The sequence below is a fragment of the Acomys russatus genome, chromosome 17 (genome assembly GCF_903995435.1).
Source record: "Acomys russatus chromosome 17, mAcoRus1.1, whole genome shotgun sequence".
In the NCBI taxonomy this organism is placed as follows: domain Eukaryota; kingdom Metazoa; phylum Chordata; class Mammalia; order Rodentia; family Muridae; genus Acomys; species Acomys russatus.
Genome location: NC_067153.1, coordinates 46,874,480 through 47,017,146, shown reverse-complemented (window position 1 = coordinate 47,017,146; position 142,667 = coordinate 46,874,480). Strand labels below are relative to the sequence as shown.

The 142,667-nt window shown below is 51.8% G+C and overlaps 1 protein-coding gene across 2 annotated transcripts; it reads left to right on the top strand.

The window, feature by feature from the left end:
* Positions 1-59,359: 59,359 nt before the first annotated feature.
* Shisal1 (shisa like 1) lies at positions 59,360-116,997 on the top strand. Of its 2 annotated transcripts, none has more exons than XM_051160124.1 (5): positions 59,360-59,448; positions 84,877-84,972; positions 87,999-88,212; positions 98,077-98,406; positions 116,126-116,997. In XM_051160124.1, coding segments are annotated over exons 2-5 (612 nt in total). In that variant the 5' UTR covers positions 59,360-59,448; positions 84,877-84,905; the 3' UTR covers positions 116,127-116,997. The 2 variants fall into 2 exon arrangements, with proteins under 2 accessions (XP_051016081.1, XP_051016082.1); XM_051160125.1 differs by lacking the exon at positions 59,360-59,448 and adding an exon at positions 60,021-60,104.
* Positions 116,998-142,667: the final 25,670 nt, after the last annotated feature.

The window sequence follows — 142,667 nt, the reverse complement described above, 5'->3', positions numbered from 1 at the left end:
GACAAGCCAGAATCTACTGAACAAATCTCATTCAGTTGAAAGCCTGGGCAAGGTCTGGAAACTTCTAGAAGCAAAGCTTGTGCCTCTGAGGCCAGGATACCATTCATGCCTTCCCATATCTGAGAGAGAGATAGCCCTGACTGTAGGGGAAGGTGGTTCAGCCACCCCCCCTCCGCTCCCCAACCTCTTGTGGCTCTAAGCCTGACAAAGCTGAGCCCTGATGTCCCAGGGTTGGCCCACTTCACTTCAGTGTCTCCCTCTGTCATGTGGGGCCTGGAAATACCCTGTGGAGGGGCGGAGACTGATGGTCTTCTCTGGGCCGAAGTGTGTTGTTATTCAGAAAAGTGCACAGTGTGTAGCAGGCACCAAGCAGATGTAGGGTGCGGTTACAGTAACCAGAGTTGCTTAGATAGTGCCTTGTATATCCAACCCTGCTCAGCCTTCACAAGTTATCTCACTTCCGGTGACCACCTGCTGGCTTCCATTCTGGTTCTGGGGCCACAGACAGAACAGACTTTGCCTCAGTGGTACCCTAAGATCCTTCAGTGGTGTTCGGCATGTTCTCTGGTGCTTTGCTGGGTTTGTGGAGTAAAGAATGGCAGTATGGCAGTGACAGCTGAGCCTCTGCATGTACCGAACTGACCGGCCGGCTAACAATAGTGAGCCAACCTCTAAGGAGGAATGGGGCTAGGTTCACAGACGCTGACTTGGTTTTTCAGAATGAAGACAGGTCTGGGGGTGACATGAGGACTGTGACATCACAGAGGCTGCACAGCTGCATGCAAGACGCAGTACTGCTCAAGGTGCGATGAAGGCACATGTTTGGGCTACGTGTATCTTACCACGAAAATAAATTAAACAAGGGGCTGGAAAGATGACTCTGCAGATAAGACCATTGGCTGCTCTTTGTAGAGGACTTGGACTCAATTCCCGGCACTCTCATGGCAGCTCACGACTGTCTGTAACTCCAGTTCCAGGGGATCTGATGCCCTCTTGTGGCCTCCACATGGTGCACCCATATATATACACACCATCTTTGGCTACAGCACTCTGCTTCACAAGGTGTCACACACGACGCCTTAATGATGCAGAAGCCAGAGAACCTGGAGTCTGGGTGGATACTCATAATCGCAGTGCTGGGGAGACAGAGCTGGAACTCCTGGGGTTCATTAGCTAGCCATCTTAGATGAGTTGGCAAGCCCAGGGCTAATGAGAAACCCTGGCTCAAAAAAACAAGGTGGATGATGCCTTTGGAACACTCGAGGTTGCTCTCTTGCCTCCCTATGCAGAGACGAAGTGGGGAGAAGAGGAGGAGAGGAAGGAAGAGGAAAAGAGGAGAGAGGAAGTGCTGTGGGAGAGCAGTGTGCAAGCTGCTTATCACGAAGATAAGCAAAGAAGGGCCTTTGAGAGAATGCCAGGAGGTCAGGAGCTGACCGGAGACCTCAGGAGAGCCAGGGCTCTGAAGGACACCCAAGAACAAGCTTTTTCTTTGATGTGCAGGAGGGCCGGCATGCAGGAGGACACAATGGATGAGAAAGACGAGAAGTGGCATGACTGGGTCCGTTAGGGGACAGTCAGCTTTGCCTGGTGGCCCTCCCTAGAGAGTGTGAAGCCAGGTCACAGCTGAGCAGAGGCCAAGGAGTGTGTGGAGGCCTTGAGTGCTGTCTTCTCACATCTTCTTTTGTATCAAAGTGTGGTTTCCTTTCCGTGCGCGAAGGTCACACTAGAACCGGCCTGCTGAGTGTCCTTGTGGAAACTTTTCCTAAGTGGAGGAAGTGGATCTTGTGCTTGCCTGCATTCTGCTGGGAATCACAGCGCAGCTGGTGTGCTAGGCTCCGGCCTGCACGCGTTCAGGAGCCATGTGTGTCGCCTTGTGAAGCGTAGTGCTGTAGCGAAAGGCAGACCCCTCTCTGCGTACCTGTGGAGCGGCTCAGCTGAGATTCTCCCCTGCACAAACCTGCCTACGCCAAAAGGGTGTGTGCAGCTCAGGTTTGAGACTTCCACAATAGTGGAGCCTCTCTGCGCCCCGTTCTCTAAGCAAACTCCAGATCCCCACCCCTTCCAGGGGAGAACAGTGTGGCATTGTCTTCATTCTGCCTCCTGATTATTAGTGAGGCCGTGTGCGTGCGTATGTGCGTGCGTGTGTGCGTGTGTGTGTGTGTGTGTGTGTGTGTGTATGTATGTATATATGTATGTATGTTTCTTCTCCTGTCTTATTTTACCCATCTTCTCATCCTGTTGGGGATGACATTTGTGTTGCTTCTCGTGTGTTGTGTTCTCAGAAGGAACCGATTAAGCCTTTGTTATATGGCATATGCCTCTTCTCCCTCCGACTTGTGGTGGCTCCCTTTGTTTTCCTCCCTTTTGGAAGACAAGGTCCCCCACTATGTTGTCACTGATCTCTCTGCAGTGTACCGAGATAGTACCAAACTCTGCTGCACGTGGAATGGACCTAGACGTGGACAAGGGAGTCCTGGGCAAGTCTGATGCCTCCCAACAGGCAGCTGGAAGCTTCTCAAGAGCCATACAGTCTCCAAGCTCCTTAGAGGAGCACTCAGGCCTCTTCTCTCTCTGCCCTGACTTCACCATCACACAGCTGCACCTGAGGCTGCCATACTAAAATATTCAATGCTCAGTAGCTTAAAGCAACAGACTACACAGCCTGGATGCCCAAAGCTGGGAGGGACCTGGTCCCCTAGCATGCTCTCTTCTATCAGCAGCTCCTGGAAGGCCCTCCTGCCTCCTCAGCTCCCTATGGCTCCAGAGTTCATGGTTTGTGGCCCCATTACTCAAGTCTCAGACTTTGTCATATGTCATCATATAGCTGTCCAGTCCCTGGTTGCCTCGTCCTCTTTTATAAGGATGTATGTCCTTGCATTTATAGCTCTCCCCAGTTGTCCTGAGTAATGTCAGATGGAGATCTGTAACTTACATTGGCAGAGACCCCCTTTCTAAACCCAGTCAGTCCCTCAGGTCTCAGGGTTTGGGATGAGGCCACCACACAATCTACTGGAAGCATCTATGGAGAATCCTTCCCCACTGACCAGCCCACCGTAAGTGTCTATGGAGTGCCTTCCCCAACCACTACTTTCTGTGCTGGGTCTCTATCTCTGTTTCCAAGGAAACCGATTTAGGATGATGGCCCTCCCTTTTAAACTAAGGGTCACCTGGTGAAGGGGAGAGGGTGAAGGTTGCAGAGCCCTGGTGGCATCAGTCCTTCTGTAATGTAGAACAGTCTCTCCCTTCTCGAGGGCCCCGTTCCCTAATGAAAAGATCATTCTGGGTGTTCTTTAGGAGTCAGAAGTGTCCTGTCCCCCAGTGACTGTCCTCCATACCGAGGTTACTCAGAAGTCAGATCCTGAGCAGCTCAGGGCGACGGACGTTCTTGCCCCTGCTACGGTGACATTAGGACATAAGCTCTGGTACCCAGAAACCCAGTGCCTGCTCAAAGAGTGGAGCTAGAGCCTCTCGCCCTGCCCCCCATGCCCTAGAATAGCTCTGATGTAATTTATAACCAGCCCTTGCCCCCCCCCCCTGCAGGAAAAGCCACCAGGCCAGAAAAAAACGGGGTGAAGGTGGGGGTGGGGCAGCTTTCTTTTCTAAACTCATTTTTTTCTGAGTTCTTTGACAGATACTGTGCGTAATTAGTTCACAGCCTGGTGATAGGCGGGTCCGGCCGCTCAGCTGGAGAGAAAGCTCCATAGGGAGATAGAGAAGCGCAGGTACTGTGGAAAATGCAACTGCCTGGATGCTCTTTGTGGACTAGAATAAACACATGCAAATCCTAATAGCGAAGGGAGGGACACCTGCCCCGAGCCCTGCTAGCGTCCAGCCTGAGAATGTGCATTGCAGAGCCCAGGGAACCTCTCAGGGTTGGAAAGTCTTAGGCTAGAGCGAGGCCTGGAGACAGGTAGTACGGGCTGAGGGTTAGGGTGGGCAGGGAGCCTTTTCCAGATGGTAGGAGAGAAATCGCTTACCATCTGCAAAGCGGGGGTAATAGCTCCTAACTGTAAAATCAATAGAAACGCGAGAGACAAGCTTTGAAAAATCCGATTATTTCTTTCCGGAAATTCCCCTAGGGGGCTTTAGGTTGAAGAATCACCCGTGATGTGTTCAGAGGTGCAGAACAAGCCAATTCTGTCTAAAACGGGGCATTGAAAGCAGCCTATGTCACTGGATAGATAGAAACGTTTGCTAAGAAAAGTACCAAGCAAAGGCGTGTACAATGGAATATTGCACAGCCGAAAAAAGTCATGGTGCACAAAAGCCCAGGTGTTATGAGAAGGTGTTGAGTGTGGTATCCACCCTGTGTATGGCAGTAGGCCAGGAGAGGAGAGGGACACAGAACCGACAGGGGCTCCCTCAAGTGCCAAAGGTGAGCGTCTCCTCCCTCTCAGCTTTGGTTTGCAGCTCCCTGCCCCCCTCCCCCATTTCAGTCCTGAGAAATCAAGCTCTTGAAGAGCGCCTTTGTGTGGCATAGGCAGGATTGAGCCTAGGACCTCCCGTCTCCCATCCCATGTGACATCTCCTCCCTTCAACTCCTCTAAGAGAAAGACCTTGGAGGTACTCAATGCACACAGTGACAACCTTATAGAACATTCTACAGTCTGGCTTCAGGAGATACATTTGTTTTTTTTTTTTTTTTTTTGTGTGTGTGTGTGTTGTGTGTGTGTGTGAAGCACTGGTATGCTTTTTGAGGATGTGTTCGCTCTGTGGTTGTCACTGGGTACCCAAGTGTACACAGGTACACTTGGCTGGGACCACAGAAGAGAAGGAACTGTGGCGGAGGAGGCCACCCCCGCCACGCCACCCCCAGCTTGCCTCCTCCACCCTCTAGGTTGCTCCCAGAGGACTTAGATTCAGAAGAGACTTAGCAACTGTTAACATGTCTTATTCCTACTCCGCCCCCCCACCCCCGCCCCGACCTGCCCCCCTGCGCCTGTCTCTGGGAGCAGAGGAAAACAAACACCAATTACGCAGAATTGTCAGTTGGAAAGTACTCTGGCCACTGAATTTACACATAGTTCATTAAGCCTATGAGGGGAGGAGGACTCCAGCCACCACACATGAGCCATCTCCTGGGCCCTGGTGTCTGCTAGCGCTGGGAACAAGGCAGAGTCCTACTGAGCAGAGGCAGTGGAGTGTTTCCTGAGGTTCCCGGGGAACCCAGCTTCCCCACCTGGGGCCACAAGGGTTTCAGGCATAGTTCTGCCCCTTAATGATGGGACTGCTCTGAAGTGTCAAAGAGATGTGGTCCTGGTGAGGACAGCTGTTAGCAGAAGCATAGTTTACAATTCTTTGTTTGGGTCTGTGTTCATGAATCATGTGTGTGGAGTGGATGTCTGCCTTGGTGCATGTGGAGGTCAGAGGCTAATTTTGTTGAGTTGGTTTTCTCCTTCTACCTTTGTACGGGTTCTGGGGATCAAGCCCAGGTCACTAGGCTTGTGGGTAAAAGCTCATGAACCTGTTGAGCCATCTCATCAGGTCAATCCGCATAGTTTTAAAGCCCTGTTCTGCCAGGAGTGATGAGCGCTAATGTGCATTGAAGATGCCAGATCCCCGTGCTCTCAACTCCCTCAGTCTTCAAGGGCACTTCAACTCCTCTTCCAGGCCATGCACCTTAGGGACTCAGGGCCCACGTGGCTGCTATCTTGGGCCTCTACACTTGTCTCAAAATACGGGGCTCAGAATCCAGCCCCCAGACTTAGTCCTGCTTCTTGGTCTTCTCATCCTGTGTTCCAGGGACTTCCTGCTATGCTTTCTCTGTTCTGGGCCCAGGACAGGGAGTATGATGGAGGCTGCTGGCAATCTTGGCTCCAACAGGATAGGGTGTCTACTTGTCTCTGTTGCAGGAGAAAAGAATGAATGAAAATGTGGGTGCGTGGGGGTGGGTGCTAGTGGAAGGCACAAAACGAGGCAGATGGCAAGAGGGTGCAGGAGGGCTTGCCACACAGCTCTGTTAAGGAAAACGAAATAGCTAGTAAGTCTGTCAGGCAGAGCTAAAAATGAGGGCAACCCATCAAGATACAGAGCACCCTGCCTACCAACAGGGGGTACACGCTGAGATTTGTGTCATCCAGCCATTCCTTGTGGTGGAATGTCACAGGGCACGTTTTATACCTGCCAGTGGCCTGGTCAGCCATCCAAATGGCCTCTTTTACAACTGATGAATTAGTGTATGTGTGTGCATGTACCACAGCGCCTGTATGGACAGCTTGCAGGAGTCAGCTCTCTCCTTCCACTGTGTGGGTCTCAGAGACCGAATTCAGGCTCTCTGGCTTAGCAGTAGGCTTTTCAACTCTCTCAGCCATCTTGTCAAAAATAAAAACCTATTTAAAAATGAAAATCTGAGAAAGAAAATGTATAATAACAGTACAATGATAAATTCACTGGATGGGCTTGCAATGTGCCAGAAATGACAGGGGAAAGGTCAATAGAAATCACCCAAACATAAGAATGAAGGGGGGGAGGGGATGCAAAAAGTGAACCAGGCAGAAAATAGTCTTTGCACCAAATGATGTTACAACAGTAGGCGCCACCTGCATATGGCAACAACAGTAGGTGCTACCTGCATACAGCATATGCAATATGTTCAGATGCACAAAAGAAAAAGAGTTGAGGAGGGGACCTTTTGTGGTAACTGGCTCAAAGCAGATCTGGGACCCAAATGGGAAATAGGAAATCATAAAACTTGTCAAAGAAGAAAATCCCCCTAAACTGGGGCTTGGGCTCAGCTTTCTTCTGGTGTCTGACTCCAGCCAGGAGGCCAAACAAAGAAACTCTAGAATCTGTGTTTCCTGGTTGGAGGGAATGCAAACTGTCCTGGCCACCCAGCAACACAGCAGCGTGACAGTTCCTTTCAGAGCCAGATGCTGCTGCACTTTAACAGTCCAGCAACTGCTCTCCCAGCATCCACCTAACCGCCTTGAAAACCCATGCCCATACAAAAACCTGCAGCAGCTATTTATAGAGCCATTATTCACAGTCGCCAGACACTGGCCGGCAGGAGGATGGCTAAACTGTACCGAGTCCTTACAGCCGAGTATCATTCAGCCATAAAGAGAGATGAGCTGTCAGGGGGAAGTGGCATGAGGCACTGGAAGTGCTCATCGCTGCTAGTGCAGGAGGCTGAGCTGAGCGAGCATACTTCCTAGAGCTAGGCATGGAGCAGACAGGAGAGCAACAGAATCTTAAACCAACTGGTCATCGCCAAGAGACTGGAGGGGGTGCAGGGAATTGTGACGGTATTGTGGGGGCAGGGGAGATGGCTCAGTGGGGAAAGCACTTGCCTGGCTAGCACAAGGACCTGAGTTGAGGTTATCAACACTTACGTTAAAAGCCAGTGTGGTCATGTATAGCTGTAACCCCAGTGTTGAGGATGTGGAGACAGGAGGATTTCCAGAACTAGCTGGCCAGCCAGTCCTGCCAAATCAGTGAGCTCTGGGATCTATGAGAGACTTTGTCTAAAAAGTAACATACAGAGTGATTGGGGACACCAATATTGCCCTTCGGCTTCCGTGATGTGTGTACACACATGCCTGCCCACTCACAAGTATTTATTTGCACACATACATACATGCATACACACTCACATATTCATGCACAAGAACCCACTTACACTCACATCCCCTCGCTTTGCCAACTGCAACCACCTCAAGGCAGCAATATGCTTGAGAAGCCACAAACCAACCACCAAAGTCTGACCTCTCAGGATGCCTTGGGCCGATTCCAGGACAGAGAGAGGAAACACAATATGAGCCTAGGACTTCTCTGTGTCAGAAAGTGAGGAAGGATGCAAGACACACACACACACACACACACACACACACACACACACACACACACACCAGTGAAAGAGTTGCCAAGGATGATGGACTGATGTAAGCCATAAGATAGAGTAGTGGTGGCCGTGCAAAAACTCAACTAGAAGGCAAGTACCCTTGAGCTCACACTTACACAAGCCATAAGTAGGTGGGGAGAGAGTTCAAATTCTCAGGCTTGGGATTTCCAAGATAACCACGTAGCTGCTCCATACTGAAGGGGTTGGGGGGAGGGGCTCCCTTCAGAAGTGGATGAGAGATTCGATGACTCTCTCCCAAAGACTACAGGGTGGAAATAAGAGAAGAGTGAAGTTGCAAGGGGGAAACCGACAGCTGCTCTATCAGTTAGACGACTGAGTCACAAGCCCAGCACCAACAGAGAAGTGTCCCATTGATGGCATGTGTCTTCAGTCACATGGGTGTGTGGTCACCTCACCCTCATGGTCCTCCTTCTCAAAACCTGCACCCCCAGTTTAACCACAAGAAAAAAACGATTCTAAATCCCAAGCGGAAGAGCAGTCTATGAAATATCTGTGCAGTGAGCCTTAACCCCACACACAAAGGCATCAGAAACAAAGCTGGAGACACTTAAAACCCATGAAAAGGGACAAAGAAGAAGAAGAAGAAAAGGAAGAAGAAGAAGAAGAAGAAGAAGAAGGAGAAGGAGAAAAACAAAAGACAAGAAATTATAGAGTGGCCTCCTGGCAGGATCCTAGGGCAGTAAAGACTCTAGGAAACCTGTGTGAGGTATGTGCGTGGTTGGTGATCCTGTAAAATCGTTCATTTGTGGTGAGCCGTTTCCCATTGTGACAAGACAAGTGACAATAGAGAAGCAGCCTGAGGTGCACAGGAACTCCATAGTGACTCTATAAAAATTCCACAAATGCAAAACTACCAGAAGTAAATATTGAAAAGCAGAGACCCAGATGGGGAGAGGGGTCAGTGGGTAATGTGCTTGCTGAGCAAGCATTGAGGACCCAAGTTCGAGTCTCAGCATCCATCTGAAGCCACCTGGAGTGGTAGTGCCTGCCTGAGGGGATCATGGGACACTGGAGCACACACATGGCTTGGAAGTGCTGGCTGTTATCACACACAAGAAGCAGCAGAGAAAAATAAGGTCCCAGGCATGTGGCTATTAGACACAGAAACTAAAAGCCACAGGTATACCCCATGATCCCAGAGCCACCTCAAAGGGAAGGGGCTGATGAGGAGCTGGCTGGAGAACATACCATTGTGCCTGTGGAGTGGGCTTCCTTGGCATGGAGTGATTTTGCCATCATGAGAGATGTGCAATCACCCACCACTCATCAACAGAATAGCTGGGGGACCTGAGAGGCTTCCAAATAAGAAAGAAAAAAATGTGTCCTGGGGGTGATCTGTCCTTGACCCTCTTGATCTTGGTGTCCCTGTTGGTGGCCGTCTGGAAAGCCCACTCATCTCAGAGTCATGCAATATGTAGTACTGAGGCAATTCCTCCTGTCTTCAAACCCTGTTTGCTGCCCTTGATGATGGAGCCATGGTACCAACTGTCAGGAGCAATCACTGCTCATCATTCTGTGAAAGACACTGAGCCTTCTTGGGGGGGGGGTCCTTTTTATTTAATTTTATTTTTCTGTGTATAAGTGGTTTGCATGCATGTGTATCCATGCACCACTTGTATGCCCAGTGCCCACAGAGGCCAGAAGAGGGCATCAGATTCCCCTGGAACTGGAATTACAGATGGTTGTGAGCTATCATGGGTGTGCTGGGAATTGAACCTGGGTTCTTTGGAAGAAGAGCCAGTGCTCTTAACCAATCCGCAATCTCTCTGCCCCCATGGTTTTACAGACTCATCAGTGTTTTGTTTTGTTTTGTTTTTCTCAATCAAATTAATGTTTAATCTTCTTCAAGTTTTCCTCTGAAGCCAAGCACAGTGCCACGCGCCTTTAACCCTAGCACTCCGGAGGCAGAGGCAGATGGATCTCTGTGAGTTTGAGGCTAGCCTGGTCTACAAAGTGAATCTTGGATAGTCAAGGCACTGTTACACAAAGAAATCCTGTCTCAAAAAACCCAAAAATAGGTTTTCTTTTGCAATCTAAGTCTTTACATTACCAACTATACACAGACTATATAATGTTGGTTTTCAGGTCTGCCTCCTTCCTCCCTGCCTGTGTCTCTTTCTGTCTGTGTTTGGGAGGCTGTTTTGCCCTTGGTTTTTCTCTCATACATCTCTGTGTGCCCCTGACAATCCTGTATTCAATACGCCCCTCCCTTACCTCTAGCTGACCCCTGACCCCTCTCCAGCACTTTTGGAGAGCTCTACCCGACTTCACACTTTGTGTGACAGTAGTCTTTCTGTGTCTTGTCCTGAGAAAGTCCATTCTTCCAGAAACTTTGCACTCCACTTTGAGGGTGGAGGATGCTGTGCGCCTGAGTGGGCATGTGTACAGCTCATCTGCCTGGCACCACCCATGCAATACGTACAATGGGTGACTTATTCCTAAGAGTAGAAAGGGCACCATCCTGTCAGTTGATTAGGGCGATTTGGGACTACAGGGGCACATGAGCACACTAAAATTCTATGAGGAAAAGCAGACCCCAAAACTCATCAGGAAAAGCTCTCACCTCGACCCACAGAGAGGGGACTCATCTAATACTGCAGTGGTGATGTCCCCACCAACCTGTCTCCTGACCATTCACTGGTTATATTAAGGCACTGGATGGCAGAGAACTCCTGACTGTCTCAGGGCTTCAGCTTGGCTCTGGTCCCACTGTTGCCATGCTTCCTTGAACTGCCATCTCCCTGATCATCTTCATATTCATCACCAGGACTTGCCGTCCGTCCATCCATCCATCAACTTGCTTATTTGTCTGGACAGGGTCCTGCGCTTCACTTAAGTCTGCAGCTCAGCTCAGCTCTGGAGCCTGGCCCGCCGGCTGGCAGCTTCTCCAGCTCACTATGATTGGTTATCAATACCAATACGCTTGGATCCCCATCTGTTTCCCAGTGTTGGAGCACCTTGCCTTGTTAGCCCTTGACAGCCATTCTATAACTACATACACATTGTACAGAGAGGTTTACTACAGTGTGACACATAGTGTGTGACTTGAGACTTAATATTAGTAATTAAGATCAAAGCAAAAGCTGCACTCTCCTTGTCATCAAGGAGAGAGGGGGACATTAGACACGTTGCTGCCATTGAAACAGGCCAAACCATGTGAATTGTTCGATAAATTCTGACTCAGTGGAGAAATGCAAACGTGTGTTAACAGGGCATTCACAACACTGACCCAGAGGTCCTGAGGCTGACCCCCTCACTGAAAAGATGGAGAAACGGACATCAGAGAGGACAGGGACCTGCCTGCATCACACTCTGTCTGGCCCACATGTCTCCAGAGCCTGCTCCTGCTTGCCATGGCTGGTCCTGCTTTTCCTCATTCCCAGCATCTTTGGCACTGCCCCACCTACCTCTATCTAGAGCCAGTCTGACTGGCCTCAGGAACTGTGGTTTCCTCAGAGCACACATTTTCCTGAAACCCCTGGTGTCCAAGTGCCCAGCCTTCCCATGAGTCTCCAGGTGGGGGGGGGGCTTCCTTCCCAAGGCTAGCCTTTTCCCACCAGTCACAGTCGGGCTTGGCCTCATTTTCCTGAGATCACTGGGTCATGGAAGACTTGTGCCTGTATCCTGGAGTCAGAGACAGAGGCCTGAGGAGCTGATTCTTGCATGCATGAAGTAGGGGACTAAGGGAACCCTGGGAGACAAGCCTTCTAGAGGTCAGAGGTCACTATGGTTGCCATTACTGTCAACCACCAACAAGAACTCCTGACAAATTTCTCTGTAACAAGAGATCAGGCATGGGATGATGACTTCAGGATAGCAGGACAGAGAAGACCCCTCTAAAACGTATCTGGTGTCCTCTTACGAATCCTTGAAAAAGCCCTCCTCAGAGTGTAAAATAAGGGAAACACACAAAAACTTCAACAGGAAAAGGAGGGTATCCTGGCGCAGCACTCCCACCAGGCTGGTGCTGGGAGCTGCCTCCTTCTTTCCCCGTATCCAACTATAAATATATGTCTCAGACAAAATTGAAATCATTCTATATTTACAGCCTGTAATCTACTTTACTCCCTCGCTACCATTCCCCGGGATATTAAATAATTTTTAGAAAACAGTTTGAAACGGTTTTGTGGTATGACATAATTAGGGGGGGGCATCATTTCTTGCCCCCTCCTCTGGGAGACCCTGTCCTTGAACAGCAATCGCAGGCCTTTGGGGGCACTTTGAGGCTGCGGTCCTGCCTTGGGGATTGGTCCCCAGTGTTGGGGAGCAGAGTGAGTCAAGTCTGGACACCATCAGTAACTCCTCCAGGGCAGGCTGGGTGAGCACTGGCTTGCTTCTGTGATGTGGGGTATGTCCTGTATCCTCCAGAGTGGATAGAGTCCCCATTCCCTGATGGGAGGCTGGAGGAGATCTCTCCCTGTGTCCCCAGATGCCCTGTTAGAGCATTCTGTAAATCAAGCTTCTCTTTGCCCAAGAGGGTAGTGGGGGACAAGAATTCCTGACCACAACCCTTTGGGGTGCTGAGAACACAGGACAGTGTCAAGGTACAAAGGCAGCGGTACCAGCCTGGAGGCTCTGGGCATCCTCTGGGTGGTAAAGAAAGATGAGAGGCTTCCTAAACTCTGGAGCAATGCCTGCCCGGGAGGTCGGTGGGCGGGCCATAAAAATCCAGCTTCCTGAGCTCAGGTTCAAGTGCCTGCAATGAGTGTGTTTTGCTACTGCGTCCAGTTTGCAAAGATTAACAAGTTTCTCTCATTGGGAACCCCATGCTGCCACCATTTGGTGGGGCCCTGGGAAAGCCCCTCATCTTTCCAGACCTTGGATTCCATCAGTCAGAGGTGTACCTTTCTTGTAGGACTAAAGTTAGTGTATCAGAGGGGAGAAAGCCACTGTTCCCTGATTTACTAAAAATTGTCCAACACTCGCTGTGATGTGGGCAAGTGGGGTTGTGATGGGGCTCCTGTGTGATCCCAGCTGGGGAAAGCATAGAATAGGAATTGCTGGTGACTCCAGCTCAGCCATGCTCTGGACAAGTGGGTCTGGTCCTGCTTCACCTTTGAGATGAGGACACTGAGGCTGTCCAGGGAAGGGAGCAGCACTCTGCCTCAGTTCACCCCAGGCTTAGTTAGCTTGCCATCAGAAGGACCTTAGGATCCAGATCCAGCCCTCAGTTTTCACTTGAGGATGCCTAGGACTAAATCCTTTAAGAGTCTCTTCTCCCTTCTAGAAGATTACCAATCAAGGACAGCTCTGCCCATAATGGGCTGGTTTGAGTAGCTGGAAATCTCAGCTGGGATCCTGGCGTCTGGGGAAGGGCTGGGCTCTAAAAATAAACCCAGCCATCCTGACAGCAGCCAGCGTAGCTAGAATCTGAGCACAGTGCCTGACACACAGATGACAGTGGCCCTTGACTGGCTGTGGGGCTCTGCTCTGGGGCATTGGCCTTTTGGGGCAGCCTGGTGGCCGATGACCTCTAGGAATATCTGGCCTGGGCCCTGAATATCCCCATGCCCACAAACACCTGCACATATGTACCCCAGCATGTGAGACATGCATGCCTTGGAAGGGTGGCCGATGGCTGCTTTGAGGAAAGATGTGGCCTGGCCCTAGAATACCTGAATTAGCTTAGAGAACCTGTCTTCCATTTCTGCTGGATAGCAACCACCTTCTTGCACAGGTATGGTGTGAGGGATTGCTCCCTGGGGAAGAGGCTGTCTATGGCCCTGGGATGAAAGGGGCTTAGCACCAGAGGAGGCAGGAATGATTTTCTATGGTTCTTATATCCTTCCTCCTTTAGCTGGGAAGCTATAAGTATAAGGATCCAGCTCCCTGGGAGGGGGGCCATGTCTGTGCCTGTTCAGTGTCCTTTCTGTCTTTCACAATTTCTGGCCACCACCCAAACATCATAACCTTGTCCCCTTTTTTGCTGGTGTGGTAGTACAGTTTCAGATGAGATGCTGTACTGGGTGGCCTTTGGGAGGAGAAGGGTGGTTCCTTCTTGTTCTCAGGGGCTCCTCTAGGGGACAAGCACTGATCCCCAAAGAGATACTGTTCGGGGGCGGCGAGTCTCTAGTTTTCTGACTCTTTTCAGTCTTCAAAGCTAACCAGAAGGAGCCTGTTTTAGTGGGATCTACACTGTGCCCTAAGCCAGATCCAAGGGGACTGATGTGAACACATAGGACCCATCATGCACTGGCAGCTCAGCAGGGCTGTCAGCTTGGGCTTTCTGCCTCCCTGGCTTTCTGTGCCTTGTCCCTGGACACACAGCATCTTCCCCCAATGGCGGGGCCATTGGTGCTGATGGGCTTTGTGGGTGCGGGTGCTGTGGGCAAGCCCGAGGGGCCTGGGATGTTACTCAGTGGAACTCTGAGAGGGAGGAATGAAACTGTGATGGGTTACCTTGTTGGGGAAAGGGCTGGCAATTGCTGGTGGGAGAGGCATGATGATACAGGCGTTTTTCAGGAGTGTTTGATTCAAGGATGTGGCTGCAAGAAGGGGCGTGAGCCTGGGAGGGAGGCATTCCACAGTGGTCAGTTGAGAAATAGCAAGCCGACCATACTGGGACTGGGGCTGGGGCTGGGCACATGGCTCCTGCTGGGAGTACCCAAGATGTCCGTACACCACCCACACCTCCCTTGCTGCCTGCTCACAGTCATAGAAGGGTTGGCCGCTGCTATCTCTTCTCTGGCTTGTTCTGGACAATCAGGAGCCCTGCCCTCTGACTGTCCCAGTCCACGTACCCCCAACTCCAAGCTCCCACACAGCATCCAATCTTTGTATTCGATCTGTGAGTCTAAGACCAGGCGATTATCATCTTACCTAAAATGCCAGCATGGGTTTGCTCCCGAGCACAGCACACCTTAACTCTGTGAACTTGACCAAGCCCTTGATCCCTTTGCGACTCCATCTTCTCGTCAATAAAAAATGGAGTGAGGCTCCTTTCTTATCACCAAAGCGCCAGAGGATTAGCAGCTCAGGTACAGGAAACAGAAAGAGGGAGTGGCATGGGGTCACATCCAGAGAAGGAGAAGGGAGCTTTGTACATTGTCCTCAGGGTTGCAGCCAGGGAAGAGCATGCCTTCACATCAAAGTCTTCTGTTCTTCTGGAACTTTTATTTTAGACGTGTCTGACTCTGTAACCCAGGCCACACTAGAGCTTGGGATGTAGCTCAGGCTGGCTTTGAACTTGTGGTTATCCTCTTGCCTCAGCGTCTGCAGTGATGGTTCCTGTCTTCTGATTAATGCTGTGCCCCCACGGCCAGCATTTCTCAGCACATGGTAGACTTATGGCAAAGCCTGGTGAACACATACATTTGCATACTCCTGGCACATGTACACGCACACTCACACACTGGCTAGGTGGCCAGCAACAGTTCTGCCCTGGCTCCAACGTTCACTTAGACTTCACCCAGTCACCTGATCAGGATGACGCCCTGGAAGCAGCCTCTCTCCCTGCTGATGCTGCTGCTGTTCCTGCTGCTGCTGCTGCTGCCCTCAGGGTCCAACCAGTACTGTAGATAGAGGCTGGCTCATCCTTCCTATGGAAGAATGTTCGTGTTGAGGGTAAGCATGGGGCCCAGCTCAGTCCAGAACCCAATGCCAATTCATTAACTACTATATCATGGGAACAGTGGCTTTTTATATTGGCCATTTTGGTTTCTTATATAATGCACGTTTGGCATCATGTCCCTTCCTCTGGTGCCTCTGAGCCTAACCTGTTTCCTAGGACTGCTCATATACCTCCATGGGGCTGGATGAAGTCCTGTGTCCACCGTTTTCCATGGAGGCTGAGGAGTCAAAGATGGCATAGCATCAGAGGGGCCCAAGCCACGGTCAGGCAGGCTTTGTTAAAGGTGCCTGAAAACCAAAGCAAGATCCTAGAGTAACAACGACAGACTGTTTATCTTGTATGGATTGAGAGGGCATTTTGCTCATCATTCTCACTAAAAACAAAATAAAACAAAACAATCTGGTTCCGCTCATTCCGCAATGCAATCATACCAGATGCAAATGCTGCTGCGTGCTGCCTTTGAAGAGGTCTTGGGTCTGGGTATCACCTGCCCAGATGGTGGTTCAGATGGTGAATTCTGCCCAGGAGTGTACCTTGGTTCACTACTGCCCCATTCATTCACATTAACTGCCCAGCAGGGAGGAAGGACCCTTCTTTTGGTCCACATGCATCTCGGCTGCCTGGATGAGCTCTTGAAGCAACAGTGCGGTGCAATAAACAGCCCCAGTGGCTCACAGAGGCGCACCCATCTTCTTCTCAATTTCCACCTGTGGTGTGGCTATCTTGGTCAGGGATGCTGGGCTGTCAACCAGTCTGGGGCCTATGCCTCTCTTGGTAATGACAAGCTCTACTCACCCGTTGAAAGCTTGTCTATTCACAGCACTCACGCACAGGGTCACACCTCAAGCCACAGAGTTCCTTTGCTCTCTGGGACACTCTGCCAGGCCAAAGGGTAGAGAAAGTGGAGAACAGGCAGGGAGGACCTTGTCCTTCACTCCCATCTTCATCTTCTACTTTCTGATTCACCTACTCGCCTCTGTCTTTGCCATGACTCCTTGAAGGCAGGCCCAGCCATGCCGCTTTTCCCATGGATGGGAGAGTGGAGGTGTCTTAATCCATGGGCGCAGAAGTCAGCAAATGTGATGGTTAATACCAACAACTCAACAGGCTCCAGAGTCACCTAGGAGATGCACCTGGGCATCCCTGTGAGGAAGTTTCTGGATTAGGTTAACTAAGGAGGGAAGACCCATTTGAATGAACATTGGGCAGTGCTGTGTAATGGGCTAGGGTCTTGGACTGCTGGGTACCAGCATCCATCTCTCTCTGCATCTGCTTGTGGATGCAATGTGACCAGTTGCCTCATGCACGTGCCGCCATGCTTTCCCCACCACGATGGGCCGTATTCTGAAACTGTGACCCAAATAATCCTTCCACACCTTAACTACTGCAATGAGCAAAGTCAAGTTTCATAGTCACCACCAGGTAGGAACATCTCTCCCTGTGCCAAGTGTCCAAGACGAGAAGTGGAGATCACCAAGGATCTGAAGACCCCAGAGAAGACAGGAGAAACGAGGAGCTAATGCAAAATGTCAAGATGCCTGAGTCTCAGCAGGCAGAAGAAGGGTCTGGGATGAGCTGGAAGGCTATCTGGACTCTGGCTGTCCTGCTGCCTCATGCTGAGCAAGCCCATCTCTCTCAGTGTGGACACTGTAGAGGGGCCACCCTAGGACCCCATCAGATGCTATGCCACTCACTGGATGTGATCCCTCAGAACTCCTGTGAGCCCTCTGGCTTCAAGCCCCAAATTCAGTGCCAGGACCTGGTGATGCTGATCCTGGAATTGGAAATGCCCACTCTTCAATCATCCTGGCCAGTGCAGCCTCTGAGCGTGAGGCTGGGTGCTGGAGAGTCAGCCAGCTAACTAAAGAGAGATCCATGCCTTAAAGGTCACTCGCCAGTGCTGTTTTACATTCATCTGTAACAAAGAATCCATGGCTCAGGGTCCTTAATCGGCGAAGGTGTTTAAATGCCAGCTTCTGCAGCCGGCTAAGAAAACAGGAGTTATTTTTTTCCTGGCTAAATATTCCATGGTGCCCCCAAGACCTCAAGGCTCTGGACAGAGAGCTGACACTCTGGACATGAATCTGAGACCAAGGCATTTGTGTGAGGTGCCTCCTTCTCACACAAGCCTTCTGGTGAGACGCAGGAGGTAGGAGTCCAGGGTCCTTGTGTCTGGTGAGAGTGTGTCCTTGGCATATCTACAGGACCACCCTTCCAGCCTCTGTTTATCCATATGTGGAATGGACGGATGCTTTCTGCTTGGGACTGTCCTCCAAGAGTGCACAGTGGAGTGAAAGCGTAAGCAACAGGGCCAGCTGGGTGAGGGAGAAATACGGGGGGAAAGTATGTGTCCCTTGGGTGCACAGCCGAGAAGGGATGGGAACTTGGTCACTTCACATCTGTAGTAATGGTGTGCTCAGGCAGTGGGGGGCTTTGGAGCTAGGCCTAGGTGTACCTCCACACTACCACTTGGCACCATGGGAGCTTAGTGGTCATTCTATTTCTTAGTGTCCTCATGGCAACAGCACCCAACACCTCTCTCTGCTCAAAGTGAACTAGCAGAGCAGGAGTTGTGGACCAGCTGGGAGTGTGCTTGCCTGGCATGGGAAGTTCTGGGCTTGACCCCAGCACTCTGGAAGCAGAGGCAGGACAATCAGGAGGAGTTCAAAGTCATCCTCCTGTTCAAAGTAAATAAATCTAAGGCTAGCCTGGGCTACTTGAGATTTTGTCTCAACAACAGCAACAAAGTGTTTTCTTTGGCCCTCAGGAAATCTCCTCTAGTCCTGAGCAACAACCCCCCTTTCACAGCCGCTTCTGGGGGAGGTCAGCCTCAGGGCCTTGGTTAGCTGGGCATACCTTGACTTTGGGTCCAGTTTGCAGTGTGAGGAGCATCCATCTCTTTGGTGAGTTTTCAAATACCATCTCTTCCTGCTTGTGGGATGGTGTCGGGTTAGCTTCTCCATGTCTGGACCACCCTTTGAACTCTTAAACAGAGACAGTAGAGATTCCTGGCTGATCCTGCCTCTTCCAGAATCCCGTCTGACTCTGGGGCAACAGACAGTTGGAGGGGCAAAGGGCCCAGGGGCTTTCTTTCCTTCCTCTCAGCGTTCCCTGGGTCCTGCCCTGAGCACACCCCTGAGCTATGCCAGGGGCACAGGAGAGCCACCAGACTTGTGTGGGCAGATGGGTCACCTGGGGTCCTCTTAATCTGCCTCTGAGCTCCTGGAGACAATCGCGGATGGTCCCCTGTGTGTGTTGCCTGCCTCTCCTCTCCTCTCCACCTACCTCTCATCTCTGCTGACCCCTCTACCTCTTCTCCCTCTCTCATCCCAAGTGGCCTCTTCAGCAATCCAAATGCAGGGCGTGTTTTTCCTTCTTGATTTGAAATGTGGTTGAGTGGGGCATTTTCTCTTCTCCTATCTCACAAATGCGCAATAAAAGCCACTCGCCAGAGCTAATTGAGCCATCCTCCAGCCCTCCCCGAGAAGCCTCTGGCCCTCCATCATTTAAGCCAATCCTCCCCAGCAAGAGGTGCTTAATGCTTGGGAACATGCCCTGTCAGATCCAAAGTCCTGCCTGGGTCTCTCCTTGTCACTGGGTGATGACAGTGCTTCTGATGGTGGTGAGGGACACACAGTGCTTATCCTTATTGGCTTTTCCAGAGGCTCATAGCTCAGCCTCTGTAGTGCAGATCTCCCTTCTCCTTGTCCTGTGGAGCCTTGCCTGGTACACTGGAGCATAACAATTGGCAGGGTCTCAGACACAGGTGACTCTGCCTAGTGTGGGGATGCTACTGGTCAACCTCTTTTCTAGCTACTTCCTTCCAGAATGTCCCATCAGCCCTTTCCGCTTCTGAAGAAGAGGGCTGAGAAGAAAGGACCTCGTTAGCCTCTTAGCTAGCAGAGGTAGCTAAAGGGACCCAGCATGTGTTGGGCAGAGGCAGAAAAAGCAGCGCATATGAGGGCACTACGAAGCCATGTCTTCTATCTCCCTTTACTGTCCCTTGGCTCCTGCTATTCTCCCTGTTCCAAGGACACATGTCTTTCTGGTAAATATGTAGTCCCCATTCAACTGTTGCCTGAAGGCAGGAGCAGTGGTTGACAGGGCCTGTAGCATGGAACCTGGTGAAGAGGTAGCCTCAGCTCCCCAGCAGCACAATGCCCTCGGCACAGGAACCCTGACCAGGCACTGTCTCCTAGGCAGGATCTGTCCATGCACTTGTGCTGCCCTTCCAACCTGAGGTCAGTCCCACGGCCAGCTGGTCGCAGGATCTCTGAGATCCAGATTTTGAAGATAGGCTGTGGGTAAGAGGACTGAACCAAAGGAAAGAGGAGAGCAGGGTCCATCCTGGAGCCTTCCTCACTGTGGCTGAGTCCCCTCGGTAGTCGGTAGTTGGTAGTTGGTGAAGTAGAAAGAAAGCTAGAAAAACAATGAGGAGGACTGAGATGGTATTCAAATGATATGCGTGAAAGAGCCTGAGATATGCAAGGGGACCTGAGATAGCTGCTAGAAGTGTGTGTGTGTGTGTGTGTGTGTGTGTGTGTGTGTGTGTGTGTGTATGCACATCTATCTATCTATCTATCTATCTATCTATCTATCTATCTATCTATATCTATCAGCAGAATCTGGGCAGAGCGTAAGAGGTTCTGGGAGACCTGCAAGCTGGGTAGGGAGGAATTTGGATTCTCTTTTCTGATCCTTTGGGAACACCAACCCAAGGACAGAACCAGCTGTGGCCCACTCTTGATCATTCACTATTTCCTTGTTTGGGGTCCAGTGCAGAATCTGGACATGGGGCTTGTGATTGCTTGGGGTTAGGTAATATAGTGAAGATTCAGAAATCCCTCTGCCCGGAGGCTGTCAATCTACACTGTGCTCTGTCACTTTAGAGTCAGGACCCAATCCCCCTGACCTGGCCAACTTACCTCAGAGTCAAGCTGCCTTTGCCTCAGTGCATCCTGGTAGCCCCAAGTCAAAACTCCCTCTGCTACCTCTGTGCCAGAGTCCCATGCAGTCATCCTGCGGCAAGCCCTGAGAGCTGTGTGGTCCTGTCACCAAGCCGGCTCCGAACTTCTTCAGAGGGTGGCTTCCCAGCTTTCTGATCTTCCTGAGATCAGTCACTTGGAGGGAAGAGCTGCTTCTGGCAGGCTCCACATGCCTGCCAATTAGTCCTGTAGATGTGTGGAGGGAATGCCACACACAATAAAAGCCTAGGAGGCAATTAGGGTTGCTGCGCCTCCTGGTTTTCGCCTCTCCTCCTCAGACAAGCCACTTCAGTGAGGATTCTGAGCACTGTTAAGACTCTGGATGTTTTGGGTCTGAGGTCAGAGCTCCTAGAGTGGCAAGGCCAAGGGGACCCAAATGGGTTAGCTTCGTCTGGGCTCTTGTCACAGGGTGACAGGGAAAGGCTGGGAATGAAGTGGGATTGGGTTCATCCCCCACTTGGTGCTCTGTGACCTTGGTGAGTGAATGAGGCTTTGGGACCTTCCTGGACCTGTGATCAGCGCTGTAGAAGCTGGGAGTGGTACCAAATGCCTGTAATCCTAGCATTGTGGGGAAACAGAACAGGAGCTGCAGAATGCTGGTCGTGGCCTATGTCACCCACCACTGGGATATGTGACAAGGTCTGAGAGGCCAACTTAGTCAGTGGTGACAGCTCTTAGCAAGCAGCTGCTAAGTGCAAGGTTGGCCAGACAACAGGCACAGGAGACTCTGGGCAGGTTCCCTCCTCTCCTTCCGGAAGCAGAATAAGCTGTGCTTTGCCAGGCAGCTGTCCAGATCTCATGCGAGGACATGACTGAATGCTATGCTGTCTGCAGTGCTGCGTGGACAGCAAAGGAAGTTGCTAGAACCCATATGTTTTAATGAGCATGTGTGGTCAGGGCATTGGGCAGGCTTTGTGCTGGCACAGGAGGTACAGTCCAGGAGGCAGGATGTGCTTTGAATGGAGATTGCCTTAGCTGTATGACTTTGTGTGTTTGATCTCTCTGTGACATGAAAGTACCATGTCTGTAAGGAAGTCCATCGATTACAGCAGTGTAAAACCTCCCCTCATCACCCACCCAACATTGCATAGCACAGAGCTGGGCAGTTCCTTCCTTGGTCTGCAGCTCTGTAGCCTGCTTTTCTGGCCCATCAGCTGCCCTCACCTCCCACCACAAAGGCCCCCCCCCCCCCACGTTCGGCCCTTTCTTACCTCTGCAGCTCCTCCTGGCTTCTGCCCTCTTCCCTGCTCTGGTCCTGAAAGTCAAGGCCCCAGCTTTGACTACACTTCCTTTGGGTCCCCAGCACCTCCAATCAGCTTGCACACACCCATTCTCTCCCTAGGCGGTCCACACTGATGTGGGATGCACCAATCTGCATCCTGGAAGTGAGACTTAGAACCTATGCACTCCAGGAGAGCTCAAGACCACGCAACCTGGATCTGGTAGCTGACACCATACACTCTTGGTGAGGGGGTAAACCTGAACGCAAGAGGAGCTGGACCTCAGGGGTCATTCTGGGACCCGTTCCCATGATCCACTGTGCAGCCTGAACATTGCAGGCTCTTGAGATACTGCCTTCTGCCTTGGCCTGACCTTACGCCGTATGTCTAGATTTGTTCCCACAATGTACACAGACACCACAAGCCACCCATGGGATACTGTATGCTACTCTGACCCTGTTGTAGTTGGATGCCTCCGTGCCTCTACCAGACTGTTCCCTATACCCAGGACACCTTTTCCCTGACTTCCTATTGAACCGCGACTCTGCCTTGCATTTAGCTCTCCTGTGTGACTCCAGTGTCTTGTTCAAGGTCTAGATCCAGGCCTCTGTTCTCTCCTCAGGCTCCTTCAGGGCAAGGCCTGGATCTTGCTCCTCCCTGCGTCCTCATACCTTAGTGTAAGGATCTGGATACAGGAGGTGAACACCTAGGAGGCAGAGGACAGTGTGAGAGTGAGCTATATCATTATGCAAGTGGGGACAAGGAGTGCCCCAGCCCGGGGAGGCAGGGACACTTAAGCTGACATCTGGGTGACTGGTCTGGAAGGAAGACTGGTTGTTGCCACCTACCTCTGTGCTCTGGGAGTCTCTGCAGACCCAAGGCTTCTGATACTGTTTTGATGTATTTACGATTGAATTGATTTTTGTTCCCTGGGAAGCCCTGAACCCAGTTGGTGCCACTGCCATGGACCTTTCTTATAGGGCTGGGATTCTATCTCTGCTTTTGTCATCTGTCTGCAGCTGGGGACTGCGAGAGGTGGCCCTGACCCTTGGTTGAAGCAGCAGGGGCTGTCCATGGAGAAGCCAGTAGCCTCGCTATCTGGGTTCAAGTCGTAGCTCTGCTGTTGACATGTCCTGTCACTCTGAGTGGGCTAATGTATAACCCCGCAAAGTCTCTACTTGGTTATCCACACAGTGGACACAATTGTACCCATTTCAAAGAGCCAGGAAGCAGCTTGTGTACCATGCTGGGTGTGGGCGTGGCACAGAGAGCAACTGCCCACTGTGACCCTCGACACAGCTGTGCGTTAGATATGGTGCCAGGCTTGTCACCAAGCAGCCTCAAGTTCAAGGATGCCTTCCAACCCCAGGCCAGAGCCTTTTTCTGCCTCATTTCCCTGCCTGCCTCATATGGCAATCTCCCACATCCTCACAGCTTGCCTGAACCCCACAGCTCCCACCTCCCCAGCTTGCCTGAACCCCACAGCTCCCACTTCCCGAGACTTGCCAATCAATACTTTCACATCCTTTAGGCTCCCGGCTTCCTGGATAGATCATCTCTTCCTGTCTGCTTCAAGGTCACAGCTGAGTGTCTCAAGGTCACACTGCTAACCGTGTCTTCTTCTCTCTCACGGAATTAGCCTTGGTGACTGGATTCTTCTGGGAGTGGGCCCTGGCTGCATCTTCCTAGCTTTTCAACTCCCCTCCTTTTTAATTTAAAAAAGTTACACATGAACAGGGCCATGTGAATTACACATGCAAATCTCACAGATAGTATAAAACAGAGTGTGCTCCCATCCTCCACCCAAGCTCTCTCTCCTCTCTCTCCAAAGGCTGTTCTCAGTCCAGGCTTTGAATCCTGCCTGTTCTCTTTATACCTTTAACAACACACATCCATACGTCACACCAGCTCAGCATCACACCTGGGTCCCCTGCTCTGTAGTGTAGCTCTCTCCATGGCCCGGCCCTCCCCCATCTCCTGCCCCTCCTCACACGTGATGTTTTCTTACAGACTCTAATTGGCTCCGTGACATCAAGTCTAGGCCACTTAGGCTTGCCTGATTCCAATGGTCACCTCCTGATTCTGTCATCCTCTTGTCCCTGTGTCCTCCATCAGCCAACAGCCAGATGGTGCTGATGACATCAGGGCTATCCCCTGCTACAAATTTCCCAGCACCCTCCAACAGCACCTCTGGTCAAGGCTGGACTCCATCTGTCCAGGGTTCAGAGCCCAGGTGACCTGAGCCTGAGACATCTGCTGAACTCACTCCACCCTGATACCCCTCCTCTCTCCTCCCTTCTCTAGTGCCTCTGTTTACCTAGTGTCTGCCCCACCAAGCAGCACCACCCCTGCCTCAGTTCCTTGAGTCCCTCAGGCTGCTACCACCTTGTCCTAGTTTGCCTTCTGTCACTATGATGAACACCATGACCCAAAGCAACTTGGGGAGGAAAGGGTTTGTTTTGACCAGGGCGGGAGCTCACTGCAGGAACTTAGAAGCAGGAACCGAAACAGAGACCGTGGAGGAAGGCTGCTTCCTGGCTTGCTCCGAGGCTCATGGACCAGGATTGGGCACCTAAAGGACTCAAAGTATCAAATCATATGCACATTTAAAGCCACACTGTGTAGAGGAGAGATTGACATGGAGTCTGTGCCATCATGTGGAGGTGATGCAGGTATCAGCCAGCACCTAGGACCCATGTGTGGTTCCCTTAGGTGGACATGGCAGAGGATGCCTGCCACTCCCTCTTGCCTTCCATTCGGTGCCCTTTTCTCTCTTGTGGGGAGCCACCTCTATCCACAATGCTCCAAGAGGAAGATGAAATAAGACCCGACCGAGGATTCCCAGACTTTGTATAACTGAGCACCAACATGCTGTGTGAGCTTTGGGAAGCCACGTGACCTCTCTGAAGCAACGCTGTTGCACACCAGAGAACACAGTATTCTCTCTACCAGGAGCGGTGGTGTGGGCCCAAGAGGTGACAAATGAGACCTGATCCCAAGAAAGATAGGCAGCTCATTTGTGGCTGAGTTGGTATTTGTTCACCACCATCACCGCCTGTAAGAAGGTGTCTGGCTATCCTGCTGGTCCCTGCCATTGGCCATGAGCTCTGAGTGCAGCCCACCAGCATCCAGGAGTAATCATCTGGTGTGATTAATGTTCCTTCGGCCCTCAGGAGAGACTGTGGGCTACGGTCATGGTAATCAGACTTGTGACAGCCAATGGTATTAATAAAAATCATTAGTTCCCGGCAGCTAATCCTGCGAAGAGATGGACAGACGGGCCGTTTGAAATCTGTCACTTGGTATTCTGTTTTTAATCAAGAACATTTTTAGACAACTTGTCAGGGAAAGGCAGCAGGCAGCCTGGGAAGATGCTGGGCCTGCCTGGACCTCCTGCTCTGACGGATCCCTGAGCCTGCTCCCCTCCTCCACAGCAGGGCTGGCCAGGTGCCCCTGGCAATAGTTCCTGCAGAATGCTGGGGGAGGCCAGTGCCAGTTTCTTAATACATAAACCTGCCCAGGACCCTCTCCCTAGAGAGAGAGTCCTCCCCTCAGCTCCCAGGTACCCATACACCAAATCTCAACTCCTTTAAGGGCCTGGAATCTGCTCCTGTACCCAGCCACCTCCCTCTGACCTATGCATTTCCTCTATCACACTCCACTGACCCCATCTCAGCTTGTTGTACAGCCTGTGCTGTTCCTGACACCTGGGGCATCTCCCTTCCTCCCCTGCTCAGCTCCTATGTGCTTTCAACACTGCCCTGCCCTAGTTTCCATAGGAAGCCCCTGCTGCCAACCCTCATACTGTACATCCATTACCACTTCTGTGTGCCCCCATCAAGCCACTTGTGACTCCCCGACATCCCCACAGCTGCTTGCTCACCATACCCGTTGTTACTTATATCTATTTTCCCATCATCACCGCCCAGGGCTAAGCACCCCTGATGAGAGGCCCTAACTAGCAATCCTGCAGCCCAGGCCCTGGCTTACAGTGGGTGCTTACTCCGCATGCATTGCACAGGACAAAGGAGACACACGAGCACCACTGCATCCCTGTCCTCCAAGAACGCCTGGTGACAATAGACACAAGACCCTAGGAGATGCCGCATGACTTTAAAAGAGTATGGGTCAGTTGATATGCCTAGGCTGTGTGGGTTCTAGGTTTGACCCACCTCCTTGGACCTTCTCTGCCTAGACAGCCCTGTGTCAGGTGACAATCCGAGGAAGCATCCTGTGGCCATCAGGGTAGCTATTCACTGGTGTCAGCAGAAGGCAGAGGAGGGCTTTGTGGTCCCTGCCTATCTTAGGCTCCTAGGGCTCTGAAACCACCTGCCATAGGCATTAGGGCGAGCCCATCATCTTTCCACCAACTGCCTGGGGCTCTGCCAGCTCCTCCAATGGTTCCCTGGCTCTTTGCCCTGGGGGATTCTTGTACTTAGAGTTTTCCAGCCGTCAGTGAGGCCCACCCCAAGCTCCAGGGCAGCGCCTTTCTGAGGGAATTTTATGGTGGATTGCTTTTCTTTTGCTGTGTCAGGAACAACCTACAAACACCGGGGGAAGCAGGGATGGGGATGGACAGAGTATGGCGCAAAGATAGAACACTTGCCTAACATGTGTGAGGCCTCAGGTTCTACACAGGTGCCACAACTAACTAACTAACTAACTAACTAACTAACTAACTAACTAACTAACTAACTAACTAACTCAGCCCTGGATCTGCCTCCTTGTCTGTGGAGAAGAATCTTGGTCATCCTCCTTCCTGCACTCCTCTGCAGAGTTTCTGTGAACCTGGGGGTTTGGAGGAGATCTGTTCCTTGAGGTGGAGGGCTGGGTTCCCTGTGCCCTTGCTGGATGAAGGCAGAGAGCTGTTCTCAGCTTCCATGAGGAACCTGTGGTCACTAGCTCACAAGATCTGCCACAGTATCCAGACCAGCATTGGAGGTCAGGTTCCCCCCCCCCACCCCCAACCCCCGCCTTCTCACTTTATCATCCTTCTAGGTTCCTGGTCCAAGGAGACCGTGATTAACCCAGCCTCGGATGGGAAGCAAGGCCCAGTTTTCCCACCAACAGGCTCCATCCTCAACCAATTGGAAAGTCCCTTTGTCACAGAGGGAGCAGTCACCCGTCCCTCAGGCCATCTTATGGTGCCATGCAGTCAGAGGACTGAGGGGGTGTGGGGGTCCCTGCTGGCCAGGGTCTTGCATGCTAGTGGGGAAAAGAGAAAGAGCATGGCTGCTTCTGGTGGGTGCCCCATTCGCCACGGGAGGCTACACACTCACAGCTTCTGGAGACTCAAGTGCAGACATCGCTGAAATCCACTTTACAGTGAGCACAGGCAGTGAAGAGCACCAACGGCTACTGCCCGTGAAGTTGACCTAAGGGTCTGGGAGCTGGCCAGACATCCTCACCCACACGTGCTATGAGAAGCTTCTGAAATTGCTCAGCACAGGGTAAGTTTACAGTATATAAGATAGATCTGAACACACTGCCTCTGAGTAAGACCACCACTGCCTCAGAGTTAGTCATTTGTCCATTAGCAGAGGAGGGACAGGAGCCCAGCATGAGGACCTTCTCATATTCCTGTCTCTCCCCCCCCCCCCCCCCGCCACACACACACACACACACACACACACACACACACACACACACTTCCAGCCAGGACCCAGCCCACTGGGTTGCCTAGCTCATCCTCCAGCTTGCTTTTGGCTATTTCCAGGCCCGGAAGGTCCCGGAAGGCATCTCCAGGCTCCCTTCAAGGTAGACTGTTCTCATCTTTGTGCTTGCGGTACACCTGAGAGCGTTCAAGTCCAGGGTCTTAGAAGAAGGTTTGCATTCCGGGGCCCCACAGACAGGCAGCCTGGAGCCAGGGGAAATCAGTGCTTATAAACACTGGAAACGAGGGCAATTAGGGAAAAGCTCTCTGCTTCCCCCCATTAATTCCAGGCAAGTGCACTTCATCTCTCTCTAGGGCCCTGCAAGCTCCTCTCCCTACTCAGCCTCAAACAATGAGCCATGGCCCCAGGGACTCAGCACTGTGGGCATTGGGAGCTGGAGGGAGGGTCTGAGTAGGGAAGGAGACATGGCTAAGCTGAGTGACTTCACACTGTACTCCTAGTGTGTGACCCCGGACAAGCTCGTACCTGCTGAGCCAGGCTCAGGGACATCAGGTTGTCTGGATGAGCTGTGGGAGACCCCTATGGTTCAGCCTTCTGTGTCATTGTCGTTCCCCAAGCAAAGTGTGTGTGTGTGTGTGTGTGTGTGTGCGCGCGCGCACGCATGCACACATGTGCATGTGAGCTTGTGCATGCATGTGTGCTTGTGTGGGCGTGTATGTGTGCATGCCAATGCATGCGTGTGTGCGCGTGTGTATGCCAGTGCCTGTGTACATGTGTGTATGTGTGTGTGACTGAGCTGGGACCCTACTACAGCAGGGGGACTTAAGCCTAGATGGAAAGTCATGGCAGGAGGAGTGGCTAGGAGAAGGGCTAGCCTGAATAAAAGATGGAGATATAAGGAAGTGGGCAGGACCAAGTCAGGGAAGGAAGAAGGCTGAGACCTGTGAGCCCACACCAGAGGGACAACCATTAGGGAGGGGGGAGGCCGACTCAAAGCTAGGTCAGAAGTTTCTGGAATCCCTGGGACCCCTTCTATGCTATGGCCCCAACCTGGGCCTTGCCTTAGAAAGGTTTGCCTTAGAAAGAATGATTTGCTCATTCGAAATCAACCACCTTCACTGCTCCTGTGTGCTCCACACTGCTGGGCTGCTCTGGGTAACCAGGGAGGGCTTCCTAGAGGCGAAGACTGAGCCTACAGTGGAACCTAGCAGAGGAAACCTGGCTACAGCAGTATACCCAGCCAGAGTGTTGGGCAGGGGGAAGATAGTGTTAGGTCTGAACTGTCCCAAGCTGCTTCTGGGGGGGTGGTTGGGGGGATGGGGAGAGGGGAGCTGGCTGGCTGAATTCCTATGCAGGGAACACCTTCAAAAGGCACACTCTCCAGTTCTGTGAGCATGGCCCTGGCTGTAGGGGCTGCTACTAGGGGCCTGGCACATTTGGCTGCCCCAAGGCAAAACCCACACCTGAGCCAGGTGGGTGGAGAGCAAAGGCCTCTTGAGAGCTGGTGGAGACCAAAGCGCATGTGGAAGCCCTGGCAATGAGGTGATTATGTCCTGAGCTTTGCTTTAAAATCCTTAATGGATTTTTTCCACTCCATAAAGCCGCCCTGCGGTCTAGCAACGCTAATTGAGATCTGGGATCAAGACGAATGCTCCGAGGGCCGAGCCAAGCTGAATGGCAGTCTCTGGGCCCAGTCGCCTTCCCCCACCCAGTATTTTAATGTCTAGAGAAGCCTGGCAGCAGGTTAAGTTACTATCTACCTAGGCCCCACAAGCACAGGAAGGTGGGCCCAGCGAGTGTCCCTGCATACCAGCAATCTGTCTCCATTTTGCAAATGAGAGTGTTCTCTGTACTTACAGCAACCCCATAAACCGAGAGCCATCCCATTTGTATGTGGAAAACCTGAGGCGCCTTCAGCCCAGGAGCCCCTCCCACACACTCAGTCTGTACTCACCCACCCTGATCAATGAGGTGCTCACTACCAATCTTTGCTATCCTGGTGACCCAGGTGGTTCTGGCATTTCATGGCTTGGCTTTCCTCTGCTTGGGGAAGAGGTGAAGGGCTAGCCTTGATGTTTGCTGCTTGGGGTCATCTTTATTAGGGATCTTCCAGCTGTGGATGAGTTCATTGCACAGCCGGGGACCCAAGACGGCTGGGTCATCTTCTCCTTCTTCTTCATCTTCCTTTCGGCCTCTTACAGCTCATCTCACTCCTAGACCTAGGAGGCATAGACAGGAGACACTTGAGCTATGCACCACCCAGCTACAGGAGTCCATAGCCTGCTAACAGAAGCAAAACAGTGACGACAGCCTAGACACACTGTGCCCAACTCTCAAGAGGGTTCCGCCTCTGAGGGAGGATGCAGGCCTGTCAGTGTGGCCATTCCTTGATCACTCCTGAGTTTCTCTCTGGTCCAGACCTAGATCTGTGAGAACCCAAGCTTGGGTGACTTTGGGTGAGCCATTTTACTTTCGGAGCTCAGTTTCCTGACCAATGAAGTGGGGTAACAAGAGGTCCCACAGACGATTCAGAATGCTCCTGCAGGAGTTTACAGAGTTCTCTCTCTCTGTTGCAAATAGCAGATGTCCTCGTTACCCTCCCCGTACCTGCCCTTACCTGCCTTTGTCCCTGCATTCCCAGTTGCCTGTCCCTCCATGTCCAAAGCTACGCATGCTGGACTCCCTAGGAAACCTGGCGCTGTGACATCCAACTCCGCTGTTTTGAACAGGACAGGGCACTTTTGCTTCTCTGCAATTTTTAGGAGGCATTTATCAATCTCTAAATGCATGCCCCAAAGCCTGCTGGGATTGGGCAAGTGTGGCACGCTCAGGTTACCATGGGTGGAGTGAGGAGCTTCTCACAGCTGCTCCCTGCTGTTATTAAGCCTTACTTCCTTTTCTCGGTAACTTGATGATGCTTTTGGGAGGAGCACACACAGCTTTCTTTGGATGTGTTCTGTGTTTCTGATTCTGTTGTAAGAGATTTAAATTTTAAAATTTTGTCTACTGATGAGAGGGGGAGTGGGGAGAGGGAGGAGCGGGAGAGCGGGGAAGAGAGGGAAAGAGAGGAAGAAAGGAAAGAGGGGGGCAGCTCTCTCTTGGGGACTCACTAGATGAGAAGTGGTCCATAGTGAAAGAATGTCCTCTATGCCACCAAGTATCCCCCTAGCTCAGCAGGGCTCCTAGCTTCCTCCTTTAGTGACCTACACAGCTCCAACCATCCCATGTGTCCACTGTCTCCTTGTCAGCTGGAGGGAGCTTGGCTTGGGGAGCCCAATTCTCCAAACAGCAAGCCAGACCCAGTCACCATAAGGGAGTGAAGTGATTAAAAGATTTGATAAACAGTGAGCTGTGGTGAGACTTGAGGCTCCTGGAAACCACTGCTCTGCACCCTGGCCAGGCTTGAGTGACATGGAGAAGCTGGATGGTCCCCAGGCCCCATGCCATCTGTCCCCTAGGCAGCTGGCATGCCTGGACCCAGCACTTAACTGGGCCACTGAGTCCCAAGCCTACTGCTCTACTTCTCCTTTGGCCTAGGACTGCCTCCAGCCTCCAAGTACTCTGGGCCAAATCTCCTCCCACTTTTAGGTTGGGGGGACTGAGGGGTGGCTGTGTTTACAGCAGCCTGAAAGGAAGCTATCACTGGCTGTGACATGCAAGACTGGGGATTGGGACAGGAGCCACCTGTGAGGTGGGCCCCAGAACAGAGGGTGTACAGAAACACTGGGGCAGAGATGGCACAGAATACAGAAGACTGGAGGAAACAGGAGATACAAGGCCACCCACTGAAGACCCTTTCCCTAGGACCCACACAGGTATCATATGGAGACTTAATGAGGACCCGTGATGAGTTTGGGCTAGTCTCTTCAAGAATAGTCAGTGCTTTTTACCCCTTATCCATCTTTCCAGCCCCACCACATTTAGAAAGTGTCATCTGGCAACCCCCTAACTCCCAGCCAGGAAAGGGACAGAAACCACATGCTGGCTTCTGGTGACATAGGACCTAGACAGATTTGGCCATCAGACCCCTGCATGCCTTGAAAGCACTGACCGCTGATGGTGTCATCTCTGCCAGTAGCCCCTGGGTACCTGTTCCTGTGTCTCCAGGCTAAGCTCTAGTGAGCCTCTGATTGGCTAAGCTGGTCACATGATCATCATCTCCTGATGGGACATTTCTAGTAGAAAAGGCATCCAAGGGTGGGTTCCCTGAGATAGGCAGGAGCTCAAGTCATGGTCGCCCAGGAGACAACTGGAGTCATCCAGGCAGAGAGTGGTCTCTTGTTATAATAATGTAGGCATACTTGTGGGTTGGAACCTAGAGCCATTGTGTGGAGCTGTGAGCACAGATGACCTCATACCTGAGGCTAGAAATTTCAATGTCTCATCGTTTCATGGTGTTGGACACAGAAACCAAGGTCAAGGTACCAATAGGGTTGGTCCTCTCCAAATGACCCAGGGAAAAGCCTTCCTGTCCCTTCTAGACCTAGTGGCTGCAATGGCCCCTGTGTTGCTCGACTCTCTGCCCATCTTACTGCCTCTCCCTTCATTGGCTGTGTGACTCTGCCATGGGCATAGGGCTCCCCAATCCAGCACAACCTCATTTTGGTGAAACGCATCCACCAAGAGCCTGCTTCCAAGTTCTCGGATGGCTTTAACTGCCAAAGGAACACAATCTAGGGTCACTTGAGAAGAGAGTCAAAGTTGAGAGATTGTTCAGATCAGACTGACCTGTGGGTGTGTCTGTGGGGGGAGGGTTGTATCAACTGCTAATTGATGTAGGAGGGCATAGCCCACTGTGGGTGGCACCATTCCCTAGGCAGGGCACTCTGTACTGCATAAGAAACCTAGACAGCAGCTCCTGTGTGGTTCCTGCCACACTTCTTTGGCTGTGAAGTGAGTCCATTGGTTAAAGGTAGTGCTGTGTAGAGAAAGCAAACAGGACTGCCTTGACTTGCTGATTTGACTTCCCTCAACGAGAGGCTGTGGCTCGGAAGTGAAAGCCACATAAACTTCCCCTAAGTAACTTTGGTTGTAGTGTTTGTCATAGCAACAGAAAGGGAAGTGAGAACACCAAGCATACTCATGCTCTGAGCTCCCAGATGGCCTCGGGACACTGGTCACCTCATACAAGAGCCTTGTGGGTATTCTCAAGTGAGCCAAAGGAAGTGTGCTGTCCACATGTAACCACCAAGGAACTGTCACACCTTCCGCACAGGGTCCTGCACTGGGGCCTAAGCTCCAGCCAATTCCCCCAGAACCTGAGCCAGGTCACTGTCCTGAAGGCTACTTTGTGGGGTCTTGTCCTTGCCTGGGACAGCTGCAGTCACTTCCTGTTCTCAAGCAGGAAACTGGATCCGGATGTTCGAGCCTCAACACTTCATTAATGCTGCTCATGGCATCTGTTTTGGATGGTGTTGGAGAAAGGCCCCAAGTGCTTCCAGAGACCAGGGTGATGGCTGAGTGGGAGCCCAGGAGCTTGGTGACATCCTCCACAAGAAACCTTCAAGGGCTCCTGACTCACAGGAAAAACCACATATCTCAGTGGAATTCACAAAGCTCTCCCAGTCTTGTTTGGGCCACTCCGAGTCTTTCTCTGGTTCAGTTACATCCCAAGATCCTGCCTCAGGGCTTTTGTACAGGTTTCCCCCAGTCCAGCCCTTCCACCAACCAGCTGGTCCCTGATCACTCTCTGGGTTTCACCTCTAAGGCTCTTTGCTTGGGCTGATGCAGGTCACTGTGAACTGCTCTCCTGATGCTGCACTTCGGTTTGTAGGCGCATTGTTACTGGTGGTGACCATGTGACTCAGGTAAGGGTTAATACATGTGTGGGTGCCTTGTGTGAACATGTGTCTCTGCGTGTGTGCCTGTGTGCATGTGCATGCATGTCAATGTATGTGCATGCGTGTCAGTGTGTAAGCCTATGTGGCACACATACCGGTGTGTGTATGCACAAGCATGCATATGCATGAATGAGAGTGTTCATGTGTGCACATGTGAGCATATATGTGTATGAGAGTGCATGTGTGTGTGTGTGTGTGTGTGTGTGTGTTCAATAACTATCCCATCCCTTGTGCAAAGAACCTAAGGATAGATCAGAGCTACAGCCTAGATTTGGCTTCTTCAAACTTCCATTTATACCATGAAAAGATGTATTTGCTTCAAAAAGCTTTTGAAAACCAGAGCCTCTTTTTAATGTCCCTGGCTTAGATAGAAAGGTCTGTCATAAAGGCGCAGCTTTAGGAAGTGTGGGACATTTGGATGGTAAGAAAGAAAGAGTCACTCTATGCTGGGATGGCAATGCCAACCACAGCTGACCCTGAGGGCCAGCTCCATGCTTAATGTTGGCTCTGGCTCTCCTGGAACAAGGGCTGGTTCTGTCTCAGCTGCCTTGCTGGGGACTCTGGGGAGGGGACTGACTCTCCCACTCCCCATAGCTGACTGACATGGCCCCTCTGTATACCCAGCTGTGGCAATGAGTGACTACTATGGGCAGGAGGACATATTCCCATGTCACAGAGGGGCACCAGCTCCTCTCTCTGCTGTATCTTCTCAGGTAGGGAGGCCCAATTCTCAGAGGGCTCTGCCCCACAACCTAGTCACCTTCCCCACAGCAGCCCAGAGGTGTGAGAGCCTCCATAGGTGAACTTGGATACCCCAGACACTCAGGCCCAATATTTACCCATCCTCTTTTGCCCCATGGACTATCTTTTTCTGGAGCCTTCACCATGACCTCAGTGAGATAGCAAGAACAGACTGTGACTTGTTTCTCTTCCCTTTTCTTTCAGATGACTTTCTCTACTGGCCTCTGGTGGCCACTGTCCCCTTATCCAAGATCTTCTGGCTTTTCCCAAATCCACACTAGTTAAAGACTGAACAGAGCCCTGTTGTCTAGTGGCTTCTGGCACAGCGTAGGGCACATATGTCCAGCTCTTGAGTAATTTGTTGTCCCTACCCTCTTACGTAGCTCCCAGAACTTGCTTTGGATATGGACAAACATAGCCAGGCCCTTTCTCTAGCCTCACCAGTGGCTTAGCTGGACTGGTGATTGAGCACAGCCTTTATCACAACCCATGGCCACTGCTAACCATCCCAGGTAGCCACTGGCTGTGGTTTCTCTCTGAACCACAGCAGGCAGAGAACCCGGAAGGGCCAGCCATACAGGATGGCTGCTCTAGATGAAGAAGCTTTCTTAGATTCCTCTCCACCCGAGCTCAGCTGATAACAGTGTCCTTCCCACGGTGCCGAGAGATAGCCACACTGCCACGCTGCCACGAGAGGTCTCAGGCCAAGAAACCTTCCAGGACTGGACCTGACACCAGCGACCAAAGGGTTCAGAGGCAACTGAAGGCTTCAGCTAGTGTGTGAGCAAGCCAAAACTCCTTGGAAAAAAGGATCAGACCCAGCTTGGCCCAGGGAGCCTGGGCTGGAGATAGGTGTCCTAAGAGTGACCCTGCCTCGGCTATGGCTCTTCCACTTTGGCTTCCTAAGCTGACCTTAGAAGGCATTTTTTCCCATGTCCAAAGCTCCTGTCTTCTCAGGGCTAAGTGAGTCCCTACCGGCAGGGTATAGGATACAGGACCATTCTGGTCCTCTCTTACATGTGACAGGAGGAGGGGGAGGAGGAGAGGTGGTGATGATCGATGCAAGGCTGGCCCAAGGCCTTGACCTTTACGTGTGAAATGGGAGGTTTGAGTCAGGGCTATGGCCTCTTCCTGTACTCCCATCTCTGGGTCGCTGAGAGCCAGTTGGTTCCAGCCCCAACTCCAGCTGCGGCCGACTGAGAGCCAGGGTGGGATTCCCGGAATGCCCTGGGAAGGCTCTGGGTACCATCCAGGCCACACCATCAGCCAGATGGAATCTCTCTCATTCATAGGGAACCCTTCCTTTAGCCGCCAGCATCCCAGAGCCAGTGGGTGAGGCTCTTTCCTTCTGGAGAGCTGGAAGGCATCAGGGCCAGGGCTGCCCTGGGTAGAGGGACAGGATATGATCACTGTGACCTCATAGCTTGGAAGTGAGCCTGGTTGACCCTCAGGGCACTTGGGCTTGCTAATATACAGATAGTCCCATTGGAAGTTCCTAGAGCCAAATGTCCAACTACAGAGGGACCAAAGAAGTCGAAAGCTATCATATTTGGAAGTCCGAGCCTGCTTTTGTCACTCATACACTGTGTCCCCAGCTCCAGAGTCACCAGTGGACTTTCATGGCTACTGCCCTCTCTGCTTCAAAGTCTGCCACTCACACAACTGGACATCCATGTCCATTTATTATCAGTTCCTTTCAGATTTCCCCCACAAAGCCCTGAGGAGGCTCTGGTGGTGACAGAAGGAGGCTCAGTTGGTGGGTGAGATTAAGGGACTTGCACAGACCCTTAGCTACTCACTCACCCAGTTCACTATCAGCCAGGTACTGAGAGCCAGAAAACAATGGGCTCAAACATCAAAGTTCTGGCTGTTTTGGGTGATTATCTTGGGTAGGTTACATGTCCCCTGTGGACTCCATCTGTAAGTCTGTAAAATGGGCACAATTGGCAACCGGATACAAGTTTGCACATATTATGGTATTGCCCAGTGTTTGCTTTCCAAGTTTTTTTGTTTTGTTGTTGGTGTTGGTGGTTTTTGCCATGGAATCTTGTGTTGGGGCCAGGGACTTGAGATGAGGAGAGAGTCACTGTTCCTGCCTGTATGATGCCCAGGACATTGACAGACAAAGCCAGTTCAGAAGACAGTGTGAGCCGGGGTGGGGTGGCTTCACTGGGGACATTGTGCTGAACACTCTTGTTCTGTCTGTTGCGGTGTTTGCGAAGGAAGGCTCCCCACCCCCTGCCAAATCCCATCATCCTCTCTGGCCAGGATGCCACTGTGAGGTTCACCCTGCTTCTCTGAGCCCAGATTAAATCTGCTTCCCTGGGTCAGTGAATTAACCTCGGCACTGAGGTTAACAGCTGCATGCTCCAGGGTGTACTTTTCAGCCTAGAGAGTAAAGCCAGGATAAAAATATCCACCATCCCCCCCAAGTGATTAAGGTAAAAGATGGGTTGGGGCCCAGCAGTCACTTGAGAGGCCATGCATTAAGTAGCCTGGGTTCCCAGCCTGTCACCCCCAAGTGTAGTTTGTAGATCCTCCAGGTTTGAGCTGGTGCAAAGTGTATCAATGCACCCCCATTTCCACAGTGGTTTTGTGAGCAGGACAGCATCCACATGGACCACGGTATGCCTCCAGCTGCTCAGTGGCAGGGACTCGCACGTGCTGGGCACACTTTCGCTGCTCAGTGTTATCCCAACCTGGAATCTCAAAGAGTGAGGGGACCTGACTGGCATCAGCGAGATCCCATGGCCACCACCAGAAGCTCTGATGGTGAGACTGTTCTCTTCCCCTCACCACTGTGATACTTACTCAATTATCTACCACCGTCACAAACACTCGAGTCTGCGTGCATGCATAAATGACAGATGGATCCCACTGCCTTATTTGCAGGCTCCAAGTCCAAGGTCAAGACATGGCTAGGAACTGCTTTCCTTTGCTTTTTGTTTTGTTTTGTTTTTCGGCACAGGGTCTCCCTGTGTTAGCCTTGGCTGTCCTGGAGTTGCTTTGTAGACCAGACTGGCCTTGAACTCACAGCGATCCACCTGCCTCTACCTCCCGAGTGTTAGGATTACAGGCGTGTGCCACCACTCCTGGCCCCCTTTCCTTTGCTGTAGAGACTACCTTGTGCCTATTCTCATAAGGTTGTCTGAGTTAGTTGGTGTCCTGACCCCTTTCTGTAAGGACCTGGTCTACACTAGCTACCTCTTTCTGACTCATCTCTAAGACCCTGTCTCCAACATCATGACAGCCTCAGGAGCTGGGGGCTGAATTTCATTGATGGAGGCACACAAGAAGGCTCCAGCCACAGGATTTATTGGGATTCTAGAGTTGATAGAACACCAATTATGGAGGTCTGAAACGTGTCTTCCAGCGGGACCCCTAACTGCACCATCAGGCCTTCCATCTCACCAGATGCTGAAGCACAGCTGGACCCAAAGGTTGTCATCTTTCTACGGAGCACCACAGCTTTCCAGGCCTCCTGCAATGGCCACGGCACACTTCTCTCAGCAACAGCAGCTGCCTGGAAGCTGTCAGCTGACTCCGTGGGTGATGCAGTGCTGGTTTTCAGCCTCGAGAGGTGCATGCAATCCTTGATGTGGCAGGTTGGTTAGCCATGCTGGACACCAAGGATGACTAAGAACCAGAGTCAGATTGTAGTTTGATTCCACAGTGACTCTGCCCGGAGCCTTCACTGAGTCACCAGGAAGAAGGTGCCTCCCCCAGGGAAAGTGCCATTCCCCGTACACTCTCCCTGCCCCTTCCTCATCAGCCGGATGGAGCCACTTGACACACCACCAGAAATATGCATCAGGGACACGTCTTGGCTGGAAAGACATGACGTGCTGGCCTCAGCCCTGAATTCCTCCACTTTGGTCCCCAGGCTCTGCCAACTGTCACCAGCCCAAGACACTGCAGGGCACGGAGCTGTGGTAGTGAAAAATGCTTTCCTGCCTCCCGCAGAGAATTTTCTCTCCAGATCGTATTGCATGTGGTGGACTTGCCCTGTGAACAGTCAATTTGCAAAACCCTGAGCTACCGGGCAGAGGAGGGCCAGCAGGGGACAAATGACAGAGCCCCTTTTGTGTGTACAAGGTGCTCAGAGCCTCTCACTTAGGCTGTCCAAATCCCCCGTGTCACAGGCTTAACTTAACAGGCCAGGCTTTGCCCCAGAAAAGGACAGAGTGTGGTTTTGCCTGGGGTACTGTAACATTTGGAGGGTAATTGGAGTATGTTCTGGCCAATGCCATTTCTCACACCTCCCCCTTAGTTTGCAAGACCCAGCTCCTTCCTGTTTGGCCTGAGTTGTTCCCTCTCAGCCCACATTAGTCCCTGCTGGGAACAGGGAAGGCCCTGCTGGGTCCCAAAGCCTAGTATCCTCTGAACTCTTCTCCTTTAGAGGGAACTTGGGCAGCCACCTTCTGGCACTTGCTAGTGACAGTGGTCCTGCCAAGGGTCATGAGAAGATAGATGTGAACCAGGAAGAAATGGCTTCCTAACAGGAAAGTGTAGAATGGAAGTCACAGCCAGGGCTTCCCCTGGTCCTTTGCATAAACTCCTATGCGGCAAGCAAAAGAAAAGACTTAACATATCAGCCAAGCGTGCTCAACGTGAGCCCATGAAGTAAGCTAATTCCTCAGTATCATGAAGTCATCATCTGGGCCAGGCTAAGGCCATGCAAATCTCATGATAAATTCCCAGGGATCTGGCCCCCCTGATTAACTGTTGGTAGGACAGAGAATTGGTACAAATGTTGTGTTCCCCTGCCTGGACATGGCCAGGCTCGATGGGCCTCTGTAGTCACAAGGACCCTGACTGTTGGCCTTACTAGAGACTCTGAGGTAGTAGGAGGGGCCCATGCCCCGTCTCCCACCCCAAGACAGATCACTTGCCCTGGCTCCTCCCTGTGGGGATGAGCACATTGCTGTCTGACCAAAAATCTGTGCTCTGCTAGCAGAAGACAGGAGAGAGCTGGCTGAAGGTTGTTGGCCTGCCACCCACCCACCTGAGAAGTGCTCTCAGCTATAGGCAAGCGCTGCACCTCCTGATACCATGGGGGAACCAAGTGATTGCTCATACCAGAGTCCACAGCCTTCCCCCCCTCCCGGGCTAAATCATCAACCCCACCCCCAGCTCCTCCCAAGACCATGGCTGGAAACCTGAGCTCTGTCAGGACCCACAGAGGCTCCAAAGATCTGGGTCCTGGCATCATCAGGACCTCAGTATGACCTTTGTCATCCTTCTCCCGGTCTTGGATACCCACCCTCCCTCTTCACCATATCTATGATACTGCTGAGCCTTGCCAAGTGTGTACAGGTCTTGGCTGGTCACACTCTGCCAGATCTTTGGTTAAGCATCCTCCCTGCCTCCCCCCCCCCCCCCACACACACACACATACACTGCCTCCTGAGACTCGCCCAAGCTCCAGCAGCTGCCTTGAGTTCTCTAGGAGGCTAATTCCGGCCACTTAGAGTCCTGCTCATCACTTCTCCTCTGGAAGCCCCCTTCTTCAGTCTTGAGCCCTCATGCCCTCAGCAGGATTCCTTGAAGGACAGATCGCAACAGCTCGTCCCCTCATCTCCTCCTCAATCCTGGATCTACTTGCTATGTCCCTGAGGCTGGCCTTGAATCCCCGATGCTCCTTCTTCTACTTTAACCATGTGCAATCTCTCTTCCTTGGACACACCCTTTCATTGAAAGTCCCCGAAAGTAGTGCATGATTAGTAACGAACTACAGAAATGATCCCTGAAAGCATAGTCTTTAGTGCACGAGTAGATTTAACTGGAGCCTGGCAGTCAGAGGGGTAACTTCACCACCTGGCACCCTGTCTTAGTCTGTTTTCTGTTACTATAGTAAAATACCCAAGGCAGACTGTTTTACAAAGGAAAAAAAAAAAAAAAAAAAGGTTCATTTAGGTTACTGTTTCAGAAGCTGAAAGTCCAAACAGCATAAGGCTGTGTCTAACAAAGGTTATGAGGTAGATGAGATAATGGGAAACCAGGGTGGCTGGGAAAGATCCCATGGAAGTGACCTTAATCAGTCCGGTGTGCCAACGCATGCCTATAATCCCAGCATTCAGGGAGGCAGAGGTGGACAGATTTCTGAGTTCAAGGCCAGCCTGGTCTGCAAAGCAAGTCAGGTCAGCCAAGGCTACACAGAGAAATCCTGGGGGGGGGGGGGAGTGACTTTAGTCGGGGTGAGGACATGCTCCCCACTGCTTGTGACCTAACACTCTTCCACCAGGCCCAGCCTCTTAAAGGTCCCATCAGTCTTACATACCGAGCCTCTGGATACCTAAGCCTCATAAGGGCACACGGTGAAGCCACACTCAGGCCATGACCCTCCTAAGTGGGCTCAGCTCTTGCTCTTTCATCGTCTTTTGTAAAATCGTGGTGGAATGAAGAAACCACATGCAAAGCCCAGAGCCCAGAGCCTGGCCAGGAACAGGCCTTGGCAAGCTTGTTTCTTTTTCTTTCTCTAGCTCCTGTTTACACAAAGCCTTAAACCTGCCAGCAAAGAGAGACTGCGTGTCGCTGGGGGATTCCGTCTTCAATGAGGAGGGCAAAATCCCAGGTGGGATCTTTCAGAGCTGGCCACATCTGCCAGCTTCCCCATTTAGCCCTCCCTTTCAGCCAACAAAAGGACCAGTGGGTGGCCAGCCTTATTCATCAGAGTGGGAGGTTGTTGGCGGGCAGCAGCGCTGGGCACAAGTCTTTCTCCAGAGCCGCTCTGTCTTTTGTTAGGGAATGTTCAGCCTCTGGTTTGGGGGACTTTTTTTTTTTTTATCCTCCGGAGTGCAGCTCCTGGCTCTGTGAAGTCTGCATAGCCAATCTAACCTTGCCCGAATGTCTCACAGGTGATAGGTGTCCTTATGTGGGTTGACTTTAAGAGCAAGACCTGGGGATACTGAGGCTTAACCAATGTGTAGACTCTGAGCCTTCCCTCCCCCCACCTCCCACCTCTCCAGCCCCCACTCCAGGCACAGATGGCTTAGGGGTTTCCAGTTTTTGTCTGTCATGAAACATCCAAGACTGCCCCTTCTGTGGCACTTTCTTGAAGAGCCTGACCTCTCTTAGGCTGGGCCAGGTTCCCCCCTGGGCCTTCAAAGACCCCAGGGATTATATCTTCAGAGCCCTGGTCTTCTGAGCTGCCTTTGGGCAGGATTTCCTCCTTGGAGGTTGGTCTCAATGAGGTGACACAGGGGCAGTAAAGACGTGGAGGGTGATGTGTACGTCCACCATGTCCTTTACACTTTACACTTTACCTGACTGGGGAGGTAAGGAAATGAAGAAAAGGCAGATACACAGACACATGAACAGAAAAGCTGGGGTCAGGTGGGTTGTGCACTCTGATGGAGCAACATTGACACGCCACCCCGGAAGCCCAGCACATTTATTAAGTACATCATGAGGCTGTCTCGGAAGGCGAGATGTCTCAAGTTGCTTCACCCAGGTCTTAGAGTCCTCTTAGGCATCAGTTGCTGGTTTTTACACACAGCCAACATTTGCACTGGGATCAGAGGAAGGCTTTGCCATCCCTTGGAGCCTGACCCCGAGGGAAGGCTTTGCCAGTCCTATAGGGTCTGGTGCATTTGTTTGTTGACACGGCTGTCAACAAAACACATTTACTCAAGACTTCGTCTGCTCTTTCCACATCCATTCAAGGCTTTGCGTGCTCCCCCACACACGTCGGAAATGCAGAGAGCCACCTGCACGGAGTAGGGCAGAAAGTTGGTGACTGGGTACAGCACGGTGACACCTTTCTCTTCCTAAGTCTGTCTTTTATGGGTGCCGCTGACTGAAGAGTGTGCAATACAACGTCCACAATCAAGGATTGATGTGAGGGCAGGTAACGTTCATTGTAATGGCGTGGTGGAAGCAGCCATCCAGGCTTCCATCAGTATCTGCCCATGCCCCTCTGATCCTATGGACACACCACTCTGCCTTCACACGCAAGCATGGCTTTCCTAGCATGCCTGTTCCTGTGTCCAAAAATGACCATTTGTGGTGAGATGAGAGCGCCCTGGCTACTCCCTGTCCCAGCAGGGCTCCTTCTACACAAAGTCACATTCCGAGGCCAAAAGCCTGGACTTTGCATATGAGCCTGGAGCCGGTTCAACTCCTGGCAGCAGCGTGCAAGTGTTGCAGGAAACCAGGTACAGACCTAGGAAGCTGGCTAGTGCTTATCCACCAAAGAAGACTACTGGGACACAGGTTTAAGCCAGCAGAAAGCCGGCCGGTATGCTGGGTGTTTGGGATCCCAGTGTAGCCCTGAGCCTTTCTCAGGGTCAGCTTTTTAAATGCAAAACCATATCCTGGGTTGACATATTTTAGTTGAAAACAGTTAGCCAGAAACAGAACCACAGAAGCCAAAGCGAAAGGCTGGTACCTTTAAAGACGTTCCCAAAACTGTGGACTTGGATGGATTAGATCTTTGTTTTCATTTCTGCAGGTGACTCTGTCTATGCACTACTGAGTTTTACAGCCTGCATTGGGCTTTCATCATGGAGTCGGTTGTGCTAAGGTCTCAGAGCCTGTTACAGTTCTGTCAGTTGCCATGTGTAACTAGCTATAGCCCAGGTGAAGAGGAGGCCATGGACCACTGAGGCCGCTGGGGGGCATATGTGGGAAACCTGAGCTTGCCAGGGCAAGTCTCAGAATCCCTTCACAGAGCAACCGACTTCACCTACACCTCAGTCCCTCAAACCAGAAACTAGGGGAGCGCCCCTCATCCCTAAGTCCTTCTGCCTCCACTTTCACATCTTCTAAAGAAATCTGGAATCTAGCTGCTCACTCTCCATAAGTATGTGAGTCCAGTGGGGGTTGGGGAGAGAATGGTGGCCGAGAAGGAAGAGAGCAAAGTGTGGGGTGTAGGAATGTCAGAGGCTCTCTCCTGAGAAAAGGAAGGACATCAGCACACAGGATCTGAGGCAGCACAGTGCTTAGCTGAAGGTCCACAGAGCTGAATGTAGGAGACCTGGGGTGGGCGTCACTCTGGGTCCCAGCCCAGCCCAGAACTTGGTTTCTCCAAAGACCAATCTCTTCTACTTCCCGCCCCTGGTGTCAGGAGCAGATCCAAATCCCAGTCGTGGGTCACATTCTAGCCCCAACAGCTGTTCTCTGCATGCACTGAGCCTGGCCTATACCAGCAAGAGCCAGATCTCATGAATTTCATTGTTGAGATAACTTTATGTAAGGATACCATGTAACCGTGGGCAGCAGAGAGCTGAAGAGAGCCCCAGAAATAATGAAACAAAGCCCACAGCTGTGTGGGAATTAGATTCCCTCTCCAGAGAAACCACAAAGGAATCGACACACTTCCCTGTGTCCCCTCTGGCCTTCATTGCCACCAAGCGTCCCTCTCCCCCTCTGTGTTTAGACTCTCAGTGGCTGATAAATGAAAAGAGAAAACTTCGGTGCTCCGAATGAGAGCCACCTGCCTGGGCTCCACCCAGGTTCCAGAGCCCCAAGCAATTGCTGCCCTCAAAGTGGTACCCCGAGGGTGTACCTATTCATCTGGTAGCTTGTCCCTAAAGCTCATGGGAGGCACAGATAGACTCACCAATGCCTACCCGTTCCAGAGATCAAACCTAGATCAAAGCGATGAGTTTGTAACAAGGATAGAAAGCAAGTTGCCTAGGGGCTAGGAGGCCAGGGACTGAGCAAGAGATAACAACAGAAAAGGTACTGGTGGGAGGACATTCAGGGGTGGGTGAGCTGGGCTGGGGGCCTGATGAGACACTGGCATCTTGGGAAGGCTCACATGAGCCAATCTCGGTTAGCCCTAGATTGAAAGAAGGGGGCGGCTTGGTGCTGCACAGGGAGTATGGAGGGCTGAGGAGCCAGGCATACCATCACTACAATACTCTTTCCTTGGATCTCCCAATGTGCCCAGTGGCCGGTTAGGAACAGTTGGCTGCAGAAGTCTCCCACCCCGAGACCTCTGCTGGCTGTGACTTGTCATCATCAATCTAGGCTTCTAGGTAACCTACCTGTGCTATCCTCCATGCCTTACCCACTCCCTCCTGGGCATCTTTATTCCCAGAGGCCTCTGGGGCATTTTTGTTTTTGTGTTGTTGTTGCAGGCTGATGTAACAGGGCCAGTTTCTTCCTCAGGAAAAGTGCAGCAGGCAGGACATTACTCCTTGGGCCAGCACGAAGGAGGAAATCTTCCTGTTTCTGTTTAGGATGCTGATCATTTCTCTGTTTTGTCCATAGACTCTTCCGAAGGCCAAATCTACGTCACTGCCCAGCCTCTAGCTGGGGACTAAGCTCCAGACACAGAGCTCCAGCAGGGGACTGATGGGGGGGCGCGGCTCTAGGGTCTATTTAGTCTGAATTTGTTGCCCGTGAGGCACCCCACCCACAAGGTTGTGAAGTTCTAGGACGACAGTCCCTGACCCACACATGTCATTTGATTTGATGCCCCTAGGCAGAGACCAGAGGATACTCATTAGCCTCTGGGAGTGTGGGGAGAATCCTACCAGGGAGTTGCAGCCCATACAGATGGTATTTTCCAGCTCAGGAAGTAACTGTTGGGGTTCTTAGTCTGGAACATCCCGAGGGTCCCCCACTGCCATACTCTCACAATGAGCAAGGGCTACTCTCTGTTCTCCGAACATCATCACCAAAGCAGCTGTCCCATGAGCAAGCAGGAGGCATGCGCTGCGCGTCGGAAGCTCCCACTGTATACCATGTACACCCACACCCTATTTGACACAGGACGGAAGGCTGGGAGAGGTGCAGGGACTCCTCCAGTGCCACCAGGTCCAGGTGTGCCTGACCTAGGATTGTGGAAACACTTGGCTGTTAGGTTTTTCCCCCCTGTTTCTGCAAGTGGATATGGGAAGTCAAGCTGAGCATGCTGCTAGCAAGGTTGGAGGGCTGCAGGCATAGATGCGGACTGAGTGCGGGCTGCCACTCTTGATTTGGGCAGAAACAGGGTGGTAGGCAGTCAGCTCCACACCTTGAGGCCAGGCAAGGCTCTTCTTGACAGCAGGCTTAAGGTCACCCCTTCCTAAGAGGCAGAAAGGGTGTCTTCGTCCTATGGAGACTTCAGAAATAGGAATGTCAGTCAGGTGCTGGCTCAGCACATGTGAAGGTGGAAGTTCTTCCCACCCAGGCACTTACTTCCCCTGTCCCTCAACAGCTGGCAGCTTATCCATGTGCCCAGAGACACCAGCAGCAGAGCTGTTCACACTGCGGGGAGTATGGCACACAGCAGGGGTTGGGCAATGGGACTGCTGTGTCCCAGGCCAGTCTCAGACATTGATCTATAGAAGGAACAGGGTCACCTTCTATCCCTGGGAGGCACTCTGCTCTGCTCTAGAAGGCGGAGGGCTCAAGGCTTAGTAACTGCTGCAGGTGAACATCTAGGGAAGAGTGGGGCCCACCAGGCCCTGTGGGTTGTCCCATTTGCTGTCATTTAGACAGATCCATGGCCCCACCATTTGGCCACCATTCTTCAACAGGTGTCAAGGGTCTGGGCTGTGTCTTGGGATCAGTCCATACTCACTGAGGTGTCCAGCCCCTGGGCACCTTGTAAATACTTGTGAGGTGTATCATGCCTCTCTGGGGAAGTGGGGAAGCTGGGGGTCTTACTTTCCAGAAGCCCACCATTCAGTGGGGAAGGCAGACATATCACAGTCCAACAGGGATGGTGCATGGCGTAAACCTACATAATGTCAGCTACTCAGGAAAGAGGTTGAGACAGGATGGCAGGTTTGAGGCCAGCCTGGTTTACACAGAGAGCTGAAGACCAATCTGAGGAATTTAGTGAGACCCTGTCTCCAAATAAAAAGCAAAAACAAGGCTAGAGTGTGGCTTATAGTAGAACACTTTCTTAGCATGTGGGAGACCCTGGCTTCCAGTAGTGATAATAACAACAAAAGCATAGACTGCTACTTCTCTTGGTTTAGTTCCCGGGATGTGGCATGCACTGACATCATCTCCACTATCTTGTGTAGCTGGAGCCACTCTTAAAGGCACAGAAGATAAAACTAGCACCGGGTGTTGGCCACAGTGCCTGGGTAGAAGAGTGGCTGTGCTGACTTTTAGATGGTGATGATGATGGTGGCCATGGCTCTGGTATGGGTGGATGGTGGTCTAGCCTGCTGGAAGATGCACCCACTAGATATGTGTGACCTGGGGCAAAACAGAGCAGGGCTTAAGGCAGTAAAATGCAGTTGGCTGCCAAGGCCCCATTTAGCTGCTGTGCTAGAGAGTGTGATATAGACAGCTGAGAAGGATGGGAGCAAAATCCAGCAGGAGTTGGAGAGGGCTAAATAGACATTCAGAGGTCTGAGAAGTGCAAGGATGAGTAGCAAGGCAAAGGCAACTGTCCATACATCCACTCAACAGCCCATCCATCCATCCAGCACTCACTCACCCATTTATCTACTAATCCATCCACCTATGCATCCATCTACCCATCCACCCATCCATGTGCCCACCCACCTATTCACCAATTCATCTATTCACCCACCCACCCACCAACTCATTCATCTGTCACTCCACATACTCGTTCACCTATCCATCTATCCATCTATTCATATCCATCCATCCATATCGATCCACCTATATCCATCCATCCATCCATCCATCCATCCATCCATCCATCCATAGCCATCCATCCATAGCCATCCATCCATCCATATTCATCCATCCATATCCATCCATTCATAGCCATCCATAGCCATCCATCCATCCATATCCATCCATTCATATCCATCCATCCATATCGATCCACCTATATCCATCCATCCATCCATCCATCCATCCATCCATAGCCATCCATCCATAGCCATCCATCCATCTATATCCATCCATCCATATCCATCCGTATCCATCCATCCATCCATCCATCCATATCCATCCATTCATAGCCATCCATATCCATCCATCCATCCATATCCATCCATCCATATCCATCCATCCATCCATCCATCTATTTATATCCATCCATTCATATCCATCCATATTCATCCATCCATATCCATCCATTCATATCCATCCATATCCATCCATCCATATCGATACACCTATATCCATCCACCCACCCATCCATCCGTCCATCCATATCCATCCACCCATCTACCCACTCACTTATCCACCAACACATTATATATACATACATACATACACCCACACACTCTTGTATCTACCCACCCACCTATTCATCCATCCACCCACATATCCATCTTTCTAATTATCCCCATTTACTCATCCATGCATCCTCCTACCCATACACATCACCTTCTGAATACCCACTTGTCATCTTTTCCAATGATGTTCAGCCATGGAAATTTGAATGCACGGTAAGGCCTCTCAGTGTAGTCAGGGAAGCCAGGCCTAACAGCTCTAAGGACAGCTGCAGAGTGTGAGGCCATCCCGAGTGGATTGGCCAGGCCTGGCAGGCTTCCTGCCCATTGTCCCCTGAGCAGATCTAGTGACTTGGAGGAACTCTGTCCCAGTGGCCAATGTTATCTTGTTACTGTTCCAGCAACACCACTGAGATCTGGAGGCAGTGATCTTGTGAATGAGTTTATAACAATAGCATGGTACTATGAGACCCTTGATGATTCCCCCAGCCTACCTGTGGATTTGTGGGGAGGCCAAAAGGTTGAGCGTATGAAATGGATTACAGCACCTTTATAAACAACAACAACAACAACAATTTCATATGCCACTATCTGCTGAGGAGAGGGTCTCTGCATTTGAGGCATGGGGAGAAGTAATTAAACTTGGAGACGCACTCAAAGGGAGAGGCTGAAGGTGTGACACCAATGGCAAGTGTGCTCCCTGAGAAACCACCAGCATCAAGTTGCACAATGGCTAGGCTGTACAGCTCAGCCCAGCGGCTTTTGAAGACTGTCACATGCTCTTTCTCCTGGTGAGAGACACTGAGCTTGGGTCTGCAAGAACACTCTGAAACCTGACACACACTGAGCCCTGGGACACAGGAAACACTGGAGGCACAGAGCTGAGTCCTCAGGGGACTCCTGATAGTGACACATAAGCATAGACAGATTCCATGCTTGGGGTTGGGACACGCAGAAGGCCTAAGGGATGCAGGGGCCCTGAATGGTGCTCACAGGAGACAAATGGCTGCAGTGGCTTTTGACACTAACAAGTACTTGAGAAGATGCTTAGGAAAGGACACGGTGCTGGGTCCTGTGGCCTGTAGGACCCATATTCAGCAAGGCTGAGAAGGTACCTTCAAGTAGCAGGATGGCAGCAGGTACACTGCAGGTTTTAACTAAGGGGCAGTACAGGGTCAGAGGAGGGTCATGAGCAGGAGGGAGGCATTTTGGATCGGAGTTGCATATTCATTTTTGGGCTACATTTAACTGGGCCCAGAGAATGGAGTTGGGGCAAGGCTTGCTGACTACCTCACGAGTCCAAGAGGGTAAGGTGTGGGTTAAGTGGCAACTGTGGGTATCAAGGAGGGCATAGTACTTGAGAGCTGGAGGTCTGATGAGGAGAGCAGCTTTGCTCAGTGAGGCTAACATGCTGGCGATGGGGAGCCTGTCTGGTGAGAGTGAGCATGCCTGTGGTGGCAAGTGTGGGTCCCTCCGGCCATTCTCGGACCAGCCCCCATGCCATTGCACAAGCCTCCTGCCTTGAGCTCCAACTCCAGTTTTGGGGAAGGATGTTAGTGACGCTCCTCAGCCTTGCTGCCACCCATCCAAGGGGGTCCCAGGTATCCCCACTCCTCACCTGCTTTTCCTGTTGCTTCTGACATCTCTCCTGCTATTGGGTTCTTCGGTGAAGCTCCCGCCCCCACCCCACCCCCACCCCACCAGCTGGCAGAAGTGTCTCTCATAGGGACAGTCTCTTTTGGCTCTACAACTATAAAAGTTAATCTTCATAGTCAACTTGACTGGGTTAGAAAGACACGCAAGCACAGTCCTGGGTGTGTCTGTGAGGATTTCCCAAAGGTCTCACAGAGGAGGACCACCCTGAAAGTGGACGGCACATCTCATGACTTTGAGTTCCAGAATGAACGAAAAGAAGTGAGCTGAGCACCCGTATTCCTCTCCCCTCTGCTTCTTGGTTGCAGATGCGATGTGGCCCACTGCCTCATGCTTCTGCCACCATGCCTTCCCTGCCATTACAGACGGTGTTTCTTCTTAAACCGTGAGCCTCCCTCCCTTTCCCTTCCTTCCTTCCTTCCCTCTCTCTCTCTCTCCCTCCCTCCCTCCCCCTCCCTTCCTCCATCTGATTCCTCTCAAGTATTTGGTCACAGCCACAAGGAAAGTGCCGGAAATAGAAAATTGGCGCTGCCTGTAGACTGATGCTTTGATAAGCCTGGGTGTGTGGTTTTGGGGCTTTTGGGACTGGTTTCTGGGAGGGGTGTGGAGCAGTTTGAGAAGTCCTAGAGAGGGCTGTAAGCCAAGACAAATGGGATCACGAAGTTTCAGAGGAGCAGGAGGACTCTATCAAGAATCGCATTAGAAAGCCGGGCGTGGTGGCACACGCCTTTAATCCCAGCACTCGGGAGGTAGAGGCAGGTGGATCGATGTGAGTTTGAGGCCAGCCTGGTCTACAAAGGGAGTCCAGGACAGCCAAGGCTAACACAGAGAAACCCTGTCTGGAAAAAACAAAAACAAAAACAAAAAAGAATTGCATTAGAGCCCATATATTAGGCAAAGAGTCTAGCTTTATTCTGTCTGTTTCCGGAGAACTTGGGTGAGGCTGGACTCAAAAGTAAAGAATGGACTAGGTCCTTTACTTTTTAGGTGGGGAAATTTTGAGATAGCAGAGTAAGTGTTGGGCTGGACATGGTTCAATGCTTCTATCCAGGTCTGTAGTAACAGAAAGTACCACGTGGAAGAGAAGGAAGAGAGAGAGACGTAGGGACACCTACAATTTGGTAAAGAGGAGAGAGAATGAGAGCTAACAGTACAAACAAAAAGGCTCCAAGGAAGCGGCTCTAACTGTTAGAGATTAACATCACCAAAGGGAACTCTCCTGTCTCCACTGGGACTCGGAGATAAAAGCCCTGAGGTCAAGGTTCCACTAATTAAAGGCTCCAATAGAAATGTAAATCCATTCGAAAGAAGAAAGCCTGAACAGAGGTTGCCACTACAGGGATCCTACTCCTGAGTCAGCCTTGGCCAGAACAGAGATCACTGCAGCTGTGGTCCGGAAGGGTCGGACTACATTTCCAGCTGGTAGCATAGCCCAGATTTCTCCTCCTCCTCCTCCTCCTCCTCCTCCTCCTCCTCCTCCTCCTTTACAGGCATGAAAGGTGCGAAAGCAAAGTGGTTATAAAGACTTCCGTGGAGATTTCCAGAAAACTACTTAGATCAGGGTCCGAGTCCTTGCAAGAAGAGAGGTCATTGCATGAAACTCTGAGGATGAAGCCTAAATTGCAATGAAGATTTCCAGGATATTGGGCATGGAACCAGGATCATGGGACAGACACTGAGAAAAGCTGCAGGCACAAGGCTGTTGGCATGCAGATAACTCCGTCCTGAGCACCAGGTGCCAGATATGGGTCTGCAGGGTTTTGTGTTTGCCTCTCTGGATCTGAGTCTTGCCTCCGTCGGCCCTCTCCTTTCTGTGTTCCCATTCCAAACGGGAGGAATGAGAACACTCATATTCTATAATACTATTAGAAATATGTGACTGGTTTTTTGTTGTTGTTGTTGCCTTTGGGGTTTTTCTAATTTTGTTTTGGTTTTAGTTTTTGGTTTTTGGTTTTTATAGCAGTACATGGGTAGGAGATTGCCTGGGTCTCGGAAGAGATGTTGGGCTTTTGAGCAGTGTTTTAAACTTTTAAAGGCTACAAGGGACTTTCAAGGATGGACAAAATGCATCTTCCATTATGAGACAGGAGACTTTATGGGCCAGGGTGGGATGCTGTGTGGTTTAAAAGTGATGTGTTTGTGTCAAGTTTACGAGGCGTGGAGCTTCAACAGCTCATCTTCATCGTCATCTTCACTGGGTTTAGGATCACCATGGAAACGCAACCCTGAGTTTGTATCTTGGAGGGTATCCAGAGAGGTTTCACTGAAGAGGAAGGACCCATCTTGAGTGTGAACAGTGCCATTCCCTGGGCTGAGTGAAAAGAAGATAGCAGACTGACCACCGACATTTCTCCCTCTTTGTTTCCTGTGAGCACAGAGTGAGCAGCTGCTTCCATGCCTCCCCTGCTGTGATGGACTGTACACCCAAACTGTGAGCCCACACAAAACTCTTTCTTAAATTGCTTTTTGTTGAACGCTGGTCACAGCAACAAGAAGGGGTGCCAGACTCTAGCCCTAAGCACGCTGCTTCTCATCCTTCGCTTGTTTGGGAGTTGAGGATGACAATGATGGCAGCCATGGCACAGTAGTGCAGTTGACGTCTGACTCCAGCGTAAGCGGTACCCAGTACGTGGCACAAACAGCAGCTGCAGACATAGTCACAAGTAAGATGAGGCCATTTTGCTCAATGGCAGCATCCAGCACACACACGCAGGACTATGACAGTAAGAAAGTTTCTGTCCGTCTAGTGACACTGCAGGCACCAAGGTCTGTGGTACTGGGGAAACAAATATGCGGCATAGGCAGTGGTTGTGAGTGTCTATATACGCCAGCACTGCCTGACTTGGTCAGATGCTCTCTACTCAAGAAGGAGAAGTTGACAAGGACCAGCTTGCTACTCTCTGCCAACCACAGCCTCGCCATTTCTATGCCGACTGCATATCTCTCGATGCCATTGTTTTAATGTACACTTGAGTCACCTTAGTACAGATTTGCTCAATGTGACCCTGGGAGTAGCAGGCTGTCCTACTGAGGGACATTTGCACTATGACATAGCCTCCTAGTGTCCTTGTTCTCAGTGGCATCCCTGTCATCGAGTGACACATGGCCGTACTGTCACCACCAGCAATGCCGACACATAGCAGACAGACTCCTCACAGGGGAGCCTGATGCAAGTGAAGTGGCAAGCTCTGGGCATATGACTTTAGGGGGCTGGGGACGATGAAGGACAGTGGCATCCCCAGGTCTTGCCAAGGCCCTGGTAGATACAGCCACATCTCAGGAGGGAATAATGAGTCTGCTTCCAAGATGAGGTTACTGAGGAGGAAAGTGACTTGTCCCAAAGTGACACGTTCCTGGTATGTGGCAGGACTCAGAGGCCTGGGATTCCTTTGTAGCTGTCACACCTGGAAGGGACATGAAGGATGCATGGATGCTCAGAGCAGGGTAGCCTGGGGCAAGTGCGTCTTAGCTTCCTCGTCTGCAATCAGTCTTCAGTCTCTCTTACTCACTGGTAGGCTGTGATTCTGGGCTCCATCTTGTCAGGTGGTTCTAGGATACTCCCATAGTGCTTTGGGGCAGAAGTCAGCCTTTCATCTTTAGCTTGGGATTCAGTAGTCAAGGGAGACTAAGAGCCAACCATGAACAAGTCTGTCTGCATAGCTCTGTCCCCTTGCATGGCTAACGTGGGAAGGGCTAGGTAAGGGCCCCTCTTGGGCTCCAAGGTAGGGCTCTGTTTTCCTCTACACAAATGATGCTGTTGTGATCTAGTACAGTGTAGGCACCATCTTCTGATTACCACCTGTGTGACCTTGAGAGAGACACTTAACCTCTCTGGTCCCCCCTATTCTTTGTATGTATAACTAATAACTTGTTCATGGTGGGCTAGTAAGATTCATGAGGAAATGTGTGCGGGGACCCAGGCTTGGCTGTCCAGAAAGGAGCCAGCAAGGCTGAGCTCACCAGAACCTTGTTATTGGCTAGCAGTAAGCATGGAGTAAGCTGGGAAAGTGAGGTCTAGAAGGCACAGACAGCCATGCCCCACTTCCAGGGCCTTCTTCTCTGTCAAGGGTGGCAGCCTGGAGTGAGAGTGGTGGTCTAAAATGTGTGAGTCTATGCAAGTTGCTTAACCTCTCTGGGCTTGCTCTGTTCTCTAAGAGGAACTCTGAAGTGACTCCCAGGACAGCTGTCCAGATTTGAGGGGCTATCTGAGTGACACTGGGGGAGCAGAGTACCCTGTCTGACTTTATAGTTAAGCAGACAGGCTACTGAGCCCACCTTTTCACCTAACCCTAGAGGGCAATTTCTTGCCCCATCAATCAGGTCAGAGAGAGAGAAAGAGGCTGAGAGGCAGCTTGTGACATGGGGCCACACATGGGGTCAAGCCAAGACCCTGTTGAAGCCAATGGTGCCTTGCTCAGCCCTTGGAGAATGTACAACTGGCTTATAGAGCAAGGCCCCTACTCTAATCTCCCAAGACAGAGCCCCTCCCCCCACCAACAAGAAGGGTTATCCCAGGGTGATGGGAGTCCTTAGATTTCTCCAACTGCCCAGCATCTGGGCTGTGTGGTGGACTGGGGCCTGTTATACCACTTCTCGAAGCACCTTTCCCGCAACCTAAGCACCGGCTTGGCCCTGGCTCTGTTCCCTGTACTTTTCAAGGACACTTAGTAAGCCAGGAAGGTTTCTGCTTGTGCCAGGGCCATGATTAGCCTTGTACTGGGATGGGTATTCTGGGTCTGCAGAGGAGAGTTTGGCTTGCGGGGAGGTCAGTCATGCCTGTGGTTAGGGCTCTCTTTTCAGCCTGTTGATGTATACCCTATTCGTCTTTGTGGTCTTTGCTTTGGGTCACTGATGGTTGGTTCCATACAAGATGATGGGGATGGGGGAGGGGCGGGCAGTGAGAGCCACCAGCTGTGAAGAATCCAAACCCATGTGGACCAAATGAGGGAGGTTACCTCTGCCTATACCCCAAGGCCTGGCTGGCCTCTCCCTTTGTCAACACGAGCTTCCTGTTGGGAATAAACAGTAAGAAGTGAGAGCTTTGGGAGACCCCCTGATTGGGTCACCAGCTGACACAAGCTCAAGACCAGATTCAGAGTGTCCCTAAAGCCTGAATGGAAGCCCACACTTTGTTGTCACCTCTATTGTCAGCTTGTCATGGCGGAAGCTGTCTGCGAAGAGAGGTTGTAACAGCACCTCCCCTGGCCTTGCTAGAATTTGATGTGCATTCTATCCTGATGCTTCCTGGGTGTATGTTATGGGGTGGGGGGTTACAGTAATGGCACAGATGGGGAAACTGAGGCATGGCACTAACCCTCCAGGGCCTCTTGTTTTCCAGTTTGGGGCAGTGAAGTGGATGACCTGTCCCTTGGCTCCCTATGACCCTAGAGGCCAATGCCCCCTGGTAGTCTGATATCCCACAATAGTGGCCTGACTTGGGCACCTCATTAACCTGGGAGCCTGATGGCCCTTGCTACAACCTCTGAACTGATAGTGGTAGGGCCTTGACTTCCCAGGATAAACACTAGATCAGAGCCCACTCCATTCTGCAGGCTAGACCACAGATCTGCAAAATCAGGGGGATAAACAGATCAGAACTGTGCTGGCACAGCTCTGTTGCAGCGGGAAAGATGAGCTATCAGGCAGGACCTCTGCAAAGCCACAGGCATGAGTCTTTCTTGAGTAACTGGTTAGAAAGCTACATTTGGCGTACCACCAGCATCCCTCTGTGGCCTCTCAGTCGGTGGGCAGACATCCAACTGAGCTCTGGGGTCTCTCTGCTCAGGCCACACAGGCTGTGATAGTGGTATACAGGATCCAGAGTGTCCCTAGCTCCTCCCCTCCTTGCCTGGAGAACCTCAGCAGCACCTGCTAGTGTCACACTCAACCCCTCCCACCCTGGGACATTGGGGATGTCCTCTGCTTCTAAGGGCTCATGGGGCACAATCTTCAGCTCTCATAGCTTTGCCATCCTACACCCAAAAGATCAACATCCTAAGTAATGTCTGCATCCTTCCTGCTTTCTTCCTTGCTACATAGGAGCGGGACAAAGATCCCTGGACCTGGGTGGGCCATGAGTATGTGCTTCAGCTGTGAGGACCATGGGCTGTCCTGCCTCACCTCCTCCCGGACTAGTAGGGGAAGTGGTTGTAACAGCCACAGTCAGGAGGACACAGGCAAGGAGAGAAGGGAGAATAGGGCATCCCGAGCATAGACAGCCAAGTCTCTGGGTCATTCTTCAGGTCATGCATTCTGAAAGGTTTTCTGGATCTCTGGGGCCACTTCTCCAAGTCTGAGTTTCCCAAGTCCCCAAGATGGCTGTGGCATATGCACCCTGCTCATTTCTGTGTGTCTGACCTGCACATGCTCCCTTTGCAGCAGCGGTGGGGAGCTGATGCCATAGCTGGCTTTCCAAGCCTCTGGGTAGCTTGGCTTTGGGAAGGTCTGGTCCTACAACACAGGGAGGTCAGGGCTAGAGATGTGCAGCTGCGAGCAGCTGCGCTCACCTGCTGACCCAAGCAGAAGGGCAGCAGTGCCCAATAGGCTTTGTCTGGGTAACTCACTTCAGAGCCTCTACCTTCCACCAGGAAGCCTTCCACGGCTCCTCCAAAAACTTGTCCCAGCAAAGGTCTCTCATCCTTTGTGAATAAGCAAGGCAACAGGCGACCCCACCCCCTCCATGCAAGGATCAGAAAGTCCCATGGAAGTCCCCTGGACCAGCATGTGTCTGAAGACAGAGCTGAGGCCTGATGCAGGCTTATCCTTACTTGGGGGGAGGGGGAGGGACCTCTAGACCTCTGCATTTCACACTGGGGACGGAGACCCAGGGTTAGAACCCCAAAAGCTTGAAGAGGAAGAAGGAAGAGATTGATGGTCCTTGGAAAGTGGGGGCTACTCCCTGAAGGAAGTCTGGGAAGGACATGTCACAGCTGGGCAGCCATCTGGCTCTTGCCCCCTGGGGCTGTGCCTCCCCCCACCCCCTGCTCAGCCTTCCCCAGGAGGATTCCAGAGAGAGCAGGGTGGAAAGCCTTATGCCCCCAACTTCTAATTAAATGGCAGTGATTTTGACGTGGCAGGTGATCTTCTCGGGAAGCCTGGCTTTAAATTTAGCTTCCTCCCCAGCCAGCCCTTTGAAAAGGCTGCACTCCACGGAGAGAACATGAGTCATCGCCAGGCCGGCCCGCCTGCCCGGTGAGCAGTTGCTTTTGCGGGGGAGCAGGCCTCCCGAAGGCTGAGAAATAGTAAATAAGGCCGAGGGATGAGGGTAGTGCTGGGGTGCAGATCAGGGCTCCCCTCTGCAGGTGCTAAGATTGGGTGAAAGCAGCTGCTTGGTCAGCTGTGAAACACACGCACGCGCACACACACACACACACACACACACACACACACAGAGCCCACCTCCCAGCTCAGCTCCGATTGGAGGAGGGGACTCAGCATAGATGTATTGATGGCTCTATAGATGACCAGTGAGCTGCCTGCCTCAACCTGGTCCTGCTTGCTCTAGGAGAGACTAAATGGGGAAGGAGGCTGAGAAACACTTCCCTTCCTCCTTGCCACTCTAGCCCCATTCCTGAGCCTGTGGTGGACTCCTCTGGGCTGGCAAGATGGTCCAGTGGGTAAAGAAAGGCCTTCCTGCCAGGCCTGACAAACGAGTTTAATCCCTGGGACCCACACAGCAGGAAGAGAGAATTGACTCCTATAAGTTGTCTCTGACCTCCACATGTGCACCATGACATGTATGTGTGCAAATACATATATGTGCACATACAAAACAAACAATGGAAATGTAATAGAAAGAAGGGAAATGGAGGCTGGGGGTGTGACTCAGTTGGTAGCGTGTGTCTAGCATACATATTTAGAGTCCATCCCCAGCAGCACATAAACTCTGCATGGTGGTGCATGCCTATACTCCTCGCAGGAGAATCAGGAAGTTCAGAGTCACCCTTGGGAGTCTGAGCCTAGCCTGAGCTACTTAAAATTCTGTCTAAAAAAAATAAAGGAAGAAAAAAAAGAAGAAGAAGAAATAGCTTTGTGTTGGGTTGAGTTAAAGATACTGAGATGTGATGATGTTAATGGAGATATTTGGAGTGGCCCCCTGTGTAGGCTGCAACAGTGTAGCCTCCAGGATACTGGGGTCACCTGGCTCTTTCCTTGAGCTCCTGGAGGGATGGGGAGCTGCAGACACACCTTGATCCAGGGCCATCAGAAAGAACTGTTGAGCTTCAGAACCATGGGTAATGGAATAGACGTGTGACACGTTAGGCTTCCTCGTGCATGGTCATTGTTATAGCAACCACAGGGCACTGAGATGCAGAGACAAGGGAGAATGAAGTGGGAGACATAAGACAAAGCCTCCTCCCCCAAAGGACAAGGGGACCCTGGCAGGACCAAGGACCCATTAAGCCAGTGCTTGCTTGTTGGCCTAGCAGGACTGATATAATGCGCTAGGTCCTTATCTCCCTTTGGTCCTGGTGGTCATCTTACTTCCCAGATGAGGAAACTGAGGCTCAGGGAGGTTAAGGGATTTTGTTCAGTGTTGGGACACGTGGGAGATGGGGTGGGGAAGATTTGGACCCTGTACCTGTAGAGGAAGTATGTGTATGGGGAGGTGTGAGGGACCTCGTGTGTCCATATGTGGCTGGCACAGGATGGCTGCAGAAGGAGGTGGTCAAGGGATACAGACAGGGGCCTGGGCTGTGTCCTGTGGAATTGGGCTGGCCAGAGGCTGGGAACCAGTGGTCACTAGCCACCATGCCCGTGACTACATCCACTGCAACATGAGCCTGCTCAGCATCACTGTTGGAGGAAGGGAGGGGACACCTCCACCCAGAATGCCTCGTACACAGGTCCCTGTCACCAAGGCAGCCTGCCTCACCTGTGGGAACACACAGAGGCATGCCATGCCTGGTGGCCACACAGGAGTACCTGGCATTTCTCTCACTCACCCATTGTGTCTGAATAGCTGATGGCACATCCCCCCAGATATCATTATCTTCACACCATGACACTCACCCAACACATGCCACACATGTACACACAGAAAACACGCTACCCACAGTCACACCACACACATACAAAGTGCGCTATATTTGGCTCCCTGCACATACCACACACACCATATACATATCCCATGATACCTAACACCCCATGACATGACATACACCAATACCCCACACCATACCATATAACACACATGAAAATGCGTATACAGATGACACACACACACACATATAACACAGACATAAAACATACAACATATACTGTATAATACCCATACCTAACACACACGTATCAGACATCACACAGGCATCCCACACAGTGAACCATGTGCTACACCCCACATCCCCAACCTGCTCTGCTCCCCTGCTGTGCACATGGGAGTGTCTGGTCTCTGTCTCCACTGCAGAAGGCTGGGAGCCAAGGTCTCAATGGGAGCTAGAGAGCCCAAACCTTACTTAGTCCTGCTCCTATGAGGACCCGCAGTTGCCTCCATTTGTCTGGTCCCCAGGCTGACACAAAGTAATCAGAAGCCTTAGAAGAGCCTCCTGCCATCTTTGACCTCAGCTGAAGCAGAGTCTTCTAAAATTTCCTCTTTGGAAGGGTTATGTCAGCCAGAAGGAACACAGAGTTGCTTTGGGTTGTGTCCATAGCCCTGAGTGATGGGAAACACCTCCACCCAAGTCTTTGCCCTCCCTGCTACCAAGCAGGCTCTGCCTCCCTACTGGTCCTCTCCGGAACCTGGCCTCACCTATCCTGGCTGTGCTCTAACCATTGGCTGAAGCAGTTCCCATGGACACTGTGGTACCAGGCGGGTGCAGAGGGTTAGTCCAGGCTATATCTGTGAAGGGAACAAAGGCACAGATGCTGTGACAGTTGGGCACCTTCTCCTTCACCCTCACAGGCTTAGGTGAAAGAAGGCACTGGTCAGCCCCAGCTGGTGCCTCTCTGAGCCCCTTACCCTCAAAAGCAGCAGAAGTGCCAAGCAGGTCCCAGCATACCATGGGGTTCTTTCTAGAGCCTTCAGTGAAGGAAGGCGATGGCCTGTTCTGGAAGGATCCCTTCATGTCAGTTCCAGCACCTGGGGAGGAAAGTGAGCTGCTTGGGCTTCAGTTTGAGCCTTGACTCTGCCCCTTGTCAGCTGTGTGGCCCCGCGATGCGTTCTTAATGTCTTTGAGCCTGTCTGTCTGTCTGTCTGTCTGTCTGTCTGTCTGTCTGTCTGTCAGCAGAGTGCAAAGGAACCACTCAGTGCTGCGATAAGGGGAAAGTTCAGACTATGACTCAGTCCAGTTTTCTTTGGGGTTCCACTGAGGTCTCAAAAGTCAAAGGTGACCCCGAAATGTGGGTGGCAGAAGTTGGGCCTGGAGGAGTGGATCTTGGGGGCCTGCCTTTCCCATGCTTGAGAGCATTCTTTCAGTGATCCTGGCTGTCCCGTGGGAGGAGTGCAGGGGTCACCACATGCCTCCCTGCCCCCTCCCGCGTGCAATGGGAAAATACAGGCCCACAGGTTTGAGGTTGGAGTCCAGCACCCCCTTGCCCTGTAGGTCAGCGATGAAATGGGAGTTGAAATCAGAACTGGGAAGAGAGAGATGTGGGGTGAGGGCTTAGACCCAAGTCTAAGAGGTTAGGGACACAAGACTTTCCTCCAAAGAAAAGCAGGCAGTCTGCCCTGTGCCCCTGACTGCCGGGCTCAGGGGAGGCTGGCAGAAGAGATCTCCTATCCCCAAGGCTGGGAGGTGCACAGAGTGGGTGGGGCAGAATGTCGCTGGCTGCACTGGCACGGGTCTGTCCACCTGGACTGAGAAGGGGCTGAATTCCAGCGGGCCAGTTGCTGGTGTCGGGGAGTCCTGGAGTCCTTTGGAGCAGGTACCAGACTGGGGAACAGGTGGAAAGGAGGAGATGGGGGGTAGGGATTGAGTAGAACCCCCTGGTGGAGGAGGTTACTGAGGGGGAAGAGGGAGAAGAAAGAATCTGGAGGGGCAGAGAAGCGGGAGAGAGACAGAGTCGGGGAGGAAAAAGTAAAAAGCTAGGAAGAAAACGAAAGGATGAGAGAGGAAAGAAAAAGGAGGGTGAAGGGTAAAGAGCCAGAACAAGAGAGAGATGGAGAAAAAACAAAGGCGGAGCGAGAGCAAGGTGGAGAAGAGAGAAGAGACTGGGGCGGAAGGGGAGGGAGGGAGGGGGAGAGAGAGAGAGAGAGAGAGAGAGAGAGAGAGAGAGAGAGAGAGAGAGAGAGAGAGAGAGAGAGAGAGAGAGAGAGAGAAGAGAGAGAGGCAGCAGCAAGCGGAGCGCAGGCGGAGCTGGCGCGGGGCAGCAGAGGGCGCGGCGGCCGAGCTGAACGCGGCGCGGGACGCGCGTGGGGCGCAGCGGCCGGAGTGCGGCCGGAGCCCCGGAGCCCCACGCGCCCGCAGCCTGGCGGACAACTGTTGCGGCGGCGCGCGTGGGCAGCCCCGCACCCCTGCAGGCGGCTCCCGCGGGCGCAGGCTCCCGGCTGCATAGCGAGGAGCGACCGGCGCAAGCACGAGGTGAGCGGGCTCGGGGTTGCAGGGTCCACGCACTGCTGCGGAGCGCGGGCGGGACAGCGTCGGGGAGCGCCCGGAGCGCAGAGCAGGACGAGGTGGTGGTCACCCGCGTCGGGCGCAGCCGAGAGCGCAGCGGGGCCGGGCTGGGAGTAGCCGCGGAGCGCAGACCGCTGGGGAGTCAGTGCGCGTGGGGCAGAGCTCTGGATCCGCTCTGGGAACCGCTTGGCTGCCCTGGATCTCCGCTAGGCGACACCCGGGACCCCGCCAGGCTCAACCACCGCCGCCTTCCAGGGCCGGATCGATAGTGTGATCCCGCGTCCGGGTCTGGGTAGCCGGGCGGCGGCCTCGGGAAAAGCTCATTAGCTCCGGCCGTTGTCATAGCAACGAGACCCCAGCGTCTTCGGGTTTTATTTATTCTAATTATTATTATCATTATTAGTATTAGTATTTCTTATCCAGCCAAAGGGAAAAAGAAAGGAAAGGGGGGCAGCTCATCCTGGCGCCTCCAACTGTTCTCCTTGGAAGGAGCAGCGCCTACTGCCTGATGGACCTAACAGAGTCTGGTTCTTGACGGGGTTCCCGAGACTAGGGTCCCCGAGTGAGTGCCGAAGTGGGTGCCTAGTACCCCAGTCAGACCCCTGAGGCCATGAAGGGACAGGGAACCACAGTTACATAATTTGTCCCAAGAATATTTACATATAAACATTCTTGTATGTCCCCCCCCCTGCCCCCGACTTTTCTGTGTCTTCTGGTACCCTGGGTTTACTGGGTGCTCCAGCCAGGTAACCCCAGCCTGGCATAAAAAGAGAAAAAAGCCTTCCATGGGAAACTACAGGGACCTCCCTTGAGGCTGTGTGACCTTGAGCAAGGCTCTCAACTCCACTGAGCCTGAGTCTCATCCTCATCTATAAGACAGAAGGGGAGTGGTTCCCATCAACAGAGGCTGCTATAAGCCAGAAAACAAGGCTCGGGAAGTTCCTGTGAACAGCAATGCTATGTGTGTGACCCTAGGTGGGTCTCTGGACCTGTTTCCCCGGATGCTGTCTAAGATGCCTTGGTCACTGACACTCTGTGACTCTAAATGCTGTCAAGCCTGCAAGTTGGGCTCCACCCGGAGCCAGACAAGCTAGAACTTCCTCCGTCAGTCCTTCTTTGTTTTCTTGCTTGATTTCAACTGCCCAAGGGTGCCTGGGAACCTTTGAGACTCCCGCCTACCTTCTGTCTGCTGTGGGGGCTGATTGGAAATATCCCGATGGAATCCCAGACATTGTAACCTGTGATGTGACTTTGATCCCATCAACACAGGCTGGTCAGGGCTGTTCAAAACCTAGGTTTTCCCCCAACGGGGAGACCTCCTTAGGGCAAACTTTGTTTCCTCTACACAGGGCTACCTGCTAGGCCTGTCCTGGTGGAGAAAGAATCTGGAACAGAGCTGGCTAGAAAGTTCTGTTGCCCAGCAGCCCCTGTACTTCAGGGCTCAAGCTGAGCCAGAAGCATCTGATCGGGATTTCTTTTTAGATTTTGTTTTAGTTTAATTTTATTGTTTTTGTTGAAACATGGTTTCCACACTGTAGCACAGGATGTCCTGGAGCTCATGATACAGCTCAGGATAGTTTCAAATTCACTGCAATCTTCCTGCTTCAGCTGCTAAAGGGCTGTGATTACCGGCTGGAACCACCACTCCTTCCCAGGGCAGGCTGGGTGGGGGTGGGAGGGAGGGGGATGGTAGTGTTAACCTCGCAGCCACTCTGGGTTGCTTGAGTGCTGACGCAGGCCTCTACCAGGGCAGCCACAGAACTACATACAGACTGGAAGTGAGGGAGGAATGCTTCTGGGGATCAGACTCTGTGCTGTCTTGGGCTATCCAGCCTGAAGCTTGTTCAGGCAACTGGGCTGGAAGGAGGGGCGCGGTTGAGGTTGGGGGCAGTTTTGCTTGCTCAGCCCTTTATGGAGGCAAGAGAGGAGAGAGAGAGAGAGAGAGAGAGAGAGAGAGAGAGAGAGAGAGAGAGAGAGAGAGAGAGAGAGAGAGAGAGAGAGAGAAAGAGAGAGAGAGAGAGATTGGGACCTGCAAGCAGCTGAGGGCCACTCCCTGTTCACCTGTCACCCATCTGTCCATCTACTGTTTCCTCACTGCCCTTCCTTCTTTCCTGGCCTCGTGCCTGGGCCTTGATTACCCTCAAGGGAGCAGCTGAGGAGAGGCCCTGACGAGCCATTTGATCGTGGGGCACAAACGGTGGGCGCACCAGAGAGGATTCAGGCAGAAGGGAAATAAACTCTCCACAGCAAAGTTGTACAAAGAGGGGAGAGGGGAGCCCCTCCTTTGCCTGGGAGGGCAGAGGAGGGGGGCACAGCAGAGCCCTAGCAACGGACACCTCTATCTTCAGCCTGGGGTGGAGATAGGGAGGGAGTAGGGGGCGGTCAGTGTGGAGCAAAGCTTCCTAGGTCCCAAGGCTCCCAGGGGCGAGCACCAAGGAGAGGTACATAGAGGAAGTGTGTGCCCCTGTAGCAAAACTGTAGCCTTTGGCTAACTCCTCCACTGCCTGCTGCCTGCTGCCTCCTGCCTGGGGCCCGGCTTCTGGGGGGAAGGTGGACTCCAGGCCTCGCTGTATCAGCAGCCTGTGGCTGCAGGAAGAGACTTTGCTGACACAGACTCTAACTGTGGTATTCCAGGAGGTAGGCGTCGGGAAGGACCATTGTTCGGAGCGAAGCCCAGCCTTGTGCCAGGCGTCTTATGGACTCTCACATGAGCCCTCGAGGGTCCATTTGCTGCTTCTTTTGTACTCATGAAGGACCTGGTGTGGGAGAGGCTGCTAATGAGAGCTCAGCAGGCACCCTGCTACTGAGGACCAGACCACATTGCTTGGAACCCTGCCTTTGACCCTCTGGCAGAGGGAGGAGTTGGATCTGCAGATGCTGTAGTGACCACTGGGGGTCTTCTTGCCAGTGTTATCCTGTTGGCTTTCCTGAGGGTGATCTCAGAAGGTAGCTCTTCTTGTGCTCAAGGGAAAGATTTAACCTTCTTGAGCCCTAAGCACAGCGGGGGAGGGGAGGGGCATTACTTCTCAGTCACTGTCCTATGGATTCTAGAAGCTCAGCAGCAGGTGTGAGTGAGGACGTTGTTCTGCTTGCTCGGTCACACCTCCTTGGTGCTGTGTGTGACCCCTGCCCTGTGGGTGCTGCTGTTCAAGTCTGGTGGACCGAGGTCCTGTCTCTTCCTCCTCCTCGTTCCTGCCCTCCCCTCCTTCCAGCAAACTCATCACATCCCAGGGCCCCTTGCTGTGGCCACTTTTACATGATAACGCCTGGGAGGGTGACAAGGATCTTGGGACTACTTAGACTCACTCCTAGGAAGCTCCATTTAGACACGAGGGACCAATCTTCATTCAGCACTGGCTGTCTGAACAGACCATTTACAACTGGACCCTTGCTGCCTTGGCTGCCCTGCTTCTGCTGATGTTGCCCCCATAGACACACACCTCAGTCCACTCTCTTCTTTTGAGGATATTCAGTGTCCTTCTCTGGGTGTCTTGAGTTAGCCTGCCCCTGGCAGGTTGGGGACACCTTGGCTTGGAAAGCACTGGAGCCTGTGGACCCCTCCCTCCATAACCTGATAAATAGATGTGGACAGTGGGAAATGTCCCAGGAGGTCTTTGAGAGCCAAGGTTATCTAGCCAGTGATGGTGGGAGTCACTCAGAGCCTGATGCAGATGCTTCATTTAAAAAAAGAAAGAACTTTCTCTACATCCCTCTTCCGCACCCACCCCAGGCCATCTCCTGAGAGTCACTTCTATAATCCCTTCCCTAGTCATATGAACACTTATCTGTCTGTATTTTTGAGTAAGCCTCAACGAATAGGGCACACAGGTCACCACATGCCCAGTGCCCTGCTTTCGCCCTCCTGTGGGGGCACTGAGCATCCCCCCCTCACTTGTCTGCACAGCTGACCTCAGCAGACATGGGTACACACAGCTTGGAGAACAGAGAAATAGTTCTTGCACCTCTCAGATGACACCCGTTTAACAGTGAATTAAGTTCTGTGAGGCCTGGGAGAGAGAGAGAGAAAAAATTATTTTTGTTGTTCACACTTCCCTGGAAAACAAGACCAATCGTGGTCTCTTAAAAGCCAGCTTCCCTAATCTGCTTATTCCTGCCTGGCAGCCTCTTAGGAACAGGCGGAGGGAAGGCTGAAGGAGGGACATGGCTGCCCTGGCTGAGAGCCCTGCACCGGGAAGTGGGACTGGGAAAGTTCAACTCCTGTGCCAGGTTCTGAAGCTCCTGGGCGCACGAGGGGCTCATGATAAAATGTCGTTTTCTTAGACATCAGCACAAATTAAAGGCAGATGGCCTTGCAGCATTTCGTCCACACTCCCCGGCGGGCGTGCTTCGGCAACGGCAGGGACAGCTTCGCAGAGGCTTGTGGGGGGACCTGCAGCTGGAACCCAGCTAAGAACAAGCGGTAGTTAGCGCGTTCATTCACTCCCAGCTCCCAGAGCACCCTGCTCGCTCGGAGCCAGGCTCAGAGAGGAGAGCAGAGAGAATTTGACCCACTTGCCCTGCTGTGCTATGCAGACTGGAAGCAGAAATAACAGAGGTACCTGAGAAGGGCCATGGGGTGAGGGTGGGGGCACGGAGGGGGGTGCGGCTGTTGGGAAAGGGAGCTTTAGCTGGCATCGTGAAGGGTGTACATAAGAAGGCAAAGGACGTTTCTAGAAGGAATGCTGTACATCCTACAGAGACCTGGCCCCAAAGTGACATCTTCAGGTTTGAATACATTTCCTTTGTTACAATCTAGCCTGACATGTGACTTTTCTCCTAGACCTTTGTGTCCGTTGCCACCCTCAGACAGTCAAAGGCAGATCTCTAATTCTCTAAGGAGAGCTGAGCCCTGAGAGCAGGAGGGAAGGTGGCCAGTCCCAGCCAGATACAGCATCACCTGGACTGAGTGGGCTCCTTGAGGGTTGGGGGCAGCATAGAGGCTGCTATTGAAAAGCTTTAGACATTGGCTCTGAAGACCTCCCTCCTGCGCTCTGGGACAGCCTGAGCTTCAGGACATGAGGCCTGGGGCTCCCCCAAGCCCACTGTGTGCTCCCAGACTCACTCTCTGCACATCTGGAAACAGGCTGACGGAGCCTTTGTGAGTCTGCAGACAGGCTGGCATCATTGCCCGCTCTCATCAGCACAGCAGGAAACCCACAGGCCCATAGCCTTGTTTGTGCCCCTGTGATATTTAGATGGTTCAGGCTTCTGGGAGCAGGTCTGGGATGACGTTGCTGGGTATAACTGCCTGGAATCGGAACCCTTTTGGGACTGAGCCCGGCTGCTGTGCTGGGGCCTGTCGCCAAGGCAACGGACCCTGGGAGTCACAGAGGCTATACTGGGCTCCATTCTGGACAAGTCTGTCTTCTGCATGCTGCTTCATTGGGGCGGGAGGGGGGGACATCCTTGGGTAGGTTATGTGGCCCCGTGGCCTCAGTTTCCTCACCTGCAAAATGGGTGACTGTTTAGAATGCATTTGTTGTTGCCTTCAGTGCCCAGCCAGCTCTTTCAGAAGCCCAGCTCTGTGATGTAAACTGTTACTCTGTTGGCACTGCTGCCTCAAGATTGAAGAGACCCAGAAGAAGCAAGCCCATGTAGCCTGGACCCCTGCAGCAGGGGTATCCACAATTGATACTCCAGTTGTTGATGGAGTACCAGTGAAATATGGCAAAGCCCGGTGGCATCCATGTCCCAGCACCATGGCAACTGTTGATCAAGAGAGTGGAGAGGTAGTGATGGGTTGGGACCCTGTTTCAGCCCCACTCCTGTCAGCCAGCCAGGTGCAGAGAGGGTAAAGGCAGGGAGTGTGGCATGCTGGGCACCCTACCAGTCCCATTGATGGCTCCTCTGTACCACGCCAGCTCTGACTCCTCTCTGATCCTCAGTTTCCTCATCACAGGGTTTTTGTGGAATTTAGGTTCGTCTGGTACACAGTAAGTGCTCAGTGCACGGTGTCATGGATGACATAAATACCACAGAGGCCAGGGCAGGGCTAGCCTTCTCTATTCTGGGTGGAGAAACCTTTTATTTCTAGCATGTTGGACAGTTTTGCTCTGACTGAAGGGAGAGAGGGACAGCCAAGTGAATGAGTGGACGAATGAATGAATGAATGAATCAATCAATCAATCATGGCAGAGGGAAGCACCACAACTTCATGTCAGGGCAGCTTAGGGAAACTTTAAAAGGCTAGTGCAGAGGCTACCCCCCTCCTGTCTCTCTTCCACTGCTATTTGTTGTCTGGGTTGGTGGCCCACACTGGGACCCAGGCTCCTTGGTGTCCGAGAGTTTGGCTCTGCAGCTGGACAGAGTCGTATTCAGCTTGAATTTCCTTCCTCCTCATCACCTTGGAGCAGCTCTGACTCTTTTCTTCCCAGCATGCAAGAGGCAGCCTTGTGCCGTCACTGTCTGAGCCCTGGGAGCAGAGACACTGTGTTCGAAGGGCACCTGCTGCCTGTTAGGGAACAAAACCAGAGAAGAAGCCTGGTCTCAGAGCTGCAGTGACAGGAGCATATGAGGTTTAGGGGCATCATGGCGCAGCAGGAAGTGGCACACAACCTTTGATACCAGCTCTTCTCATGAGCCCAGGGCACAGAGAAAAGAGATGGTAGAAGCCAGGGGTGCTGAAAAGCAACCACAGGGCTGGGCAATCTAGCCAGCTCCCCTGGAATCCCTGTGGCTGGGAGACACCCCCTTGTGATCACAGCTCTCTTCTGCCACACTGCAAATAGCACCCACCTTCAAGTTCATGGCCAGTCCCAGGAGAGGGTCTTTCTAGCCAGAGCCCATCCAGTTTCCCCCTCACGCCGGTGGGAGAAGAATGCCTTGGTCAGTAGGTGAGGGAAGGGAGAACAGTCTCCACCCTGGACCCACTGTCAGTGTGGTGGCCTCACTTGGTGCCCTTTCCCCCTCTCTTACCACAGTTTCCATTTTTGTAAAGTGGATCTACATTAGTATGCTGAGGGCAAAGGGTTGGTTCATTCCTTACCTCCTGTTACCTAAATGCCTGGGACAACTAGACAGGGTAGCCAGTCAGGGGAAGGGACAGGCCTGTAGAAGAGGCTCAGAACCCTGCTCCGTGTGGTTCTGGCTTTGCCTAGGGTATAAGGCAGTCGAAGAAGAGCTGTAACGGCAAAGCCTGGCTTCCATGCTAGAAGCAGGACTAGGAAGGCCAATTGTCTCATGTATCATGGATTCTTCTGATCTGACTGACCTCTAGGGTCAGAGCCTCTGGAGGGACTAGGATAATCACCGTCTCTCTCCCTAGGATGATCACCGTCTCTCTCCCTTTTTCTTTTTCTCCCTTTTTGAGACAGAGTTTCTCTGTGTTAGCCTTGGCTGTCCTGGACTGGCTTTGTAGACCAGGCTGGCCTTGAACTCACAGAGATCAGCCTGCCTCTGCCTCTTTGAGTGCTGTAGTCACCCCCTCTACCTTGAGACGTGACTACTTTGTGAGGAGATTCACAGATGTTGGGCCTGACAGATATGGAACAACTCTGTCTGGTAGGGGCGGAGGCATCAAGGAAGCCTGCCTGGAAGAGGCTGCAACTCAGATGCTGGAAATGTTAAAGAAGCAAAAGGAGCAACAGCAGAGCACTGAGGACTGAGTTTGGGACCCTGGCCACACTGTGGTCTGGCTATCCCACGGCATCCATGGGAAGCTGAATGGAGTCAGGGGCCATAGGATTCCTACCCTACCCACACAGATACATCCTTGAGTTCTAGTTTCACCCTGTAGACTTAGAATGGCCCGAATGTCACAACCACTCACTGTTGTGCCCAAAGCAGACATTACTAATCAACCCATCCTAGAAGACAGATAACCCAGTGCTCTGTGTAATATGGTCTTGTTAGCCCCTAAGAGGGTGCATAGCAACCCTGCCTGCTGTGGGTCCTGGGACCACAGTGCTGACACAGTCTTTTGTGTCTATGCCTCAGCTCCACACCTAACAGTGCTCTCCTGGACAAAGGAGTTGGAAGGTACCTGGGGGAGGGGGGTCCTGTCCTTCCTTGGGAAGCAGAGATATCCTACCATGGACATCATGTCATTATGGATCCCTAGGCAGGGGTGTCCCTGTGGGGTGTAGAACGTTCCCTTCTGGAGCTAGTCCCTCACCTATCACCTGCAGGTCCCAAGTGCCAGGATGAGCCCAGGACAGCCTTGGGTGTCCATCTAAACCCTGGCTAAAAGAGGAGGGAAAGAGAATGTCACCAGGAGAGAGACCAGCCAAAGGCGAGCGACTTCTCTCCTGAAATCCAAACAATCGGACAATCTGTTCGGGATCGATTTAGAAGCAGCAGAGTGAAAAAAAAAAAAAAAAATCAGCAAATACAGTGTGAAAGCTATTTTCTCTCCCTCCGGCACGGCTGGGAGCGGCTGGGCTGGAGTTTATTTGTAACCTGGCCAAGGCTAGCCAGGCCTCTCTCTCTCTCTCCCTTCCCAATAGTCCACTCATGTCCTCCCTGCCCATGGCCGCCTCCTCTACACCCACCTCCAGCTGGACACCTGAGGGCTCTTTGAGTGGTGTCAGCCTGCTTCAGCCTCAGGGAATCAACATGGGCAGAGGCCCCAGAGACAGCCATGGTGGGCCTTGTGTTCCCCAGGCACCTGGAGGGGTAGCTCCTAGAAAAAGCAGGTCCCCTGCCAATTCACTGGGCCAAGGCCCTGTACACCAGGGACTCAGGATGGCACATGCCCCCCACCACTTTGTTGTGTTTCCCTAGGCCCTAAGATGGGGGCACATAGAGTAGTTGTTCAACAAACAGTTCTGATCCGAATAGTGAGTGGAAGGGCAAGTGGAGGGCAGGAAAAACAAACATGAGGCTTTGATGCCATTATCTCACCCCCCGGGCATGCTGCTCCTGGTGGGGGAGGCCCAATCAGTCTCCACTACCTTATCTCTGAGGCCAAGAGGAAGCCTTGGAAGGCTTAGCGCCTCCGCATCTGTGGCTACCTTCTTTCCCAGGTGTGTGGGGCATTCTCCTTAATACCCGACAGCTGATATCTGAGCCAGAGCAGGCCAGAAAGCTGACACTTCCCTGGTGGCCTGAATGTTCCCCCAAGGGGTCTCAAGGGCTGTAGGGATGTGTCTGAAGGTGTCTATGGACACCTCAGGGCAGTGGGAACGCTAGTGGCTCAAATGCTCCAGCTCTTTCTTCGGTCACAGGAGTTGGAGGGGACTCCTGGTGATGGAAGCTGGTTGGTTCAGGGACTGGCAGCTTCCCCCTCCCCCAACCCCATTTTCTCCCTAAAGTCCAAAGCCAAGAGCCAAGGCTCAGAGAGATTCTGTACTGTGGAGATCAGACAAGCTTGGGTCTAAGTCCCAGGAGCTCAGCTGCTGGAAAATCATCTCTCTGGACTTAGTTTTCTCTTCCCAAAACTGAGAGCAGGGGCCCTTTCTTTTGAATATTTAAGGTGCCAAGATTTGTAGAGGTGGGCACACAGTAGGTGCTCAGGGCAGTCTTTTCCTCCTGGTTCCACTGTGTGGAAGTTATTAAACTTCTCTTTAGTCTCTGACTCTATGGATTCCAGTCACTGGGACAGGGAGTTGTTTTCCCTACATGAGAGTGGGATTAATGTCAGAGCCCGGGGAGCCCTTGAGCCCCCAAGCCCCTGGGGAGCCCCCACCCTGAGCTACTCAGGAGTCATGCAGATGGGGCTGAATTGGCTGGAGGCAGTGTAGAGATAGCCCCATGCCAGGAAGTGTGAGACTTGGGTCCAGTTCTCATCTGCCACAGGTTGTGTGTCCCCTTGAAAGGGGCGATGTCTCAGATCAGGGTTATGTCCTCCTCTGAGGCTCACAAGTGGCCCTGGCTGCTCCTTGCCTTCCCAGAGCACACACAGAGGACCGGCAGGGAGAGGGACAGCTCCAAGGCAAAAATTCACCTTCAAGCCTCCCACGTCACACCAGAGTTGGCACCCTATGTTTAGGGCTAAGTCATGTGTATAGGGTCCTTTCTCCCAAACTCCCAGATGGCCTTCACATTGTCCTCAGTGACTGTAGCTGTGGTCACCCTCTGCAAGCATGCTCCCTTGCCAGAGCTTCTCCTTGAGTTTTTGCAGACCAAGCCTCTGGTGTTACCTCCTGGGTGGAAGAAAGTTCTGAGCCCGCAGTCCCCCAAAGCAGTGATAATTAGACCTCCAAAATGCTTATTTACCCAGACATCAACCAAGGCCACAAGACATGGCAATTTCCTCGTTATAACCAGACACCTTTCAGTTGGAAAAGGGCAAGTCTCCTAGGGTGGGCCAAGGGGACACGTTGCCCTCTGTGTGTGCATGATGAGCCCTGCCCCGCAGGTCCCCACCCAAGGTGGCTTCTGTCCTAGTTTGCTTTCCATTGCTGTGATAAAACACTGAGCTAAACCCAACAGGAAGAAGAAATGCTTTTTTTTTTTTTAAGCTCACACACCCCAGGTCACACTCCGCCACTGAGGGAGGTCAGGGCAGGAACTCAAGGCAGGAGCCTGGAAACGGGAAGGAAGCAGAGGCCATGGAGGAACTCTGTTTATTTGCTTGATCCTCCTGGCTTGCTCAACCTGCTTTCTTATACAACCCAGGACCACTTGCTCAGGGGGGGTAACCACACACTGTGAGCCCTCCCACATCAAACATCAAGAAAACTCTAAATTGTGTCAAGGTAGTGAAAATGAACAGGCACGGTCTCTAAGATAAGTTTCCCTAAGGTGAGCTATCCACCCCCCACCCCCCACCCCCGAAATAAACTCCCCAGGTATGTCGCCCAAGGTGGGTGCCCCGAAAGCTGGGTGAGTTGTTGGTTGCTCCTTCTATCATCTCCTCTTGGCATCTTGGGCAGTGGGGGGAGGGGCAGACCCAGCGCCCTCCAACGGATGATGCATTGTTGGGCTGTTCTTGTTCCAATGTGACTAGATCTCTGGTCTCCATTTGGTGTGTGTGTGTGTGTGTGTGTGTGTGTGTGTGTGTGTGTGTGTGTGTGTGTGTGTGTGTGTGTGTTGAGGAGAACAGTGAAAGATGAAATAGTAGATGATGCTCTCTCTGCTGTGAGGGGGCAGAGGAGGGAACCCCTGGGGCAGGAGTGCTGAGGTCTGATCTGGGGGGAAGGCACCCGCAGGAAAAGAAAGCCCTTGGATGTCTCCCACTTCTAGCTGAGACAACCAGAAGCTTGGTCTGGTCCTGAGGGAGGTTCTTAACTAGAGCCAGTGACCCCAGCTATATGTGGGTAAGGAGGCATGAGGCCCTCAAGTGGTAGGGGCTCAGACAGGACATTTGTGGTCTTAGCTGGTATCTGTTTTAGGGACATGGATGGGGAATTGTCCTTTACCTATTCCACGGCCCCCACACCCCTCAGCCCAGTATCTCATCCTGGAGTGAAAGGCAAGTCAGGGAGGTAGACATCCAATATAAAGGAGTTTGGGATCTGGGCTGCTGAGTAATTTTTGGGGAGGCTTGACACATTTGCAGCGCCAGGGGCTGCAGGATTGCAAGCCAGCAGGGAGAGCCATTGCCTGTTCAGTGAGAGCTTACATGTGCTCACCAAGGGGATCTTGGAGACTTTGCAAGTGCCTGGTCCTCACCGTGTCCAGTCATGCCTCCCAAGAAACCATCCTGGATGACAGTTACCAAGAACAGGTAGGCCTGACCCACTGCGGCCAATTCATTTGTGGGGCCACTATCACCATTGAGAGAAACATTCAAGTCTTGCCTGTCTTGTGGTGGCAGCTTTTGTACCAATTTTGGGGAATGTGAGTTGGGGGGCGAATTAATCCCAGCCATGGACCAGGTTGGGAACAGGTGTGTGTGAGTGGCCACATTCCGCCAGGCCAGCTGAGAGACTGACTATGACTGTAAGGGAATGGGGCTGTCTCTGTGGTAGTCTTATTTGCATAAACTTGAAGTTGATTGGCCTAGAGGCAACTTCACTTTATCATAGATGACAAGCCTCCGGCTGGAGCGCCAGCTGCTGTCAATTAGCCGCCCTGGTTACTTGGTTTGTTATAGTTGGCACTGTCGCCCCTCTCCACACTCCCTCCCTTCCCCTCCCCTCCCCCCTGGATTCAGCGTGATCCTCCAAGGGTACTCCAGCCTAGGGCAGCTCAACCCCACAAACGCTCAGACACAGAGGAGCTGTGACACCAAGAGCTGTTAGCATGTAGCCAGGCACTTCTCACCAAGCCCCAGGAGTGGAGGGCCTGCTGGACCAGGGCTTGCAAACTTGGACCGACGGCTTGTGTTAATAAAGCTTTATTGAACAACAGCGTCTGTCTTTTACTAGCTCTGCCCATAGCCACTTCCTGAGTACAGGTTAGAGGATAGAGATCTAGTGACCCACCCTCTACAAGAAAAGTTGCCTGGCTTCTGATTAGACTATCAGTGTTGGAGCTAGAGCAGATCTGGGGACGGCGATGTTGCCTTCCTACCAGTGCCCCATATCTGCAACAGGCACCCTCCCAGCACTGTGATCAGTCATGTCCCGAGAGCTGCTTCCCACACTGCAACACATTACCTGAGACAATAAACTTTTTAAATCAAGGAAAACTTATTTTGGCTCATCAACCCATGGTTATTTGGCCCTGTGGCTAAGGCAGAGCATCGTGGTCAGGATATGTGGTAGAGGGAACGCCTTTACCTCCTGCCTGGGACTGGAAGAGCAAGAAGAGGAACTGGCGTCCCAGCATCCCTTTTACACACGACCCTCAGTGGCTGGACCACTTCTCACTAGGTCCTACCTCTTAACTGACCACCATCTCCCAATAGTGGCAAGCGGGAGCTAAAACCTTCAGTGCATGGACACTAAACTGTGAGACCCCAGCACCATCCCATTAGACAGATGGGAACACAGAGGCTGGGGGAGGCTCCTCATTTGCCTGAGGTCCCAAGCTGATCAACCATGCTCGTTAGCATCCTTGGCATCCTTCCCTTGCCCCAGAGCACCACCCAGCCAGCTGGCCAGCCACTCTTGTCTCTTGCCAGCCTGGACCCAAAAGAAGGCCTCTGCTAGGAATAGTGTTCCCTTTATGCAGGTCTTAGAGTAATCTACAAGGTTCCCTTGGGCTGTGGGCAAGTCACATGATCCTCAGGAGAACCAATGGGGCCTATTTTTCCCTCCCTCCCTCCAACAATCTGCAGAAACAGATTTTTTTCTTCCCAGCATCTGTTCAGGTGTCCTACCCCTTGGGCTGTGAATTCTTGGAGAGCCAAGTGGGCAATCAGAACATAGGCCTCTGCTTTCCCCAGCATTGAGAAAGACTATTTACAGAGCAAGGAGAAAGCTCTCAAGAGGCCAGGTGTTCCTAGGCTATTCAGTGGGGCCACATAACAGGTGACCTGGGCTCTGAGAGTGGAACACTCCCCCGTACACATGAGAGACCAAAGTGCTGAGCTATGAGGACATTTGTTACTGGTGGCCCCAAATGACAGGTGAAGAAGCAAGCAGGGAGTCTCTGACCAAAAAGTCTCCTAAAGGACAGGGTTCTGGGGCTCACTTGAAGGAGGGTAGGGGTCGTTGGGGGACAAGTTCCTCCTGGGATCAGAGCTTCTGAGCCTGGGCCCAGGTAGCACAACTTCAGTGGGGTTCCAGTGTTCCCTGTGTGCCTGCCTGTCACTCTGGAGACATGACCATTTATATTTTATTTTTTAGCATGTGCATGTGTGTGTGTGTGTGTGTGCTCATGCATGCACACAAGTGTGCGTGCCTGTGAGTGGGGGGGGCAGAGTTCAATATTGGTTTTTTTCATTGATTGTTTTTTTCCATCTTATGAATTTGAGACCAGGTCACTGGCTGACTCACCTGGTGCTCACCAGTTCAGCTGTGCTGGCCACTAAGCTCCAGGGGGGTGGGGGGTTCCACCTGTCTCTGCCTCCTCAGTGTTGGGACGATAAGCACCGGCTACTGAATTGGCTTTTTTCACCAGATTTCCAAAATCAGGGCCTCGTGCTTGCATGACAAAGCACTTTATCCACTGAGCCGGCTCCCCAGCCCCCATTTTTGTTTTTATGTAGGGCTTTTCTATATTGCTCCATATTTTATTTGAGGGACCTAGACCACAGAGTCAGATCTGTTGCAGGCCCTGGCTTCTGGCTCTTTCCCATTTAAATCCATGCGGGGACCCTCAACTGTTATTCATTTGTTGTTAGTTGGTGATACAACAAATATCCCTGCCAGATGCTGGCTGCTGTGTGTCCCTCCCAGAGTCCCCCGTTCTCCCCTGTGGGCCTTGTCATAGCTGGCTGTCTTCTGATACTTCCAGTAGAAATACATTTTACAGCTCTCTTCAGCCTTGTAAAAGAGTGTCTGTCTGAATTCAGTCTTGGGAATGTAAGCGTGTTCCTTGGCTTTGCACATCCCAGGGTGGCCTGGGATGTTTGGTGTGACCGTTCCTTGCTTTGACAGCCGAGGAGGCTCCCGCATTTGGCCATTTTGAGACACATTTTCGTCTTTTCCCCTTTGGGCTACTTCCAGGTCTCTTATAGATAGTGCCACTGTGAGACCATTCTAGAACTTGGAACCCCATGGTCTGGAGGGGCCTGTGCTCGGCCAAGAAGGGGTGTTAGCCATACTCCTTAGACTGGGTGTCTTGGTGGGTAGAGGGGGAAGGACCTGGGCTGTGATTGTGAGCCTCCCTGTCAGGCCCCTCCTGGGGCTCTTTGCTCGGCTGGCATATAGCAGATTTCTGCGTGGCTCTGCTCCTGCCCAGGGGGAAGGAGAGGATCCTAATGTGGCATCAGCTTTGTGCCACCATGGTCTTCAGTGACAAAAGCAGCCGGGTGGTCCAAGTTCAGAAAGGCAAAGGAGTGAACCACTTAAGCACAGCTAAGAAGTGGCAGAGCTGAGACTCGAACCTCTGTTCAGACTCCAAGCTTAGAGCCCTTTCTGCTCCCCGCCAGCCACTTTGGTTTGAGTCTCAGCTTTGTCACAAGCTAACTGGGCACATTACCCCTACCCTGTGCCCTGGCTTCTACACTGGGGATCAGCATAGAACCCCTAACCTTAAGAACGATGTAACCACCCAGTCCCTACCACAAGATCGTCATGTGACCACGGCCCCTCGTGGCACCCAGCCCTCTGGGCTGCCACAAACCATCTGGATTACAGCTAGATAAGGGCACACAGACCCATGTGCACTGCCTGCCAAAAAGGATTTAAAAAAAAAAAAAAAAGGGTTTATCTCTGGCCTGGCTCAGGAAGGTGGATTCCAGGGACAGCAGGCAGGGAGCACAGGGAGCTGGCCTTCTTTATGGCCGGGCTCTTAATGCCACCCAGAAGCTGCTGTGGGAATGCCAGCCCAGGGCAGGCATGGGGGCTGAGCCACACAGATCTGGTATATGAGGTATTGTGAGGTGGGGGGAGTCAACAAGGTTGATGTAGAAACCGGGGTGCACGGCCCAGCATTATGTCCAGCCTGCAGTGTCTCAAAGAGCAGGGAAAGGTGGCTTTTCCCTGAAGAGAGGTCCACACAAGCCCCTCAGGCCCGCCCATGACGTAGCTCTTCCACCCTTCACCTGTGTGACTTTGGGCTAGTGCTCACCCTCTCTGGGCCTCAGTATCCTTATAGCAAGAGTGTAGAATGGACGGTGGCTGGGAAGAGAGAGGTAGGTGAGAGTCCAGAGGCCTGGTGTGGACTGAGAGCTGCAGGCCTGAGGCGTGTGTATGTGTGTGTGTGTGGGAGGGGGCGGAGGTGGGGAGGGGCCGGGTAAGTTGAGTGCTCCATGAACAAGCAGGAAATGACCTCTACTCCGGGCAGTGGGCTGGAGGGTAGGAGATGATGATAAGGAATCAGGACAGGGAGGAGCTGAGCCAATGTGGAGTTAGTTCCTGCCATCTCTCTGGGCTCCAGAGACATCTGCCTTCTTTGCTGACACTGAAGCTCATTTTTTCCTGCACACCTCAGGGCAGTGAGGACACAGGTAGGGTCCACACAGCACCACCCCAACTCCTATCTGTTTCCTCCAAGCCAAGACACAGGGACTTCACATATGTGCTGAGCCCCAGCTCAAAGGCCACCCCAGAACCCCACCACAGCTGGGATATTTCACAGGGCTGTCTTGGTCTGAGAACTGACTCTCACTGAGTGCTATAAGGGACCCATAGGACACTGAGCCCAGAGTCTGGCCTATGGAGAGTATGGTAGGGGTCACCAGGGGCATGCTCCCAGCCTCTGCATCCCTAGGAGCAGCCAGACTCCTTCCAGCACACACAGGGTGGCTGGGGTGGCGGGCAGGCAAGCTGGAAGCCTCTTTTGCCTATACAAGGCCCGACCCAGCGACTCTCCTTTCTTGGTTGGGGCTTAGGGCTGATGGCGACTGAGAGCCAGCAGAGAGACCAGCGGCTGCAGAGGGATCACAGCCAGTGGATGTAGATGTTTCTGGACCCTGCCTCACAGAATTCTGCAAATGGGGGCTGTCTTATGGAAGTTTCCAGAAGAAAATAAAGACAGCTAGAGTCAGTGTTAGGAGCCTGGGAGTTCAGGGGCAGAAGCCCTGTAAGAGAACACAGACAGCTGTCTCATGGCCTGTCTGTGTCCTAGCTCTGCTGCCCTTTTCTGTGTGACTTTGGGCTAGTGCAGGCCCCCTCTCTGCCCCAATGCCCTAATGTCAAGAGCCTAGCATGGAAGGTGGCTGAGAAAAGAGGGCTAGGTGAGAGACCAGGCCCTGATGTGTGCCGAGAGCTACAGGTCCGAGGTGGGGGTAAGTTGGATGCTTTATGGACCAGTGGGGACATGTTGATGGGGAGGCGGGATGCAGGGGGATCAAGTTTTGACCCAGGCCTTCCCACTTCTTCAACTTCTGGAAGGTTGACCATGTTTAGGAGCCCTGATCCTGGTGGCAGCTGGCTTTAGACACATGCACTGTTCCATGTGGCTCCCTTCCTACCCAGTGTCCAAGGATGACTTTCTGTTCCTCCATGCCCACCCAGTAGGCCAGTCCACTGTTGCTAGGCAGAACACAGTGGAGACCGATCATGTCAGCAAGGGGGCTCTCCCCTGGTACATAGGAGGTGTTCAAATGGTGCGTCCTCTCCACCGTCCATCGACTCCCCATCCTTTCTTCCCTGGTACCTGGGTACAGGCAGTCTCTGTGTGTCCAGAGCTCTCATCAGGTCATGTCAGCCTGCTATTCCAGCCCCTTCCTTTCTCTTTCCCTGACTCTCATGGCTGCAAATCCACCTCCTGCCTCGAGGCTTTTGCAGGACCACTGGCAGGGTGCTCTCTCATACAGACTCTGGTCTGATTTGGACCTGCTTATCTCGGCTTCTAGGGCTTTCGACCTAGACCAGTATGGGTCCTCCCCCTGCAGATCTGCGGTTCCTAGGCTATTCTCACATGCTATGTGAAGGAAGGAGTGAGTGAGTGAGTGAGTGCCTCATCTCCTCCTTCACCCACCCATGTCCCTTAGGATGCTAGGCTGCCCTATGGCAGAGAGGAAACAGGCTCAGGGCCCTAGCCACTCCCCCCAGTGAAGGCCCCTGACACAGAGCGAGGTTTTGGGAGAGGCGCCAGACCCTGCCTGCCTTTCTTCCCACCTGTCACTGTTAGGGACATTCCTCAGTGTCCTAGCCTGGTGTTCCTGATGTTGCAACCTCCCACCCCCGTTGAACAGCTGATTGCTGGGAGGCCTGAGGCAAAGGCTGGCCATACTGAAAATGTCACGGATCACCTCAGCCAGAACCTTTCTTTTACCTGAGGCAGAGGGAAGCTGAGGCACAGGGGTGAGCTGGTGGTAGCTCCAAAAGAGTAGGGCACAGGGGGCTTTCAGCAGGTCTGGAAAGCTACAGTTAGTCACTTCATACAGCCTCTCTTCCTCGTGCCTTAGTTCTCCCCCGCCCCCTGCTCCCCGCAATGAAATGGGATGGCAGCAGGTTGGGGGGTAATGGGGGCCTGCCTTAAACATCTAGCAAGCAGCATGCACAGAGCGGCTGGTGGGTGTAGAGTGAGGAGGCTCCGGAAGGGGGCAGTTGGAGCAGCCCTGTTGGGCTATGAACCTGGACTCTGTCTAGAGCCTGGTTGATGGTGAAGTGGGGAGCAGTCTCTGAGGGAAGGGAGCCTTAAATGGGGATACCCTGTTTCTGGAAGGAAGCTACACTCCTCCCCAGTTAGACACTTGCGTCCACCCCCACCCCGCACCTGACAGAGGTTTCTGGGAAAGATGGCACCATGAACACTGGGTCTCTGAGCCTAGTGCCCTTCCCATCAGTCCCAGGAGCTGGGGCCTCTTGATTCGAAGAGGCTTAAGGTTCAGGTGGCTCCCAGCCAAGAGGCTCAGGTAGAAGGAGCTAGCCATTCTCACTGTGCCTCTGTTTGGACTCTCTTTTTCCTATCTAGAAGTTTCTAAATCCTTGCCAATGTCCAGGCAGAGTGCCAGCAGTGTTCCTACTCTGCGGGGAAATGGATACCTATTTAGCGCCTACTGTGTGCAAAATATAGAGGTGGCGTTAAGAATCTGGGAGACTGCCGGACTGGGAAGCCCATCACCAGCTAGCTTAGTGAAGGTGATGGCAGCTAAGGAAAAGCTTAGCAGAGCTGGCCAGGGTGAGCTAGAGTGGCACCTAGCATGGTCTAAACAGGTTTTTTTTTAAAGGGCATGGAAATTCTCGGGACCTAACTATTCATTGCCTTTGGGAGCAGCTGCACCTGTAAAAAGCCACTGCCAGATGTGCCAGCTGCTCTGCCCTGCCAGCTTTGAACAGCTGATTGCTGGGCATTCTGTCCAGCCTCACTCTGATACGCAAGGTGGGTGGCATGGGTCCCCTGTAGCACGACAGGAAACAGCCCAGCGACTTCGTGCTGCCTTTCTTAGCTAGCTTGGTGCCGAAGCTGTCTGTGCTGATACAGAGCAGAGGGGAGTCTGAAGCATGAATCAAGTGTGAGCCCCTCTGTAGCTGGTGCTAAGCAGGCTTAGTTCAGGTTTTGATGCATCCCTGTAGCTTCAGCACATCTCTCCGGCTCTCTGAGCTCAGAATTGTGGATCTTATAAAAGGAGGCCATGCCAGGCAGTGGTGGCACACGCCTCTAATCCCAGCCTTCAGGAGGCAGAGGCAGGCGGAGCTCTGTGAGTTTGAGGCCAGCCTGGTCTACAGAGTGAGTTCCAGGACAGCCAGGGCTACATAGAGAAACCCTGTCTCAGGGGGTGGGGGGTGGGGAAGGAGGATGACCTTGGCTCCACTCAGCCAACTCAGCAAGGGTTAATGTGACGTCTATGGTGAGACACACTCACTGCCCTACAAGACAAAAATGGTCTCATCTGTGTGACATGGGGCTGGCACCAGTAGGTTAAGACTCACCGTAGCTGTCCTAGGGTATGAGGGGCCGGCCCACCTCTCCCACTGCTGACCTTGGTTGCATCTGGGCAGGTCACCTCTCCCGCTTCTTCCCCCACCGTAATGCAACCACCCCAATCTAGCTAGTACAGTGAGGGAAGGCACCCTTGCTTCTTCTACTGCCTGAAACAGATCAGAGATGCATACTTTGATCTGCCTTCAAGCTCACAGTGCCGTGCGTGTCCTAAGTTCCAGCTACATGTTGTCCTAAAACCCAAAACTCACGCCACTGACATCAGGCTAGCTGGGAACTTGAGTGCCAGTTGCCACTGGTGACGTGTATTCATAAGGCTGAGTGGGCTATTGGGCGTGAGGTGTGCCCATACATGCTTCTGGGTTGTGGGGAGGGCATGTGCAGGCGTGAGTGCACAGTTCTTGGAGTGTATATGTGCTGCACAGACATGAGGGCATACACATACGTGTTTTTTGACGTGTGTGTGTGTCTGAGTCTGTGTGGGCCTGTCCCTGTCAGCTGGCTGTGCAGCCTCACATCCTGGTTTCTGGTGTATAGACCCAGGTTTGACACTTCCCTCCTGGCCCCTTATTCCCTCCACACATGCACATTCTCAGGCACAGAATGGGATGGTGAGCCAAGGTGATGGGGAAGATGCTGAGCCCTGTCCCAACCCAGGTGGGTGGCTACCAACTGCCATCTGTGTTTCCCTGTTTGTGGCTCCCATCTGGCCACAGCACTGCTATTCACAGGACTGCGTGTGAGACCTCACAGGGCCTAGGCCTGGTGGGACTATTTATACTAACACTAAGGTCACTCCCACTAGTAGAGGGGCCCAAGTTTAATTACTGGCTCATCACATGACTAGTTTATTGCCTGCTTCTACCAGGCTCTTCTCCTATAGCCATGGAACCTTGTCTATCAGGTTTGTTTGGCTCCCCACGGCAGTTCACCAGGTGTTCATAAGATACCATAGCTACTTCATAGGCAAGGTGACATTGACACATGCCACAGAGGCATATCTGATATGGACATCCCAGATGGCTCGGGAGAGAGTGCCTGGGCCTGGGTGGCAAGGGCACAGGTAAGACTCTGGACCTCCACCTGAGGCCCCTTGGTACTCAGAAAGCAGAGCAGAACTCCTTCCCCACAGCTCTCAGCTCCTTCAGGTGCTTCTGGGACTAGGGCTGACTGGTGGCATGTCTTGGGGCTCCTGCCTGTAGAGGAGCAAGCCCCTGGCCTCTCACGTCACTCTCAAGCTAGGACACAGACCGCATGAGCAACACAGCCCCTGTTCAGCATGAACACCAGGGCAGTTAGGGTGAGGCACCGTTTTGGGGGTCCCTTGAAAGGTGAGAATCAGGAAGGAGAGCTATAAATGAACTCCACCCCCTGAGCTTCTGATCCTGGCTTCAGGGTGAGGAGGGTGGCCTGGGGTTGGGAGTTAACAAGTGTAATGGTTCAGGGGAGCCCTGGAGGCAGAAATCTATGCAGTGGGTGGTATGGGATGGTGAGGCAGAGCCAAGTTCCCAGTGTGGAGCAAGACCTTGACTTCTAAAGTGGATGGGTACACACTGTGCCATGGGGACCATGGCTGCCTGGGAGCTGGGTTGGTCGGTGGTACTGATGCAGAGAGCTAAAGGCAAGGTCACTGGCCGCAGCCTTGTGTGAGAGTTTCATGCTACTCAAAGAGACTTGGGGGAGCACAGTGATCATATGAGTTTGGATGACTTCTTCCTTTGTTCTAGGGTACAGAAGACTGAAGGTGGCTCTCTCAGCCACTAGTGATGTGGTTACAAAAAGTGACAGAGCCAGAAAGTAGCCCCAGGCAAAGTGGGCTGGCCTTGAGGTCTCCACTCACAAGCCTGCCTGACCCTGACCCTCTAGGGCATAGGGATACTCTGCTCATGCCCAACAGGCTGGCATCAAGCCTAAAGATAGGCAGCAGGAAGCCACTGATGTTGCTGAGTGTCCGGGCCATCGGTGAGACTCTCCAGTATGTCCCTCCTGTCCCACTGTCCCCTGCTCACCATGCCCTTGCCCTGAAGAGCCCTGCTGATTGGAAAACATCCATTCTTGGCGGTGGGGTCTCATCCATCTCACCAAGGTCTGTTTCTCTTCATGTGCCCTTCTTCCTCCCCCCTCCCAGTGTTTAAAAATAACCCTGAAATCTCAGAGCAGCAGTCCCCGGCTGACCCGCAGAGAGGATGGGCTGTGATGGTGCGTGCCGACCACATTCCTGGACCCTGTCAAACTTCAGCCAGGGAAGTCCCACATCACTTGCAAGTTGTTCTGGTCTTATTGTTGGCAGTAGAGCTACCATCTTAGGCAGATGACCGGTTTTCAAAGTGCCGGAGCACACCGGGATAAATCTCAGATGAGCCTGTGCCGTGTGCTCTCATGCTGTTTTGGCACTTGGAGGTAGAATTTTGCCTCCTGTCTCAGGCCTGAGTGGCTGTGTGAGATCAGTCTGGTCACTCCACCTCTCTTCTTTTCCTCTCTGCTGAAATGTGCCATGGGTGTTGGGTTAGTGTGGAAATTAGCTGAGATAATATGATGCTGGGTAAAGCAGAGCATGCTCGGTGAAGACCCCAGCATGAGGCAGCCACCTCTAGGGGTATCACAGCCCTCAGCAGCAGGACAGAGGGGAGGTAGACCTCTTTCATCCCTGTCCCTCTCGAGTGGAGCGAAATCTAGCAGACGTCACTTTGTACCTGTCCCCGACAGAGATAGGTATCAGACTATATCCTCCTCACGGGGACTGTTCATCCTGGTTGGCTTCTCTGAGGCCAGCCCCAGGCAGAAGCTGCACACTCCATTGGACCATGGAGCTGTAAACCATTGAGACCCTCAAAGGCTGGTTCACAGTCAAGCTCAACCATTGGTCACTTACTGGGAGTAGGACCTGCTGGACCACCAGCTGAAGTGTACACAGCTGACTCTGAGGGTGGCAACATGCCACTGTCCCAGAGAGGCCTGAGGATCTGAGTCTGCGATCCCGATCCCGTAGGGCCAGGACTCCCGCAGGGCCTGGGAACCTAAGCTAAGACCGATGCTTGGGCTGTGCAGTCAGGCCCCTAGCCCAGGACCCTCTAGCCTGAGTTCTCAAAAGTCCAGCTTTGAGCACCAGGAATAGTTCGCTCCTTGGACAATGACCTCCTCATCCATGTGCCCAGAGCCAAACCCAGGGGCAGGTCTGTCCTCAAAGTATTGGGATACAGGAGTGTAAATAAATCTCAGAGGAGATTGATAGCACGCACTCCCCAGAAGGCCTTGCAGACCCTGGATGCTGTCTGGCTATGGGTGGTAGAGTGAGTTCTGAATCCTGTCTCAGTGGTCAGCAGAGGAAGGAGAGCCTCACAGGGGACTAAGTCAATGAACACATTGGTGTTAGGAAAGGGTCTCCCGGAGAGAGTCTGGGTGGAGGGGTGAGTTGAAATAAGGGCCAGACACATCCTGGAGGAGGCCACAGTGCTTCTGTGACTCCAAGATAGCAGGGCCTGGACTCACCCCAGACACAGCCTCAGCCAGTGCATTGGATTTTGCTGGGAGCGGGGACTGAGACAGAGGGCTGAGGTGGACGCCTCATGGCCAAGCCCAGCAGCTCTTAGATTCCCCCACAGCAGTGAGACAGCCCCACCCCACAGCCAGAAGGAGGGGGTGGGCATCTGGAGACCCGTACAGCCTCTTTAGGCCTCACCTTCCCTGAGTCTGTAGTGTGAGAACGCTGAGTGGTGTGGGGATTTCAGACGTGCTTTCTCCTCAACGGTGCATTTTTCAGAGCTGACCCTGTGGGTTTCCACATGGAAATCCTTTCCTAAATGTTCTCAAAAGCCTTAATCTCTGCTCTTCCTCCCAGGAGGGCCAGGGGAGGGAGGCCAGGCACAGAGCAATTAAGCAGCTTACAGCTCAAGAGGAAGTAGAAGGGAGGAGCAGGGTACAGAGGGGCCCTTGCCAAGGCCATAGGGGACATGCCACCATCAAGACTCACAGTGCTGAGCTTCGGTGACATTTATCTGATCGTCACCAAGCTTGTCCCCTCTCTTAGGCAAACTGGCCAAGATCAGCACCTGTCCCTAGAGGTACACACTACACACACACACACACACACACACACACACACACCTCCAAGCCCAGGAGAAGAACGGCTCTCCACATATATGCCTGGCCTAGAGCCAATTGCCAACCTCCAGGGTCATCCCAGTGGCCCTCAGTCAACCCTGGCTCTCTGATCCCTAGGAAGGCAAAGTACAATTCTCCCTTGGGGACACTGGTGACCAGGTGGAGAGTCCCTGAGGGCAAGGTGGCACCAAACTGGCTGCAGAAGGCTGAGGTAGGGTCCGGAACTGTGCCCTGGCCGTGGCCCCCTCCCATGTGGCACTGCATCATTTTTGGTAGCACACTTGGCTATTGTCCCAAACGGTCCTTAGGATGTTGATCTTTGCCGTGAGACACCAGAACCATGTGAAGGGGCTGGATCTGGGGGTGGGGTATACAGCCAGGCAGGGAAAGGGCACATAGGCTGTGGTCACCGAGCTCTAGGTCCCTTTCTCTACAGATAGGGCTGTTCCCTGAGTGGCAGTGAGCTGGATCACGCCATGTTTGTATTTCTGGGTCTCTTATTTCAGCAAACACAATGGCCAGCAAGTTCTTCCATTTGGTAGAGTGTTTCAGAGGCCTCTTTCCTTTCTTTTTTGCAGTACTGGGAATTGAACCCAGGGTCTTGCATGAGCAAGGCAAGCATTCTAACACTGAGCTAAATTCCCAGCTCATTGCTTTCTTTTTTTAAGGCTGAATGATACTCTACTGTGTATATTCATGTATATTGTTTATCCCCTCATGTCTGTGGAGACTTAGGTCCTTTTTGGCTGCTATGAGTAAAGGCTGTGAGTATAGGGTGTGAGTACACCATGGAGCCTCTGCCGTGGTCTGAGTCTCCCAGCACTGGCCCTTGTTCACCCGTAGATGCTGTGCCTTCTACACTGGGACACATGACATCAGGACAGCTTCCTTTTCCACTGTTTATTTTCTCTTTCATCGTCCTCTGTGTCCCTGGTGCCTAGAAGCATGGCCTGGCCGGTGTCTACTCTCAGGAAGGTTAATGGAAGTCGCTTTCAGACACAGAGCAAGGGGGGCATGGTCCCTAGCCCTGAGGAGGCAGAGGTAGTGGACTTGTCATCCCCGTCCTCTTGGGCACTTTGGATAAATGGTGAATTCACCAGCTGAGCCATCTGCATCCTTTGATTAAGTCTCATTTTGCTGTAAAAAGCAAAGGAGGTGATGGGGATGCAGGGAGTGGGGGGGGGGGGGGGGGGGGGGGAAGGTCACTCATTCCAGAGAGGAAATTGGATGGAGGTGTTTTTATCCTCCATTCACCCGCCTGCCCCCACTCCCAAAAGCTCCTGCTGGCTGCTGCCTGTCTCTCCTTTTTCTCCTCTGTGGGTAACAAAGCAAGTGTGAGGAAACAGTTGCCGAGACTCTCTGTCTTACACAGGCAGCGCCGGACAGGTCAATGCCAGCCGGATGATGACCAGTTGTGGCCAGCGGTCCCGGAACGTGCTCGCAGTATTTTCCCTGCTGTTTCCTGCAGGTAAAACTTCTGTGGGGATCAGGGGATGGGGGCATGGGGGCGCCCTTCCAGCTGGAGCTCTGTATGCCAGCAGGGCAAGGGTACCTTAGTCTCCCTCCTGAGGATGTTTCTCAGCCCTGAGATGAGCTGAAGCCCATTGGATGTTGGGGTGGGGGGTGGGGGCGGGCAGTGGGGCTGCCAGAAGCCTGCAGCTCACGTTTGCTCCTCCAGTTCTGCAAGTCAAAATTAGGCATTGCCAATCTACCTCTTTGATAGGTGAGAAATGAGAAACTGAGGCCAGAGAACACAGTTAGTAGAGGGGCCAGGATTCTGATCCTAGGCACTGGAGCCACGCCCTCCTGGTACTAGTCAGTCCCTGGGCTGACACCACAGGCAAACTTGGACTCACAGAAGTCATGCCCTTCATGCCTCCACACTAGAACTGAACCCGGCCGGACCAGAGACAGCCCAGCATGGCCAGCCAGGACCTAGTCTAAGCCTGGCCCTGCACAAAGGCTCATGTGGCACTGTCTGTCTGTGTCTCACCTTCTTTCTTCCTCAGTCTCCATATGGGTCTGTTTCTTTGTATCTTTTCCCACCTCTTTGTGTATCTGTCTTATGTAGCTCTCTGTTGTTTTTGCATCCCTCTTTCATATGTCTCTTTTGTATCTCATTCTCAATCGGGTGTTATCTCTCTGTCTCTTTCTGTCTGCTGTGGGTGGCTCTCCCTTTCCTCTGTGACCTGCCCCCCCCCCCCCCCCCCCCACCTCCCCCCCCCCCCCCCCCCCCCCCCCGCCACACACACCATTGCCAAGCCATTGCTCAGGACTGGAGGCTTCCTTCCTTTATCCTTTGCTTGGGATGTAGCTCAGAAGGAAATTGTGAAGGGGCCGGGGTGGGGATAGGACTCCCAGGAGAGCAGAGCAAAGGCTGAGCTGAGGCCAGAGTCTGGGGCTAGCACCTCCCCAGCCCTTCCTCATGTAATGGAGGGCCTTTGGTCCTTACCTCCCCAGCTCTTTCCCATGTGATGGGGAGAGGGGGAGGGAGGGCCGTTGGTCCTCATCATCGTGCGTGCGTCTGAAGACCCAGTCATCTCTTGTTACCAGTGAGGATAAGGATTCAGAAAAGGCAAGTGAGTGGCTGAGTGAAAAGGCAACTGAGTCGGCTTGGACCACCAGAACTGGGGGTCACAAGTGCTGGGGTACTGGGACCCATGAAGGCTTGAGGCAGTGAACCTACATCCACCACTGTGCAAAGAGCTCCTTGCAAGGGTGCTGCCAATCTTTCTCCAATGAGGGGAGGAGGCCATGGGTGTTCAATCCCGGTCTCTAGATCTTCTGTTCCTGGTCACTGGCAAATGACTATGGCCAGAGCACCCAGGCACATTTATGGGTCTGTGAGCTGAGTCCTGGGGAGGACCTGCCAGTCTCACCACTGAGTCCACAGTTGTTTCTGCCAAGGCCTGACAGCCTCCTGCTATATCCTGTGTCTCATAGTCAAGAGGCCAGTCCGAGAGCCAGACTTGGTCTTTCAGCTAGGCACCCTAGATGTCCAGTGTTCCCAGGTGCCCACGCTGAGCACACAGAACCATGACAGGGCTTCAACCATGTAAGAGCCAGAGGACTTGACTGCTCTCCTCTGCCTCTCACTGTTACTCTCACTGTGTGCAGTTGCTTTGGGGCAGTGGTCCTCAGCCCAAGTACATAGACATCCCTGGGGCATGGGCTTGCCAGAATAGATCGTGTCCCACCCTACCCTCATCCCACAGCTGTCTATGGAGGCGCCAAAGAGCTTCCGTTCCGACTGGCATTTTTGGTGAGTCAAGGGTCTGAACCTCCCTTTTCTCCTCTGTATCATGGGAGTAGATGGGACTTGGTGTTTTGCCTCGCTAGGATATCACACCAAGTGGCCTCTGTGTCCCTGGATAGGCTCTTCTTAAGATCAAGAGTGGGCTGGAGCCTGGAGAGCCACTTCCTCTCCACTGTGTTCACAGAAAGAGGAACTATCCATCAGGGAAGGGCCTTTGGAGTAACCCTAGGTGCCAGCTCGCAGGGTGCCCGCCCCCTGCCAGCTGACCAGCTGGGGTCCCATGCAGTGGTGCTGTGTAGGCTGCAATCTAATAAGCTCTCAGGAGCGCTTCTTGTGGGAGCTCTAAGAAGCCAGGGCCTTTGTGCCTGAGATTTGCCTGTGCCAAGAAGCCCCTTTTCAGTGATACAAATTAGATACAGTGAGCCCTTTATGAAGATACTAATTAAGCCAGAGACAGCCGCTCCAGCTTTTCCATTGTTGCTTTGTTCGCATTCGGTCCTGTTTATCACCATCAGCTCATCCTGCTCTGCAGCAGAGGAAGCTGAATAGGGGCCTCCTTCTGTGGTCCAGGGAGGGAGGAGCAGGGGCCAGCACAGCCCTCTCACTGTACGTTTGGGACCTGGCTGGGCTGTAGGACAACAGCGTCTAGAATCTAAGGCACAGAGGAGCTGGTAATTTCAACATAGGTGGGTCCTGGGTCCCACACTCTTTTGTGGCCTGACACACAAGAAAGCCTGGGTCATACCCAAACTACTCTGAAGCAAGCTGGGGCGGGGGGAATATGAATGAATGAAGGAGCTGGCACTGCCTTGAGTTCTGTGTCACTCCTACAAACCAGCTCCACTAAGTCCTTTAGGCCTTCTAGCCTCAGTTTCTCTACCTGAGAAATGACATCACAAACCCACCTGCTAGGGTGGCCATGTGGATTAAGTGAGGAGCCCCTCAGAACTAGGCCTTTAGGTGCTGAGTCACTATGAGCTGAGATGCTCACCTATGGGTGAGTTTCAATGAGGCCAAGGAGCACTCAGTCTGGGCTACTAGGGCTGTTGTTGAGGCAGAGCTGGGGACCAGGGGTCCAGTAGGCTTTGGGGAAGAAGTGAGGCTCTTTCTGGACCATGAAGAGTTCCTATGGAAGGCAGGGGCCAGCAGGACCCTGGAGCTGGCTGCCAGTCCCTTCTGCTCAGCACTTGTGGGCTGCCAAAGGGATCCCCGGTGAACCTGGTGTCTCTGTCTTCCAGTCTTGTCTGCACACTTCCGGGTCTGTGAACCTTACACAGACCACAAAGGCCGCTACCACTTCGGTTTCCACTGCCCCCGGCTCTCGGACAACAAAACCTTTGTCCTTTGCTGTCACCATAACAACACGGTCTTCAAATACTGCTGCAACGAGACGGAGTTCCAGGCGGTCATGCAGGCAAACCTCACAGCCGGCCCCGAGGGCTACATGCACAAGTGAGTACCAACCCACCTTGCCACACACAACTGCTCTGGCTACTGCCCATCCCTTCCCTGGGGATGCTCCTGAGTCAAGGAGGCTGCAGATGCAAGGAAGCGGGCCTTGAGGGAACTTTGCAAAGACTTCAGGCAACCTGGTTCTTGGCCTGACGGCTCTCTGAGCTTTACAGTTCCCACCTGAGAAACAGGCATAGGGTTCCCACCTTGTCACCTGGCGGGCCTGCTGCGGAAGATGAGTGGGAAGATGAGTGGGGCCAAGTCTGTGATGCTTGAAATTCACCTGAACTGTTTGATACCTTTGTTTATCCACTTTTCATTTAAAAATATTGGTAATAGCATTGATGCTGAGATTGATCTTTGGTGGTGGTAGTGGTGGGGTGACGGTAGTTAAGACACGTTGAGATCAGGTCTCCAAAAGGAATCTGTTGACAGAGCAGCAGGGACTATACTGAGTGGAGCATGGCCGGTCAAAGCAGGACACACTTCTCTTTGAAGAGTTGACTGTCCTTTACAGGGTTCAGGGCCATTGACTTTCTTGTGTGCTGCCTGTTGATGTGGTTTTGCTTCTTATTTTTAGCAGGAAATCTTTATATATGAAGGAACCATCTTATGATCATAGGACACCCATTTATTTGTTATGGCGTCTAATGTTTGCCCTTTTAAGAAGGATCTTATCTTCTAAGATCATTGAAAAATTCTGTCTTATATTTTGAGTTTCAAATTTTGCCTCCCAGTCTCACTTATTCTCATGTATGTTTTCTGACAAGAACTGGATTTTATTATCTTTTCCATACAGAGAGTGTCGTAGTTTCTTTTCCCATCGCTGTGGTAAAATACCCTGACTAAAGCAACCTAAGGGAGAAAGGGCTTGTTTTGTGTCACAGTTCCAGGGAACGCAGTCCCACCGTGGCAGGGAAGACACAGCAGCAGGCGGGGGTGGGGGGGGGGGGGAGGGTGGCAGGGAGCAGAAAGAGAAGGAAGCTGGCTGGCCACATTGTACCTGGGAAGCAGGAAGTGAGGAGGAAGAGGGTCTGGGTTACAAGGCCTCAAGGCCAGCCTCTGGTGACTTGCTTTTTCCAGCAAGGCTCCCTGTCTTAATGGTTACATAGCCTTTCCCAACAGCGCCACCTGCTGGAGACCAATGTTCAAGCACATAAGCCTGGGAAGAACATTTCACCTCCAAAGAGCAACAAAGCTCCATGTCCTTGCTGAACTGTCTGCTGGTGTGACATTCAAACTCATCTTGTGCTGTGACATGCCACCTGTGAGCCCCAGGGCAGTGTCATAGCTTTGTGGCCTTTGCTGGTTTATGTCATATGCTGGTGTTACACTGTGTGAGCTGTGGACTTCTGGTCTGTCTTTATGTTTCTGTGGTTTAATTGCTCCGGGCTCTTTTGCACCCGAGTTCTAGACCTTGCTCATGTGATTCTCCTGCTTCATCCCTGCCCCCCATCAAAACAACCCCCCAAAATCCTATTAGCACTGGCTGCTTCAGTTTCTGAATTGCGCCTTGGCTTAAGGAACAACTTTTTTTTTTTTTTTTTTTTTTTTTTTTTTTGTGACATTGTTTCTTTTTCAGTTTTTGGCATTGACTGTCTCCTCCCAAGAATACACAGCCTCTTCACCCATTGACTCACCTTTTCTAGGCAAGTGTTCCGCCACTGAGCTAACCCCAGCCCTTCAAATGCTCTTTTGTAATGCTTTTGATTTTCCTTGTAGGGAAGCCGTGCGTGTCATCTGCATTTGTTTCTAGCTTGTTCTTTTCATGTTGTTCTCAGAAATAGCCTCTTTCTTTTTACCCTTCTGACTACAGATGATAAAAATTAGGGATCTTTATTCATGAATTTTGTCCTCAGTTTTCTTAACACTTTTTCAATCAATTCTCTCCTGTTCGCAATTATGCCCCTAGAAGCGATAACTCTGTGCCCACCGCCACCCCCCCCCCTTCTCTTTGAAGCAGGAACTCACAGGACGGCCCCAGAACTCGCATGCAGCCTCCTGAGTCCTGAGAGCACAGGATGGGCTTTGATGCCGCTCTTGATTTCACATTTTGTGGCCTCGGGTTGTTTTGTTTGTTTGGTTGGTTGGTTTGGTTTGGTTTGGTTTTTCAAGACAATGTTTCTCTGTGTAGCCCTCACGTCCTGGAACTCTGTCTATAGACCAGGCTGGCCTTGAACTCACAGAGATCCACCTGCCCCTGCCTCCTGAGTGCTGGGATTAAAGACATGTTTGTTTGTTACTTTTTCTTTTCCAGCTGCATAGGCTAGTATCCCTAAAACCGGTCAACAGTCAGGCATTCTTCTTTGATATTATTGGAAGCTTGAAATCCTTTCCCAGGATGCACTAGGTTGACCCCTGGGGTTGAAGCATTTTTTTTACTGCATGGGGATATTATGGAGAGGCTGTTGATAAGATTTATGGTAGTGCTGGGAGCAGCAGGGCTGAGGAGCCGAGCCTCTAGCTCTGTCTGATGCTGAGGCTTGAGGCTTTGCGCTACCAGACTCTGCTCACGCTGGGGAAGGTGCCTCTTTGGGTGGGCAGGAGACACGGACTCTCTATCATCCAAACCTCTCCTCCTCCCACTATGGCCGGCACTGAGAGCTCCTTTCTCAGATGCACGGTGCTTCCCCTGAATATCCTGCCATCTGCTAGGGCCTCGGAATAATCCTGTGTGTGAAGCAGCTCAGCAAGCCCCGTCCATCATAGCGGGGCTGGAACCAAGCCTAGAATTTGGCCTAAGCCTTTCGTAAGATCATGGGCTACTCCATGAGGGGGGAGGGTGGTAGGAGAAACGAGAGTGGGACTCCAGGGTGCCACAGGTGCCCCTGGGAACCAGGCAGAGGCTGGGCCCCACTACTAGACTTCCTCGATAGAGGTCTGGCGCCTGGGGTCTGGGAGCCTTCCTTAGAAGCCCACAGGTTTCTATAATCTGCTCACACAGGGTTTCCCACAAAGCAGGCACAGGGGCCTGGCTGTTGCTGCTGGCTGCCAGTACAAGGGCCTTCCCCCAGAAGGAGTGGGAACAGTAATGCTCTCTGAAGCTTAGCTTGAGTTTTTGTTCTTCAGCCTTCAGAAGCATTCCTAGGGTACCAGCCTCTGTGAATCTCCATGATGTCTGTCCTTCTGTGCAGGCTGCAGGGACTCCCAGCCACAGCCAGTTTATATAGGAGAACAGTGGGGACCACAGCCATCCTAGGGCTCTGGATGCCCTCTTAGGAACTCTGGAGTCCTCTATCCTCAGAACTTAAGGGAGAAGTCCAGGCAGGGATTCCCCCACAAGGCACCCTGATGTTGGGGTCAAGATATTCACTCTGTGAGATCACCTTGGCCTCGTAGGACCATCCTCAGCCTAACTCTGGGCAGACCCCTTACAGAGGAGGAGGGGACAGGGATGAGGTTGGCTTCCTAGATGGGACAGGGCTTGCCAGCCAAGGGCAGGGCCTCCCAGCTAGGAATGGGATTTCCTAGCCAGTAATGGGCTTCCCAGCCATGGGTGGAACCTCCTAGCCAGGGACTCGGCCATGTTGGGGCCTCCCAGTTTGTTAGGACTGGTACCAGAATCTTCTCCTGATTCACAAGGACAGTTCTTGGGATGAGGCCTCTGGGGAGCTAATCAGTCCACAAAAGCCAGTATGTGGCCTGAGAGGGAATTAAGCACCACAGAGGGGGCATGGGAGCCCTCAGTCAGGGACTTTGTGGGGGAGAATCCAGGCCCAAGGAGCTGCGGCAAGGCTTGGCTTCCATTAGAGTCAGTAGAAGAGGGGGTGACAGGAGGATGAGTCTTGGTGAGCTGGAAGTCAGGATGATAGCCTGAAACATGGCCAAAGAAGGTCACTGTAACGTGGGCTCACAGTGTGGAGACCATTTATGGATATACTATCTTTTCCGGCCTTTGCCATACCAGGGTCACAGCCACCATGGGCCTCATAGACCTTCTGAAAGGAAGAAGGGAGGGACAAAACATGTCGATGACGCCTCTTGTCCTAGACCCCACCAGGTAATGACAAAAGTTGAGGCTGGAGACACAGAAGCCTTGTTCTGTCATTCCAGCCGCATGTCCAGGAAGTTGAGCCTTATCACATCTCCACTGAGGCAGGAGACCCAGAATCTCAGGCAGACCCAAACCCTGGGGGTGCCCAGCCTGATGGTTCAAGCTAGCTGTGACCCCAGAAGGCCCTGTTCAGAGTGCAGGCTCCTCCTTCTCCACGGTGAGTCAGCAGGAGGTGGTGGGCTGGTGACCTAGCCGAAGCTGCCTATCTTCAGTGCCTTATTTACTTGTGGGTTTTGTTTTTGTTTTTTTGTTTTTTTTTTAATGAACAGAGTGGTATGTGGCGGTTCCGACTGCCTGGCAGAAAGGCAAGCCATGAAACGATAGGAGGCTGCTTTTGCCAACTCTACCACCACAGCAAGATGCCTGCTTCCAGCCATGCATGCAGCCAAGGGCCAAATGAGGGCCAGCCAGGCACCCTGCACCCCTCCCAGGCAGGCCTTTCCCCTGACAAGTCATAGAAGGCCTTTGCTCAGAGCTGTGGGAGAGAGCAGTCTCTCTCTGCCTCTCTCTGCTTCTGTCTCTCTCTGTGCCTCTCTTTCTCTGTCTCTCTGGTGTGTGTGCGCGTGTGTGTCCTGCCTCCAGGGACAGGATGCCAGGAGGTGGCTTGGGAAGAGGGGCATGCAGGTGTTGGGATCAGGTCTCCAGGAAGACAGCAGTTGGCACTCCTGGGCTTCACAGGCAAGTTAAGGCCTCTTCTTCCTAGCCTCTGCCAAATCTCGCCTTTCTCAGGGTCATAGAGAAGCTCTGGCAGTATGGAGTCCCAGCACCCTAGTTACTGCATGTGGTCTCTCCTGTGGCCTCTTGGCATCTTGAGGCATGATTTGCACTCCAGATCTTGCTAGCCCGAGTAGGGTGGGGACCAGTGGGTCTCAGTCCTGTCAAGGCTTGTCAGGTGTAAAATCTCCTTACACACCATCATCTTTGTGAGAATCTTCTAGAACTGTCATGGTTTCTTGCCTGGACACCCCTTCCCCCAACCCTATAAATAGACAACCCTCCCTAAGACTTATCTGCCACCCATATTTGCATGTGAATGAGCTCAACAGCCAGAGCGGAGGCCCAGAGAGGGTGGAAGTGTGTCTGAAACCACACAGCACACAAAGCCGCAGCAACCACTACCCAGCTGTCACCTGGACCCAGCTGTGTGGAGGTGACATCCTCATGGGACACTTGCAGCACTGCACATGGAGTGTCAGGGTCCAGGCTGGGGTAGTGGTCCCCACCTAGGGCAGGATGGTTTGTGGCAGAGGGAAAGGTGCCACGGTGAAGTCACGTATGGCATTTTGTGGCTCTACTAGAAATGGCCACAGTGCCTCTGCTCACGTAGCTCTGACCAGTGCTGTTCTCATATCATCCAGTTCCACCTCAGCTCTGGAGAGAGGCATCTGCATGTGTGCTCAGGGACTGAGTTGTGTCTGGGTGGGCCACTGGGTCTAACTGGCTCTTGCTTGCAGCATGCTGCCTCCCTACCCTGTGGCCCAGCCCTTTGGTTAAGCCTATTAGCAGCAGGGCCAGAAGAAACAATAGCTGACACCACTGAGACACCCTCCTGGCAAGGAAGGGGGCATTTTTGATACAAGTGAGCTTTACCTCCCAGGTTACTAAATGCAAGGCTCAGGCCTGTGCCACCCATGGCTGCACCAGCCGACCTCTGTCTTGATGTGTAACCTTAGGCAAGGCCTAGACCTATTACGAACATCCTCTGTGGTTGTTTAGATACAGGGCCTCATTCTATAGCCCAGGCTAGCCATGAACTCAAGATCCTCCCAAGTGCTGGGATCACAGGTGTGTGCCACCACACCTGGCTTCCTCTGTTTCATATGAGCCTCTCCTCTCTGGTTTCCTCTCTATCTCCTTTTTGACTTGTTTGAAACAGGGTCTCATGTAGCCCAGGCTAGCTACCAACTCTCTATGTAGCTGAGAATGACCTTGAAGGCCTAATCTTCCTGTCTGTGCCTTCCAAGTGCTGAGATTACAGGCATGTGCCACCATGTACCTTTCATGCGGTACAGCGGATGAATCCCAGGGCTTTGTCGAAGCACACCAGAAAAAAACACTACCAGCCGAGCTGCAGGCCCAGGTCCCTTCCCTTTCTCTTTTGCCAGTTTGCGAAGCCTCACGGTGACACCCTCAAAGTAAGATATGTACTCACTCCTATTTCGAAGCAGAAAACAGAGGTTCATCTCCCCAAGACTATGGAAAGTGAATTTTGAAGAGCTGAATTTGGGTCCCAGTGGCCAATGTCTCCGTTGTAAGGCTGACCAGACCATTTCACAGTGTGCTCTGTGTTCTCGCTTTGTGGATAAAGTCTGCAAGCGTCTATACCCATTCCCACCCAGCCTAGCAGGGATGCAGCAGCCAGGGTCTTCCTGCTATGACTGATGGGCTAGACCACAGCACCTTTGACTTCCGGGTGGAGGATAGGGTGGGGCAGGAATTTCCATCCCAGGCCAGGCCAGGCCAGGCTGCAGCTGTCTGCTGATGTCAGCTGACGTAGCCTCTCTGCTCCACAGACACACTGCGATTCCTCCAGTGGGAAGGTTCTATTATCGCTTTGGAAACCCCAAGGAAGCTGACTCTCTCTCTCTCTCTCTCTCTCTCTCTCTCTCTCTCTCTCTCTCTCTCTCTCTCTCTCTCTCTCACACACACACACACACACACACACACACACACACACACACACACACACAGACCCACATGCAGCGCTTGCCACTGTTTGAGGCTGGGCGCTCACAGATGCCCCCACCGCAGCCTCTGCCTTTTATCCTCGCCCTCCACCGGCATCTGGATGTAGTTAATTTCCAGATTGCATATTTTAAATTGCATTTTAAAAATTAAAGCCTCAAATCCTTGCAGCTGGCAGGCCTTACAGAGCATGGCCTGGGGGCTGCAAGCTGTTGTGGAGAGGTCCTGGCACTCCACCTGCCACACACAGGGCATGTTCCCTGTAGGCAGCACGTTCTGTAGAATTGGGAATAAGTAAACAGACAGGCGGGGATACTGTCCTGCTGCAGAAGCCTAAAGCCAAGCCGTACACGCGCGTGGAACGGAAAACTTTCATTAGACGGAATGCTTAGGCGAGAGGGGACGGGACTCGTTTTTAATTCCTGGCACAGGTGGGGCCAGGGTGAGAGTACGGAAGCCGGGGACCCACTCTCTGATGTCTGTTTTAGATTTGACCTTAGGATTTCTCAGGATTTAGCACACTCTGAGGTTGTAGGGACCTGGCTCCAAACTCCGTGCCTGGAGTGGAAATCCCAGTTCCCACCCTGTTCACTGTCGGTGTGCCATTCATACAACTGTAACACCTGGCCAGTTCTGGTCAGTAGCACACCCACCCATGTCCTCACCATCCCCAGTTCTCACTGCTGGGTCAGTACTACAATGCTGTGTTGGGCATGCAATGACAAGTTGGATCCTAGCATGCTCTCGGGGAGTCTACCGTCTCATGGGGCAACAGTCTTACAAATGAAAGCAGGCCATGCGTGACCTCAGCATCCCGTGAGGTCGGGACCCACATGAAGCTCAAGGAGGCTTTCTGATGGCCAAGCTATGACCTAGCTTGTGCACCAGGGTGCACATGAGGCAAGGAGTTGACCCAGCAGGGGTGGGCGGGACCCTTTGAGACTGCTTATGTTGGGCTTGGCCAAGGTTTTCTGAAGAATTCGAGTCTTGGTACTGCCATCAAGGCTGGGGATCTTAGAGATGACTTTGGTCCCCCAGGTTTGGTTTGGTTCTTAGCTCCAGGCAGGGCCAACTACCCCTCCTGCTCTCCATGCCAAACAGCATCTGCAGAGAGCGGCCCTGCTCCCTCCCCGCCTCCTCAGCCCCCAGGCTGCTGCCATGGGAACCACCAGGAACAGCCTGGTTCTCAGAGCCTTGCCATGGGGGCTGCAGGAGAGAGAGAAATCTGAGGAAAGCTGGCTGCCTGGGACCAGAGCCCACCTAGACAGCTGTCTCCCGTGAGACTCCAGCCTGTGAGTGCGTTGGGTTCTTGGCCTTTTTCCTGTGGTGGGCATTTTCTGCTGAGCCGTGACACTTCCAGACAAAGCTAGTGTCCATTAACAAAAGGCTGAACACTTGGCTCTCAGTCATACACACCTTTGCGTGGAACTAGGGGTCAGCCTTGGCAAATGAAGAGCTGGAAATCTTTTTTTTTTTTTTTTTTTAGGATTTATTTATTATGTATACCTGCAGGCCAAAAGGCACCAGATCTCATAGATGGCTGTGAGCCACCATGTGGTTGCTGGGAATTGAACTCAGGACCTTTGGAAGAGCAGTTGGTGCTCTTAACCTCTGAGCCATCTCTCCAGCCCAGAGCTGGGAATCTTAAGTCAAGGAAAGACAAGACAGTACCATACAGACCTGGAGATGGGCAGGGTTTCTCATAGACCACACAGCAAATCAGAGGCAGGAGTCCAGAGCAGGCTGGAGCTCCAGTTCCAGATGGGGCCTCCAGGGGCTGCAGCACTCACAGGTCCTGTCTGAACTGAGCCACAGGTTCCCCTGGAGTGGAGGTTTCCAGCTTGCCTCTTCTCAATGCCCTGGATGGCCACACACACTCAAGCAGATGCTCATGGCAGGGAACAGACTGAGGTGGGTGTCACTGGAGTGGTTAATAAACCAGTCCTTTTAAACAGCCCAGTCTGTGGGCCGGTGCTATCAGGAGCTCAGCAACCCAGCTGGGGTGGCAAATCTGGATGCAGCCCACTCTAGGCCACTAAGACCCCAACCTGCCAGGGGATGGGGGCCAGAGGAGAGGCTAGGCTTGATGGGGGCATTGGGGGACAGTTAGAAGAGTCTCAAATGAGGGTACTACGAACAGTAGAGAAGAGGAGAAAGAGGTGGGGATGTGAGAAAGGCTACCTGGCAGAGGGTGTGGCCCGTGCAAAGGTCCCAGGCTGGGAGTGGCCAGATTCATACCCCAGCACCCAAGCAACTTGTAAAGAGACAGTAGGGCTTGCAATGGGTTGGGAGCATTCGAAGTGCTAAATCCTAAGGGTTCTTGCCACTTCTGCCGGGAGACTGCAACCTTTGTGGGGAAAATGCTGTGTGAGGGAGTAGAGAGGTGATGGAGGGGCTGAGGATATGGCTCGGCTGGCAGGGTGTTTCCTTAGCATGCACAAAGCCCAAGGTCCACTCTTGTCATCACACAAGCCAAGCACTTGTCATCCCAACACTCTGGAAGCAAAGGCAGGAGGATCAGAAATTTAAGGTTATCACTGGCTACATAGCAAACTTGAGGCCAGCCTGGGCTCCATGAGGCCCTGTCTTTAAAAAAAATAAAATAAAAAGACACGGAGGAGATTAGCAGAAGGCCCAGAGGTGTAGCACCACTGTAGAGGGCAGTACCATAGGGTTCTGTGGCACATTCGGTGTGACTGGGTTTAGTGTTCCCTAAGGCGCTGACAGGCCTCCAGCATCTGCCCTTGGAAGTGAGGCCAGGAGGGATGGAACAGGAGTGCCCCAGGGGCAGTTGTGATATGCACAAAGCCAGCAGGGAGCCTGGCACATAGAGGGAGAAGTGGGGTGGAGGTAGGAATCCCGAGTCCTGGGGACCCCAATACCGAGCTTAGAAAGCTCTGGGCTCTTGCAGGGGTTCTGTCAGGGAAGAACCCAAGGAGCCTAGCCTAGAACACAGGGTAGGGCCAGGGCAGTGAACACTGGGGTGCCAGGGAGACAGGGCAGGTGTGTGTGGAGTGAACCCTAATGCCTGCAGTATGTTTGTCAACCTGTGGTAGATGCTGCCAGATGGGGCTCGAGCTTCTGGGAGAGCGTGGCTCAGGCGGTCTCCGCTTGTCTTTCCGCAGCAACTACACGGCACTGCTGGGAGTGTGGATCTACGGCTTCTTCGTGCTCACACTGCTGGTGCTGGATCTGCTCTATTATTCCGCCATGAACTACGACATTTGCAAGGTTTACCTGACCCGGTGGGGCATCCACGGACGGTGGATGAAACAGGACCCCCGGCGGTGGGGGAACCCTGCTCGAGCCCCTCGGCCAGGACAGCCAGTCCCGCAGCCGCAGCCGCAGCCGCAGCCTCCCCCTGGTGCCGTTCCGCAAGCCCTCCAGGCGGTACACACGCTACGGGGAGACACACACAACCCACCCCTGATGGCCTTTCAGAGCTCATCTGCCTGGTGAGTGTTTGCAACAGCAGCCTGGCTGGACTTGACTCTTGTTACTGCTGCTGTATCTGGATCACAGGGGTGGGGGTAGGGGAGGGTGAGCTGGCTATTTGCTGTCCTTACTGTTTGCCAAGGAGGACTTGAAGAGATGCGTGGCAGCACATGTGTGTCTAGAGAAACCAAAAAGACAGGTTGTCACTTGAGTTTCCTAGTTGTCAAGGTGAAAGGAGAAGTTGGATGGCTTTTTAAGTTTTTGGGGTCTTTTTTAGGTTTTTGTGGTCTGGTCAAAGGAAAGAAAGCTTGTCGGGGACTAGAAGGAAGAGTTTTCAGTGTGAAGTCAGGAAATAAATCTAAATCTCCTCTTTAGTTCTTCTTCGGTATGTACCTGGATGTGACTCAGGCAGGCTGTCCCGTGGTGGCTCAGGAGGGAGAAGGATGCTGGCAAGGAAGGTGATGTACCAAGGACTTGGCTTTGGGGGTGGCCAGGTCTGGCCTCATCTGGGCAGCTGTCATCTCTGCCCTACTCCAGTAAGATATTGATGGAGGAGGGTGGCAGCATTGCTGCCTAGAGCTGAGGACTTTGAAAGCAGGTGTCTCATGAGGTTAACCCGCCCAAGGACAGAAACAGACATTCCTGCTCCTTGGCCCAGGGTCATGGGCGGGCAAGGTCTGGGGCTTGGACAGTAAATGTGGTGCTCAAGACCCCTGAGAGTCGCAACCTACAACCCAGGCTGCAAGGTCATCTTGAGCCCCCTTGCTGGCGACTTGCACCTCCTACCTTGCACAGTGACCACCAGGCTCTGCGGGTAACTGGTCACCTACACATCCCAGCACAGTTACCACTGGGATCTGCGGGTGACTGGCCATCTCCCAGCATAGTGACCACTGAGCTCTGCAGAGGACTGGCCAGCACACTCCTGGCTCTGTTGCTTCCCACTACAACAGTTTCAGACTGTTACGTCACCCTTTGACCTTTCCAGTCCTCGTGAGAAGCCAGGGCTATGTACCCTTCCTTGGGTTATTCTGAGGGTGCCTGGTGCATAGTAGGCACACAGCAAGCCTTTGCTGCTTCTCCTGGGAGGTACAGGCAAGCTTGTTAGCCATGGCTGGAGCGGCTCCCAGGTAGCGACCTTTTCAATAATGAATGGCATGAATAATTAATCAGATGCACTCACAGCCTCTTGTGCTTATGGAAGGGGTAACTGCCTGTCTATCAGGCAGGAGACAACCACTGTCTGCCTTCCTTTGGACGAGCCCTGGGCTGACTCCTGTGGTAGGAGGTGAGGGTATGCAGAGCCACCATTCAGGTGGAGAGCGAGACTCAGACCTAGGAAGAGCTACAGAGTGAGCAGTCCATTTACTGTGCCTAATGGCGGGCCTTCTCAAAGTATATACCTCATGTCTGTGTCGCAGAACACACACGGCCCACTGGCCAAGAGAGTCTGGTGGGAGTACCACTGGGCACCCTGGTCTGAGAACCATTAGGAAACATCTTGGTGTGGCCACGTTTTAGCTGGAATGGTCTTGCTGCCCAGGAAGGCGAGGAAGGTTATTAGTAGAGATGTACTGAGTCCCCACCTCTGCTCCTGATGTCCCCAGCTTACCTGTCTGTCTCAGTGTTCTTCCTTCCCACACCAGTTTTCACCAACGTTCACATATTATACACTGACTGGATGCCACATGCCCAGTGCTGCACCTCTGGAGTGCAAGAGTAGAAGAGGTGGTGGGGTGTGCCTAGAGCTTGGAACTGTACAAAAGCTAGAGGTTACAGAGGGACACATACTGTAGAGGCCAGCCATCCCTGACCTCCCAGTTCCCTCTTCAGGCCTGGGAAATTGTGCCTGAGGGCACCTAGTTGCCCATTAAAACTGTGGCCCAGAAGCCCACGGGCTGTGCTGTGCTGTGAGGGAATGTTCTAGTCACTGGCCACATTCACACACCACCTCGCTTTCTGTCCTTGGATATGCAGTGACTTGGCATGAGGCATCAGTTTTTCAGAGGAGAAGCAAGGGGAGAGGATTGGACAGCCATGTGGGACCTCCTCCTTTGCCACTCTAGGGTCCCCTAGGAGACTAGAGTCCCCAAAGGAGAGGGTGGAGGAGAACTGGTCCAGCTAAAGCTTGGCGACACCAAGAGGGGCAGGGTATAGGACCACAGAGGACTTCTGAGCTCAGTCTGAAGTTTTTCTCGCTTGCTTAGAAGAACTCTGCAGAAATTTTCTGGCTTCTCTGGCACATGGCCTCCCCTTGCTAGGGCACAAAACCTCTGGCAGAGGAGCTAGGTCACCAACAAGGTGATGGTGGCACACCCATATGGCACCTTGCCCCTGGGGGGGCTCTCTGTAAGCTGAACTGAGCAGTAGATCTGAGGCCTCTAGGAGAGACTGAGGCTGAAGGCCAGGTGACTAGCTGGGCAGGGCAGGCCAAAGGTTCCTACAACGTGAAGATGCAGGCAGCTGTGTGGTCTCTGCTGCCCAGGCTCTAGAGTACCCCTGCTCTGCTATAGGGGAAACATCTGGCGCTTGGTAAGTGACAAGCCCTGGGCAAGCCCCTAACTTGACACTTCTGCAGCAACATTAGAGACCCTGGGGGCTGTGGCACAGCCCCAGCCCCTCAAGCCCCGTGAATAGTCACTCCATCCATCTCCTTTGAGCATTGTGTCTGCCTGGCTGAAGGCAAAACCGAGTGCCAAATTAAACAGCCAGGCCTATGGAGCTTAACCCGGATGACTTGTCCCATGTCTCTAATGGAGTTAGGGAGTAGCAGAGCCCAAAGTGAGTTGAATTTTGCCGAGGAATTTTTGTTCAGATTCTCCAGCTCTGTCTCTGTTCAGGTGACCTGAAACTCAGCTCCCTGAGACCCCAGGGTCCTCCAACCTTGAATCTCTCTTTACCTTCCTTAGGGCTCTCTGCCTTCCTCAGGTGGAAGTGCTCCAGCCTCCTCCTTAGCTGCAGGTTGTAGCAGACACTGTCCCCAGACCACCCCTCTACCCAGGCTTTTAAGTTTCCTCCTTGGCCCTGCCCCCCCCCCCTGCGGATAGCCCCAGCAGCTTGTTTTCCTGTGGTTCCTGGGGGTTCCAGGCTCTCAGCCCAGTGGAGGCTGCCTGTGGCTCATAGCAGATGCTCTGGGACTACTGCTCAGACAGGCCATCCAGTGCACGGATGCAGCATAGGAGCTGGCTGAGTTTGGTCACCTCCAGCCCAGGTACCCAAGGCCACCTTGAGGGAGATGCTGGTGCCCTGATGCTCAGCAAATCTGCCTCTGCATCCTGCCTGCCCTATGACAGGTAGGGAGGGTCAGCTGTCATGATGGTCACCCCATCCTTGTCCTTTCAGTCATTGGCACACACACACACACACACCCCTTCCCAGATCCACTGGGATTTGACATCTATCTCATCAGAGTCTCAAAGCTTGAATTGTCCTCACTTCACAGATGGGGAAACTGAGGCCCAGTCAGTGTGCGCTTGGGCCACATGGGTGCTGAGGGCAGAGCTGAAACATGGGTGACTCTGTGGCCCACATCACCAAAAAGCCCACTCCGATATGTGTGGTGGCTCACAAAGTTCCCTGGAGCCCTCTGCCCAGCACTGTTCACTATTTTATCACCTCCCCGCTCCCGCCCCGCTTCCCGTTCCCAGTGGGGCCTCTGAATCTTATGCCTTTTCTGTTTCCTCCCTTCCCCCAGCCTGCTGCCTGTCTACCTGTCCTAGCCTTTGTCCCTCGCAGCACAGTGACCCTTTTAAAACAGTAATCAAAACCAGCCAATGGAATCAAAATCTTCTTTACTTTTGCTCACCCAGCACAACAGACTCCCTGGTGATGTCTCAGAGTCTTAGCAAATGCTGCCCCCAGCCTAATAAATCACCTTTCCCAGAAATCTATGGGGCTCGCTCCCTTCCTTCTATCAGGTGCATGCACAGAGTCTCCATTCAGAGAGACTGTCCTTGCACCTCTGCCCCCCTCTCCATACCACCCCCCCTTGCGCCATCACACTACTCCCTACGCACTCTTTTGGTCCCTTTGATGTGTTACCACCACCTGGTAGTGTGTCCAGTTGCCTGTTTGTTGTCTGTTTTTTGTCTGTCTGTCTGTCCCATGGGAAGGGAACCTTGGAAAGCTTGACTTTTGGGAGCTCCAACACTGAGAACAAACCCCCAACTCATAGTAGGTGCACACAAGTATTCTGTGTTGCTTGGAGTGGTAAGGTGAAGTCAGCTCAGTGAATGAGCCATGGAGAGTGCACAGCAGGCTAAGGCGGCAGTCCCATGTATGGGGCCACGGATTCTCCCCAACAGCCCTGCAGCATGAATGTCCTCAGGTCACTCCAAGAAAGACCCAAGGAGAACTACAGTGGTCTGCAGCCTGGGCAGGATGTAAAATTCAGGATGGCTGTCTGAGTCCGTGTCTGGGAATGTAGGTCCCTTTCCTAGTGGGACATCTGCCTCCTGAGACAGCTGGGACACAGCTCAGGCTGGATGGGTCACCATTTGTAGAGTGTCGATTCCCTAAGTGGGCTACACCTGTCCCTGGAAGGACTCCAAGTGTCCCCCATACCACAGGAAGCCTAGGGCTCTAAGAAACCCCATAGGAAGCCCTCTTTGGCTTGGGGACAGCAGTGATCTGAACTCAACCTGGGTTCCTGCTGTTCCAGCCGCTTCCTGAAAGACTGAAGAGACCTGATAGGTTGTCCTGCTATGTGTTTGACCTTGGGGCTTGGGTTTCAGGGTTTTTATCCTTTCCCTTATACTGGCACCAAGGTTGTCCCTAGCACTAACGGTCACAGCAGAAGCAGCCAAATGCCTACCCATTTTCCAGCTCATCCAACTACCCACCTACTTGCCCACTCACCTACCCTCCTGACAGTCTACCCAACCAGCCAACCACCTGCCCTCCGGTGTTTTCCAACTAACTCCTCCTACCACAGGAGGCCAGGGCAGTGCAGCCAGGCAGCACCCATGCTTATTTCCACTCAGTTTAATCACAGCCCCCCTCCCCCACCCCCCACCGAACACCCATCTCCTGGTCAGATTCTTAGCAAACTTGCAGGGCTGAGAGCAGCTCTCTCCTGATTGGACCTAGATTCATACGCACCCTCCTCTTCTGGCTAGTGGGGGACCTCAGGCCAATCATCTCGCTTCTTAGAGTCTCTGTGTTCTCATAGGTGAAATAGGTGCAAACCAGGTCACTTCATAGACTCCTAGCAGGGATTCCAGTGGTCCAGGTATGGTTTCTCAGTTTCTCAGTGAACAGGAATTATTATTATTGTTGCTGCTGCTGCTATTTAATTAGTAAAAGACAGAGAAGGGGAACGCCTCCTGGCACACCTGGTAGCTGTTTTGCTTCCTGCCTCCCTTGTGCCTGCTTTTTGTCCTCCCTCGAAGGATGTGCAGGGATTTTTGCATTCTAACTTTATTCACAGTAAATTGGCCATTATCCTGTGAATTTCCTTAATGTCTCTAAACATCATTTTAGCGTCTACTCGGTTGCGAAGATTCCTCATGCTGGCATTAGCTTAGCTCCCCACAGAGTGGCATTTAAGACAGCTCACACTTTTTTTTTTCTTTTGCTGTGACAAATAACAGTGGTGGTGGCAGGACCGTGGGAAACAAGGGGTGTGCAACCAACCTCACTGGCTCTGGCCTCCCCCCAAAGTGAGTTAGTTCATCTGAACGAGCTTCAGTTAGAAAGAACCTTGAGGCCGGGGTGACACTCTGATGGCCCCTTGCACAGCTGTGCTAGGCCTGGTGACACTACAAATGGGCTCTCCATGATGCAACTCTGGGGCGCTATCTCTTTAATTGTCATGGTTTTATTATTAATCCATTTTGTCTCCCCTCTCTGTGAGCCTCCAGCCTATTTTACCATGCCTCTAACACCGTTGATAATTGTCTCCGTTTCCATAAAGCAGCATTTATTTCTCAAACCTTGATTCCTTCGGGTTCTCCTCTATCCCCTCCGCCCCCGATTGTTTACTAAATACATTTTTAATTAACTTTCAGTCAAGTTACTTTTCTGGAAAACCCAGGCTTGCCCTGAGTGGTAGGGCTTAGGCTAGGTACTCAATGTTTCCTATGCAGATCTCACATGCGATGGAGTTCCCAGTCCCATGCCAATGGTGGCCAGGAAGATAGTGGGAATTTGGGAGCCTCTTGTTAAATGGCAAAAAAAAAAAAAAAAAAAATCAAATTGATTAAATTGATTAAAGACACTGTAATGGACAGGGTAACCCTTCAAACACCCACACTTCTTGTTATGTTCTATGTTGGCTGTGGCTCTGCTCCTGGATTAGAGAATGTATGTACTGGTCCATCTTCTCTGCCTGGGAGATATCTGCAGGATGGGCTGGCCCAGGACATCCCTTCTGGATTTAGTGACAATGAGTTGGGGTGCTACACCTCAAAACCAGGCACTCCGCCCAGTATGTGTGGGGATTGTGTTCAGGGTTTGCTGACTCCTTCCTTGTCTCCAGACTGAGGACTCCCTCCGGCGCTGGAATGGCGCCACTTCAAGCAGCTCACCTGCCCCCTTGTCCTGAGACCTCTCTGGGGACAAACGTGTCTCTTCTGTTCATGTTTAGAACAACAACAGAAAAGAAATGTCTACAAGGTCACCCACAGCCAGCTAGCTGGTGGTCAGCCCATGGGGCCACCGTGGTGTCATTTCACCAGCTCCTTCCAGCTCCAGTCCATTCCAGGGCACGGGAAACAGGGGAGAGTGGAAAGCAGGACTGGACACGTCTTCTGTACTGCCGGAGCCTTTGTCCCTGAAGGGGCTGTCATAGGCTCCTCTTCACCAGCTTCCTAGACCCAGCCTGACCTAGGGATGCCAGCCTGACCGGTGGCAAGGGTTCCATCGACATCACAGATCCCTACTTGGGTGTTTTTTTGGAGGCCAGCTACAGGGTTCAAGCCCTGTGTGGAGGGTTAGGAGTCAAGAGACAAAGAAGAGCCAGAGCCATCAGAAGCCACTCCTGACTCAGACCAGGCCCACACCGACCTCTTCCTGCTTGGAAAAGAAAAAAATCAATGACTTTTGTCAAGGGCAAACACACCTTAGGGACAGGGAAGCTGCTTCAAAAATGACTCCAGAGTGACCTTGATGGAGCAGGGAGGTCACAGGTGCCTCTTCCAGCCTCGGTTCCCAGCAGACTGTAGGTCTGGAAGGCCAGCAGCCTCTCAGCAGGCTGGGGAGGGGGGTGGAGTGGGTGCAGCCTTTGGGTCTGGATCCCTGTGTCTTTGAGTAAGCCCCTACTTGCCTACCTGGGAAAGCAGGGACTTTGAGAGACTGCAGGCAGGTCTGTTGGGAGCTTGGCAGCATGGCACGCATTTCCCAGCTGGCTACCCTCACGCAGGCCTGCAGAGACTGCTGTGGGGACCGCAGAGACCCAACCCACACACTTGTATGGAAATTACATTGAAATGTCCTAACACAGTAATTGTGTAAGTAATTGTATGAGTCACTGATAAAGAGGCGTTTCATAAAGGCCAGGTATGACCCTCCATGAGGAGATGGGACACCCTTCCGTACCCATGACAGAATCCTTATAATCACCCCTCAGAGCCACAGCAACCTACTCATGAGGAGGAGCCCCAAAGCCCATACCTGCCTGTCTCTTCCCATTCTTGGATGCTGAGGGAAAGGACATTGCCCCATGCCCTACTTACTCTAGCTGCAAGTAGAGATCAGCTGGTGTCACTGTTCCTCCAGGCACGTGGGAGAAGGGACCTGGGGTCGAATTTGTTGTCATTGACTTGATCCCTGTACCTTTGTACTCCAGCATCCACTCTCCCAGTCACCAGCTGCCATTGGCCGGGGTCCAGAAAGACTCAGCAGTGGGACCTGGGTGCTGTTGGACTGAAAGGAAAGAGCCAGGATGCACAGCTGTGAGGGGGCGGGGCCTACAGCCCTAGCCCCTCCCAGTCTCCATTACTCTCCAGTCCTTCTTTTCAACACCCCGACCCCAGCCAAGTGACCACTTGACCATTCTACTGGAGACTTAAGGTGACAAGAACCTCCTTCACTCCAGGGACCTTTGGCTGCTACTAAACAGGGGAACAGGCCACCCTCCCACTGCCCCTTCCAACATCTGCCTCCCATGATCTCCTGACCTGAGCTGCCCAAGGGTGTCTCTAAGTGTTCCCTGACCAGTAACCCCCACAGAGTGGGAGCCGGAATCCCCTCAGAGGGTATAGGGAGGGCTAGTTGACACTCCAGCGGAGGAGGAGCACTTCCAAGTCTCCCTCTTGTAATCACTGTGTTCCTCCCTCTACTGTGGCCGCTTTCCTATTTCCGAGGACGTGAATCTTTGTTGCCTCGCAGAGCTCAAATCTAGATGTGTACCAATCGATACATGCATGTAATGGTCCGATACTCTGTCTTCCTAAAAGCCATTAGTCAGTCAATGCCAATAGTGCGATTCCCAGCTGACGGCAGGAGGAGGCGGGGGCAGGGCTCTTTGTGGGGCCTAGAGACAAGAGCACATAGTCCATTAGTCTGAGAAATCTGAGCTTCTGGGTGGGGGTTGGGGAGGCCAAGTATCACAGTGGGCAAGTGGCGCCAAGGGGAACAATCGCTGTGTCCAGGGCAGAGGCGAGGGCTGCAAGGGCTGTTCTGGAGTGGAAAAGGTGGGTACAGAGCAGACAAGAGAGCAGAGCAGACTCCAAAGGGACTTGGGCATGGCTTAGCAGGTCACTGTACTGAAGACACTCTGTGTTTCAGGGGAGAAGAGGAAAGGTAGCATGATTCCTGAGTAGCCAGGACAGGTCACAGGTTGAAAAGGAGATATGAGATGCCCAAAGGACAGGTGGGTCTCCAGCAGACATGAGGGCCCAAGGAGGGATGCTGGGTAGGTACGACCCATGAAAGATGGCTTGTCTCTGGCTTTTCTGGCAGCAGTGGACATGGATGGTGTGTGTGTGTGTGTGTGTGTGTGTGTGTGTGTGTGTGTGTCTGTCTGTCTGTCTGTCTGTCTGTCTGTCTGTCTGTGTCTCTGTGTGTGTGTGTGTGTCTCTGTGTGTGTGTGTCTGTCTGTCTGTGTCTCTGTGTGTGTGTGTGTCTGTCTGTCTGTCTGTGTCTCTGTGTGTGTGTGTGTCTCTGTGTGTGTGTGTGTGTGTCTGTCTGTCTGTCTGTGTCTCTGTGTGTGTGTGTCTGTCTGTCTGTCTGTCTGTCTGTGTCTCTGTGTGTTTCTGTGTTCTCTAATTCATGGTTGAATGTGAACTGGCATGTGGGCGTGCTGTAGGGTCTACATGACATGACATAGTATGTCCCTGTGTACCATGTAGGAAGTGAATGTGTTCGCACGTTGTGCTTGGGTTTGAGCCTGGATGGAATTTCTCTCCACACCCCGCCCCTGTGAGAGGGCAGTAGGAGGGTGTCCTAGTTTGTTTTCTGTTTCCATGATAAAACACTGATCAAAAGCAACGTGAGGTGGAAAGAGTTTATTTGGCTTACAGGCTACGTCCAGGGAAGCCAAAGCAAGAGTTTCCAGGCAGGGGGTTGAAGCAGAGACTGCATGAGAATGCTGCTTAATGCCTTGCTCCTCCTAGCTTGCTCAGCTAGCTTTCTTATACAGCCCAGACCCACCTGCCTAGAGACGGCACCTCCCACAGTGGCCTGGGTCCTCCTACAATAGTTAGCAATCAAGAAAATACCCTATAGACAGGCTGCTGTGATTTGGGCATTTGTTCATTGAGAACCCTTCCCAGGCAACCCTAGGTTTGTGTGAAGTTGACTGCTAAAGCTAGCCATGACAAAGTCTGCTGGGCCTGGGTGACCAACAGATTGGACGGCAGAAGGCAGAAACAGCTCCCAGCCTACACCCAGGTTTGAGAGAACACAAGTGGGACCAGTGGGACCAACAGCTGTGGATAACCAAGGACAAGGAGTGACACCCTAGGGGCAGTAGATGCCGTTTATTCTACATGATTCACAAGACATAGGCCCCAAACTGGGCTGCAGGTCAGGGCTGAGGACACAGAAGAGACCTGATCTCAGCACTAAGTACTGTTTCCCAATTGTAGCAAACTCCTATTCATCCCTTAGAACCTTGCTGAGGCCATTTCTTTGATTGGGGTTGAGGGGAGGGTCCTTTCTTCTGAGGACCCTCTCTTCCTGTATCCACTATAGTAAGAGCCGTATCCACTTGGTCTGCACCCTGCACAGGAGGCGAGCAAGGCATACCTGAGTCACCAGAGTTCATAGGGTCAGGCGGAGTCCTGGGCAAGAGTGGGCATCCTGTTCTACCCTCTACCCCTCTTGACGTTTGACCATGGGCAGCCGTGACCCTCCATGTCTCAGTTATACCTTTCCCCAGAGCCTCCTGACCTTGCCGAGCTGCTGGAGATGCTAATGGGACAAGAGTGGCTAAGTGCTTTGAAACCTTTGACGCAGGAGGTGAAGGCGTCTGGATTCCCATGGGGCAGGAAATGGGCAATTCCAGACAGAGGCCTTCGAGGGAAAGGCGGCACTGAGCGGCAGATGATGCAGAACACAGGTTTCCTGTTAAAGTGGTACCATCAATTATTGACCAGTGTGACATTAAATATTAACTGCCAGGAGATGTGTGTTAAAAGGCCCCAGCCTCCCATAGCCCAGAGGAAGAGGTGATAGGAAGGAGGACCGTAGAAAGGACTAGAATAAGGGTGCTCCAGAGCACACAGCCCACCCTGTAGCCCCACTCCCAAGCTGTGGGGCCCACTACCCTGTGCCATAGAGACACCTGGCCCATCCTTCAGGCTGTAACCCTACAGAGGCTCCCATGTCAGCCGGACAAGGGCATTACCTCAGCTGCCAGACAGTTTCCTTCTGAAGGGGAGGACAGGGCTCATGTTAAAGGTCTTTGTTTTGAGACAGAGTTTCATGTAGCCCAGGCTGGTCCTGGACTTCTGATCCTCCTGCCTCCCTGACCCAGTTTACATGGTTCTGGGCATGGAGCATGGCCAGGGGGTCATGCATGCTAGGCTATCCCTCCACCAACTGATCCACACCTTCGCCTCACACATTAAATTCTTCACAGTACCACGGCGTCCTCACTCAGGCAGGGTAAATGGACCCTCTCTGAGAGCAGCATCATTGCTCTGGGAGACCCAGTGAGGAGTGAAAGGGAGCCAGACCCTGCATGGAAAGGGTGAGGGCGTTCCACCTTACCAACCTCTCGGGTGGGAATTCTTCCTGCCATTTAATGGTACTGGGGTTCTGAAAGGTCATGAGCACATCCAAAGTCAAACAGCCAAAGAGACGTTTTGGTCTCAAGAGGCTTCCATGTTTCTAGTGCAGATGCATGTAAGCCAGAGTCACTGTCATGCACACGCCTCTCGTTGTTTGTTTCTTCTGAGGCCACAGCCAGTGTCTGTCCTGCCGGGGGACCCCAGACACCCCTTATGAAAGTACTTGCTATTGGAAGGATGCTCCACACACTCTGTTCCCCTCTGGGGCCCATGTTGGAACTCTGTGCTGGTTGAACTTGGATGTGGTAGCCTCCTTGCTCCAAGAGCAGGTGTCAGCTGACTTGCAACCCTTTGAGTGAAAGTGGCCAAGGCTGCTGGTTTCCGAAGGTCACTGCTGTCCTCTTGTTCGAAGAGTCTCTCCCTACTCAGATAGTCTCCATGCAGATCCCTGCTGAGTAGACCAGCCGTGGGTGGAGGCTCTTGGAAGCAGGAGACAATAGCTGGGAGAGAGACAATGACTCATCCTGGGGGCTAGCCAGGGACATGGTCCATGCTGCCAGTGGCCATGCCAGGGCCCGAATGCTTGCTGACCACCCAAGACTCAGAAGCGACACAAAGTATGTGAGATAAACTCACACACTCCCACAGTGTGTGGCAGAACTGATGGACACCGGAGCCAAGGGACTCTGGAGCCCAGAGACCCCAGAGTCATGGGACTCCACAACTGAGAGGCCCCATTGCCATGGAATGTTCTGACCCTAACATCAAGCCAGTAGGTCTGCTCCTTCAGGTGGCTGTGAGGGGATGTGTTGAGGCACCTACCTTCACTGGCCCATGGCCTCACCCATAGAAGATGCTGTCCGACCTGTTTCTGTTTGCTTTCTTTAAAACTCTTCTTTTTAAATTTTATGTGTATGGGTGTTTAGCTTAAGTCTGTGTACCACTTGCATGACTGGTTCCTGCTGAAGCCAGAAGAGGCAGTTGGATCCCCTGGAGTTGGGCTCCATGTAGGTGCTGGGAATTGAACCCGGGTCCTCTACAAGAGCAGCCAGTGCTTTTAACCACTGAGCTATCTCTCTAGCCACCTCTTCTGAGACCTTTCACCTCTGACACTATCCTGGTTGTGCCCAACTGGACGAGCCTGAACAGGCTTCTTTTTAAGACCTTGAATAGAATCCCAGTCACAAGGCCCCTGGTCACAGTTGCCAGGGATCGGGACGGGGGACCTGCTTAGAGGCCTTACCCGCACCTGTCTACTCAGGTGTATGGTGGCCTGCAGGGCGGTGTGTGCTCAGCTCTCCTGCAGCTCAAGGCTGGCTCTTGGCCTGCTCACACCCTCCTCCAGCCCCACTGTGAACTTGTGGCATCTGAATGTGTTTTGCTTTCCATCCTTTGCATCACTGCAAGAACAGCACCTCCTACTGGAGACCTGCCACCTGCTGGGACCACATCTGCTACCCAGGCTGCCACTATGCCCTGCATCTGCCACTACCCTACCTTCCACCCCCTCCCTCGCCATGGTTCTCCCAGCATCCCTGCCTTCTGCTCCCTTGTAAAAATGTGCTTAAAGCTGTCCCAACTGTGGAGTTGCTGGGAGAACACCCCAGGAAATGTGTCACAGCTCCTGCCCTGGCCCGGCATCTAGCCAGCGCTAAGTGGCTATGAGCTATTGTCATCCCAGGAGCCACGTAGATACCTCACCTGCAGTTAGGCAGAAGCCTCTTGCCTCTCCTTTGCTTTTATTGTTCCAGACTCTCCTGGCATTCTGGAAGCTTTCATTACTATTCAAATTGCCAGGTGCTCCATCTCATTTCAACCAGGCTGCCTGCTGACGCTGGCTCACCCCTCCCGCCAGCTGCACAGCTCCTCCTCCTACACCCCCCATCCTCACCCCTTGCCTGGCTCAGCACCACTCATCTGTGGCTGACTGGAAGCGGTATGGCCCAGTGATTAGCAGCACAGGCCAAACTCTAAACCTGGCTGGACATTGACCCTGGGCAAGCCAACTGTCCCCTCAGAGCCCAAGTCCTTTCCTAGTGAATTTTGAAAATGGGCTATTGAGGATGGATGAGGCTCATCAGCACAGGGGACAGCACTCCAGCACTGCCTAGCCCTAACTTACCTTTTACAGAATTTTCGAGAATCCCAGGGCCCTGGGATGAAGTCTGAGGGCCTTCATCTAGAGTGCTCTCTCCTACCAGGCGTGCTACGGCTTTCTGAATGTCTTCAACTATGCTGTCCCTCACCCCCACCCCCAGCTCCCAGCCCCCAGCATCAAACAACTTCATTCTTAGGCCCCCACTGAGCTGAGGACCAGGCTAGGCCTCCCAGGACCCAATTTTTAATATGGCCATACACAGCAGGGATCCTCTGATCCTGTTTGGGGTCCCGTGCTCTGTCTCAGCTCCGAGTCCTGGAGGGAGGATGTGACGGAACTTAGTCCGTGATCCTGGACCCAGCTCAAATAGGCTGCAGAGGACGCCACTAGGAGAAGCTTCCAAACGTCATGAGGGAGACAGTGGCATTGGCCCTGAGTGAAGGAGTATGGCTGGCCCTGGGCCTAGTTCTCCTGAGGCTGGAGCCAGTAAAGGCCGGGGGGGGGGGGGAGGGTCAGCAAGACTTGTGGGGACAGGCGCCCCTGAGGGACAGGAGCCAGCAGTCAGTCAGGGACTCCTTGTGACCCCCTGTGATCTACATGAAGGCCAACAGTTCCTTCCAGAAGGCTAGGGCAAGGGCAGGCAATCTAACATGCATGAGCTCTGGGGTGGCCAATGCATAGCCAAGGCATGTCACTGTGGTCAACAGCCTGCTGTGAAAATGTTCTGCAGGCCTGGTGTGTCATTCAGTGGGTACCCGAGGCCCTAAGGCAATGAATAACTTGCCCAGAGTCACACAGCATTACTGAACCCAGGACTGCTTGACAGTGCTCAGTAAAACCTGGGCCCTCTACAGTGATGTAGGATATGCGGGTGACATGTTACTGACATCCGTAGGGGTGAGGGCAGGGATGCTTGAGTAAAGGACACCCAGTGAGGGTGCTTGATGTATAGGAGTTTCCCAAGCAAAAAACAGGAAGATGTGTCAAGAACACTGGATTTCTGGAGAGACCTTTGGAGTGGAAGCCCTGAACCTGGAAGAAAGTCCAGCAATGAGAGTCCCTGAAGTCAGGACTGAACCCACTGTGAAAGACAATATAGAATGGATTCTTCCAAAATCTATTGATTTTTAAAAAACATTTCATTAGGTACGAGACACTATTAAAAGTGTACTCGGGCAAGCTGGGCATAGTGGCGCACGCCTTTAATCCCAGCACTTGGGAGGCAGAGGCAGGCGGATCGCTGTGAGTTCAAGGTCATCCTGGTTTACAAAGTGAGTCCAGGACAGCCAAGGCTAACACAGAGAGATCCTGTTTCGAACCCCACCCCCAAAAGTGTAGTTGGGCAGTGGGGACTAGGGCTATCTGACCTCAGTCACTAAAGTGTTTACCATGCAAACATGAGGACCTAAGTTCCATCCTCAACATCCAGCTGTGGAGTGATGTTCTGCTAGACAGGAGCCTAGCATCAGCGTCATCAGAGAGGCTTCATGCGGCACCCAAGGGGAACAAACAAAGACCCACAGCCAAACATTAGGCAGAGCTCGGAGAATCCTGCAGAAGGAGAGGAAGGATGGAAGGAGCCAGGAGGGTCAAGGCAGCTACCACGAGAAAATGGCTGAGATTGTAAGTGCGTACCACTTAGACCTCTTATATCTGACTTGTGTTGTTTGTTCAAATTCTATTATAATATGACAAGATAGTGCTTTTTTTTCTGCTTTTTTGAAATTTAGACCTGATTGTCAGCATCTGTGTGTGTACTTTTTCAACAAGACTTGAATAAAGGGTAGATCCCATTTAATACACACTGTGTAAGGGATGTGTGTGTGTGTGTGTGTGTGTGTGTGTGTGTGTGTGTGTGTGTGTGTGTGCACGTGCCTGCGCGCCCATGTGTGTAGGGGATTCCCTTATGTACATTCTGGCCACTCCATGTGTCATGGAGAGAGGGGAACTAGGTGTACCAATGATAGCCGGCTCTTCCTCTTTCTGCCGTATCCCCAGCTGTTCTGTGGAACAAACACCAAAGCTTTGTTGTCTTGTGCACAAGGATTTAACTAGCGCTAGACTTTTGTGGTAACTGTCCCTACCATCCTCACACACTGCCCTTGCTTTTCTTATTCCCCTGTCTCCTCCCTGCCCCTGTTTTGTTATAGGTAGCCTAGGTTAGGTTGCCTAGAATCCCCACCACAGCCAGTTCGATTGGTGCTGAGGATGGACCTCCCCTCCCCGCCCCCCCCCCCCCCCCCCCGACCCCCAGAGGCCTGTGCATCAGGAGAGCCCTGAAACTGGGCTCAGCCCAGCTAAACCCACCTTCACCTTTGTCTGCTATTCAGACGACGGCCCTGGTTCCTCCTGGTTAACAATTGTTTGTCGCTGCTGTGCATGCTTTCTTTTGAAATGGGGTTAGAGTACACAAAGCAGGTGGGGCAGAGCTTACCACCTGACCATTTTGAAGTGTGGGCTCCAGCGGTGTGAAGGGCGGGCCTTTCTGAGCTACTTGGCCTGAAGTGAAATGTATCTGCGATCCCTGCTAAGCGTCTTTTCTTTTTTAGCAAGTTCCTACGGCTCATTAATGTCCACTGCTGCAGCAGACACACTCGGTCCCGTTTCTGTCCTCTGGTTTATGATACACATTTTGCGTTTATAGCCTTGGTGGGGGCTGTCAATTTCCCCCGTATGGCCCGGGTTTTCTTTGTTTTATTTTCCGTGTAAATGTCTTCTGATCACTCGGAAAGCTGTGTTTGGATGCCATGGTTACCTCCATAATTATAATAGGATGTGATGGGCTTAATCATTTATTTCTTGATACAGTGTTTATGTTCTCCCCACAATGAGCAATGTCAGTCTTCAACGGTTTTCCCCTTCCTCTCCTGTTGTCTCTTGATCACTGCGTTCTTTTGACCTCAGAGTCTTCATAGGCCTTTGACTTCTGCTTCTGAAGAATTCTCCAGACCCCTCCCCCCACTCTAAATGAGTCAGACCTCGGTTATCTACACCGCCTCCTCCTCACCTCGTCCCTCCCACACTCTGTTATTTATACCACTTCCCTGTTTTCATTCCTATTCTCTTTTGTACTTGTCAGAACCCTTGGGCTTTTTCAAACAAACTCCTAGAGCGAGAGTCTCCTCCGTGCCCCCTCACGTGCCCGAGCTTGTCCTATGAGATTTATTTAAGAAGTGTCCACAGGGACAGTAATTCAAAAATACTTCAAAGAGACCTTTCTGATGACCTCACGCTTGAAAGATGGTTCTCCTGCCCAGGCTTTAAGTTGCTTAATTCATTCATTCATTCATTCATTCAACAAATATTTATTGAATCCTCCTGGGTGCCAATTGCCGTTCTATACCCTGGAAATCTAGGATAAGGAAACAGCCAATCACCTTGGCCTTCTTGCAGCACACTAGACTTTGGTTTCCTTGAGCCGGTCACCCCATCACATGCTCACTCTCACCTGCAAAGGCCTCTAGGAAGACAGGGATCTGCGGTTGGGTAGCAGTTTGCTTGTTTATTTGTTTTTTGTTTTTTTTTTTTGTTTTTTTCCCCAAAAGTGCACAAAGCAGAGCTTACCACCTGACCATTTTGAAGTGTGGGCTCCAGCGGTGTGAAGGGCGGGCCTTTCTGAGGTACTTGGCCTCAGATGAAATGTATCTGCGCTCCCCGCTAAGTATCTTTTCTTTTCTAGCAAGTTTATACGGTCATTTCTTTATTGCTTGTGTGTCTGTGTGTGGGTGTGTGAGGATCAGAGAATGGCGTTCGAAAGATGGTTCTTTCCCCCCTATCATCATGTGACTTATCAGGCTTGGGGACAAGCATCTTTACTGTTAAGCAGCCTTGATGGCCCTGGGTAGTTGTCCTTAGCGTAGTGACCTGTGGTACAGGTATAAATTGAGTTTGTTCCTGCTCCCTGTTGCCCGGCCTGCAGCCTGCCTTGGCCAGTCAAGGCCCTCAATCCTCATGCCTTTTTTATATCCTTGCCCTTACCCACTGGTCTCTTGGACCATCTCCTAGTCCAGGACTCTCTTGGGTTCCTTTCCTGACTTTATCTGGAAGGCTAAAGACTATCAATTTAAAAAAAAAAAAAAAAAAACATGTTCAATGGCAGGAGTTCACTGAAACTGTCTCAAGGCAAGTCACACTGTGGGAGATGAACCCGTTGGACCTTATAAGTTGATCTGATGACTTAAAGAGTGAGATTTTTTTTATTTGCCTTGGCAATCTCTGTTCTAACAAGCATCCTGTTGCATCTGTTAGACTTCCCAGATAGATTATATGCAGTTAATTGTGATTTGGGATTTTATACTCGAGTCCTGGCACTCTGTACAGTTTTCTTGTCCTATTGCATGGGCCGGGAGCTCTAATATCCCATGCAACCGCAAGTGTCACAGATTTTCTTGTGTCCCAAGTACAAATGCCATTTGTTCTTAGTTTCTCTTGCTCTAATGCTTGATACTTCTTTCTTCTACTTTCCAGAAAACCCTTTTGCTGTGCCTCAGGATGGAGGAGGTTAGATTCAGTGCACCTGGCGAAGCCTCCAAGAACAGCTTCAACCAAGACACCAGGGAGAGCCAGGGCAGTGGCGCAGTAACAGAAGAGGAAATACCACCTGTGCCCAGAACCCCCTTCTGTGGACTTCTGAGATTAGGAGCAAACTCAGGGTCCAGGGACAGGGTGCAGGGAAGGGGCTCTGAGCCACCTGTGTACAAGCAATAGTTCTCATTGGGGATGGTGGCTTCTGAGAAGACACTCGGTGTGGACTGAGATGACCAACACTAAGCTGCCCTGACTGATCCCAGCCAGAAGGATTTGGGGCCGTGAGTTGTAATGTGGTCCAAACACTGTTGTTTCCCCTGCCTCCACTCCCTCCAATAGCGGCCCCCTTAGGCCTATCCGTTTTGGACTATTGACCTTGAGTGTGTATGCGCGCACGTGTGTGTGATCAGGGTGTTCTTCCTATATGTTCATTCAGTTAGTTTTTAATTGAGTCCCATCGCCACTGGCTGCAGGTTCTCTGATGAGCACAGGTCGCCATGTGGCTGAGGAATCTTGCTGTGTCCTTGTCTGAGTCCAGGCATCACGCTGTGGCCAGCAACTGTGAGCCCGTGGAGTTGGCAGGCAAAGCACCCAGCCTTCCTCTGCCAAGGTAGTGGGGACTGGAGCTTATCGATTGGCTCTGGTGGAATCTGTAACAACAGTAATGAGGAAGCTTCTCAACTGGCTTTGGGCAGCCTAGGTTGGATGTGTTGTATGCATCAGCACAGTCCTTGGGAGGTGGGGGTGCCTCTGGAAGCAGTACAGCTTGAGGAAGAGTGCCACAGTCATTGGCAGGAATTGGTCAGCTCCACAGTTTGGACCCAGGGTGACAGGAACCCAAGTCTAGGTTTTGATTCTCAGGCTCCATAACCTAAGCGCCCCCCTCCCCCACAGGATGGTCACTGGAACACATGCCTGACATTTTTCACAATGAGTGCAGCACCTCCCCAACCCAGGTCCTCCACTGTCACTGCCTGAGCCTGTCACTTACAAGCTCACACTAGCCACATGCCTGCCACGCACCAGGCCAGGCAGCGATGAGGTCCAGAAGTGAGTGAGTGACTGGGGTACTGCACCCAGAAGGGATAAAACTGCACAGACAGGGTGGGAGGTACAGTGGAAACCCATAGCAAAAGGTTCTGTGAATCTGTCTACTTAAAATGGGGGTTTCCAAGCAAGCCCGGGTGCCTGTAACATCTGCCCACAGAACTCATCATCATCCCCCAAACCAACCCACTGCCCTGGGCATACCTAGAAGTGACCCTTCAAATCTCCAGAGGCCACATTGACAATGTAGACATGGCCATCTCACCTCTATGAAGGTAGCCAAGTGTCCCTACCCTCAGCTCTGTGACCCATTTTTTCCCTGAAGCTGCACCTTCACTTTATCGACGATGTTCCCACAAGGAGTGGCAAACTGCCCAGCCCACACTGTGGAGGACAGTGAGCAAGGGACAGCGAGGATGGAAGAGCCAGCCCGGAGGTGCCCTTGAGGACCACAAAGGCATATCATGGAGGCCACACAGGGCTTGGGTGGCCTGAGATATTTAAGCCCAGTCCAATGACACCCAAGGACAGCAATGGGATCTAGATAAGTGGCAAGTGGCAACCAATACAAAGGCCACAAGAGCCACATGCCTGCCAGGTTCCCAGAAGCAAACAAGCTAGGGGTAGCTAAGGACTTAAAGAGCCAAAGAGGTGAGAGGATGGCCCCACATGCAGATCTCTGTGGTCACTGTGGTGATGCGCGCGCGCGCGCGCGCACACACACACACACACACACACACACACACACACACACACATGTTTCACCGTTGATGGCATTGTGTTTTAGGACGGCAAGCTCTTTCCACTCTGGCAGACTCTTGATCCTCTCAACACCATGTGAGGGAGCGGTGACCCCGTAAAACTGCCAGTCAGCTGCCTCCGAAGACCTAATGGGTCAAAGGCTTCTGTCTCTGTACCCAGCCTGTTTCTCTCAGATGCACTGCTGTGCCCTGCACACAGCCTGGAGAGCCCGTGCTTGGATCTTGATCAAAGATTGGTCATGGATCCTTCACACACATTGAAACGTGCTAGGGTGTGGAGTGCCCATTGCCCTGGAGGGTTCTTAACAGAGGACCATACCTGCAGGCCTTAGGCAGAGCCTCTGTAGTCAGAGGGGTCCTGGGGATGATAAAACACAGATTCCAATAGCACATGAGCAAAGAGATCATAGGTCCTTCTGCCTCAGTTTCCCCAGGAGTGAGAGGGAGTAGTCAGACCAGATGTTGAGGAGACTTCTGGCTTTGGGTGGCTCTGAGTGACACTCTTGCAGCTGCTTGCACAGGGCTCGGGTCTGTGTTCTCTGTGAAGGCTCTTTCCACAGACACAGGAGGCGCCACGGCCGTGCAGACGGCAGGGTACTGGGTGGGGGCAGGGATCTACATCAGAGTCTCTTAGGGAAATGCTGAAGGTAGCCATTGAAGGTTCTGGTTGAGGGTTGCTGGGCTGTGTCTTTTGTGTATGTGTCTGAGGCTAAAAATCTGGACACTGTCCAGGACTCAGGAGTACCATACCCCGACACCCCCAGAGGTCAGCATAGGCTTTGGCTGTGCAGGCCCTAGTCACTCTGCTCCCTCCCCGCCTCTCTGAGCCTGCTCTCCTCACTTGGCAAGCAGGGGTTAGAAGTCAGCGTCTTACCCCCATGTCACCTCACAGAGCTCCTGGTGGCAAGAGCTGTGTCCAGGTAGATATGAGCACTGGGGTGGGCTTCAGGACCTCAGGTGGCCATGATAAGACTCTGTCCCCTGCCCCTGTCTGTGGATGACAGATGTGCTAATTGGTAACATGTCCTGAAGAGACACAGAGCAGGGACAAGTTCCCGAATAGTTGTTAAGCTGTGCCTCTGCTGAGGTTCCCACTGCTGCCTCCTCCAGCTGTGTCTGTCCCCTGCTTTCTTTGAGCCTTGGGCTACAGTACATGCCTGTAGCAAAAGTGGCCACAGGAAGTGGAGAAGCTGGAGACATCGTGTTCCCATGGTGGGTCCTTGTGTCCCATGGAGGGTCATGAGACATCTTTGTGTCTGTCTAGCTTTTTCCCACTAGGAACTGAATGGCCTTAGTGAGCAGTGTTGTGCCCTGTCATCTGTGTGCTCTGTAACCTCCATTCAGAACTCCTCCTTGGCTGGATGTACTCACCAAGGAAATGGCTTGCTCATCCCATGTGGGAGTGGCCAAGCATCTGATAATGGCTGTCAATAGTGTGCAAAGGGCCTTAATTCAAACAGGAGCGTGTACGTGCATGTAAATGTGCATACTCAGAAACACACATGTGTACACACACACACATCAACATAACTTGTACTTGTTTATGTGTCCCCACATGCACACTCACATACATACACAAATGCACACATCCATGTGTGTGCATATATACACACACCAGTGAGTATAACTTAACACATGCTCACATGTTCAGTAGCACACACCTGTGAACACACATGTATGCATGAGAACAAACGTGGGCACTCATATATACATACACATTCATGAATACCACATGTACACATTCACACATGTCCACAAATACACTCCCATACATACACATGCACCCACACGTGAACACAAACATACATGGTCTCCAAGAGGTTGTGGAAGGATCCAGAGCCTCAGGCTTCCAGACGTTTCTTATTGGTTTGTTTTACTTTTTCAGTCTCACTGCTTGGTTCCCACTAACAGGAATCGTTTGGGAGGTAAACATGGGATTGATTTCCAAGGCACATTGGGCACAGGTGACAGTCTGAGTGGCATCCTGAGCCTTTCCTGTGTGTGCAAAAGGGCAGGGAGCCACCACACAGTCTGCCAGGGAACTCTGCTGGGGCACTGGTGGCCTCAGGCTGAGTCACACAGCTCACTCTGTGTGTGTGCATGCGTGTGTGCGTGTGTGCGTGCGTGCGTGCAGCAAGGTCTGGCCGGTCAGACAGGACTGTGAGGAGATGATATGCCAGGGCAAAAGTCCTGTACCCTCTAGAAAATGACCCTCCATACCTACCTTGCGTGGGGCACCACCGTGGTTATCTACCCCTTCTGTAGCCTCAACGATGTGCCTGCACTTTATCATCTGGGGTTAGGAAGAATGGCCAGCTGAGGCCATCGGCACGGGGACACATGTCACCTACACGCTGCTCAAATCTTCATCTGTCCAGCAGATACTTGCTGAGCAGCCCCTTCTGTGTTGCCAGCACCCACCTGAACCCCACCCCCGTGCGAACATATGTGTTGTGTCGGAGAACAGGCAGGGGCCCCATGAGTGGCTGGGCTCCACCCCTGCTACCTGACTCGCTGTGCCTAACAGAAACACTCCCACCCTCCAAAATAAACACAGAGCATTTATCTGTCCCTCCCACAGAAGTGACCTTGGATCCGGCGCTGCCTGTCCCACCCCACCCTGTTTCCAGTCCAAACTCCTGCCTGGTAGTCGGTGCTACACATGCTTGAGGAGTGAGTGGATTTAACTGGCAGTCACTCGGTGGGTAACACTCGTAGCTTCAAAGCCCTGACCCTCTTATCCTTCACAAACTAAAACCACCCTCCAAAACATACGTGTAATCCAGGAGTCCCCTTGCGGTCAGTGTCAACCTTAAATTAAACATGGGATCAGCAGCTGGAGGCACAGGGCCACCATGGCCTCCCATTTGGTTACAGCTAGCATCTGATTAGTATGAGCTCTTAGGCCTATGTCATGTCTCGGTTCCTCGCATTCCAGTCTCTTCCCATTTCTCCCCCACTGTCTGTGTTCAAGCTAAAGGAAATATCTCCTACTACTCACAGGTGAGCATATGGGCGACGTGCAATAACCAACAAAGCTGCAGGGCAGGGCCTGGCCACCCTAGAGAGGCTAAGGGACAGGGTGGGGCAAGAAGATATCACTATGCTAAGAAGCGCCAGTGTTGATTGGCATGGGGGTCTCTCTCAGAGCCCATGACTGGGAAAACCAAAAGACTGATATCAAATACTCTCCCCCTTCCTAACCCGATGTAATAATGCTGTGTGTTACACTGACGCTGTCTCGCTGCGTTTGTCTTTCTATATAGTGGTTTTTATAATGACGTCCTTAGTTTTAATAAAGGAGAAATCAAGACAACTGTTTTCCCCCAGACTGAAGTTGGTTTCGATGTTTCAAAACACATGCTGGAAATCCGAGCGGTGTAAACGTGTCACTGTGAGCTGAGGAGGGAGAGGACCAGGGTCTGGGGGCTTAGCTGAGGGGTCATAGACCCTTCCTGAAGACAAGGTTGGTTCAAGGTCAAGGGCAGAAAACAAGGCCGGGCAGACCCTGTTCCACGTGGGTGCACCCTACATGGGAAGAGAATGATGACAGTATAAGGTTTGGGAGCCTGAGTGTCACTGTCTTGGGTTCTCTGCTGGGGCAGCCTGGATGTGGCTGTCTTGGGTTCTCGGCTGGGGCAGCCTGGGTGTGGCTGTCTTGGGTTCTCTGCTGGGGCAGCCTGGGTGTGGCTGTCTTCCTGTCCTGGGTTCTCTACCAGGAACACCTGAGCTTCTCAGGAGAGGACAGTGTGTCCCCTCTGGCCCATTCCTCTTGCAAGGAAGACAACAAGTTCAGGGCACAGGCCTCACGCAGTAGCACATGCACCCAATTGACATCTTTAGACATCTTGCCCACCCACACGCACACCAGATGTCATTCACATGAGCACGGTATGCTCCTTGTCTCCGCTGAGGGGACAGTCACCTTCATTACTTAGCATTGGTTTCCTAGGAAACCACTGTCCTTACCTGAGATCCCTTCCATGGAGGACATCTGACACTCTTAGCCTTGGAGGCCTTGGGTACTGGGGGCTAGAGACACACTGACTTCCCTCATGGTGCCTGAGTCCTGGGACAGACCAAGTGCTTCTCTGAGGCTGAGACTGTAATCAATGGCAGACCAGGTCCCCAAGGAAGATACCTGAATGCAGTGACCAGACCAGGTGACTCTGTTGAGATGTTCATCCTTAATCCACACAGGTGTGAGCACCTGGATTACACCATCCTGGTCCTGGCTGTGGGAGTGCTTTTGCCCTTCCATCTACTTTCCTTCTTCTATTGGAAGATTTGCTCCATCTCCTCTATTGGACTGTGACGATCAGTGCTCACCAAGGGGACAGGAAGTCTCCAGCTAGTACCCCCCTAGGTCACTCAGATGCACCCCATACCCCGTAGACCGTTCGGTCCTCAGTGGTTCCCAGTATGGGAGGAGATGGAGGAAAGGTGAACCCAGGCTGCCAGGCATTGACGTGAGGAACAACAGGACAGCAATGAACCCCAAAGGCTGCACCCCAGGAGTAAGTGTGCACCTGCCCTCACAGCCCAGCCCCAGTTCCCAGACCCGACTCAATTGCTGGTGGCTCCCGCTGCTGACAACAGCAGCAGGTTTCAATAAATGGGATTAAACAAATGTGTGTTTCACCATACTGGACCAACAGTCTTGCTTCTCACTGTTTACTCAGTGACACTGACAGCCTGTCCACACACAGCCTTGGGGGTGCTGCGGCAACTTTGTCCTTAATTGCCAGAACTTGGAAGCAGCCAAGCACACTTCAGCAGAAGAATGAGTAAATAGAATGTGGCCTGTCCAGATGATGGGATATCATACTGTGCTAAAAAGGGATGAGCTATCAAGCTAGGAATGACTTAGGGGTGGGCGTAGGGCTTGAAGTGTATATTGCTAAGTGCAAGAAGCTAGTCTGAAGATGATGCTGGCTCAGGCATCTCAGTTCTGTGGTGTTTTGGAAAAGGTAAAAGGGAGGAATGGAGGACCGCAGGATGCTCAGGGCAGTAAAGCTGCCTTGTATGGTGCTGTAGGGTTGGGCCCCTATCACTATACCTGTGTCAAAACCGACAGGATACACAGCTGGAAGTTCACAAACCTTCCAGAAAACCTAGAAGCCTGGTGACAATGACTCATCAATGTAGGTCACTAACAGTGTCGTGAACATGACTCTAGTGGAATGTTGGAATTGAGGACTGTGCTTGTGGAGGAGTTATGAACCTGAAAATATTCAGTTGCTCAAAAATCAAAAGCAAATGATTCCAGAAACAAGGGTAAAACGTCTGCATCCATTAGTGATGTTAAGGGTAGTTAGTGCTGGATTCTGAAGCCAAGGTGAATAGTAAGAAAGGAAGACAAGGGCTGGAGAGATGACTCAGAGGTTAAGAGCACTGTCTGTTCTTCCAGAGGTCCTGAGTTCAATTCCCAGCAACAGCATGGTGGCTCACAGCCATCTACAATGAGATCTTATGCCCTCTTCTGGCCTGCAGGTATACATGCAGTCAGAGCACTGTATACATAATAATAAATAAATACATCTTTAAAAAGAAAGAAAGAAAAGAAGACAAAAAAAAAAAAATCCCTGCTTCCATATGACAGAAAATTCCAAGGAATTACAGAGACAAAGAACCCTTGTGCTCAAAAGCCCTCAGAACCCTGCATGAGAAGCCATTGACCAATTGGTTTCTACCCACTAATATTTAACATAAGAACAAAAAACGTAAAATGCTGTAACAGCCACAGATAGCCCCCCCCAAAAAAAACAATTAGAAACTTAGATACAGGTATAAAATGTAGACATAAAAATAATGTGCAGGACTTCAACACCAATACCAAACCAATCAAACAAAAGCACTGCCAAAAGAAATCAAATCTAAACCAAAGAGACACATACTTTGATCGTGGATCAAAAGACCCAATGTGATAAAAATGTCATTTCTTCCACCTAAAAGCTCTGCTCTGAGAAAGGCCCTGTTAAGAAGAAGGAAAGACAACAGGACTTACAAATACATACGCAACAACGAACTAGTAGCCAACACTCATAAAGGAGACTCAGAACTAAGCATGAAAGCATCACATTAGGGGCCGGGGATGTGACTCAGTCTGTAGAATGCTCATCTGGCATGCACAAAGCCCCGTGCACAATCTGCAGCACCACATAAATTGGGCACATTGAAGCACGATTTGTAATCTCAGCATTTGGGAGGTGGAGGCAGGAGGATGATAAGGTCAAAATTATTTTCAGTGACACAGCAAGCTTGAAGTCAGCATGAGACATGTTAGGCCCTGTCTCAAAGAAGGAGAAGTGGGGAGGGAGAGAGGTGAAAGGGAAGGTGCAGGGATGAGGAAAAGGGTTATAAAAATCAAACTAGTCATGAAGAGACATTTGGTAAATAGAGCGCAGAAGGCGAATGATTCTGATGGAGGCCCATTACCTGTTTTCACTTTATTGGCTGTGCTTTTAGCCTTGTATCAAAAAACAAAACAAAACAAAACAAACAAACAAACACTTCTTAATTCAAGCCTGTGCAGATTCTCTCAGCCTGACAGTTTAGCTTCCATATATGCCTTTGGTCCACCCTGAGTTAATTTCGTATATGGTGATGTTTAGGTTCATCTTCATTCTTCTGCCTGTGGGTGGGTATCCAGTAGTCCCAGTACAGTGAGAAATTGTCCTGTGTCAGAAATCCACTCATTATAAATGTGCGGTTTATTTCTGAACTCCAAATTCTATCCCAGTGACTAACTAATACATCTCCTGACGCCAAGAACACACTGTCCCCTGATGAGCGGGGGCTTTATAAAGACAGCTGAAGCCTCTCTGTTCTGTTCAGTATCGTCTGGGCTGTGCTGGTTCCTCGCGGAACATGTGAACTTGAGGATCTGCCTCACGGTCTAAGCAGCGAAGCCATCTGGGGTGCCGAGAGGGACTCTGTTGTGTCTACCGATCAGCCCAGAGAACACTGCCATCTGGACACCACCAGGTCTTCCAGTCCATGAACATGGGCTGTCTTCCCACTGGCCTGAATCGTCCCTCATTTCCACTTTGAGAGCCTGAGTCTTAACTCAGTGGCGCTAATCCCTTGTGTTCCCCAAGTTGACACACCTGGGAAGAGGGAATCTCAATTGAAGAACTGCTTCCACCAGCCTGGCCTGTGGGTGTGTCTATGGTGGCGGGGCGGGGAGGGGGCTTGCTTTGATTGGTGACTATTGCAGGGGGCACCCAGCCCACTGTGGGTGATAGCATGCTTAGACGGGTGCTCCTGGGATGTAGAAGAGTGGGAGCTGAGCGTGAGGCAGAGGAGAGAGAGAGAGAGAGAGAGAGAGAGAGAGAGAGAGAGAGAGTAAGCAGTGCTCCTCATGGCTTCTGCTCCAGGTTTGCTGCTTTGAGTTCCTGTACTGACTTCCCTCAGTAATGAACTGTGACCTAGAATTGTAAACTGAAAAAAAAAAATTGCGGGGCGGGGGGTGGGGGGGACCCATTGCATTTGGTTATAGTGTTTAATCACAGGAACCGAATGAAAATAGGACACCCTTCTGTTAAATAAGAAAGCAAGGAAACAAGCATAAGACCTCATAACAGAGAAATCCAAACTGAAACCACAGTGTAACGGCATGAAATGTCCAACAGAACAGCAAAGTCAAAAATTATAGCAGACACTGGTAGGGATGGGATGTAGAGGGGAGGGTGACACCCACATCGCAGTGAGATGTAAAACAGACACTCTGGAAATAATTTGTCAGTTTCTTTTTAAAGGGGAGCAGGGAGCAGTAGTTAAGAGCACTGGCTGCTCTTCCAGAAGACCCGAGCACCCAACAGCTACATTAAGCAGCTCACAATGGCCTGTAAATCCAGATCTAGGGGACATGATACCCTCTTCTGGCCTCGACAGATGCTGTACTCTAGTGCACATAGACAGAGAGACAGACAGACAGACAGACAGACACACACACACACACACACACACACACACACACACACACCATGTAATTAAAAATAAAAGATCAATCTTTAAAAATGCTAGTGCATAGGCCAGAAGTCATGATCCAGGCATTTGTTCCAGAAAATTTAAAACTAAACTCTAAAACCCTCATGGCAGCTGTACTCATAAGAGCATCAGACTGGAAACAGATTTTCTTCTCCAGGTTAGTGACTAAACAAACTGTCATCTACCCCACGGAATACTAGACAGCAATAAAAATGAACTACAAAGCCGGGCGGTAGTGGTGCACTCCTTTAATCCCAGCACTCAGGAGGCAGAGTCAGGTGGATCGCTATGAGTTCGAGGCCAGCCTGGTCTACAAAGTGAGTCCAGGACAGCCAAGGCTACACAGAGAAACCCTGTCTTGAAAAACAAACAAACAAAAACAAAAAAGAACTACAGATTTACACTAAGGTCTGAGAACTAGTGTTCAGAGGCAAAACGTTACATACTGCAATATATTGTATATTATATAGACGCTATGTACTGTGTGCTTCCATTTCTATGACGTGCTTAAACTTTATCAAAGATACGGTTAATGCATCGATTGCCAGGGATCAGGGAGATGGGGGAACGGGGCAGGAGGGTGTGGGAGTGGCTATGATAGAAGACAGAAGTAATATGTATGACATGCTAGAGGCAGGGGGATCACTGTGCGTTCAGGACCAGCCTGGTCTACATAGTTACAGGTCTGTTTCAAAACAAATAAACAAACAAACAAGAGAGCGTACAGGAGCACAGAATCATATTATCTGAGCCCACCCTGCAGTGATCACATTAAGCACTTGTGAATAAAGAGCTCTAACTGAAGCATAATGCCTCCGTGTGTGTACTGTGGCAGATACATGTGTGCACACGTGTGCACGCACAGAAAATAAATAAACGAGAGTATTGTTTAAATTAAAAAACAAACAAAAAAAAAAAGAGTCGGGTGGGCAGTAGTGTTGCAATGCCTGTAATCCCAGTACTTTGGAGGGAGAGGTGGGCACATCTCTGGGGCCATGGCCAATCTGGTGTACTGGCGTAGAGAGCGAGTTCCAGGGCAGCCAGGGCTACACAGAGAAACCCTGTCTTGAAAAGCCAAAACCCAAACGAAAAACAAAAGATGTATTTATAAAAGGCATTTCTGGCGTGGTATAATGAGAGGGGATATGAAAATTAAAGAATAGGAAAATACACCATGGTCACTAACCCAGACCAGCAAACCAACCAGGGCCTGTAATGATAAAATCAGAGAATGGGAGAGAAAGGGGGAGTGGAAATCAAAGGGAGGGGAGGAAAGGTGAAGGAAGAGGGAAGGGAGGGGAGGGGAGGGGAGGGGAGGGTAAAGGAGAAAAAAAGATCTCAATGACTAAGCAGATAGCTCATGATCCAGCAACTGTGTCCAAATTGATGCAGAAATTTAGCTGGTTGAAAGCTAATGAGCAAGCCACTCCTCCCACACATTAAAAATAGAAAAGTGAAAGACACACAAAATAGGAGCAAAAGAGCAATGCTGATGAAAGCACAACCAAGGGGGAAGAAGCTACACACAGCAGAGAGGGCCGCCCGGCCGAGCAACGGTTTCCGAGAGAAGCTACTGCGTCCTGTCAGTCAGCAAAACTCTACAGGGTGAAAACAAGGCGAAGTTGTGACGTGTGGCCCAAATGAACAGGATTGGCGGCCTTATGAAAGACTTCAGAGTCTGTTCTTCTGATTCTTCTCTCACGTCCCCTTGGCCTTTCTGTCCCTTGCACTGTGTGAGTACCCAGCGTGCTTTTCCAGAGAGCTGGCAACAAGGGTACCTCAGAGACAAAGGGTAGCTGCCGCCCTTCATCTTGGACCTAATCCAATCGTGTGGTTGTCTCTTTAGTGTGGTAGGCAACGTGTCCACCCCCGTACGCTTTTATTGCTTATAAATGACAGAAATGTTTGAACAATGTGAACCGTCCCTGGTTCCCCCACAGGGCTCGGTGTTGTAACATTTAGTCCCCAGCTGATGTTTTAGTCCATTTGAGGCAGCTGTGGTGCCTTTAGCTGGTGGGATCAGCCTGGAGGAGGCAGATCTCTGGAGAGAGAAGGCGGGCCTCAAGGGTTAGAGTTTCCCCCTGACTCCAGCTATCCATCTCCTGTCCTGCTGAGACAACAGTGCACGTCTGCCACAAGCCCCCATCACCACGGAGAGCCGCCTGTCGTCATTTTCCCATCCCGATGGACCGTGACACTTAAACCATGAGCCAAAATAGGTCTCTCTTCCCAGGCTTGCCGCCTGTGTTTGTTCGCAGCACAGAGGAGATGATTAACATAAAGAAGTGATATCGAGAAGCAGACTACTGTGACAAACCTGACCTTTGAACTGGTTTGTGGAAGGAACGTAGAAGACTGTGAAGCTGAGAGGTGGAGAAACCCTAGAATGTTTGAGCAAATATTAGCGGGCCAGTCGCTTGGGGGTTAGAAGAGCGGGGTGCTAACAAAGTAGCAACAGTCAATGTCCATGCCTGTGGTCTGTGCTGCCGATGATGGCCGTGTTGAGTTAGGTCTGTGTTGCCACCTGAGGCCATGTGGATGGATGTCCATGGTCCCTGCTGCAGCAGCAAGCAGATGGAAGTCCACATGTTGCCCGCTGGATGTCATGGGCAAGGAAGCTTCTTCTGCAGTGGTATCAAGGACTCCAGACTTATAACTGAGAATGAGAGACATTGGAGGCTTCTGTGACAACCTCTCCCCACCAAACAGACATGCAAGCACAGATACACACACACACACAGAGAGAGAGAGAAAGAGAGAGAGAGAGAGAGACAGACAGACAGACAGACAGACAGACAGAGAGGCAGAGAGACAGAGACAGACAGAGACAGAGAGGGACAGAAAGACAGAGAGACAGAGAAACAGTCCAGACAGGAAATTATTGGCTTCTAGTGGGGGATGGTAGTGAGGACTCAGTCATCTTTAAGGGGTTGATCACCGGGAGTTTGCCCAGGCTCCAGTGAGTTAGGGACAACATACAAATTAGCCTTGGTGTATTCTTTCTTTTTCTTCTTTCCTTCCTTCCTTTGTTCCTTAGTTTCTTCCTTCCTTCCTTCCTTTCTTTCCTTCTTTCTTTTGTCATTCTTTTTGTCATTCTTTGAGGAGGGCAGACATAGAAGGAATGGAAAGCAAGTATGATCAGGGTGTATTGTATAAAATTCTCAAAGAATCAATAAAAGTATTATGTTAAAAAAAAAAAGGCTAGAGCTAGGAGTGGTGGCATATGCCTGTAATCCTAACACTTGGGAAGCAGAGGCAGGCAGATCTCTATGAGTTCGAGGCCAGCCTGGTCTACAAAGCAAATCCAGGACAGCCAAGGCTACACAGAGAAACCCTGTCTTAAAAAACAAAAACAGAAACAAACAAAAAGAAAGAAAGAGAAAGAAAGAAAAAGGCTACATTCGATGAGGTGTCAGAGGGAAGAGGAGACTAACAGGAACTGGGCTAGAGCCAAGAATCTAGCTGTATTCTCTCTGTGTCCTGAAAACGTGTTATGATTGTGTGGAGAATTCAAAATAATTGAAGATAAAATTAAGCTCAATAGGCAGGCATAGGAAAACCACACCTCTCATTTATGCAGAACAAGAGGTGGATTGGTGAGAAGCCATTCTCACATTTGGCTGGGGAAACTGGGTACACGTTGTCCTGTGTGCCCACAGATCTCCTGGATGATCTGTGCTGGTGTGAATGAAAACGGCCCCTCAGGCTCATGTGTTTGTACACTTGTCCATAGTTGGAACTGTTTGGGAAAGATTAGGAGGTGTGGCCTTACTGGAGGAGGTGTGTCATTGTGGGTGGGGCTTTGATGTTTCAAGAGATCATACCATTCCCAGTCTCTCTCTCTCCCTCTCTCTCTCCTCCCCTTTCTTCCCTCCCTCCCTCTCTCTCCCTTCCCCTCCTCTCTCTCTCTCTCTCTCTCTCTCTCTGTACCATTCTTTCTGTCTCTCTCTTGCTCTCATTCTCTTGCACACGCACACTTTCTCTCTGCCTTCTACTTGTGGAACAAGAAGGAAGTGTTTAACTGTACCTGCTGCCATGCCTTCACTTGGCCATTGCAGACTAACCCTCTGCAACCCATAAGCTCTAGTAAACACTTTGTTTTATAAGTTGCCTTGGTCATAGTATTCTATCACAGTGACAGAAGAGCAACTAAGACAGGCTGAAAGCGAGGCAAGAAGCCCTGAAGAGATATATAAAATTGCTGAACATGAGGAAATATTTCTAACCAAGACTAGATGTCCTGAAGCTTCAGGAGACATGTCATAACAAATAATAATTTTTACCTGAGGGAAAAATGACACAGTCAACATCAGCACATGAAGCAGAGACTTGGAACACAAAAGCCACAAGAAAGTCTTGCTTTTAACATACTGAGAACATGGACACACTGACAGAAGGGAACATGGGACTCAGCAGGAAACTCTGAGGGTCACAGAGAGGCATCAACCATGAGAAGCTGCCATCAGATTGAGGAGCAGCTGAACTCATGAGGTTGTGCTGGGCACTCACCAGATTGGCAGGGACAATTATACAAGTCCTTAGTGGGCAAGTCTATGAGTGGGCAACTTTTCTGTACTCTAGAAAAGAGGTCGAGGGCTGATTGTCCCATATAAAGTCATATTGTTTTTATAGCATAAACTAGAGTTCTTTGTAGTATCCATTAAGTGTTTAGGTTAAGCTTTTCTTAAGAGGGAGAACAGGCTGTGCATGGTGGCACATGCTGTGATCTCATCATTTGAGAGGTGAAGGAGGAAGAATCAATCTAGAATTGGGGGCTATCGTGGTTTAAATAAAAAGATGTGGTGGGATGTTGGAGAAAAAGCTGAGTGGTAGAGCGCGTTCCTCTCAATAGTGAGGCTCCAGAGACAACCTGAAGAAAAATCTATTCAAAAAGCAGTATGCCCTGTGATCCAGCATGAGTAGAATGGAATTCTGTGTTGGAAGGAAACAAATTAAGTATACACATGCGCACGTGTGTGTGTGTGTGTGTGTGTGTGTGTGTGTGTGTGTGTGTGTGTGTGTTCTACCATCAACAGGGGATTGGCTCCAGAATGTGTTAGTAACTAATAAACAATTTTCCTCAAGAACACTCAGTGTGATTTTCCACTCTTAGGGTGAGATGGAAGTGGAAGCAATGGTGTGGGCAGGTGCCTCACTCCTTGGCACGAGCGACCTCCTTCTGGATAGAGTAAACGTTTTCGGATCTCAGAAGAATATTTTTCCAGCTCCGTCCTGCTGTTCACGATGCAGTAGCCACAGACATGACTCACCTTGAAGCTGACCGGGTTGGTAATGTTCCCTCTGTGACTTGCTCAAGTCTAGACAGTCAACAAAACAGTCCATCTGGCCCTGAGGTACAGCGGTTGCCAGGCTCGGTGGGGCACACAAGGCCCATAGCCAACTTGAAATGCCAACATGTCATCCCCAAGTGCTATCTTGGGAGAGATGTGCCGTGCACCACTGGGTTGTGTTCCATGGCAACAGTCAACAACTTCCAGAACACCTACGACAGCAAAGGCGGCGCGATCAATATTCTGAACATTTATTATGTTTGTTTTCAACGTAATGCTGTTTTTTAAGATGTTATTCATTCTTTGAGAATTTTGTATGGTGCGTTTTGATCATATTCTCCCAAAATTCTTCCCCAGCTCCTCACAGATCCACCTTCACCGCTTCCTCATTTACTCTCAGCTCAATGCCCTCTCTGTTCTTAAAAAAAAATCACGATCTACTAAGCTGCACATATTCTCTTAAATGTGCGGCAATCCACTGGAGCGTGGTTGATCTACCAGGGGCTAGTGACACCCTGAAAGAAAGCTGACTCTCCCTCCCCAGAGGCCACCAAGTGTCCATAGATCCTCAGTTGGGGTGAGAGCTCAAAGGTCCTTACTTTCAACTGGCCTGATCTTGTGCAGACAACCACAACTGCTGTGTATTCATGGGGGTTGGGAGTGGGTCACATCAGGAAGATGTATTCATCCCATCCCATCCAGAAGAAGTTGTCAGTCCTCACTGACCTCTGACTCTTTTTTTTTAAATTTTTTTATTAATTTATTCTTGTTACATCTCAATGGTTATCTCATCCCTTGTATCCTCCCATTCTTCCCTCCCTCCCATTTTCCCCTTATTCCCCTCCCCTATGACTGTTCCTGAGGGGGATTACCTCCCCCTGTATATGCTCATAGGGTATCAAGTCTCTTCTTGGTAATCTGCTGTCCTTCCTCTGAGTGCCACCAGGTCTCCCCCTCCAGGGGACATGGTCAAATGTGAGGCATCAGAGTACGTGAAAAAGTCATATCCCACTCTCCACTCAACTGTGGAGACTGTTCTGACCGTTGGCTAGATCTGGGTAGGGGTTTAAAGTTTACCACCTGTATTCTCAACAGAGGAATATCAAATGGCTGACCTCTGACTCTTGCAGTCCTTCCACCTCCCTCTTTCAGGAAGATCCCTGAGCTGGGATAGATGAGGGGGACGGCAGCGTAAAGTGTTTAACGGGAAGGTCCAATGATGAACCTTTGCTGACGCTAATAGCAAAGCAAATAGCCGAGGCGTCCACACTGGCTCGGGCTGCTTCTGACTGATGGAAGAGCCTGGAATTCCATGCAGCTATTTAGAAGGATGAATTGAAGGGTGTTGTGCAGTGGATTTCAAAGGATTGTCTCAAGGAGTTGCCAGTTAACAAAGCAGAGCAGACCTAAGATGGCAAATAGCACATTTGCTGGCTGTGTTTTTACAGCACCGTGACACTCCCACCCCCCCCCAGTACCTCTCTTTCTGTGCATCTGTGAACACTGGTGCATGGTGCCATAAGCCTCAGAAGAATAAATCAGAGCTTGCTTGGCCCAAGGATGAGCTGGGTGGGAAAGAGAAAAAGGAGCCAAACAAAATAGGAAAACAGAACCAAAGAAGCGGCCAAGAAAGCAAACCATGCATATGTTAACCCATTTGGCATTTGCCTAAAGTCTATGGACGCATTTAGTTTACTTACGTTGCTTAGAAGTCCACTTTTTAGCCAAGGCTTCCTCTGGACAGTGGCTTAGAGTCTCTTCCTGTGCAGCAAGTCACTCCAGTTGAAAGTGGTGCTTTGGTTTGAAATGGTCCCAGCAATCCTCGGCTGGTAACTCAATGCCTAGTGTGACTATGTTGTGAGGTGGGGCTTCCAGAACAGGCTATCAGATCACAGTAATTGTCCTCTCAGGAGTGGATTCATGCCACCATAAGGCCTGGGCAAACAGAGATGTGCTTACACTCTCTGCTCTTTGCCTTACGCCATTTAGGGTACAGCAAGAAGCTGGGCTCCATCTTGGGCTTCCCAGGGCCAGAACTACAAGAACAAAAACTTCTGTTCATTAGAAAGTATTGGCTATGGAGGATTCTGTCGATCCAGCACGACATAGAGCAGACAGTCACCAGTAAACCATGCACTGTGGCAAAGCCGTGTGCCATGCTTGCACTCCCGTTGCTCTGTGTTTGTTGTATTGCCCGGGAAACGGTGTGTGATGGTGTGAGGCTCCCCTTAGCTGGCGGCCATGGGATGGGACCTCAGCTCCTTCACACGATAATGGCTGGGTCCTGAGGGGGAGCACTCCAAGAGACGGAGGTTGGAGGATCATCTGTACCAGATTCTATCATCCTCAGGGCTGGCTCAGACTCATGGGGGAGGAGAAACAGAACTGAGCTTTGGACGAGGAAACAGTAAGAGTGCACAGCACAGGGTAGGAGAGACTGTGATGCTGTCTGGAACTCACTACAGCCCTCTGGGTCCACACAAGCCCTCTGCACACAGAACCATGAACTTATTGAACCTGGGAGGTGGAGGAAATAGTAGTGAGCCTCCAGTCCAAACATCTCATCTGGTAATGGGGAAATAAGGGCTCAAGAGGAGAAGGGAATGTGTCCCCCATCACACAGAGACAGAGAACAAACACCAGCGGAGTCTACAGACAAAAGCCTTTGCCATGCATGCTTTTCTACCAGTCCTTGATTGCTAAGGCAAGCAAGTTTCCTGATCTTTGCCTGGACTACACATAGTTCCATTCATCCATCCATCATTCATTCAGTCATTTTTCCATTCACCCACTTACCTATCTATCCACCTATCCATTTATTCCGTCACCCACTCACCCACCTATCTGTCTTAGTTGCTGTTTTATTGCTGTGAAGAGACACTATGACCAAGGCAACTCCTATAAGAGAGAGCACTCAAAGTGAGATTGGCTTACAGTTTCAGAAGTTTAGTCCATTATCATTATGTCAAGAAGCATGGCGGCATGCAGGAAACATGGTGCTAAAGTAGTTGAGAACTATATCCTGATCTGTAGGTGCACGCATGCACATACACACACACACACACACAGAGAGAGAGAGAGAGAGAGAGAGAGAGAGAGAGAGAGAGAGAGACAGAGACAGAGACAGAGACACAGAGAGACTGAGATAAAGACAGAGACAAAGAGAGAGCAACAGAGAGAGAGACAGAGAAGAGACAGAGAGAGACAGAGAGGAGAGAGAGAGAGACAGAGAGGAGAGAGAGGGAGAGAGAGAGAGAGAGAGAGAGAGAGAGAGAGAGAGAGAGAGAGAGAGAGAGAGAGAGAGAGAGGGACGGCCTGGTGTGGGCTTTTGAAACCTCAAAGTCCACCCCTAGTGACACACTTCCTCCAAAAGGCCACACCTTCTAATATTTCTCCAATGGTACAGCTCCTTAGTGACTGAGCTTTCAAATATACCGCCATTTTGTTTTCTTTGTTTTTAGTTTTTGAAACAGAGTTTCACTGTGTAGCTTTGGCTGTCCTGGAACTAACTCTGTAGACCAGACTGGCCTCAAACTCACAGAGATCTGCCTGGCTCTGCCTCCTGCCTCTGCCTCCCAAGTGCTGGGATTAAAGGCGTACATCATCACCTCCCAACCATATGGGCCCGTTTTATTCATTTCTTTTTATTTTTATGTGCATTGGTGTTTTACTGGCATGAATGTCTGTGTGAGGATGTTAGATCCCTTGGAACTGGAGTTACAGACAGTTGTGAGCTGTCATGCAGGTGCTGGGACTTGAACCCAGGACCTTTGGAAGAGCAGCCAGTGCTCTTAACCACTAAGCCATCTCTCCATTCCTTTCCATGCCTTTCCATCTGTCCATACTTAGAGGCATGCATATTTATACACCTACACACATCTGCCCATCCATCCATTCGCCTACCCATTTATTTGCCTGTGATGATTTGTCTTCACTGTCATCTTGACTGGATTTAGAACTGACATGGAAACGCACTTCCGGGTGTGCTCATAAGGTATTTCCATGAAGATTTAACTAAGAAAAGAAGAGCCATCCTGAATGGGGGTGGAACCACCTAACATGCTAGAAGGGTCCCGGACTGGACGAAAAGGAGGAATTGATCACTCCATAGCCTTTTGACTATATAATCAAGGGTGGAAAAGAGAACAAAGCTGAGCACCAGCATTCATTTCTCTCTGCTTCCTGACTGCTGACGCAGCGTGACCAGCCTCTGCCTCGTCTTCCTGCCACCATGCCTTCCCTTCGTGACACACTGGGTCCTTAAGCTGTGAGCCAGGCAACTCATCTCGCCTTGGTTTTGTCAGGTATTTTTATCACCTGGATGAGAAACATAACTAATACACTGCCCCATCCATTCCTCTTGTTCCCGCCCACCGCCCGCCCACCGACCTGCCTACATGCCGAGCAGCATGCTGAATATCAAGCACAGCTGTGGATGCCTGGCTCCTGTGTTTCCTATATAAATCACTTCAGCCCTGTTTCTCAGTCCTCAGTTCCCAGGGGTAAGCCTCCAGCCCTGAACCTTCAGTGACAGTCCTAAGAGCCTGGCCAAGTGGCCTGAGTAGCAGTACACCACAGCTGAACAGTAGATCTCAGCCGTGTTCCCACTGATGGACAGGTGAGGAAGGAGCAATAACAATCAGAATCCAGAATCCCAGTGGCATCAGTGTCACAGGAAAACACACGGCCCTGGGCACTGTAATAGTCCATTGCTTCACTTCTTTGTAACTAACCTCAGAAGCTGGCCCCACTGTTATCCCTTTCTATAAATGACAATGCCCTAAACTTGTGACTACTAGTCATGGGAAGCCCGCCAGGGTCAGCTGTGCACATACCCTTTTACACACGCCCATCTGTTTACTTAGGATCCAGTAAATGTGTAGACCGCCCACTCTACGCCCTTGAAGGAGATTTCATCAACAGCAGCCAAAGCATTGCCAGTGAGCCTCTCAGCCAGAGCTCCTTGTCATTCACGGCTCTTCTGCCTGCAGCATGTTCTAAGAGGAGGCCGGCCTCTGTATGTGTGGCCTTGGTGCTCAGATAGGGGGACACACACGTGCTCTCGGAAGAACATCCTGCCAGCATTCGGACGGCCTACCTTCTCATTAATCCCCCAGGAAATAACCAAGCCACTGGCAAATATCCAATTCTCAGAGCAGGAGGTGGCGAGACGTGACGAGGGAGGAAAGTGCGCAGCGGGCCCTGCAGGCAGGAGCACTTGCTGGAGATGTCTATTTGTGTCTCTTCCGTCTAAAGTCTGAAGACGATAATGAATAGTTGTCCTTCCTGCTGCTGCATGTGTCTGCATGTTACAGACACAGGGATGCTGCTGCCTCTTTTTTTTTTTTTTTTTTTTTTTTTTTCAGAACTACAGGAATGCCTGAGGGAAAATGGGGGTGACTCGGAGTCTCAAGAAGCAGGAGACTCAGATCAGAGTCATTTGTCTCTGGGATGTGGGCTATATGCCACCAGGGGTGGGGAACTCACTACTCTCTGGTAGCCGTTTCTGTCGGCAGGCGAAGCAAACTTCTCCATCTGACAGAGCTCTTTATGAAACCTGCGCAGTTCTCTGAACACAGGGTGCCTTGAATGAGATTTACAGGACTCCTGCCCTCGAGGGAGAGACTCACAAGAAATCACACAAGCAAAGGGAAAGGAGTGATGCAAAGAAAGCCAACACAGGACAGAGACTAAAGGGGGGCTGGAGAGAGTAATGGGACAGGCAATGCTGTGACAGCTCATCTGAGAACTGACAGGCAGAACGGTAGGCATCCAAGCAGTGAGGATTACACTGCAGACAAAGGAGTGAGGCTGCGGGCGATGGGCTCGTGCCCTCAGTGAGCATGTCTCCCCACTTCTCCCACTGCCTAGTACTGCTCTGGAGACCCACGTTCCTGCTGACTTTCCCTGGGGACAGGCCTACAGAAACCTCCCCAAAAAGAAAAAGCTTGTCCCTTCAGGGCCCTCACCAAGACTCCATCAAGCTGAAGAGTGTCCCTAAAAGATGTGTTCACACCCCAAGACCCAGAAGTTATGATGTAAGCAGTCGGATCTTTGAAGATTTGGTTACAAGGAAAGCTATATCTAGACTCATGAACCACTAAGAGAAAACACCCCAAAATATCCAGAAGCTTCTATAGTGTCAAGGGTGCAAGGGAAGGAAAGACACGTCATGGTACTGTGTGCTCCTGCCAACTCCAACAGACATCTCTCCTGAGGGAGTGACAGTGACCTGCCTGTCCCCAGTGTGTCCCAGGGACTGGTTAAGGTGGTACCAGTGCAGGAAGTGAAGAAGATAGCCAAGGAAAGTTAGGTGGCCAGCCCCTCACATATGACGGCTATTGCTGACCATCTCTGATCAGAAAGAACACTAATAACCTTTTTAAAATAACATATTTATTTTTATTCTATGTGCATTAGTGTTTTGCCTCCATGCCTGCCTATGTGACAGTGTCGAATCTCATGGAACTGGAGTTGCAGACAGTTGTGAGTTGCTGGGAATTGAACCTGGGTCCTCGTGAAGAGCAGTCAGTGCTCTTACCTGCTGATCCACCTTTCCAGCCCCTTCACTAATAATCATAAATTGCCTTTCAAGGTGGTACTGAGAAAGCAGGGGCAGGGGAAAGATTCAACTCATGAGAGCATCTGGAACCAAAAAAAAAAAAAAAAAAAAAGATAATGTCAACCTTGTGCCCCCTCCCACTGCAGATGATGCCCAGGTGCCACTAAGGGGACACTGCCTTGGTTCTTCAGTAGCCAGCTGGGGTTTGGTGGTTTATTTGCTGGACTAGGGGTTGAACTCAGGACCTCTGACTCAGTTTGCTTTCTATTGCTGTGAGAAAACACTGACCAAAAGTAACTGCCTTGGAAAGGAATTATTGTTATCATCATCATCATTGTTATTTACCATTGTCATCATCACTTGGCTTACATTTCTGCATCACAGTCTGTCTTAATGGGAGGGCCAGGCAGGAACCTAGAGGCAGGAGCTGAACCAGAAACCGTGGAGTCCTGCTGTCTACTGCCTTGCTCAGCCTGCTTTCTTACACAGTCCAGGTCTATCTGTTCAGTCATGGCACCATCCACAGGGGGCTGGGCCCTCCCACATCAGTCATGCCCCAGAGACTTGCCTATAGGTCAAAGTAATTGGAGGCGTTTTCTCAATTGAGCTTCCCTCTTCTCAGATGACCCCAGAAAACTGGTCAGCACCGACTCACAGACCATAGTGTGTGTAGCAATGTCCCTGCCTGCTTCCTCTTCCTCCTCCTCCTCTTTCCCTCCTCCTCCCCTCTTCCTCCTTCTTCTTCCTCACAGGGTTTTTCAGTGTATTCCTGGCTGTCCTAAACTCTCTTTGTAGACCAAGCTGGCCTCAAACTTACAGAGGTCCTCTTGTTTCCTGCTTCCTAGGTGCTGGGATTAAAGATGTGCATCACCATGCCAAGCCTTTTCTCTTCATTTTGAGACAGGGTTTCACTAAGTCCTCAGGCAAGTCTTGAACATGAGACCCTCTTCCCTACCTCAGCCTGTCCAGGAACTAAGACTACAGGCCCACACCACCAGACCCAGCAGGGGTTGGTTTCTAGTATCCCACCGTTCAGAATCCCGCCCTCCCACCTTGGTTATGTTTTCAAAATCAAACACTTTCCTGCAGCTGTGAATCACTTTTGAACAGTGCAGAATTGTTCCCCTATTAAGCTTCTGCTGTTAAATTAAACTCACAAAAGTGTTCATTTCAAAACCAAGAGCTTTCTTCTACGGAACACACTGATTAAAAATCTCCCCCTGAAAAGGCACCCATATTCTTATAACAGGAGTGAAATGCATACAAGTGCATTGTGACCGGCCAGTCACTGGCTCGACTGGGGAGCCTCACTTCCTGGTATAGGTAGTTCTAAGTGGGAGCTGCGTGGCCTCAGCTGAGGAGGGAGGGGCTTGTTCCCAGGAGGGCAGGCAGCCTGCAGAAACCCCAGGGTTCTGATGGGCCTCTTGGCTGAAAGGCCATAAAGACTCCTGTGAGATTCGTTTTGTTATCTGATGATATTGAGCTGAGTTCCCTGCACACAGCCATTCATCTGCACCATCCCACCCTGGCTGGCCGGAAGTGCTCCACACTCCGCTTTATAGTTTGATTTTTGTTTATTGACGTTTTGGTTTTGCTTGGCAGTTTTAAGGGTCTTGTTATATAACCCTGGCTAGCTTGGAACTCACTATGTAACCCAGGTTGGCCTCAACTTTGTGGCAATCTTCTTGTCTCTGTCTCCTGAAGGCCAGGATTACCAGGCCCAGCTTTAACCTGTGTGTGAGCCTGTGTGTGTGTGTGTGTGTGCATGCGTGCGTGCATGCGTGTGTGTGTGTGTGTGTGTGTGTGTGTGTGTGTGTGTGTGTGTGTGTTTCAGTCCATGTGTGGAGTCCAGAGGACAGCCTCAGGTGTTATCCCTCAATCTCCCTCCACCTCACTCTATGAGACAAAGCCTCTCACTAACCTGAGATTCACCAATTGGGCTAGATTTGCTGGACAGCAAGTACCTATCTCTGCCCTCTCAGCTCCGAACACTGGGATTGCAGGCACATGCCACAGCACCTCATTTTTACATGGGTGCTGGAGACTGCACTCGAGTCTTGAGCAGAGAGCACATTACTAAATGTGCCATCTCCTCAGACCCCTTGTTTTACATTTTAGAATAGTGAAATGAGTGTTTGGGAGAGAGGTATGAGCCACACAATGTGGAAGAGACCCAGAGGGGCAGGTGTATGCAGACTGGGACAGAGGCAGGAGCTATTAAGCAGAGAGCCAAGGAAACACCAAGACCTGGAAAGGGTCTGGAACAGATTCCCTCGAGGAATCCAGGGGTCCCAGCCCGGCATGCACCTAAATTTCACATGCTAATCTTCAGAGCTGTGAGTGGTGCCAGCTGTGTTCTATGAAGCTGCTCAGCTTGTGATCACCTGTTGGCATCCTTGGGGAGAGTCAGGTTTCATCTCCAGCCCTGAGGGGAAAAAAATAGCAAAACCACACTAACAGAACCAGGGCTCTGCAAACATTAGCAGAAAGAGTGATGGGTGGTTGGCCTAACACAGACAAGCCAAGCATCTCTCCGTCGGCCCTTCCTCCTCTTAACACTGAAAAGTCCCCCTCAACTGGCCCCCTCAGAAATCCCAGCCCTGCCCCACGTCTGTCACACATGGGTCTCCTGGCTCAGCCTGGACACTCTGTGGCCTGAAGACTTTGGCCTCCCGGTGAATGTGCATGTGTGGGCTCCCACTGTGGGCAAAGGAGGATTAGAAACATAGCAGCTCACAGTAGGTGTGCAGGTAGCAAGCACCAACGTTTCTCCTCCATCTTCCTAGCAAGCCATCACTAGCCTGTATCTTGCACCAAACACAGGATAGTTTTGCCTAAGGCCGATGTTTCTCCTGTGTGATTTTATTCCTCCCCACAGAGGCTGCTTGACACATGTATAGCCAAGTGTGTCTGAAGGATATCACTCTCATGTAGGATGCTCCTTGGAGATATTCAGAAATTGAGGGGTGGGATGTCCTTTGCTGCACTGATAGCTCAAGTCCAGCTGGACAGCAGGTATGGCTCTCCTGGAATGCTCTGTTTGTGCCTGGAAATTAAACAGCCTAGAACCTTCCCAGTGTCTGGCACAGCTTTCTCTAGGCTGGCCATGTTGGCTCATAGATGCTTTTGAATCTGCGTTCTGAGGAAACCCAGGTCCAACACATTCTGTCTTTACTCAGGGAAGGACTAGGCTGGTGGCACTTAGGGGTGACAGCATGACCCAGGCTGCTGTCTACAGGGCCTGGCAGGGCTCCTGTTGGACCTCAGGCCATCTCTGCTGTCTATATCCTTGTTTCTCGATAGTCCTTTGGTTCTGAGCTATGGGAAGAGAGGCCTGGTCCATGCTCATCGCATGGCCAAGTGTGCCAGTGGAAATACTCCAGAATGCTCTGCCGTAGAGTGGGTGTGTGGTTGGTTTAGTGGTGTGCGATGTTTCCTCCTGACCTCAAATCCTAACGTTTTCTACACACCCAACACAGAAGAGTCTCTCATTTGCTTCCAGCATGGTTTCAAGCTGTCCCCAGGACAGTCTTTGTCCTTTATCTAGAAGCTGATCCAGGCATATATGGAAACACAGCTAGGGTACAGGGAAAGTGAGAAGCATCTAGAATGTTCTAGGGCCAACATGGTGGATAACAGAGCTAACTCTGACATCTTCTGGGGTGTAAGTACATTCAGCAGAGCAGAAAGAAAATCCTCTCACTGAGAATAGCAGGATGTGCTGTGACGGGTAGTCTTCTGTGCTGGTGTGAACTAGCCTACAGTGACCAGGACAACTTAGAAGGCAAAGGAATGACCTGGAAGTAAATATTCCAAGAAGCCTGGGCTGTGGGGCAGAGCTGGCCATATGAAGCTTTACCTTGGCCCTGGGTCTGACCTTCCCGCCAACCACGGCCCTGGCACTCACCTAACCTGTTCTACTTGAACCAACAGCAGCTGGCCTAAGTATAGAACGAGATGACTGCCACACAGGCAGGACAGGCATCACCTGTGTGGCTCAGAAGGACACCCGCCAAGCCCTTAACTATCCAGAAGGATACCCGCCAAGCCCTTAACTATCCAGAAGAAAGTCGGCAACACACCAGAGCCTTCCCCTGGTCCCTGTCCAGCTGTTCAGCAGGTCTTCACTGACTGTTCTGATCCCACCTGGGCCAACATCACCAAGGAGGCAGAGTCAGTCCTGGTCCAAGACTCCTAGAGACATGGTGGCATCCCAGTCTGGATGGGGCTGTGGTTCAAGACCACAGACCACAGAACAGGGTCTAAGACACAGCATTTTCTATGCCACTTCAAGGCCAAAGATGGAAGTGACTCTTATGGATCCAGAGATGGCAGCTGGAGCCGGGGTCAAAAGCCAAGAACAGTAAGGAAAACGACTGTGACCCCAGCTATCCTGACTTCTTCCTACACTTCCAAGGGGTGACCATGCAGGGGCCCCAGACCTCACCAGGACTCACTTCTCCTCTGTTCTTCTCTTATGTCCTGTTGCAGGCTAGATGGTCTCCGCTCAGTGAGAATTAAAAGACTATGAAATGGCCAAAGCATTTTAGTAAAGCAGCAACTAGAACTTCTAGAAATGATAAATCCAGACTGTGACAGAAATAAAGTGAGTGACGGAGCCACGGCAATCTCCGTTCGATCAAGGTGCATGGGTTTGGCACACCAGCTGCTGGAATCAGCACCAGACGGTGAGAGTTTGGGTGTTGCTTACCCATGTGGAGTTGGAAACAGGTGCTCCTGACTCCCTGGTGCATCTGTCTCTGACTCCACCATCTTGAGCACACAGCTTCTAAGACTACCATCAAGAGGCTTGATAGCCTCTCCTGAGT

Bases quoted from the DNA above. Each gene is read 5' to 3' on its own strand.
- Shisal1 (XM_051160124.1), top strand. From the start codon at position 84,906: ATGATGACCAGTTGTGGCCAGCGGTCCCGGAACGTGCTCGCAGTATTT. The intron at 84,973-87,998 runs GTAAAACTTCTG...TCTGTCTTCCAG, and splicing joins TTCCCTGCTGTTTCCTGCAG to TCTTGTCTGCACACTTCCGG. The intron at 88,213-98,076 runs GTGAGTACCAAC...GTCTTTCCGCAG, and splicing joins CCCGAGGGCTACATGCACAA to CAACTACACGGCACTGCTGG.